Genomic DNA, 142,491 nt, shown 5'->3' with positions numbered 1-142,491 from the left:
AGCTATTAGAAAGAGGGAGAAATGGCTTGATACTTAAAAAAAATTTAATTGTATTGAAGTCTAGGTGACTTCCAACAGTGTGTTAATTTCTGCTGTACAGAAAAGAGATTCACTTATACATGTTCGGACATCCATTCCCATATAGGTTATCACAGAATATTGCGTAGAGTTCTCTGTGCTGTACAGCAGGTCCCTGATGGCCAGTCATTCCATATACAAAAGTATGCACATGCCAATCCCAAAACCCCACTCCATCCCTTTCCCAACCCTTCCCCTTTGGTAACCATAGGTTTGTTTTCTATGTCTGTGAGTCTGTTTCTGTTTTGTAAATAAGCTCATTTGTACCATTTTTTTAGATTCCACATGTAATGATGTTTTTTGATGTCTGTTTTTCTCAAACTTGACTTCGTATAATAATTTCTAGGTCCATTCATGTTGCTACAAATGGCATTGTTTCATTTTTTACGGCTGAGTAGTATTCCATTGTAAATGTCTTCTGTTGGCGGACATTTAGGTTGGTTCCATGCCTTGGCTACTGTATACAGCACTGCAATGAACTTTGGGGCATTGCAAGTGTCTCCTGGTGGTGGATTAAGAACACTCTGGGGAGTTCCCAGTTGTGGCAAGGCAGAAACAAATGTGACCAGTAACCATGAGGCTGCAGGTTTGATCCCTGGCCTGGCTCAGTGGGTTAAGGATCCTGCATTGCCATGAGCTGTGCTGCAGGTCACTGACGCAGCTGGATCCCGCATTGCTGAGGCTGTGGTGTAGCTGTAGCTCCAATTGGACCCCCAGCCTGGGAAGCTCCATATACCGCAGGTGCAGCCCTAAAAAGCAAAAAAAAAAAAAAAAAGCATCCCGTTAGATGAGGACTTTGTTTTGTAACATCAGGGGACGCTGCCCTGCACAGAGTAACTCCTGCAGACAAACTGTCCTGGGGCGTCCCCAGCCACCTCGAACATACTCCTCCAGAGTGAGACACCGAAGGCTCTCGGCTGGAGGACCTGCCCCATGCTGCCTAATGCAGACGCTGCTGGAGGCCCCGGCAGAGCTGAGGGCGAGTCTCGATCACCTGTGTCCCGAGACAGTCCAATCGGGGACCCTGCTGGTGGCCAGAGGCCCCCTTCCAGCCTTCTCCTTGCCATGGTTGGTATCACCTCTGGGCTTGCCCTGCTGCCGTGGGTGGTCTGTGGGCACTAAGCTCGGGATTCCTGAATGGGATGCTCCTCCATTCCGTGTGTCTCCCTCCAGTCCTGTGTTGTTGCCTGGTGACAAAACAAGACACATGTCATTATGACATGAGTTATCTGGTAGAGAGGCCAGTGGTTCCCCCCAGCCCCCTCGTTCTCCCCAGCTTCCAGAAGAAAGGCAGTGGCTCCCAGATCAACACCACACCTCCTGGCTCCCTGACTGGCAGGTGCAGCTGGGTGGTCCCCCTGTAGCCAATGAGATGCGAGTAGAAGTGATGCATATACAGCATCCAGGTCCTATCTTCAAAGTGGGAGGGGGTTAGGCTACTCTTTGATATTAATATGCACATCTATTTTTAATAGAATATGGACTTTAGTATATGTAACATTTAAATAAAGTGTGTAATATGCTTTATTATATATATTTTATATATTATATATTTAATGCATTTTACATATATATAAAATATATGTATTTTTTAACCAATATTTCAAAGAACAAGCAATGTTTAACCTGGGGAAGAGAAGACTAAAGATAGTTTTTTTTAAGCTGTAAAAAATATTTTAGCATTAGTTCTCATTTTTAATCACTGAAATAACTTTTTTTTTGGCCACACCCATGGCCTATGGAAGTTCCTGAACCAGGGACCGAATGCTTGGTACAGCAGTGACAATGCTAGATCCTTAACCGCTAGGCCATCAGGGAGCTCCTGAAATAATTTTTTAACCTCATCGGAGCATCACAGCATCGCAGGAAGAGGCTGTCCTGCTCCAGGTGCCCACAAAACCCCATAGGAGGCCTGTCCCCTCACTGTCCCCAGGAGATATGGCAGACTGGTTCACTTCCCTGGGAGATGGGAGGTGAGAGGCAATGAAACTGCAAAACCACTACACCTGGCCAAATATGGAACCTGGCAGAGATTTCCTATTCTTGGAGGCATTTAAGGAGAGTGGATGTTTACCCACTGGGGTGCTTTTGAAGGGCCTGACACTGTCCCACCTCCACTTGGCTTTCAAGGTTGACACTTCAAGGTCACTTGAAAAGTGACTCTGAGGCACAGGGAACTGGGCTGCCCGGAGGTTATCTTATTGCTATGGAGTCAGAACTGCACCAAATGCATTCATTGTTTAATTTTGAAATGTATGGGCATCTAAACTCTAGGTCATTCCTACTAAAACATACAGAAAAAAAAATTCCAAAGATGGAGTTCCCGTCGTGGAAACGAATCCAACTAGGAACCATGAGGTTGTGGGTTCAATCCCTGGCCTCACTCAGTGGGTTAAGCATCCAGTGTTGCCATGAGCTGTGGTGTAAGTCGCAGACATGGCTTGGGTCTGGCGTTGCTATGGCTGTGGCGTAGGCTGGCGGCTACAGCTCTGATTGGACCCCTAGCCTGGGAACCTCCATATGCCGCGAGTGCAGCTCTAAAAAAAAAAAAAAAAAAAAAAGACAAAAAAAAGAAATTTCAAAGATGAAACAAACAAAACCCTGAAACATCAGCATCTTCACCAACCCTGCTCCATTCCCTCACCAGCATGTTATCTGCAATTGACTCTGAAAAAGCAAATGCATGAAGATCAGGGAGGTCAGTGATCCACAGAGTCCGTGATGTTTCATTTCTGGGTTTTCATGTTTTTGGTATTATTTCTCCTTTTCCAGGGATTAAAAAAAAAAAAAATCATCTTGGAGTTCCCTGGTGGCCTAGTGCTCAAGGATTCAAAATTTTTTTTTTTGTCTTTTTTTTTTTCTTTTGTTTTTTTAGGGCCCCACCTGTGGCTTATGGACGTTCCCAGGCTAGGGGTCCAGTCGGCACTGTCGCTGCCAGCCTACGGCGCAGCCACAGCAACGCAGAATCTAAGCCATGTCTGTGACCTGCATCACAGCTCACGACAATACCAGATCCTCAACCCACTGATCGAGGCCAAGGATTGAACCTGAGTCCTCAAGGATACTAGTCGGATTCATTACCACTGAGCCACGATGGGAACTCCAAGGATTCGTCATTGTCACTGCTGTGGCACGGGTTTGATCCCTGGCCAGGGAACTTGCACGTGCTGTGGGTGAGGCCAAAAAAACCCCATCATCTTCAAGCTTTAGGTGTTGCCCTGAGGCTTGCCCTTGGGGAACAAGCTCATGACCTTGGCTGAGTCTAAGAATCAGTGATGGATGAGGTTTAACGGGCTGACTTTTAAAGGTTGTCAACCCTGCACAAGGTTTAACTAAAAGGTACATCTATTTAATTACAGGATTTACCCCCCCCAAAAAAAAATCAGAGTGTGGGTGGGGTTGGTGATGCTGTTTTTGCCTTTAGTGGAGAGAATCTTCTTGGCAGCTCTTTAATTTTTTTCTTTTTTTTACAACCAGTTTTTTTGAGTCATCAGCCAAATACAGGTCACGTGTTACATTTAGTTTGCATGTCTCCTCCAAACCACGGGTTCCTCCTCTGTTTCTGTCCCTCTCAGAATGATAGTGCATTTCTTCTCCTTGAGATGTATTTGTCATTTTTTTCCTGTAAGTTTTTCCGTCGGCATAAAATTACTAATTGCACGTCTCGGGTGCAGTTGCTTAAAAGATTCTCCGGGCTGTTATACTGTCTGTAAGTTGATACCTCTAGAGGCTCAATCAGATTTAGGTTCAATTTGGGGGTGTGAATACTGTGTAAGGGGTTTGCGTACTTCTGTCAGGGAGCACAGAATATCTGTCTGCCTCTTTCTGTCAGGCTGGGATTGTTCCGTGGGTTCAGGCGCTGCTGCCAGGCTGACTCACACCCTATAAAGTTCTGCCAGGGCTCCATCTAATGCTTTTTGCAGCCATTGGCGATCTTTGCTTACAGCCACTCTTTCACAGGAAGTCACAGCGCTGTGACATCCTGGTTCTATTGTGCCTGCTTCAACTCCTAACTGGAATATCTCTACAAAGGGAAACCAGTTCATACCCTAAAGGTTTATTTACCCTCATGTTCCGTTTGGACAGGAAAGACAATCGTTAGATTCTTTCTTTTTATTTGTAAATCGTTAGGATTACGAGTTGGCTCCTAAAAGAAAAATATGGCTCTTTCAGCACACAACGTCTCAAGCCAGATGAGTGGGATTTTTCTGTCCCATGAAGTAATTCTGACACTAACTACCCAGAGTTAGTGCAAACAGGTTAGGGGCTCAGACCCAAAAAGACTGTCCCTCGTTGTGGTGCCAGATGCAAATCCCAGGTACCTGTACGTCTGCCCAACCTGCTATAAATTGGGGATCCCCGCAAACCTCTCCTTAGCTTGATCCTTTGCTCATCCTTTTTTTTCTTTCTTTCTTTCTTTTTTTTTTTTTTTTTTTTTTTTTTTGGTCTTTTTGCTATTTCTTGGGCCACTCCCGCGGCATATGGAGTTTCCCAGGCTAGGGGTCTAATCGGAGCTGTAGCTGCCAGCCTATGCCAGAGCCACAGCAACTCGGGATCCGAGCCACGTCTGCAACCTACACCACAGCTCACGGCAATGCCGGATCGTTAACCCACTGAGCAAGGGCAGGGATCGAACCCTCAACCTCATGGTTCCTAGTCGGATTCGTTAACCACTTCGCCACGACGGGAACTCCCTTTGCTCATCCTTAATCCTTCAGGAATTATATCAGATTTTGTGGTCTATGTCCCCTCCAATTTTAACGTAGTCATTTTTAATTTCATGATCTATGTTTAAGAGGAAAATGTGATATTATAACCCATCCATAGATTTTTCTCACCATCTAAGTCATGTAGATTTTCGGCTAAGTGGATCTATTTTATACAAGTATGAATTGACAGTTATTTTCCTTAAGTTCTTTTATCATCTGATACTGCAATAAAGAATTAATCTTGGAGTTGCCGTCGTGGCTCAGTAGTTAACGAATCCAACTAGGAACTATGAGGTTGTGGGTTCGATCCCTGGCCTTGCTCAGTGGGTTAAGGATCCAGCGTTGCTGTGAGCTGTAGTGTAGGTTGCAGACAAGGCTCAGATCCTGCGTTGCTGTGGCTATGGCATAGACCAGTGGCTACAGCTCCGATTAGACCCCTAGCCTGGGAACCTCCAATGCCGAGAAATGGCAAAAAGACAAAAAAAAAAAAAAAAAAAAAAAGAATTAATCTTTTTCTTTTAAATGGCTGCATCCAAGGCATATGGACGTTCCTGGGCCAGATATTGAATCCGAGCCACAGCTCCGGCAACACCCGGGCCTGGAACCCACACCGCTACAGCGTCTCGAGGTGCTGCAGGTGGATTCTTAACCCACTGCACTGCAGTGGGAACTCCTAATCATCATATTAATGTGTGCTCTAATAGAAGATCCTCAACTCTTCAAAATACTTTTATATAATCTTTCAGGCTCTAATCTATTCTAACACAATCATTTAAATTCCCGCAGTGTATTATTATGCTGTCAAATTAAAATTTAAGACTTTTTTCTGCACAAGGCTTTCACAGTGGCTTGTATTTATCCCCGTGAAGAGATTATCACCAAATGCTAACCGGTCGTGGGGTAAGGGGAGGATGTGCTAAAGGAGATGAAGGTATTAAACCCAATTTGTGAAACCACACTGAACGTATCACCATCCAAAGTGAGAGTTTGAAGTGTGGAAGCTTCTTGTGATGCAGCAAACAATGAAAAGCCAAAAATGGAAATTCAGCCTGGAATGAATCACCATGCAAAATTGAAAAAGTAGAAACACCCACCAGATTGCATTATTTGATGGAAAAAAAAAAAAAAGAAACTTCCTCTATTTTACAGGAGGGGACAGTAAGATGGGGGACATGGCTTGACAGAATGGCCTTTTCTCCTGAAGACAGTTATTTAAGAATAGTTTGGGTTTTTTGGGGTTTTTTTTTTGTTTTTTTTTGTCTTTTTGCCTTTTCTAGGGCTGCTCCCTTGGCATATGGAAGTTCCCAGGCTAGGGATCTAATCGGAGCTGCAGCTGCCAGCCTACACCACAGCTCACGGCAATGCTGGATCCTTAACCCACTGAGCAAGGCCAGGGATCGAACCTGAAACCTCATGGTTCCTAGTCGGATTTGTTAACCACTGTGCCACGACGGGAACTCCAGAATCGCCTTAAACCCATGAACTTCTGTCCTTAATTCTAAGAAGTTATCTCCCTGAGGCAAACCATTTAGGCAAATAATTTTGTTTCTTTATTCTTACAACTGGGAACAAACACTTTCACTATAGAAGATATAGATGAAAAAAAAGATAGAAATGAGAATAAGCTCACCATCCAGAAACAGCCACTATTACACTTTTAAAAGCTTTATTGAGATTCACATACCATATGATTTACCAATTTTGAGGGTACAATTAAATATTTTAAAATACATTTACTAGTTGTACAATCATCACAATATAATTGTAGAACACTTTATTATCCCAAAAAGAAACCATTAGCACAACCACTAATCTGCTTTTCATCTCTATACATTTGCTTATTCTGGATCTTTCTTCTTTTTTTTTTTTTTTTTGTCTTTTTCTAGGGCCACCCCCTTGGCATATGGAGGTTCCCAGGCTAGGGGTCTAATCGGAGCTGTAGCCACCGGCCTACACCACAGCCACAGCAACGCCAGATCCGAGCCATGTCTGCAACCTACCCCACAGCTCATGACCACGCCGGATGCTTAACCCACTGAGCAAGGCCAGGGATTGAACCTGCAACCTATTGGTTTCTAGTTGGATTCGTTAACCACTGAGCCATGATGGGAACTCCTATTCTGGATCTTTCATGTACGTGGAATCATAATACATGGTTTTTTGTGACTGACCTTTTTTTTTTTTTTTTTTTTGTCTTTTTGCCTTTTGTTGTTGTTGTTGTCGCTATTTCTTGGGCCGCTCCCGCGGCATATGGAGGTTCCCAGGCTAGGGGTCGAATCGGAGCTGTAGCCACCGGCCTACGCCAGAGCCACAGCAACGCGGGATCCGAGCCGCGTCTGCAACCTACACCACAGCTCACGGCAACGCCGGATCGTTAACCCACTGAGCAAGGGCAGGGACCAAACCCGCAACCTCATGGTTCCTAGTCGGATTCGTTAACAACTGCGCCACGACGGGAACTCCATGACTGACCTTTTTTTGCTTAATGTCTTCAAGATTCGTCCAAGTTGTGGTGGGTACCAGTACTTAATTTTTGGTTGCTGAGTAATATTCCAATGTGGTAAACAATAGACCATATTTTGTCTGTCCATTGATAGTGGCCATTGCATTGTTGCTACATCCTATGGTGAACAATGCTGCTACGAACATTCCCGTACAAGTTTTTGTTTGAACACTCATGTTCGAGTCTCATGGAGTCCAGAAGTGGAATTTCTGGGTTACATGGGGACTCTACACTTAACATGTTGAGGAACTGTTGGACTGTTTTCCAGAATGGCTGTGCACCACTTTATATTCCCATCGGCGATGTAGGAAGCCTCCAGTTTCTCCATATAACACTTCCTACTGTCTTTTTAAAAATTAATTAATTAATTAATTAATTTATTTATTTTTATCTTCTTAGGGCCACACCCACGGCATATGGAGGTTCCCAGGCTAGGGGACAAACTGGGCCTACAGCTGCTAACCTACACCACAGCCACAGCAATGCCAGATTGGAGCCACGTCTTCCACCTACACCACAGCTCATGGCAATGCTGGATCCTTAACCCACTGAGTGAGGCCAGGGATCAAACCTGGATCCTCATGGATAATAGTCAGGTTCATTTCTGCTGAGCCACGATGGGAATTCCGAGTCTATCCATTTTGAGTGAATTTTCATGCATGGTGTGAGGCAGGGATCCATGTTCATCCTTTTGCATGTGGATGTCTAGTCCCAATGCTGTTGGGTAAAAAGAGTACTCTTTCCCTTATTGAATTTTCTTGGCACTCTTATGAAGAAAGCAATTGACCATAAATATAAGGGTTTTATTTCTGGACTTTCGATTTTATTCTACCGATCTAAATGTCTGTCCCATGCAACTACTATTCATATTTTCCATGACTTCTTTTCTCATCTATCTTCTGTGTATTTATTAATATTTTTTCAAAATGATTGGAGCATACCAAGTATACTGTGATTGGAGCATACCAAGTATACAGTTTTTAACTTTTTTTTAATTTTTTTTTAAATTTTTATTTTTTTGGTCTTTTTGCCTTTTCTTGGGCCGCTCCCGTGACGTATGGAGGTTCCCAGGCTAGGGGTTGAATCGGAGCTGTAGCCACTGGCCTATACCAGAGCCACAGCAACATGGGATCCGAGCGAGCCACGTCTGCAACCTACGCCACAGCTCACGGCAACACCGGATCCTTTTTTTTTTTTTTTTTTTTAAAGAAATCACTAACATCCTCTCATGTCATTATTCAACATAACTTTTTTTTTAAATCTTTTTGTCTTTTGAGGACCACACCCGTGGCATGTGGGGGTTCCCAGGCTAGGGCGTGAATCAGAGCTACAGCTGCCGGCCTATGCCAGAGCCACGGCAATGCCAGATCTGAGCCACAACTGCGACCTACACCACAGCTCACGGCAACGCCGGATCCTTAACCCACTGAGTGAGGCCAGGGATCAAACCCACAACTTCATGGTTCCTAGTCAGATTTATTTCCACTTTGCCACGACAGGAACTCCCTCAACATAACTTTTAATGACTGCATTTTATTCCATTGTATAGATAGACTATATTAATTTAATTCACTTTTGATGAATATTTAGGCTGTTCCCACATTATTTTCAAATAATGTAATAAAAAACACCCCCAAAACATATCTTTATGTGTATCAGTAATTAGTTTATAAGGAAAATACCTAGAGTGGGAATTGCTAGGTATGAGCAGTTTGAAGAGCTTAAGATTCCCCACACCCTCACTGGGGGTGGGGATTACCACTATGAAATCTTTTTTTTTTTTTTTTTTTGTCTTTTTGCCTTTTCTAGAGCTGCTTCCGAAGCATATGGAGGTTCCCAGGCTAGGGGTCTACTCGGAGCTATTGCCGACTGCCTACACCACCACCACAGCAACGCGGGATCCGAGCCTCGTCTGCAACCCACACCACAGCTCATGGCAACGCTGGATCCTTAACCCACTGAGCAAGGCCAGGGATCGAACCCGCAACCTCATGGTTTCTAGTCGGATTCGTTAACCACTGCGCCACGACGGGAACTCCCTATCGCTGTGAAATCTTGACCAATTTTGAATTCACATTTTATCATGAGCTTATTCAAAGAGGGGCCTCTCAAAACTAATAGTTTTTGATAGATTGACTTAAAGTCAAATAACCAACTTTTTTTTATGTCTTAAAACAACCTCCTCAAAGTTGAAATGTTATTTTCATTTCCTAGGTGAAGTACTGATTTGTTTCATTTCACAAGGTAAACTACCATTGAAAGAGAACATTTGCGGAGTTCCCATCATGGCACAGTGGTTAAAGAATCCGACTAGGAACCATGAGGTTTCGGATTCGATCCCTGAACTTGCTCAGTGGGTTAATGATCTGGCATTGCCGTGAGCTGTGGTGTAGATCACAGACACGGTTCAGATCCCGGGTTGCTGTGGCTCTGGCATAGGCTGGTGGCTACAGCTCCAATTGGACCCCTATCCTGGGAACCTCCATATGCTGCGGGAGCAGCCCAAGAAATGACAAAAAAAAAGAAAGAGAACATTTGGGGAGTTCCCTTGGTGGCCTAGTGGTGGCCTAGCAGTTAAGGATGTATGTTGTCACTGCCGTGGCACATGTTTGATCCCTGGCACAGGAACTTTCACATGTGCTAAGTATGGCAAAAAAAAAAAAAAAAAAAAAAATTCATTTCAAACAAAGTAACCTAACATAGCCACCAACGAGACAGAGACTTATGAGACTGTGACCACACCAGCAGGGCCTCCCTTGATTACTCTACATCACTGTGGTCACCAAGGGTGAGGTGACATTTTTCACATTTTAAACCTCTGAAACTGAGGTGCCTCTTACAATGAATTGATGGCGTGATTTTCTTTCTTAGCGTTACACAGCGCAATAGACTCACCATCAATGGAGGTACAGACTCACTGAAATATGATCATATTGGTAAAAGTTTAATTAAGGGGCCGGAAGGCTATATGTTGCTGTGCGATTTCCAACACCAAAGACCTGGAAAAGACTCAACTATTTAGCAACAGGAGACGTAGCTATAATAGTACAAATGTCCAAGGGCGTGCTGGGGAGGGTTGAAGACTGTTCCTGTGCTTGGTTGTGAAGCCATTGCCAGGACACTTTCCTAAGTGGAGAAATTATATGCATCTCATTCTCTACCAGGCACGTTGATATACTTGTGCACAGCTGTAAAAGGTTTGCTTGTATTTTCAGAAATAAAAGGATAGACCCAACTTTTTAAATCATAAGAGAGATACCCTGTGAGGGCAGGAATAGGACAGATGGACCAGGAAGAAAAGCTGACCCTTTCAGAACATAGAGTTTCTTAGATTTGATTTCAAACTGTGTAAATGCTTTATATAATTATAAAACAATACTATATCACAATGAAAAAGAAAAGCAGGCGTTCCCTTGGTAGCTCAGAAGTTAACGAACCTGACTAGGACACTCGAGGATCCGGGTTCGATCCCTGGTCTCGCTCATTGGGTTAAGGATCCGGCATTGCCGTGAGCTGTGGTGTAGGTTGCAGATGTGGCTTGGATCTGGTGTTGCTGTGGCTGTGGTGTAGGCAGGCGGCTACAGCTCTGATTGGATCCCTGGGCTGGGAACCTCCATGTGCCGTGGGTGCGGCCCCAAAATGGACAAAAAAAAAAAAAAAAAAAAAAAAAGGAAAGGAAGAGAAAGAAGAAGTCAAAGAAGGAGCAGAGAAGGCAAAGAAGAGAAGAAGAATGTCAGCTCTGTCTGCTAAAAAGGCTTGGATGCAATAACCGCTTTAGTAGCAATTAACATCTCAAATGTCCAAAATGTGACCTGTAAATACTCTTTTCATTGAAGGGAACCCCTGGAAACTAGGCTCCTGGTAGGATGACTGATTCCTGGACTGGGGCAAAAATTACATAAGATGAGCCTGGATCAGGCAGAAAGCAAGGGAACTATTAAAGACTACTGGGATTGTGTCTGAAGGACCCAGGAGCCAGCTTGAAGAGGTTCTCATTGTCAAAAATGGGGCACTTCCAGCCTAAGAAAGAGTAACTAGTGAAATGAACTAAAATGAAGGCAGACTCTACATCTTTCTTGTTCTTCATTGTATGCACAGGCTTTGTCACATGGTAGATGCCATTAGTCACTTGACTGAATTAAATAAATCAGTTTTGAGAACTTGAAGGATTTGTTATACCATTTATCAGGAAAAGTCACTGAAGGCAGAAAGTAACTGAGTCCAAGTTGTGATCTGATTTATTGTGATGATACATATGGAAAAAAATGTCCAGAGTTCCCATGGTGGCTCAGCGGTTAATGAACCTGACTAGTATCCATGAGGATGCAGAGTCCGTCCCTGGCCTCGATCAGTGGGTTAAGGATCTGGCGTTGCCGTGAGCTGTGGTGTAGATTGCAGATGCAGCTCAGATCTGGTGTGGCTGTGGCTGTGGTGTAGGCTGGCAGGTACAGCTCTGATTGGATCCCTAGCCTGGGAACCTCCATATGCTGCAAGTGTGGCCCTACAAAGACAGAAGACAAAAAAGGAAAAAAAAGAGTCCATGCCAGCCAAATGCTACCAACCTGTGTGTTCCTGTCCTCACCTGGATGCTCATTTATATGGGTTTTCCAAGCCTCCCCCGTATTAAAAGAGTAAGGAGTGGCTATACAGGAATAGGTGTGAGACTGGAGGTTCCTGGGATGAACAGAATGAGAGGCATTATTATTTCTGGACGTGTCTCAACAGCACATGAGGATAACATACAGATCAGCTCACATTCTTGCAGCACTTCCGGTTCTAAGACACAGCCTCAGGCCAACCCGTACAATGGTTTTGCAGGATTCCACAACTCTTGTCTGAGTGAGTCACCTGGGACATTTTCCTGTCCCTCCCTGCCATAAAGCGTCATGACAATGTATTCCATAATGTCATCTGTGATGCCCACGTGAACTACTGCCCATTGGGCTTTCTGTGGCCCCAGAATTAAAAGACCAGCCTAAAGCCATGTTGGTGAAGACTTTTTGGGAAGAAAGCAGGCATGGCAGCTTGGGTTAATTAGACTGTGCCTTGGTGAGACCTAAAATCTGAATCTGGGCTCATAGTAAAGCGTGGATGGTGGAGTAGAGCCACCTGTGTGACCTGAGTCAATCTGAGGTTGATGTATTAACCTTGAAAGATGAAGAGCTTGATGTTAAGTATTAGGCTTTATACAGCATGCCTAAGTCACAGGCAGAAATGAACTGTAGGAGTTCCCATTGTGGTGCAGCAGAAACGAATCTGACTAGGAACCATGAGGTTGCGGGTTCTATCCCTGGCCTTGCTCAGTGGGTTAAGGATCCCAGCGTTGCTATGAGCTGTGTAGGGAGCAGACGAAGCTCGGATCCTGCATTGCTGTGGCTGTGGTGTAGGTTGGCAGCTGTAGCTCCAATTGGACCCCTAGCCTGGGAACCTCCATATGCCAGGAGTGTGGCCCTAAAAAGCAAAAAAAAAAAAAAAAAGAGAGAGAGAGAGAGAGAGAGAAATAAGTTGTAACTCACTAGGCTGTACATTAAGAGTGAAGTCTCTCCTCAGTAAAGATGGACTAGTTTTCCAAATGTAAGAGTAAGAATAGCACATATGTGGCAAGGGTCCAAAGCCTCTATGAGAAAACTGATGAGAGTTGGGCAGAGTCGAGCAACATGTACTAGCTTGAACTATTTCTGAGGTTTCCAAAGGATTAGGAAGTGCTGGGAACCCTAAATATGGTGGTGAGAACCAGGCCGCTTGATGGAAAGTTAAAAGGATGTGGGTTTGGACCCAATATTAAGAAGAACTTGGGGAGTTCTCGCCATGGCTCAGTGGTTAACAAATCCGACTAGGAACCATGAGGTTGTGGGTTCGATCCCTGGCCTTGCTCAGTGGGTTAAGGATCCAGCATTGCTGTGAGCTGTGGTGTTGGTTGCAGACGCGACTCAGATTCCGCGTTGCTGTGGCTCTGGTGTAGGCTGGCAGCTACAACTCCGATTCGACCCCTAGCCTGGGAACCTCCATATGCCGTAGGAGCGGCCCAAGAAATGGCAGAAAGAAAAAAAAAAGAAGAGCTTGGGTGTGGAGTCAAGTGGGTTGAGAAGACAGATCTGGGCTTCAGTTCCTGCTGCTCCACTACTACCTCTGTGACCTTGGGCAAGTTGCTTAATTACCTGTTTCTTCCTTAGTGCCAATGGGGATAAAATACCCACATCAAGAGACTGTACCAAACATTAAACATGATAATGCGTGTAAAATGCTTTGCATAATGCTAGCTTTAGAGTCTGATTAAATGGTAAAATTATAGTCAAGCCAAGATCTCCAGTGAAGAAGTGGGCTGCCCTGTAAGGTAAGAAGTTCACTGCCTCTAAAAATGCTCGATAAGTCAATTGGCCACGTAGCAGGATGCTGTAGAACCTCCCTCCTGTCTGGGTATGGAGCATGGCCAGGACTGTGCTGGACTCTGCTGAATGTACTAGGTTTAAGGTTCTAAGACATAATGCTGACATTGCTGTGCAGACACTGATTCTAAAATAAAATGGCCCCCAAACACACAAAACTAAAATAGCTGGAACTACAGGGAAAAAATAGACAAATCCACCACATGAGTAGGAGACTGACTGTGGCTCTATTTTGTCTATTAATGGGCGAGGGGCATATGGATGGGCAAATCTGAACATAAGCATCAGTAAAGACTAGAAAATTTGACTACCAAGCCTGACTTATTTGATATCACTGCACCTTTCTACTGGCTGGTGAAATCAACACTCTTCTTTGGCTTAGGATATTTCTAAAAATTGACCATGGACTAGCTCATACAGCAAGTCTCAAGGATCTATGATTCTCTGGCCACAATGTAACATATATGTACAAAATACAAATAAATTTTGAATTAAAAAATTTTTAAATAGCTCATGGTGTCAAGAAGAAATAATGATGGACATTCTAAAATACCAGAACTGAATAAAAAAATACCATGCATCAAAATATGTGGGATGCATAAAAAGTAGTAATTTGAGGAAAATTAGTAGCCTTAGGGGCTTATATTAGAAAAATGAAAATATTAAAAATGAATATGCTAAGCTCATTAATTGAGCAACAGAATAATCTGAAGAGAACATCAGAGAGAAAGAACATAAATCCGTGAATCAGAAAACAAACATGCTGGAGTTCCCGCTGTGGCACAGAGGAAGTGAATCCAACTAGTATCCATGAGGAGACAGGTTCAATCCCTGGTCTTGCTCAGTGAGTTAAGGATCTGCTGTTGCCATGAACTGTGTTGTAAGGTCACAGACACGGCTCAGATCCTGTGATGCTGTGGCTGTGGTGTAGGCCAGCAGCTGTAGCTCTGATTCAACCCCTAGCCTGGGAACGTCATATGCTGTGGGTACAGTCCTAAAAAGCAAAAAAAAAAAAAAAAAAAAAAAAAGGCAATAAAGAGGATCAATAAGGTCGAAAGTTGATTTTTTTTTTTTTTTTTGTCTTTTTGCCATTTCTTGGGCCGCTCCTGCGGCATATGGTGGTTCCCAGGCTAGGGGTCTAATCAGAGCTGTAGCCACCAGCCTACGCCAGAGCCACAGCAATGCGGGATCCGAGCCGCGTCTGCGACCTACACCATAGCTCACGGCAATGCCGGATCGTTAACCCACTGAGCAAGGGCAGGGATCGAACCTGCAACCTCATGGTTCCTGGTTGGATTCGTCAACCACTGGGCCACAACAGGAACTCCAAAAGTTGATTCTTGAAAATCATACGATAAGACAAACTTTCTGGTGAGATTGACTAAGAAAAAAATGAGAGAAAGATCAAGTTATTATTAATGAAAAAGAGGTACAATTACATATAAAACATGTTTTTAAAGATGAAATGAACAACTTTCTGAATGTAAATCTGAAAACAGTCGTAAAAAACATTAAAAATTATCAGTTAGCAACACTGACTCAAGAATTCCTTGAGGGAATTCCTGTTGTGGTTCATTGGGTTAAGGCTGGCATTATCTCTGTGCGGTTGTGGACCTGATCCCAGGCCAAGGATCCAGCATTGGTGAAAGCTGCATAAGTAGCAGATGCAGCTTGGATCCAGTGTTGCTATGGCTGTGGGACAGGCCTACAGCTGTAGCTCTGCTTCCACCCCTGGCCTGGGAACTTCCAAATGTTGCAGTGTGGCTGTAAAGAGAGGGAAAAAAAAAAAAAAAAGAATTCCTTGAGAAAGCCTAACTAGTCCTATGACTATTAAAAACAATAAATCTAAAGATAAAAATCTTTCCACCCACATTAAAAAAACTTCAAACCCAGATAATTTTATAGGGAGTTCTGCCAAATTTTCAGTGGACAGATCATTGCAATTTGCATAAATTATTCCAGAGAATAAAGGGAGGGAAAAGAAAGAAATATTCCCCAACTTATCCTTTGATGCCTGTATAACCATGGATAGTATGCAGAAATTACTGGTTAATCTTACTTATAAACTTAAAAATCCTGAACGAAACGTTAACATAAAATACCAGATATGGAGTTCATGTCGTGGCGCAGTGGTTAACGAATCCAACTAGGAACCATGAGGTCTTGGATTCGATCCCTGGCCTTGCTCAGTGGGTTAAGGATCCGGCGTTGCCGTGAGCTGTGGTGTAGGTCGCAGACGCGGCTCGATCCCACTTTGCTGTGGCTCAGGCGTAGGCTGGTGGCTACAGCTCTGATTAGACCCCTAGCCTTGGAACCTCCATATGCTGTGCGAGCTACCCTAGAAAAGGCAAAAAGACAAATAAAATAAAATAAAATGAAATACCAGATATATAAAACATAAAAATATCATGGCCAAATTAGGTTTATCTCAGAAATGCAAAGGTGTTTAACATTTCAAAGATCTATAAATATAATTTGAAAGACCTATACCTATAAAAGGATTTCCCCCTTTACCTATCAATTATATATAACTATATTAAATATTATATAATAATATAATTACATATAAATAATTATCTATATCAATTATATATAATTGATAGATAAGGGTGGGAATGCTTCTGCTGATCTCAACAGATTAAAAAGAGAGCGGGGGGGGGGGGAAGCATTTGATAAAACTCAATGCATGTCCTTCCCAATGAGGAAACGTGTAAATTAAGGTATTTTAAAACCAGGAAGTAGACAAGAATTCTGCTATCATCCCATGCATTCAGCCCTGTACTGGAGACTGCAGCCAGCGTGATAAGGTAGGAGAAAGAAAAAGAAAGGAGAAAAACAAAACAACTGTCATTACTTAAGATATGACCCTCTGAATACACGACTGAAAATAATCTATATATTATTGGAAATATGAAGAGCATTTAGGAATGTGGCTAAAATATTAATATATGAAAATCAATTTCATTTTTGTAAACCAGCACATCATTTCAAAAATATGTTAAAAAACATTTATGATAATAAACCATAATGACTCTAAAATAAATCTGACCAAAGATGAGCAAGGCTCTCCAGAGAAAACTAGAAATTCTATAGACATCATTAAAGAAAAACTAAATAACTAGAGATATATAGTAAAATATTACTACAGAAATGTCAATTCTCCCACTTCCCCCCAGCTGACCCACAGAATAAATGCATGTCCAGTTGTAATCACATCAGGACATTTTTTTTGGTGGAAATTAACAAGCTGATCCTAAAATGTATATGCAAGGAAAAAGGGCCAAGAATAGCCAAGATGATCCTGATGCAAACTTGCTCAACCAGACAGCAAAATGTATGAATGTCCAGTCGTTAAGACTGAGGGGTGTTGACACAGACTTGGACACCTAGGAAGAGAACAGCGAGTCCAGAGCAGGCTTGTGCATTTTGGAGCCCTGATGTAGGGCCAGATATGGCATTGCAGGTCACCGGAGAGAGGATGCTAGTCAATGAATGGTATTTGGACTACTGGCTAGCTATTTGGAAAACAGTTAAGGAAACGAAATGGATTCCCACTTCATAGCCCAATTCCAGATGGGTTAATGATTTAAATGTGAAAAGCAAACTTTAAAATTTCCCCCTTCCCAGTTCTGAGAAATACCTTTTTGACTTTAGGGTAGGTAAGATTATTTTTTATTTAACAGAGCAGTTAAATAAAATTTTATTTCTAGAGCAGTTTTAGGTTCAGAGCAAAATTGAGCAGAAAGTACAGAGATGCCCCATCTGCCCCATCCCCACATATTCAGCGGCCCCCTCCCCCATTGGTAACACCCCTCTCCCCTAGATGGTATGTTTGCTACAATGAACCTACATCAACATCCCAGCATCCTTCAGGGTCCATAGTTCCCATCAGTTGACTCATGGTGGTGGACATTCTCCAGGCTTGGACAAATGTGTAATGACAGGTATCCACGGTCACAGTATCACAGAGTAGTTTCACTGCCCCAAATACCCTCTGTGCTCTGCCCACTCATCCCTCCCTTCCCCAGCCCCTGGTAAGACAAGGAGTTTTTAAGACATCAAAGTTGTTAACTATGGGGAGCTCCCATCATGGCTCAGTGGAAACGAATCTGACCAGCATCCATGAGGACACAGGTTCGATCCCTGGCCTCGCTCAGATGGGTAAAGGAGCTGGCGTTGCTGTGGCTGTGGTTGTAGGCCGGCAGCTACAGCTCCAATTCAATCCTTAGCCTTGGAACCTCTATGTGCTGTGTGCGCCACCCCCAATTAATTAATTAATTAAAGTTAACTACAAAAGATAAAGACATATTTAACTACCCTAAACTTGAGTATTTATTATCAAAAGTTAGGATAGAAACAGACAGTGAAAATATCTTGGACTGGATCCTGGCCTGGGGGTGAAATAACTGCTCTAAAAAACATTATTGGAACAACTGATGAAATTTTAATGTGGACTGTACTTAAGACATCAGTATTATATCAGCACCAAATTACCTACATTTGAAAATTGTTCTGCAGAAACAGGGATTATCTTTGTTTTCGAAGATGCACCCTGCAACTTACTCTCAAATGGTTCAGCAAAAATAATATATACACATTGGCTCTTACACACAAATACTGCAAATGGTGAATCTGTGTGAAGGGCATACATGAGTTTACTGTATTAGTCCCTACACCTTTCTACATGTTTGAGGAGGCCAATTATTACCACACAGAATCTCTTATTCTTCAGCATGCATTAGAGGTAGCAATAATTGGGGCCCTGAAGCACTTCTGGAAAGTTCTGCAGGGCATCCTGAGATCTCTGCCATGGTTTGTCTTAAGAATATTTGTTGAGGAGCTCCCACTGTAGCTCAACAGGTTAAGGACCTGACTTAGTGTCCATGAGGATGCAGGTTCAAACCCTGACTTCCTTCGTGGGTTAAGGATCCGGCATTGCTGCAAGCTACCACCTAGGTCACACACGTGGCTCTGGTCTGGTGTTGCTGTGGCTGTGGTGTAGGCCGGGCAGCTGCGGCTCCAATTGGACCCCTAGCCTAGGAACTTCCATATGCCTCCAGTGAAGCCCTGAAAAAGAAAAAGAAGAAAAGAATGTGTATGGAAATGCCAAGGCTTCTCTTTCAGGACCATGGAAGAGACCCATGAGAGTGAGGGGTCTGGAAATTCAAATTTCATTAGCTTCATGGTCAGCTTGCCTCTAACAATAAGAAAATACTAGAGACAACACAAACATCCGCAGAAAAAGGGATCAACAACTATACATAAACTACTTCCCAGACACACACTATTACAGCAGTGAAAATAAATGTTCTACTGCTTGCTTACACTTAACAACTTGGATGAATTTAAAAAAAACATGTTCCCACAAGGCTACACATTATTTTTATAAACCTCAAAAAGAGAAAAATGAAACAACGTATCTTTTAGGAATGCCTCCAACTACGACAAAACCACCAAAAATGGCAAGGAGACACCAAGGTTAGGATCCTGGTGGTTGAAGGAGTAGCAAGGGGCAGAATCCCGGGGTGCACGTATATTTGCTCACTATGGATATTATGGAGTCGCAGACTTCCCTCCGTTTTACTAGTATCCTTTAGAAGTTATCTATCTGTTCCACATATGCATAAAATATTAGACTCGAAGGTATTGAGGTCATCACGCTCTGCTTCCCTCCTTCCGGTCCCCCCACTTTCCACCATCACTTCCCCACCAGCTCCAGGGAAGTGCGACCCACGGGGCCCCAGCACGTGACTGTGACTTTCTCCTCCCGTCCGGGTGGGGTGTGGTGGGGATACACAGGGTATCTATCTCACGGGCACATTAAACCCGCTCGGTTCATTCCTCAGTTATTAGCCGTCTAAAAGCGGAACAGGTCTCCGAGCCCAAGGGGCCTCGCCCTCTCCGCCCTCACTCCCACTTAACCGCCCCTCCAACGGTGCCGGCCACCCCACTCCCGCGACTTCCCGGGGCGCCCCGCCTCGGGTCCTCCCGCCCCGCCCCGCCCCGCCCCGCCCCGCCCATCCGATTACGTAAATTCTTCCAAGAGAATCCCCGCTTTTGCCCCTGGGCTTGGAGCCCGTGGGCTCCAGCCAAGCTCTGGCATTTATCGCCCCCAAGCAGGGGGCCAAGAAGGGGGCGTGGCAAACGCTCCCTTCTGCCCGCCCAGCCGAGCCCCGCCTCCCGCAGTGGCCCCGCCTCCTGCGCGCATCGGCACCTCCCAAAACCAGGAGAAGTGGATTCTGCGCTCCGCACTGCTCCCCCGGCCGCAGGGCGGGCGTGCGGCCCAGGATCATCAGCCGGAAGCCCGGTCCAGCGCCTCAAGGGTGGGCCGGCCCCGAGCGGGAGAGGACGTGGCCGCAGTCTGCGTGAGTGAGCATGCCCCCGTCCCGCGGCTCAGGCCTGCCTCGCGTCCTGCTCCTCTCGAGCGGGACCCGGGCGCCTGGCGTTGGCGGCGGGACAGGCCCTGCGCTGTCCCCTCCCCCTTGCCTCCCTCTCCCCTCCGCCGCCTCCCGCCCGGCGCACCCTGCCGGTCTCCAGGCAGCGCCGTGACGTCACGCGCATCTGCGTGCAGTGCCGCGGTGGGGGGGGGCGACGTCGGGGGGAGGGGGGCTGTGTTGGGGGGAGGGGTGGGGGCGACGCCCGTGGGGGAGGGGATAGGACGGGGCGTTGCGGGAACTGGAGCGAGCGGTGGCCGTCTAGCCCGTGCGGGTTCGGTTCGGTTTCACCGTGAAGCCCTGCGTTCCCGGCTCTTCCTGCTCGCGTGCGGCTGCCCCTCCCCCACGCCCTTGACCATTTCTGAGCCTTAAGGTTGTAACTCTCCACTGTCACGTACATTTTTGTTGGAATCTTTCCGGAAAAATGGAATCTGGCAATGTATCCCAAGGAAATATTGGGAGAAAAGTGTTTATTAGCATATTTGGCAGTCCCCAAATTAGCTTCAAAGCCTGTTTCCCAATCGAGGTCATTTTGCAAAAACTTGTTTTTGCTGTAAATGAGAAGAGCCTTGGTTGGGAGCTGGTACCGGTGCCTGGTTCTGCCTCCAAGAGGCTGTGAGCTCCAAGTCACTTAGCTTCTGGGGGCTCAGCCCGTGATGAAACAAGATAAAACATGCGTGTGCGTGTGTGGGGTGACGCTACGCTATGGCACAGGCGCTCAGGGCTGAGCTTGGCACCTCTGTCCACTGTCCAGGTGTTACTTACTGTGGCTGCTGGTAAAGACTCCCCTTGTGCAATAGCCCTCTTTGTGTTTCCATTTTTGACAGTGTAATGGAAGAGTTTACTCCAGAATATCTCTGATGGCTGGTATTTCAGAGCGCAAGTCAGTCAATGAGCAGAGGTCAATGGTGGGAAGCTGTGTGCATGGAGGACGGGACAGGACTGTTTTCACAGGAAATGGGCAGGGGTGGTGGGGAGGGGACTTGGTCTAAGCGCTGCCTTCTCTGTCCCCTGGAGGCAAAGCCCAGGGACAAGGCTGACTCCACAGTAACCTCAGGGTACTTCATACATGTACTTTATATGTGACTTTCTTGACGGTAAAATCAATCTCACTATATAATCTCCTATACAGAATATTGAAGGATGTTTGTTCCAAGATCCCTGAAAATCAAGCGGAACGCTAGTGATGATGGTAGAAGTTGTGTGGCCAAGAAAATCAAGCCAGAAGGTGAAAATCCTGGGCTGGACGCTGGCGGGTTTGGTCCAGCTGTCACCTCAGACCCCAGAGAACCAGCAGCGCATCCGCATCCAGCCGGCCCGGTGGCTGAGGGGGTTCTGGCTGGACCCGAGCAGGAGGCACAGGACAATCTCCCGGAGGAACCCGTGAAGTCCTTTTCCAAAACCCAGCGCTGGGCAGAGCCCGGGGAGCCAGTGTGCGTGGTGTGCGGGCGGTTTGGAGAATACATCTGTGATGAGACGGATGAAGATGTGTGTAGCCTGGAGTGTAAAGCAAAACACCTTCTGCAGGTTAGGGCAGCCGAGGAGCAGAGAGAGCCACCCCAGGAAGGGAGTTCTGAGCCGGGGGCTCCATGCCCTGCTTCCTACGTCTACACCGAGCACGCCTTCATCTCGAACCTCCGGGAGGACCAGATTGAAAACCTTAGAGGGCAGCTGGGAATCGTGGTGGAAGGGCGAGGTGTCCCCAGGCCCATCATTGACTTTGGGCATTGCGGCTTCCCTGAGACCTTAAACTTCAACTTGAAGACCGCAGGCTACGAAGTTCCCACGCCCATCCAGATGCAGATGATCCCCGTGGGGCTTCTGGGCAGGGACCTCCTGGCCAGCGCTGACACCGGCTCAGGAAAGACGGCCGCCTTCCTGCTTCCCGTTATCACGCGAGCTCTGGTTCAGGTACGAGAGAGCTCACCAGTGTTATTCTCAGAAACAAGCGAGGTGTTTACCAAGTGTCCCCCTCGACTGTGTTACAATTGCAAACTGAAGCTAAATACTTAGGCCCGTGATCACTGGTGCTCCTGGTGATTTTGCTTCTAGACAGTAGTTTGTATGAAAAAACACAATTTTAGGGAATTTTTCTTTTGCTACCTTGAACCAACCTCTTCATCGAAGGCCTAAAAGATTCCTTTCTTACAAGGAGTTTTCACTTTAACAAATGTTCTATCCAAGGGCTAGGCTTTTGGCTTTGGGCAGAAATATCCTGCTGACCAGACGAGCTGTCATTTTTTGTGTCAACCTAGCTGCCTTCAGTTTTGTGTTTTGAAAAATCCGACACCAAAGTCAGAACACTATCGTAGAGTTTCAAAACGCATGGGTAATTGGGATCCATCTTAAAATGGTTCTCCCTTGCCTTACTGATTGGTTTACAGTGCATAAGGCAGTCCCACATATAATTAATTTAACAGACATTTTGAGTAATTACTTGCTAAGTACTGGTGAGTTTGTGGGGTATGAAAATGAAGAGAAGGGAAACATGCAAAATACAGGCAAAGGGAGAAGAGAGAAAGGAGGACACTGGGGGAAATGAAAAAGTAGTCAAAGAGGTGAGAAAGGAAGAAAGAAAAGAAAGCACTAGATGTTCAAAATCTCGACGAGGGAGTTAGTTCCTGTCATGGTGCAGCGGAAACAAATCCGACTAGGAACCATGAGGTTGCAGGTTCAATCCCTGGCCTCGCTCAGTGGGTCAAGGATCCGGTGTTGCCGTGAGCTGTGGTGCAGGTCGAAGATGTGGCTCAGATCCCCCATTGCTGTGGCTGTGGTGTAGGCCGGCACCTGCAGCTTTGATTCGACCCCTAGCCTGGGAACCTCCATATGCTGCAGGTGCGGCCCTAAAAAAGACCAAAAAAAAAAAAAAAAAAAAAAAAGAGAGAGAGAGAAAGAGAAAATCTTGATGAAACTCACTGGAAGACCAAAATAGAATATAGGGCAGGAGATGGAATATTTATATAAATAGGCTCTTTGGAGGAAGAAAGAAGTGAATCAATGGAGCACCCAGGGGCAATCGGGGGCAGCCTGCCAGCTTCACCCAGACCTGCAGGGCAGCTGGTGGGTGCCTTCCAGGAGGGCGGCTGGCAATCGCCCAGTCCAGCGATAGGAGCCAAGCTTCAGTTTTGGCCCCTTGGTTAGCACAGACGCTGCTCCCTGGTCCTGACTTTGGTCTTCATTGTATGTCTGTGTTGTACGAGAAATGGATGCCACTCGTGAGGTTTGGGAGGAGAAAGCTGCCGGGAGCTGACGGCCGTGGGCTGATGGGACCACTTGAAAAGGGAACTGCTCCTGGATTCTCTCCGAGGCTTGAGTCCGCAGCAGCAGGAACTGACGGCTGTGTTTCTCGTGTCTTTGCAGAGCAAAGCACCATCTGCGCTCGTCCTCACGCCCACGAGGGAGCTGGCCATCCAGATAGAGCGCCAGGCCAAGGAGCTGATGGGCGGTCTGCCCCGCATGAGGACCGCGCTCCTGGTGGGGGGCCTGCCCGCCCCCCCGCAGCTCCATCGCCTGCGCCAGCGGGTCCAGGTGGGCTCCCCGGCACAGCATGCCTTTGAAGCGGAGCTAAGCCGTGCAGGGCTAAGGTTATGCCCCAAGTGTGGTTTTAGGTGGTGTTTAACTCCTGCCACGTGAGCCATGATTTTTCAAGTGTGTTTTATGTGGGAAAGGACAGGAGCACAGTTCAGGAAGTGCCTTTCATTTGCCAGACACTTTTTGGATGTTGTCACAGCCATCATCACCTTTAATCATCATTGTTTGCTCTTGGAAGTGGGTTGGCGTGCCCCCTCTTTCGTGGTCGAGAAGGTGAATTTCTGTAAGTGGGGCTTTAGCTAAAGATCACAGCTGATAACAGTTTATTTTTTGGCTCGGCCCTGGGCACGTGAAGGTTCCCTGACCAGAGACTGAACCTGTGCCACAGCAGTGCCAGTGCCAGATCCTTAACCCACTGAGCCACCAGGGAACTCCGTGGCTGATACATTTTAGAATGTGGTTCCTGCGAAGAAGGACGTTCTTCCTTTTCACAGTCCAGTGACAGACTCAGGATGCATCAGGCCTCAACCTTGCTGTTGCCTCTGCAGACCCCATGCAGGTTCTGCTCATTTGTCCCATCAGCTTTTTCTCAGGGCACAAGAAGCAGGTTCAGAGTCATCCTCTGCCTTTAGCTGTCATACATCTCATCACCTTCAGTTTGGCACGCATCTCAACCTTCTCGTGTTCTTGGCACTTTTAAGGATTATAAGCCACTTATTTGGAGGAATAGCCTTCCGTCGATTGGATTCAGTGTCATGTCTTTGGCAGGACTGTCACAGAGAAGTTTTGTTCGTTTCATCACATCCTTTCAGGTGGCACACGGTTTTCAGTCTGTCTTTTTGTAGGGGCTTTTGTCTATCGGTTTATCGTAAAGTTTATTTTTACCCTTTGTGTGAATAATTATGGGGGCGCGATTTGCATACTTTCAGGTTGTAAAATTACCGAGCTTCACCAGACTTTCCACTAATTTCTTGTTTTCTATTAGTGAGGACTCATGGGTCCCTGTTTTACCTGCAGCGTTATAATCTCTTTGACCTATGGAAACACCTTCTGGTTGGTCTCTGTGCCCTGTTTTCATATCCCGGTCTTGCTTCGAGTACGTTCTTGCTTTCTTTTTTTAAAAAATTTTTTTTGGTCTTTTTGTCTTTTGAGGGCTGCACCTGTGGCATATGGAAGTTCCCAGGCTAGGTTTCAAATCAGAGCTACAGCTGCCGGCCTACACCACAGCCACAGCGACGCCAAATCTGAGCTGCGTCTTCGACCTACACCACAGCTCACAGCATCACCGGATCCTTGACCCACTGAGCAAGGCCAGGAATTGAACCCGCAACCTCATGGTTCCTGGTTGGATTCATTTCTACTGCGCCCTGACGAGAACTCCCGTTCTTACTTTCTATCTAAAGATGCTCTGTACTTGCCTCGCTCTTGCCCTGTACTCTCTCCGCAGATCCCCGGCTCCTTTTGGTGGCAAGAGGAGTGTTCGGGAACCGAGGCCTGGGCTCTGCTTGGGCTCCTTGCTGTCGAGCAGATACACCGAGGTTGATCTGAGTTTATCCGAGACCGAGTCATGTTGACGCTGTCAGTTCTGTTTCATCACCAGATGCATCTTAGGTTTTCTATGTCCACGTTTGTAACTGACCGTGAGAAACCTGCTGCCCTTACCCTTTGCATAGGTAGTTATTTGTCCAGCCCTCCTGTGTCCCAGGGGTCCTCCCCAGGGCCATGCCTTCCTCCCCCCGCTCCACCTGCACCACCTCCCCTTCCTCCCTCGGCTTCACAGACGCCCACTCTCCTGGAAGAAAAGTAACAGAACCCTCTCTCTGCTCTGCAAGGACCAAACAAAGAGCTACTCAGATCAACAAAACAGAGAGTTGATTACCAGTAGACCATGTAAAGGAACTTTCAGAGTAAGCTGTTCTGCAGATAAAGAAGATTCCAGAGTGGACAGTGGGGGAATGGGGTGGGGGAGGTGGAAGGAAACTGGTGTAAAGACAGCCGTAGGCGTGCGGGCAAGGCTAAACAAACACAGGCTGAGCGAGCTGCGACAAGGAACAAGCCGTGGTCATTTAAAAAACGGCATACATGGAGTTCCCGTCGTGGTTAATGAATCCGACTAGGACCCATGAGGTTGCGGGTTTGATCCCTGGCCTTGCTCAGTGGGTTAAGGATCTGGTGTTGCCATGAGCTGTGGTGTGGGTCACAGACGTGGCTTGGATCCCGCGTTGCTGTGGCTCTGGTGTAGGCTGGCGGCTACAGCTCTGATTTGACCCCTAGCCTGGGAACCTCCATATGCTGTGGGAGCAGCTCAAGAAGAGGCAAAAAGACAAAAATAAAAAATAAAAAACAGTGTACATCTGTCGACAGCGGCGTGTAAGTGCAGGTAAGCTAGGATTGCAAGAACAATCAATTATTCAAGAACAAGCCTCTCTTTAAGTTACGTATTTGTTGAAATTTAAGAAGCATCAAAGAATGAGAAAAATGTGTCTCCCAAACCATCGGAGGGGAAAAACGGAAGAGAAGGCGTGAACACAAGGCATTTGTCCACGAGTTCCCTGGTGGCCTAGTGGTTAAGGACTTGGCATTGTCACTGCTGTGGCACAGGTTCAGTCCCTGCCTGGGGAACGTCTTCACGCTGTGGGTGGAGCCAAAAAAAAGTAATGAAATTCACTTAATGTCAGTGGATTTCTGAGGTACCCCTGCAGAACCCTGCGTGCTGGGGCTATGCACCTTTCGTCATGCCCAGGGCAGCAGTGTTGCATTGTGGGGTGTGCGCTGGAAAAGTGGGCACAGCCGAACATACTGGGTCATTTGTAACGCCCCAGACTTGTCCCCCAGCTGTCTCACCTCATTCTCACTGTAGTTACTGTTTCTGTTTTACCAAGAGAGAGGCATATGGAAGTCCCGGGCTAGGGACCCGTGGCATTGCCGTATCCTTTAACCCTCAGCAGCAAGACCGGGGATTGAACCAGCACCACTGCAGCAACCCTAGCCGCTGCTGTCAGATTCTTAACCCACTGCACCACAGCGGGGACTCTGAGACACACACTGTTTATTAAATGCTGGAGCCATGATGCCTGCTGAAGTTTGACCAAAGAGCTCCCCTTTTAACCCCGACTTCAGCTAATACACAACCATTCAGAGCCTTAAGCTGCCTTAGAATTCCTTGTGCACAGCCTTGTCTGGGAACCTGCACTTGTTCATGGCGCCAAAAAGTCATCAGCATGCTACATGCCTTCCTGGTCTGGCCCGTGCCTGGTTCTCAGCCTCCTGTCTCCCTCGCTCCCACATCCTGTTTTAGCAGGACGGGCGCAACCTGTCCTGATCTCAAGAGCAGGTTCTTGTCTGATCTGTTTCTTCCTTTGTGTCCTGACTTTCCGGAGAGCAGAGCCTAAGTCTGACTTAGTCATCGTTGAATTTAACACAGGGTCTGGCAGGTGTCAGCCATGCATTGAGTGTAGAATGAGTAAATAAATGAATTAACGAATGTTATCTAATTTTCTGACTGGCTTTTTCTCTTTTACTCAGGTAATCATAGCAACTCCTGGGCGACTTCTGGATATAATGAAGCAGAGCTCTGTGGATCTGGGCAATATCAAAATTGTAGTAGTGGATGAAGTAAGTAGTGGTATTTCAGAACATGACTTTATATAATTTATGAAAAGCATTTTGTAGTTATGTAATTGCATTGTGTATTCAGGCATTTTCTCCCCCAAGGAAAGCAATTTGGAGATTTTTTTTTTTTCTTTTTTTTTTTTGATGGCCGCACCCATGGTATTTGGAAGGTCTCGGGCCAAGGATTGAATCCCAGCCACAGCTGCGACCTACACCACAGCAGCAGCAACCCTGGATCCTTTTAACCTGCTGTGCTGGACCAGGGATCAAACCTACATCTTCACAGCAACCCGAGTCACTGAATTTGGAGTCCTAACCTGCTGTGCCACAGTGGGAACTCCTCAAGGATTTTTTTTTTTTTTAATTGGCAGTAAGCTGGTTCTTGTGTTGCTGCATTGCATCTGATCTAAGGGTTTTTTTTTGCTTTTTTTGGTGGGGGGTGGGGCTGCACCTGTGGCATATGAAAGTTCCCAGGGTCAAATTGGATCTGTAGCTGCTGGGCTACACCACAGCCACAGCAACTTGGGATCCGAGCTGAGCCTGCAACCTGCACCACAGCTCATAGCAACACTGGATCCTTAACCCATTGAGCAAGGCCAGGGATCGAACTTGCATCTTCATGGATGCTAGTTGGGTTCGTTACATCTGAGCCATGACGGGAACTCCCTGGACGATCTAAAATTAAACCACAGTTTTCTTTTCCTCATTGGCAGAAAACAGAAGCTGAGCAGGTATGTTGTATTCCCAATGAGAAGTTTTTTAAGCATGTTTGCTGTCATTTGTCTATAAGAAAAAAAGAGGAATCAGTGGCCAGTGACTGTTAGCAGGAATTTTGGCAGTAGCTGGTAATGCTTAGTTGGAATGACCTTTTTTATTCTTTTCTGCATGGATATAGGCACCTATGGTGGTGATTTTTCTGTTACATAGAGCATATAGGCATTTTTATACTCTGGGTCTGTTTAATAAGAGAAAGTAAACGTGTTATTATTTGATGGTGTTCCATCATGTGGACACGCACGAGAACACAAAATCACATGCCAGCCAATCCTGGCCCGGCTGTCCCCCCTGCATGCTTGTCCCGCTGACATTGGTGGGGCAGAGGCTTGCTGTTCCCAGCAGTGATCAGAAACGTGGGGTGCTAGGTGCTGCCCCAGGAAGTCGCACGGGACAGCAGAACATGTGGAGGGAACACAGCCGAGACCCAGGCCGGGGGTGTGAGCCTTTATACCCCTGCCAGGAGGCTTTGAGCAAGTCTTTCCTCCCCCAGAGCTGTGGCGAGGATGCAGTGATGACTCGGACAGAAAAGTCCTGTGTCATGTAAATAACATCATTGGGTCCTTTACTTATTTTTTTTGCCTTTCCTATGGCTGCTCCCGTGGCATATGGAGGTTCCCAGGCTAGGGGTCTAACCGGAGCTGTAGCCACCGGCCTACACCACAGCCACAGCAACACAGGATCCGAGCCGCATCTGCAACCTACACCACAGCTCATGGCAACACCAGATCTTTAACCCACTGAGCAAGGCCAGGGATCGAACCCGCAACCTCATGGTTCCTAGTCGGATTCGTTAACCACTGCGCCATGACGGGAACTCCATCATTTGGTCCTTTAAAAGGTGCTGCTAAGCCAGTGTTTTCCAGCCTGGCCTTGGTGGAACCAACCTGTCGTTTGGCATTATCACCACTGCTGCCACCCTGCAGGTGGATAAGCCCATGTTCTTAACTCCTCCCCATCTTGTGTGTCTGGGGGTGACCCTCTGGAGAACTCACTCTGCCCGCTTCTCGTCCCAGCGTGGCTGTGTCCTTATGTTCACAAGGGTTCCGGGGGCCCTTGGGGCAGCGCTCAGGCTGATGGTACAAAAGAGAGTCGCCCAGCAGATGTGCACCGATGCCCCACTCCTTGGCCTTTGGGGACCTGGCTTCTGTGTGGTCTCGAGGGGCGAGGGGTTGCTGAATGGCACAATCTGTCACTTAGTGAAACCAAAGCCAGTATAGAGGTGCTCTTGGGGGGGGCGGGGGCAGGTAACGAGCCCTGTAAGATGTGGGGGCATCACAAAGAGGCTTTAACGCTGCTCAGGCCTAAGATGCGGAGATCTAGTTGGAGGAAAAAGCACATGAACTTGAAATAAAGGCAAGAATGGCATCATATGTGCTGAAGACAAAGGCACAAGAGCAGCAGGCTCTTTCTGTGAGGGTCCAGCTAGTGAATATTCTTGGCCCCAAGGGTCATCTCTATTCTAGTAAATATTTGGGAGCTGCATGGTCTCTGTTGCAACCACTCAGTTTAGCCATAGATAAGATGTAAAGGACCATAGAGTTCCCGTTGTGGCTCAGTGGTTAACGAATCCGACTAGGAACCATGAGGTTGCGGGTTCGGTCCCTGCCCTTGCTCAGTGGGTTAAGGATCCGGCGTTGCCACAAGCTGTGGCGTAGGTTGCAGACATGGCTCAGATCCTGTGTTGTTGTGGCTGTGGTATAGGCCGGTGGCTACGGCTCTGATTCTCCCCCTAGCCTGGGAACCTCCATATGCCGCAGGAGCGGCCCTAGAAAAGGCAAAAAGGCAAAAAAAAAAAAAAGATGTAAAGGATCAGGCGTGACTGTTTATGACCCTATTTACAGTGTGTTATGATCCTATTTACAAAGATAGGTAAGGTCCAGGGAGTTCTCTGGTGGCCTGGTGATTTAAGCGACCCTGCTGTGGCAAGGATCACTGCTGTGGCACAGGTTTGATCCCTGGCCCAGGAATGTCTGGATGCCATGGGCAAAGCCAAAAAAAAAATACTGGTAAGGTCTTCATTTGCTGTGAGAACCTCTGCCACAAGCTGTTGGTAGAACCGTGCAATGTGCTCAGGAGAAGTGAGAGGATGAGCGGATTGGCTTCTCGGAGTCCCTGAGACCTGCCTGACCTGAGCCTCGCAAGAGGGAGGAGCATTTAGGAAACCAGAGGGTGGATGTAAGGTTGCAGGTGTGGGGACCACAGAGAGCAGACTCGGAAAGTCTAAGCACACATGCAGAGCAGGCAGGAAAGGCCAGCTAGCCTGGAGCTTCCCTCTGCGAAGTTCTGGAAGTGGGGCTGGGCGGTCTGGGTGGGCTTGGCCCAAGGAGTGGAGGAGTTTGGCCCCGAGGTGGGAAGCAGGGAGGGTTTCTGGGTGACCGGGTAGGGTGTGCCATGGGGAAGGTCGTTCTGCTCCACGCAAGAGAAATTCAAGAAGGAAGAGGAAGAGTAGCCTGGACAGAAGGCAGGGGGAGGGTGGGGTCCAGGTGGAGGCAGGTGTTGGGGTTCACCTGAGAGTCAGTAAATCCTGATGAACCCGCTGATGACCGGGTACGAGAGAGGACGAAGGTGGGCGAGGCTGTGCCTTTGACTTTAGCACAGGGCGTATAGGCCTGGGTGGGGGTGTGGTACCAGTCCTGCAGTTGGTTCCAGAAGTGTTGGCTTTCATGCGGATGATGGATGAAGGGGTGTCGCCATGAGGAATGGATCAGAATCTGCGAGACGTGCTGCTTTCTCTCAGGGAGGGAGTTTAGGAGAGAGATGAGCCTTGGGGCTGAGGGTCTGCCTTGTGGAGTTTGAAGATAAGTCAGGAAACAAAGGAGAGGGAACTGGGGAGGAATAATGTCCTTGGGGAGAGAGGCCAGTGTCCTAGGAGGAGCAGGGACACAGGAGTGGTCAGAGAGGAAAATTCCTTTGGAACTAGGAAAGTCTGCTCTGTCCCCCTCTGTGTCTCATGTGTCCTGGGAATTCTCTGCCACCCCATCCACCTGCTCCTCCTTCCCTGTGTCCGTGACTCCGGAACCTGCCCCCTGGACCCAGGTGCAAGGTCATTTCTCCTATTCTGTGTCACCTGCTCCACCCCAGCCACCGAGCGCAGTGCTTTCCTGTTTCCCCAGCGGTCATGATGGAGAACCAGACCGTGCTCCTTCCTGTCCAGGTTCATCGGATCTGAGCCGGTGTCTAGGAATATGGAGAACTTCTTATCTTTAGGGAGGTTTGGGGCACCGACCAGCAAGCTGCCCGACGCACCATTCGTGCTTCTTCCATGCTTGGAGTAGCATGAAGGCTTAGCTTTCTATCAGATACACCTTAGAGCTGTTCTCTTGCTAGACTCTGTTCTGGGTTGGGAGGCTGCTATGGGAAGTGGCACGTACACCAGGTGACAGGACAGAGGCTCCCGGTGGCGTCTCAGCTGGGGGCAGGCCCTCTGAGGTGACCTCTAGACTGAGAGCTGAAGGAGCAGGGGCGGCCATGCAAAAACCCACCTGGAGGAAGGACTTGGCAGAGCACACCTGGAACAGGTGAGGCAGGTGGGGCAGGTCACGGGAGAGGGCGAGGGTGGGAGATGAGGTCGTGGGAGATGACGTGGCAGAGGACATGAGGGTTGGGCTGAGGAACCTTTCATTCTGAGTGTGACGGGAGGTCTGGGTGGGGTCCGAGCAGGGAGGACCAGGAAGGCTCTCCAGGAAGCTGGTGGCAGAGGCGGTGGAAGGAGTCTCACGGATGGGGCTGCGGAGACAGAGCAGGGTCCTCGCACTGTTGACGGGTTAGATGCGGGGTGAGGAGGAGACCAGACCAGCTCTTGAACTGTGTGCCGTGGTAGGACTGGGTCTGGCAGCGAGAGCAACAGCACCTCTTTTGAACACGTTGAACTTGAGCCTTGAGGTCCAAGCGGGGCACTAAGTCAGCAGTGAGGCTCTAGCACTTGAGTTTCAGGGGGGCATTATGACCAGAGATGAGATGTGGGGCATCTATATCCATGGGGTGCAGAGCCCTGCAACCTGGTGAGCTGCTTGGACAGAGGATGCGGGGGTGTGGGGGGCCTGGGACCCAGCCCTCCGAGTCACCCACACACAGAGGTGGTCTGAAAGCGGAGGAGGGAGGGGCACCAGGGAAGGAAGGAAAGTCAGTGTTGGAGGCAGGCGGCGGTGGGAACGGTCGGGATGTCACCTGCTGTTGGTCTAATGTAGCCTGTTTCAAGTATATGAATATTGTAAGTTTTCCTCCGGGACCATAGGTTCTTGAAAGGTCGGGCCCCCTTGCCGTGAGTCCTCAGCTCAGCGCACACCCCTCCCCTTGGTGTTTGTGATGCGGCTTTGCAGCCACGTGGCCCAGCTCCACAGCTTCATGGGGCACCGCGTCTTAGGCCTCTGCTTCTGCATCTGTGACTGGTCCTGTCGGTGCAGCCTTCAAAAGGTGCCTTGGTGTCTGGTAAACGCCCAGCGAGTGGGGACCGTCAGCCGCCGCTGACCACGAGCTAAGGTTTGCTGAGCGAGCCAGTGAAGGTTTAGCCTGGGGACCCTCTGGAGAGCATTCGTGAAACAATACTTATCCTTGTTACATGTGACTTTTCTCTCCTGGTATTTTTTTTTTTTTTTTTTATTCTGTCCCATTTTGTGGCTTTAAAAAAATGCTGTTCATGGCCCTTTCTGCGGTTTGAATGGCAACTATATGCGTAATCCATGTATATTAAAGACAAGTTGGAACTAGGGGAAACATACCCATGTTCCCATCATCTTAAAATAACCATACTTACTGTTTTTCTTTTGTGTTGTATTTTTGTTTTCTCCTCCACCAATTCCTAAGGGGCCTTGAGAAGTCAGACTTTATTCTGCTGATGTTGGGAAACTTTACAGAATTCTCAGTGGGAGTGTCTTATAATCAGACTTATGTTCTCCACGTGGAAAAGAGCCTTTTAGCCAGAAGGCGGGTTCCCTGCAGGAGGGATTGGGTTGTAGGGAGGGGAGGAGGGGGTACAGACAGTTGGGAGATGGGAAGTGAGTGAAGCCGTGGTGACACCTGGGCTGTGGGATGATGGATGAGTTCTCTTGAGGCGCAGCGGGTTAAGGTTCTGGGGGTGTCCCTGCAGCAGCTTGGGTTGTTGCCATGGTGAGGGTTCTTTCCCTGGCCCAAACGTCCACAGGCTGCCGACACGGCCAAAAAAAAAAAAAAAAAAGAGTAAGGTGGAAACTCATACGTGGCTGTTGAATTTGGCACCTGGGGAGTCGTTGAGGTGCGACAGGTGGACCTGGACCTGATTGAGGGGGATGAGGGGGCGGAGGAGGGGACAGCCGGGCTGAGGGAGCTGGGATGAGAGGAGACAAGGCACTTGTTTATAAGGCTCTTGTATTTTCTGAGACGAGTGGGGCTTAGTGGGGTGATCTGAAATGTGGGGGTGCCTGCAGACACAGCATCCTTAACTTAAGCACTGAGACTACCCCCTGATTTATACACTTTAACTCTTTAATCCTCGTGACGGCCTTCAGAGGCAGCTGCTATTACCATTCCCATTTGTGGAGGGAAAAACTAGGCTTAGAGCCATTAAATAACCCGCTTGAGTTTCTCGGTAGAGCCAGGATCAAATGCAGGATCAAATGTCATGGAATTACTAATATTAAAACAAGTGCTCAAGTTCAGCCTGATTGACGGCACATTAGTGGATACTTAAAAAGAAATACAGTGCCTTTGGAGTTCCTGTCATGGCACAGTGGTTAACAAATCCGACTAGGAACCATGAGGTTGCGGGTTCGATCCCTGGTCTCGCTTGGTGGGTTAAGGATCTGGCGTTGCCGTGAGCTGTGGTGTAGGTTGCAGATGTGGCTCGGATCTAGTGTGGCTGTGGCTGTGGTGTAGGCCGGCGGCTACAGCTCCAATTAGACCCCTAGCCTGGGAACCTCCATATGCCGCAGGAACGGCCCTAGAAAACGCAAAAAAAAAAAAAAAAAAAAAAAAAGAAATACAATGCCTTAGTTGAAATAGTTTAAAACAATTAACTTATTTTCCAAAATAGTAGACACCTAGATTATACTTGAAAATCAAGATGGTCTTAATTTTCCATTATTTAAATTTTTTTTTTTTTTTTTTTTGTGGCTGCACCCACAGACTTTGGAAGTTCTGGGGTCAGGGATTGAAGCTGAGCTGCAGCTGTGACCTATGCTACAGCTGCAGCAACACTGGACCCACTGCACTGGGCCAGGGATTGAACCCTCACCTCAGCAGTGAAAGGAGCCACTGCAGTCAGGTTCTTAACATACTGTACTGTGGCAGGAACACCAGTGTTTCATTATTTTAAAACTAAAAACTTAAATTTTTTCCAGGAGTTTCCATCGTGGTTCAGGGGTAACAAACCTGACTAGTATCCTGAGGACAAGGGTTCAATCCCTGGCCTTGCTCAGTGGGTTGTGGATCCGGCATTGCCATGAGCTGTGATGTAGGTCACAGCTATGGCTTGGATCCTGTGTTGCTGTGGCTGCGGCGTAGGCCAGTGGTACAGCTCCAATTTGACCCTTAGCCTGGGAACTTCCTTATGCCATGGGTGCGGCCCTAAGAGCGAAAGCAAAACAAAACAAAAAAAACTTTTTTTTTCTAATTTTTTCAGTAATAGAGTCATTGTTTTTAAAAACCTGCAATTAAACCAAATTAAATTTTTTATGGATTTAAAATATTTTATTGTAAGTATATATTCATGGTTAAAAAAAATGCAGAAAGCTATAAAATGAAGAATTAACTTGTTCCTTCTCAGCTCCCAAGTCTTCTCCTCAGAGTTAGCTGTTAGGATTCCTGACTGTGGACACAGATGGTATCCTTTTATGCACAGTGTTCTGTATTTTGCTTTTTTCTTCCAAGCAGTGATCTGCTCTCATTTAATAGAGAACTTTCTGGTCATTTTTCATGCTAGCATAATATCATATTATATGGCTCTACAATAATTTCATTTCATATCTCCTACCAGTGGAGATTCAGGACAGATGTAGGGTTTTTTGCCACTATTAATAATGCCATAATAAAAATCTGTGTGTATTATTGTAAACATATAGTCACACAATGTATTATCTTTTTTATGGCCACACCTACAGTATATGGAAGTTCCTGGGCCAGTGCTGGAATCCAAGCCACAGCTGAGACCTACACCACAGCTGCAGCAATGCCAGCTCCTTAACCCACTGTGCCACAGCAGGAACACCACACAATATATAATTTCATATAAAGATACGTAAATTCCATTTAGTCCCTTGTCTTTTGACATTATGGGGTTTTTTCTTTTTTTCCATGTAAAGGGTTTTACATTTTTAATGTAATGTTTTTGGTTGCACCTGCAGCATGTGGAAGCTCCCAGGCCAGGAATTGAACCCTGAGCCACTGCAGTGCCAACACCGGATCCTTAACCCGCTGCGTCACCAGGGAACTCCCAGTTCGTAATGGTATCTTTTTTTTTCTAGGGTGTCCCTAGGTTTTCATGTAGGACTAACTTCCAAATGATGTTATTTCAGGCTGACACTATGTTAAAGATGGGCTTTCAGGAGCAAGTGCTTGACGTCTTGGAGAACGTGCCTCAGGATTGCCAGACCATTTTGGTGTCAGCCACGATTCCAACCCGCATAGAACAGTTGGCGAGCCGGCTCCTGCACGACCCCGTGAGGGTCCTTGCCGGGGAGAAGAACCTGCCCTGCCCCAGCGTGCGCCAGATCGTTTTGTGGGTGGAAGAACCAGCCAAAAAGAAAAAGTTATTTGAAATCTTGAATGTGAGTGGTAAAGCCATCAGCCTTGCTTTGCGGACTATGCATTTTTCACAGCTCTTGAGAGAGGGCTTTGTTGATGTACCTTTGGGGGGACCTGCTGTAGGTATTTAATACTGAATTGCTTTACTTCAGAATTCTGTGGGCTTCAAATAAATGATTTGTGAAAATATGCAGTATAGATGCAAGATTGGTTTTCTTTTTCTTATTCTAGAAAGCTATTTAAATATCAAATATTTCAATATACTTAATGTATATTTAAATATCCAAGGTTATTCTTTTTTTTTTTTTTTCTGTCTTTTTAGGGCCGCACCTGCAGCATATGGATATTCCCAGGCTAGGGGTCGAATTGGAGCTGTAGCTTCCTGCCGGCCTACACCACAGCCACAGCCACAGCCATGCGGGATCCAAGCCCTGTCTGTGACCTACACCACAGCTCATGGCAACACTGGATCCTTAACCCACTGAGCGAGGCCAGGGATCGAACCCACCTCCTCATAGATCCTAGTTGGGTTCATTATTGCTGAGCCACAGCAGAAACTCCCTAAGGTTATACTTAAATAATTTCTTTTCTTTCAGAAAATTTTAGGAGGTTTGTGTATAAGGTAAAGACTAGCTCTTCCCTTGGCTGTTCTGTTCTTGAGCCAAATAATTTTTTAACAATATCTGGCTTAAGCAGGAATTTACGTGGGTGGTATACACAGGTCTAGTTACTTCGAAATACAGTGTTAAGTTAGACATGGTTTGTATTGACTTATGAACAGTATTATTCCACTTAAAGTTTTGAGATTATTTTCGCAGTTGTGCATATTTTATTTTATTTATTTATTTATTTATTTATTTTGGTCTTTTTGCTATTTCTTTGGGCCGCTCCCACGGCATATGGAGGTTCCCAGGCTAGGGGTCGAATCGGAGCTGTAGCCCCCGGCCTACGCCAGAGCCACAGCAACGCAGGATCCGAGCTGTGTCTGCAACCTACACCATAGCTCACAGCAACGCCGGATCGTTAACCCACTGAGCAAGGGCAGGGATCGAACCCGCAACCTCATGGTTCCTAGTCGGATTCGCTAACCACTGCACCACGACGGTAACTCCAAGTTGTGCATATTTTAAAGAAAACACTCTTTTTAACAGACTGTGCCGTTTCCCCTTCTTAACAGTGTTTATAAACCTACTGCTAACTAGCTCATGCTCATAGTTTCAGAAGAAAGTCCCCTTGTGAATTGTTATATGAATATTTTTAAATATATGTCTTTAATTTTCAGGATAAGAAGCTCTTTAAGCCTCCAGTGTTAGTATTTGTGGACTGCAAACTAGGAGCAGATCTGTTGAGCGAGGCAGTTGAGAAGATCACGGGTCTAAAAAGCACATCCATGCACTCGGAGAAGTCCCAGATAGAAAGGAAAACCATCCTGGAGGTTTGACAACTCAGCATTCTGTTCTCTTCTTTTCCCTGTAAATGTGTTTTGCCTCCTTTTCAAGAGATACTGTCTCACCAGCGGTTTTTTAAAAGCTGACCTTTTTTTTTTAGTGATGGTGAGAGTGTCAGGCACGCCGTGGCTGTCAAGTTCATTGTTGCCCGTGCTCAGGCGCCTGTGTTTTGGAAGCAATAAGCCTGTTTGTTCCCTGGTGGATCATCTGCTCAGTAGATTTGTAGTAGTCGAGAATTCACCATTTCTGGAATCAGGGCACTCGGACTGGGACAAAGCAGTAGTTCACCTGTAGATAAGCTTTGCCTGAACAAATTCATGGGAAAAAACTCTGGGTGGGGGTCAGAAGGGACTTGGCCACAGACGTTTCTCAGGTATCCTAAGAGCTTTACGTACTGCAAAGATATTACAACAATATTGAAGAAAGTGTTGAGAAAGGAAGGGATGATGTGAATACCGTCAAACCGCACGTTCTGAATAATGAATTTTGTTGCTGTTTTGGAAAGGGGTTACTTGAAGGCGACTATGACGTCGTTGTGAGCACGGGGGTCCTGGGAAGGGGCCTGGACTTGATCAGTGTCAAGCTCGTTGTCAATTTCGACATGCCTTCGAGTATGGATGAGTACGTGCACCAGGTAAGGGGACTTTACACGTCACCACCGTTTTGCTTATGAATTTTCTTACCCAAGGTGTTGTCGATTCAGTGGTAAGTTAAAAAAAAAAAAAAAAAAAAAAAAAAAGTAGGACATACAACTGCATATATATATATATTAATATAAAAATATTACAGTTTATTAAGTTAGCATTTATAACTGCAGCAGATAAAAATGAAAAGTATACCTCCAACAAGGTGAACCAGCAAAATATGATTTTGTGTAAACTGCATATATTTTTCTTTAAAAAAAATATATATATATGAACTAAATTATGTTTTTCAAAACTCTGTGGATGCCTAGCTTGCATTAAAAATTCGTTGGGGAGTTTCTGTCGTGGTGCAGTGGAAACGAATCTGACTAGGAACCATGAGGTTGTGGGTTCGATCCCTGGCCTTGCGCAGTGGATTAAGGATCTGGCATTGCCGTGAGTTGTGGTGTAGGTCGCAGACACAGCTCAGATCTGGCGTTGCTGTGGCAGTGGTGTAGGCTGGCAGCTACAGCTCTGATTAGACTTCAGGCCTGGGAACCTCCATATGCCGAGGGTGCGGCCCTAAAAAAAAAAAAAAAGAAAATTCGTTGGGAATAATAACTTAAAATGTTCATTGAAAAATTTTAAGTGAATTAAAATGTAAGTGGTTTCTTTTTTTTGTTTGTTTCTTTTCTTCAATGAACATATTAAATGGCTTTTATAATCAGAAAAAGAGGGCTTTGTTTTAAAAAGGTTGTTTTAAGTTGATACATCTGGCCAAAATAAAGTTGGTCTGTTAAAGTATTTGTTTTTTTAGGAATCGTGTCTTCATCACCTCTCCATATCCTTATTTGCTCTAGTCTTTCACCTTTTAAAGTTTTGTTCCTCTCATTGGCTGCCAGAGATAACAGCAGCTCTTCTTTCTAGCAGAAATAGAGCTTTCTCTGAGTCCTGTGTTATCTCACGGCTGCTACCTGTCTTCCTTCTCAGGCATCGCTTACAGACTCTTCAAGTAAAGCCTTTCTCTGGTTTTCTTAGAATCACCTCTGAATGTCACATTTACTGGGATCACCCGCTGAAACACCTTTAGTGGCTTTACCAAGTTGATGCCTTATTTTTACTAACCCTCAATAATCCAGCACTCGGTTCTCTCTCCCTCCCTCCCTCCCTCCCTCCCTCTCTCTCTCTCTTTTTTTTTTTTTTTTTTTGGTACCACCGTATTTACCTGTGCACCAGAGATTTGGGTATTTCCACAGGAGCTGATTGTTCAAGTAACAGAAGTTTATTGTTTTCTAAACTTTCAATGGAATAATTTTGCATGGGAATCTTTCTAAACTATTCAAATACTTAAGAAGCTCCTTTGCTTCTTACATAGAGTGTGTGTTTATAACTTCTTACCCATTTCTTGCTCTCCCAAGGTCACCCTGTGGCTGACAGTTTTTCACGATGCACCTGCTGCTATATAGCAGTGGCCTCAGGGATGCTCAAGTGTACAGTGTTTCTTGCCTCTGCTTAGAGTGGCCCCAGATCCTTCTGCTTTTCTTTTTCTTTCTTTTTTTTTTTTTTTTTTTTTTGTCTTTTTGCCATTTCTTGGGCTGCTCTCATGGTGTATGGAGGTTCCCAGGCTAGGGGTTGAATTGGAGCTGTAGCCGCCAGCCTACACCACAGCCACTGCAACGCGGGATCCGAGCCTTTTCTGCAACCTACACCACAGCTCACGGCAATGCCAGATCCTTAACCCACTGAGCAAGGCCAGGGATCGAACCCGCAACCTCATGGTTCCCAGTCAGATTTGTTAACCACTGAACCACGATGATAACTCCCAGATCCTTCTGCTTTTCTAGTTTTGTTTTTGAGTGTTTTTTTGTTTGTTCGCTTCAACAACTGAAGTACACATATACACAGTAACAAATCATGCAAATAAGAGAAGCTATAAAATGAAAAATAAGTCTTTGCAGGGAAGCCTTCCTACCTTTGAGTGGTGACCCCAGTTAATGTGGCAGAAACCCTGAAGGTGTATGTGTGTGTATTCACAGACATAACATACGCACCCTGTCACACTTTCCATGTAAGTGGGACTGTATTATACTCACCGTTCTGGGCCGTCTTTCTTTATTAAATAGATCTTAGATATCTTTCCTTACTAGCACCCATACAAAGTGCCATTTAGTAAGTGTTACTGTGTATTGAGTACTTCGTCTGTGGCCAGGCACAGTTCTAAGTTCCTTAAGTGTGTTTCCTTGTTGAATGTGGCTTGTTCTGTTTTCAGAGCTGCATGGTCGTGCATTGTGTGGATGGCCTATGAGTTGTTTAACAAATCCTTTGCTGCTGGACAATCCCCATGTTTCCAATATTTTGCTATTAAATAATGCTGCAGTGAACACCCCCTTGCATAGATCTGGTACCTCTCATGCAGGGATATTTGTAAGAGAGATTCCTAATGGGAGAACTGCTAGGTCAAATGATACGGGTATTTTAAATGATAAGTTTTCCCATATATCTGCTTTTTAATTGTAGAGGTGGTGATCTTCTGGAGGAATTATTTTTATTTTATTTTTGTCATTTGTCTTTTTAGGGCCACACCCATGGCATATGGAGGTTCCCAGGCTAGGGGTCGAATCGGAGCTACAGCTGCCAGCCTGCACCACAGCCAGAGCAACATGGGATCTAAGCCGCATCTGCGACCTACACCACAGCTCATGGCAACACCAGAACCTTAACCCGCTGAGTAGGGCCAGGGATCACACCTGCATCCCCACGGATACTAGTGGGGTTCATTAACCACTGAGCCACAACGGGAACTGTGTTCTGGGGGACTAATTTTACGTCATTAACATTATGTGTCTTTTAGAATTTGGAGACTATTGCAGTTTTTTTTTTTAACAGCTTTCTATCTCAATAGAAAATATCTACATAAATTATACTCAGAAGGTATAATCCACATGCTATATAATCCACCAATTTAAAGTTTACAGTCATCTCCTGCATGGCTCACCAAAAAACGAAAGAAAGAAAAGAAAAAAAAAAAAAGTGTACAATTCATTGGTTTTTAGTCTCTTCCTAGGGTGGTGCAATCATCCGTCCAGTCAATTTTAGAAAATTTTTGTCACCCCAAAAATAAACCCCATACCCCTCAAGGTCACCCCCGTTCCTCATCACACATGCACCCGTGCTCAACCTCATGTAACCACTACTCTGTCTCTGTCGACTTAGCTCTTTTGGATGTTTCATATAAACAGACTCATATGGGTCTTTTGTGACTTGCTTTTTTTCTTAGTGTGATATTTTCAAGGGTCACCCAAAGTATAGCTTTTTTTTTTTTTTTTTTTTTTTTTTTGTCTTTTTGCCTTTTCTTGGGCCGCTCCCGCGGCATATGGAGGTTCCCAGGCTAGGGGTCAAATCAGAGCTGTAGCCGCCAGCCTACGCCAGAGCCACAGCAACGCGGGATCTGAGCCGAGTCTGCAACCTACACCACAGCTCACAGCAACACCAGATCTTTAGCCCACTGAGCAAGGGCAGGGATCGAACCCGCAACCTCATGTTTCCTAGTCAGATTCGTTAACCACTGCGCCACAACGGGAACTCCGGCCATTTGGTCTCTTTGGAGAAATGTCTGTTTAACTCGTCCACCCATTTTTTAAATGGGGTTGTCCTTTTGACTTGTAGTAGTTCTTTTTATGTTCTAGAAGACCCTTCTCAGATACATGATTTGTAAAATAGTTTCTCCCATTCGGTGAGGTGCAGCTATTTTTTATATTAATTTTTGTATTGGGGGGGACAACTCAATACCGTAAACAAATCAGGTGAAAATAAAAGCGGATACCAAAAAAACAGCCTTCCCCTCCCTAACTTCTCCCCAGGTTCATTTCCTACAGGGCACCCCTTTCAACTGTTTTAGAGGTTTCTTCTTTTACATTAAAAACATTCTGTATATTGGCAGGAGCCATCTATTCATTTAAATAATCTGAATATCGACTTTGAGTTCTACATTTTAATTAAGGAGGAGAAATTGATGGTGATTGTGTATTTCCCCCCCGTCTGAAGAGGTTCTCAGTATATTTGGAGACCTGTAAATTTTGTTCCTTCTCACCGGTCTCCACAAATTTGTGTCCGTGCAATTCTGTCAAATGAGACATAACTTTACGCACAAATAAATTTGCTTCAGTCTCACATTTCAGGGCACTTATGCGCCATAAAGTGGCTAGTACTTTTGTTTTTAATGCAGTAGTTTTCGAAATGTTTTTACCTTAACCCACATCTTTGTAACATTAACCCCCTACACACACACGTGCACAACTGAAACACACGTTTCCCAAACAATACATACTTTTATTATATGTGATCATTTTCTTAGTTTCTATTTTGGGCTGTTTCCTTAAAAATACACTAGTGGCAGCCCACTAAATGATTTCACAAGTAAACGGAGATGAGCAATTCAAAAAATGCTATCTGAACAAATGTTCTCCTCTTTAAACACTAGTCTTCACTTTCTCTGAAGAGACATTAAGATTTTATACTCTTGGGCATATATCCAGACAAAACTTTCCGTGAAAAAGACACATGCCCCCTTATGTTCATTGCAGCACTACTCACAATAGCCAAGACATGGAAACAACCTAAATGTCCATCGACAGATGAATGGATTAAGAAGATGTGGTATATATACATAATGGAATACTACTCAGCCATAAAAAAGAACAAAATAATGCCATGTGCAGCAATATGGATGGAACTAGAGACTCTCATACTAAGTGAAGTCAGAAAGAGGAAGACAAATACCATATGATATCACTTATCTCTGAAAACTAATACATGGCACAGATGAACGTTTCCACAGAAAAGAAAATTGTGGTCTTGGAGAACAGACTTATGGTTGCCAAGGAGGAGGGGCAGGGAATGGGATAGACTGGGAGTTTGGGATTGGTAAATGCAAACTATTGCCTTTGGATGGATAAGCAGTGAGATCCTGCTGTATAGCACTGGGAACTATATATCTAGTCACTTGGGATGGAGCATGATGGAGGGTAAAATGAGAAAAAGAATGTATATGTGTATGTGTGACTGGGTCACTTTGCTGTACAGTAGAAAATTGAAGCAACACTGAAACTAGCTATAATGGAAAAAATAAAAAAATTTTTTAAATGATAATCCAAAAAAAAACTCCTTTGAACATTTAAAAAACATCTTTTGCATTTGCTTGCAGGTTGGAAGAGTGGGCAGATTAGGTCAAAATGGAACAGCAATTACATTCATCAATAACAACTCCAAGAGACTCTTCTGGGATATTGCAAAACGGGTGAAACCCACCGGATCCCTTCTTCCGCCTCAGTTGTTAAATTCCCCCTACCTGCATGAGCAGAAGAGAAAGGAGCAGCAGAAAGATAAACAGATGCAGAATGACCTGGTTACAGGGGCTAATCTTATGGACATTATTAGAAAGCATGATAAAAGTAATTCTCAAAAATGATTTGTGATACCACTTTGCCTAATTTGTACTGTGCACCATCAGTGAAATTTCTGTATATTATTACCATTTGGTTTGAGTTAATGAGACCATGTACAGGAAACAAAAAGTTAACATGATGTAAACAATTTTAATAGACTGTCACGTTTATACAGCAGTCTTGTATTTATTTTCCTTTTTAATTTTTGTAAAGACATCAGAAAATGAAGTACTAAATAAAATAAAAATTCTTTTCTCTGGGAAAAGCCTTTTTTTTCCCCAACTAATATTCCTTGTAGTCACTGTCACTGTCAGAACCAGAAGCCTGCACAGCCAGGAGCCCCACTCAGATAAATACTTTTTTTTTTTTTTTTTTTTTTTTTTGTCTTTTAGGGCCACACTCTCAAGGAGGTGGAGGTTGGGATTAGCAGGAGGTTCTAGGCTAGAGGTTGTTCAGACCCCTGTGGAGGTTTCCAGGCTAGGGGTCGAATCAACTACAGCCACCAGCCTACACCACAGCTCACAGCCACACCGGATCCTTAACCCACTGAGCGAGGCCAGGGATTGAACCTGCGTCCTCATGGATACTAGTCAGATTTGTTTCTGCTGAGCCATGAAGGGAACTCCCTTTTTTTTTTTTTTTTTTTTAAGAAGGTGGAGGTTCTTCTGTTTCATGTCTACTGCTGTGTGCGCATTGGTATTGGTATTATTGTCAAATCCATGACTGTTAGGTAGAAAGTAAATGAGAACATGGTTGGTGGTCTTTCTTTCTTTCTTTTTTTTTTTAACTGTTGTGCTTGGGGCATATGGACCTTCCCAGGCCAGCTCGGGGCTGGAGGGGAGCCTCCAGGGCTCCTGCTCTTCCTCCCTCCTTCCTGGTTCTCGCTGCTTCTCTAAATCTCAGCCTCTCGATCCTGGTAACACCTTCCTTCTCACACCTGCCCTCCAGTGCTGGTCGGTGGTCTCTGCACTGAATGCAATTTACTGACCAGTCATGGAAGCTTGTTTTCACTGGCCCTGGTGTTGCTAATATCTTTTTCCCAATTGAAGGTGTTACCTTTTTAAAGACTATCTATCAGCTCATGAAAGGAAGAACAAAAATAGAGAACAAGAAGGAGGGGCACGCTCTCTCTTTTTTTGCGTTTTAGGGCCACACTTGCAGCATATGGAGGTTCCCAGGCTAGGGGTTGAATCAGAGCTACAGCCCCCAGCCTACACCACAGCCACAGCAACACAGCATCTGTGCCGCATCTGCGACCTACACCATAACTCACAGCAACGCCGGATCCTTAACCCACTGAGCGAGGCCAGGGATCAAACCCACATCCTCATGGTTCCTAGTTGGATATGTTTCCACTGCACCACGACGAGAACTCCTTCAACTGAATTCTTAGCCTACTGCCCACAGCAGGAACTCCTGATTTCACCTTTTAACTGCCTTATTGCCAGATTGAAGCAAGCTTCTTTTCCACGTTGTACCCCTTAATGAACTTGTAAGTGGTTTTATAAGACTGCAATATGCAGTGCTGTCTTTACATTTGTATTCTCTTTTTATTTTTTAGTTTAAGTATGGTTGATTTACAGGGTTGTGTCATTTTCTTTTGCGGGGGCAAAATGACTCAGTTATGCTTATATACACATTCTTATGCAATGCTATTGATAGTCATTAAGATATTTTCAGTGCTATTCTATTTGTATTTCTAATCCCAAGCACATTTTTTAAATCAGAATTTTTGATAAGATACTTTGAATACTATTTGTAATTTTTTTTTTTTTTGGTCTTTTTAGGGCTGCACCTGCGGCATCTGGAAGTTCCCAGGTTAGGAGTCAAATCAGAGCTACAGCTGCCAGCCTACTCCACAGACACAGCCACACCAGATCCGAGCCACATCTGCGACCTACACTACAGCTCACGGCAATGCCGGATCCTTAACCCACTGAGCGAGGCCAGGGATCGAACTCTCAACCTCATGGTTCCCAGTTGGGTTCGTTTCCGTGGCACCACAACAGGAACTCCCTATTTGTATTTCTAATCCCAAGCATATTTTTAAAATCAGATTTCTTTTCAAAAAGACAGTGGGTATATGTATGTGGTTTCATCGCATCTTCATGAAGAACATTCCTACATATTTAACCATAACTCACACCGATTAATTCACTTTAATAAATTTAAGTTGGCTTCATGAACTGTCGTATTTCTATAAAACAATACTATTTGAGGGGGCCGGCTGAGTATTATTCCAGTTGTTTCCTTCTGTGAAATTAATATCAACGAAACCCTTACTTCCTTGTTTTTAATGTATATGCATATATACATATATATATTTGTTTATTTTTTGCTTTTAGGGCTGCACCCGTGGCACATGGAGGTTCCCAGGCTAGGGGTCAAATCAGAGCTACAACTGCCAGCCTACCCCACAGCCACAGCCACACCAGATCCAAGCCACATCTGAGACCTACACCACAGCTCATGGCAACGCCGGGTCCCTAACCCACTGAGTGAGGCCAGGGATTGAACCTGCATCCTCAGAGTCATTTCTGTTGAGCCACGACGTGAATTCCGCTTTGCTATAGTTTCTGCTCCCACATCAACACGAATTTGCTCCATAAACTGGGTAGGCATGGTCAAGAGGTGACGTGTCATTCAAGGTGACTTTCCTGGGAGCCACACGTACGTAAGATGATTCCAGACAGACAGGATTGTTCTGTTGTCTCCCAGGCACACGTAATGTGACCCCAGAGGTTCCAGGGCCACAGCGGGAAAACGACCAACAATCATTAAGGGAACACAGTTCTCTTGTTCTGCTCTGGGTGTGAGCGCCTGTTTTGTAATGGCAAGCATGGTGTTATTTGACAGAATGACAAATGAAGTCCAGATAAAACAAATGTTTGCTTTTTGAGAGTGTGTTTACAGTCATTTGTAAAATGTTTACAGTGATTTTAAAATTTCCATCTTCGCTTTCTGAAAACCTGGCATATCCATTTTCTCACTGCATCTCAGAAAGAGGAAAACTTGGCAAGGCCTTTTGGAAATTTTTTTTAATTAGAGGAAATTAATTACTATCTCTAATCTTTAGCTTTTCTCATCTGTTGGATGAGATGTTTTGCTTTCACCGTCTCTGAGGTTGTCCCAAATCTGAAGCCATTCTGTGCTTCATGCTTTTAAATCTCTCCCTGTCTGGAATGTGCTTCAGAATGGTACAGGGTGAGGGAGTCCAGAGGAAACTAGGCCAGGGGCCGATTATTCTCGAAGTCAAGTCCTGTTGTACATGGAAATTTATTATTATTTGGTCTACATGTGATGTATTTGAAATACTGTGTTCCATAATTATATATACATTATATGTATAAATCTAATCTTGTCACTTGATTTGCTCCCTAGTTACAGATCTTCAATTCTCCACCTAGCCTTTGGCTCAGATTCAACCTTCTAGAGCCAAATGGATCAGCTTCATTACAAAAAGCTGGTTTCCCTCTTCCCAGCTTCTTTGTGGCTGGTGGTGGGGTCGCACACCAGTCCTGCTCAAGATCGGCTGTTGGGGGTCAGGGGATGGGCGGACATCAAAGGCTAGTTTCTTTCTCTCTATTCTCCATATGGCCAAGGTCACCAAGTCCTTCTGTTTTTTTTTTTTTTTTTGGCGGGGGTAGGGGGTGAGTTTGGTTGAGCCCATAGCATGTGGAACTTCCGGGCCAGTGATGGACCCGTGCCACTGCAGTGACAATGCTGGATTCTTAACCCACTGAGCCGTAGAGAACTCCTATTTTTCCATCACAATGCCCTATCCTTATGCTGCCATGGCAACCCAGGACTCCATCGCCTCCGCTCTGATTACAGTAGCCGCTTCTGAATTGGCTGCCCTTATGCTAGGACCCCATCACTCAGGAGCTCTCTGATCGAGAGCAGGGACTATTTATAGGGTATTATTTCCCTCTTTCTTTGATGTTTCCCTGCTCAGAAGCGTCAACAGCTCCTTGTCGACAGCGACCACCATCCAAGTCCTTCTGGCTGGCATCCAAGCTCCTCCTCCCTCTGACTCCCTCCCACCCCCCTCCCTTCCTTCCCACCGCTCTCCTCCCGAGCCCTTGACCCCCGGGGAGACAAAGCACCACTGCAGCGAGATTGGACAGTTCATCGGAATGTCCAGGAACACAGCACAGCGCCGATAAGTACCAGCTGGCCGTCAGAAACTGACCTGTGCCTGGTGTGCCCTTAGCCACTCAGCACAAAGAAAGGAAAGCCAAGGACCTGCCCATGGATAAGCAATTTAATTAGGGAATGTTCTGATTTTTTTTTTCTTTCTGTTTTGCATCCTGGTGATATTTATTTTGGAATTACAGAGATTTTTTTTTTTTTTTTTTGTCTTTTTGCCATTTCTTGAGCCGTTCCTGTGGCATATGAAGGTTCCCAGGCTAGGGGTCTAATCAGAGCCGTAGCGGCCTACACCAGAGCCACAGCAACGCAGGACCGAGCCACGTCTGCAACCTACGCCACAGCTTACAGCAACACCGGATCCTTAACCCACTGAGCAAGGCCAAGGATTGAACCCACAACCTCATGGTTCCTAGTCAGATTCGTTAACCACTGAGCCACGACGGTAACTCCACAGAGAATTTTAAGTGCTTGGAAACAATCAAGAAATAATAGTAAAGAGAATTCTGTAACCAGCAGGTCCTACTGCAGAGCACAGGGAACTAGGTTCAGAATCCTGAGATAAACCATAATAGAAAAGAGCATGGAAAAGAAGATATATATGAGAACAGAGTCACTTTGCTGTACAGCAGAAATTAACACAACGATGTCAATCCGCCGTATGTCAGTAAAATTGCAAAAAGGTGTCAACTGAATTCTGAAACCAGGGCAGAATTTCAGAACTGACAAAGCTGCTATATGAATCGGTCAACTGAGCGCCTGTAATTAGGACATTATTAAGGAGTTTGTGACTTTTATGAATGCAAAAATATAAAAGGGGCAGAAAATTCCTAACTGAAAATATTTTACACGTATGTGTGCGTGTGTGTACACACAGAGTGTCCACACAAGTGGATGCTCCCCACACACACACACAGAAAGTGTGCTGCATGTGAGGACTTGGTCGTTTAGGATTGTACACGTCTATTGCTAAACAGACTCGGCTGTCGTGGTTAAACACAAAACTAATGGGGGAGACCTCGAGGGTTAAAGTTCAGTGCAAGGCACAGAGCAGCTCAGAGCATCAGCCCAGAACCCCAGAGTGCAGGCGGCGCCACCAGGTCAAAATCTGTGCTGATCGGTTATTAAAATGCATTTCCCCCCACTTTGGCTGAACCCATGGCTTTCGGAAGTTCCTGGACCAGGAATCGAACCTGTGCCATAGCAGTGAAACCTAAGCATCCTTAACCCACTGTGCCGCTGAGGAACTCCCTAAAACCCATTGTTTAAGCTGGTGGTGGCAGGCTAGAGGGTGGTAACTGGAGGCAGTGGAGGGCACCCCTTCCATTGCCTGTTTTATTTCTCAAGGAGCATGGCCCTCCTCCTAGAAATAGAAGCAGGAATGAAACTTCAGCCAGAGCTGAGGGTCACAGCAGGGCAAGAAAATTGGCATGGAGAGCAAACTTGTCTATGAAGCTGAAAGCCTATCTCCCCTCCTCCCACCCCCACGGGGCAGGGTAGGGAGGGGGAACACAGCTCAGGGCATCCAGACCAGGCACCCCAACACCTGGGAAGAGCCGTCCTGATGACCCCATGCCAGGTACCTTTATCACAGAGGGAGAATTGAGTTCACGGTGTCCTCAGGGGAGAGGGCAGGTTTACAGCAGAGCCTGTGAGGAGCTGAGCATCAGTTGCTACCATCCAGGAATGGGCCAGGGGACTGGAGACTCAAAAAGTTTAGAGAAATGGGCAGAAACGAGGCTAATGAGATTCAGTCTCACAAAGCTGGGAAGCCAGCTGTTAAAGCAGAATCTAAAGCGGAGCCTAGGGGAGAATGGCTGAAAATAACAAGGAAAGGGCCCTGGGGCAAGGTAATCACAGCTTCCAGGTCCGGATGTCAACGGGACCTCCATCCAGAGCAGAGGAGACCCTGGGTCCTCGCGGTAAAGGAACTTCTCACATTTTGTGGAGGAGCCAGGGTGCGATCTTGGGCTCGCAGCTGCTCAGAAACCGAGCCTTGTGTTACGGGGAGTGGGAGACTTGAGAGGAAAGGGTGGCCTGTGGCTCAGGGAGGTGCTGCTGTATTTTTAATAAGGCATTTTCACCCCCTTCCCCAGCTGGGTGCAAGGAGAGTCCTTACACTTTGTCTCTGACGTCAGGTGTCCCCACCATTCTAACGCGGTCCTTCTCTCTGTTGTGTATTTTTGCAGCAAATCTTTTAAATTCCTTGTAGGAAAGATGCAAGGATTGGCGCTGAGAAAAAGGGAAATGGCCTCATTTTGAAACGGGCATTGATGGAGCAGTTGGGACATAATAGTCTCAAAGCACAGAGCTGCCTGAGCAGGGCCAGCAAGAGCCCAGGCAGCGGAGGAGAGAGGCCGTTTACACTGCAGAATGTCATGGTCCTTTGATTGACTAGATTTTTTTTTTAATTTTTTTTGTCTTTTTGCTTTTTAGGGCCACACCTGCAGCATATGGAGGTTCTCAGGCTAGGGATCCAATCGGAGCTAGAGCTGCCCGTCTACACCACAGCCACAGCCACGCCAGATCCGAGCCGTGTCTGTGATCTACACCACAACTCATGGCAATGCCGGATCTTTAACCCACCGAGAGAGGCCAGGGATCAAACTTGCAACCTCGCGGTTCCTGGTTGGATTCCTTTCTGCTGTGCCATGATGGGAACTCCCTGACCAGATACATTTGAACCCACACCCTAAGATCTTCCTCTCTCATTCCTGTATGCAGTGAGAGAGAGAGAGACAGACAGACTCCTGACACCTGCACTGCTCTTTCGGGTGGCTCCTGAGCACAGAAAATGTGGCTGGTCCTGTAAGTGTGAAAGACACACTTGGGTGTCTGAGAAAAGAACATAAAACTCTCTTGTTAATATTTTTATTTTTTTTCTTTTCAGGACCACACCCGTGGCACAAGGAGGTTCCCATGCTAGGGGTTGAATCACAGGTGCAGCTGCTGGACTACGTTACACAGCAATGCCAGATGCTTAACCCATTGAATGGGGTAGGGATTGAACATGAATCCCCATGAATACTAGTTGGGTTCATTTCCGATGAGCCACAACAGGAACTTGCAATGTTTTAATTAATTTATTTATTCTCTGGCCACACTCGAGGCATTTGAACGTTCCCGGGCCAGGGATTGAACTAGAGCCACAGCAGCAAGCTGGGCCACAGCAATGACAATGCTGTATCCCCCCCCCCTTTTTTTTTTGTCTTTTTCTTTTTAGGGCTGCACCCGTGGCATATGGAAGTTCCCAGGCTAGGGATCCAATCAGAGCTGTAGCTGCCAGCCTATGCCACAACCACAGCAACACCAGATCTGAGCCTTGTCTGTGACCTATGCTGCAGCTTGGGGCAATGGGGGATCCTTAGCCCACTGAGCGAGGACAGGGATTGAGCCCATGTCCTCATGGATACTAGTCAGGTTCATTACCATGGAGCCACAGTGGGAACTCTTGGATCCTTAATCTACTGAGCCACCAGAGAACTCTTCTCAATATTTTCAGGTTGTCCATTAACAGATGACTAGGCAAAGACAATGTGGTACATGTATACAGTAGATTACTACTCAGCCATCAAAAAGAATGAAATTTTTGCCGTTTGCAGAAAGATGGATGGACTTGAAGGGCGTGATGCTAAGTGAAACAGGTCGGACAGAGATAAACAAATATTGAATGATATCAGCTACATGGGGAATCTAAAAAATACAACAAGCTGGTGACTATAACAAAAAAGAAGCAGACCCACGACATAGAGGACAACCTAGTGGTTCCCAGCGGAGAGAGGGAACTGGAGAGAGAACAAGATGGGGTAAGAGACTAAGAGATACAAACTCTATGTAGGCATTCCCATCATGGCTCAGTGGAAACAAATCTGACTAGTATCCATGAGGATGCAGGTTCGATCCCTGGCCTTGCTCAGTGGGTTAAGGATCCGGTGTTGCCGTGAGCTGTGGTGTAGGTTGCAGATGCAGCTCCGGTCCTGTGTTGCTGTGGCTGTGGTGTAGGCCAGTAGCTTTGCTCTGATTCGACCCCTAGCCTAGGAACCTCCATATGCCATGGGTGTGGACCTACACACACACACACACACACACACACACACACACACAACACACTATTTTTAAAATAAATAACCTGCAAGGATTATATGGTTATACAGCACAGAATATAGTCAGTATTTTATAATAACTATAAATGGAGTGTGATCTTTGAATCACTATGTTGTACCTCTGAAATTTATATAATATTGTAAATCAACTACACCTCAATTTTAAAAATGTTATGTTACTATGTATTGAAATGGTATTTCTGAGATGTGTTAGATACAGTACGTTGTTAAATCGAATTGCCCTTTTCCTTTACTTTTTTTCTTTTTTTCCGTCTTTTTAGGGCTGCGCCCACGGCATATGGAGGTTCCCAGGCTAGGGATTGAATCAGAGCTGTAGATGCCGGTCTACACCACAGCCACAGCAATGCAGGATCTGAGCCTCATCTGCGGCCTACACCACAGCTCACGGATCCTTAACCCACTGAGTGAGGCCAGGGATTGAACCCGCAACCTCATGGTTCCTAGTCAGATTCGTTTCTGCTGTGCCACGGTGGGAACTCCTTCTTTCACTTTTCTTAATGTGGTCATTGCAAGATTGAAAATTCACATGGGTGATCGTACCTTGGACAGCCCTGCTTTAGAATTTCAAAGAGTGCAACCGGCATCTAGAGCTGTGGTTTGCATGCCCCTTGTTACATTTAGAAGAATGTAACAACTCAGGGTGCTCACTCATCACCCAGAAGTTGATTTTCCTGTTCTTTCCTTTGAAGATCATCTCTGATTGCTCTGGCGTCATCACTGTCAACTGGAGTGGGTGTTTGGGGCCACTGAGAGGCTATGGTGCAGAAATGTCATGAATAGTATTGAAGACATGCAGCGGGGAGGAATGCAAGACAAAGCAGAGAAGACTAATTCTTTGGGGATTATTTCACATGAATTAAACTAGTCCCGTGAAGTCCATACAAACCCCTGTCACGGTCCTCACAGAACACAGAAAATGCCAGCCTTCTTCATCTCTGTGCTGGGGGCACTGAGGGACACTAACGCGACAAACACTAGACCCTCTGTTGAGCCCCAGACCACTAGATACGGAAAAAAAAAAATGCGGAGCTCTTTCTATGGTGGATTTATTTTATTCCTGAGTGAGTCAGAGAACAGACTGTGGTCTAAACCAAAGGAAAAAAAAAAATGAAGCTTTCTGCAAACGGGTAGAGGCCTGTGGACGGGTGTGGAATTATTCATGGAGCTGCAAGGCTGGCAAGCCTGCCCTTTCTCCCACTAAAAAGGCTGATACGATGGATAATTCTTGCAGGCCAGGTGGCCTCTTCTTTGGCAGCTGCGCTTTTAAAACGACAAATAAGAGAAGCAGTCCCTTGGCACAATGTTGTCTTATGATGTTTTTTAAATGAGAAAACGGATTTATTCAAACACCAACTAAAAAGTGATTATAAAAACAACTGAAGTTGTATCAGTTTAGACAATTCTAGATACTCCTAGTATTACAATTTACGCATAAAAACTATGTGATTATAAACGACTTCGGGGCTAAGATGGACAGCTGAGGGAATTCCCGTCATGACTCAGTGGTAACAAACCCGACTAGTAGCCATGAGGACACGGGTTCGATCCCTGGCCTCGCTCAGTGGGTTAATAATCCGGCATTGCCGTGAGCTGTGGTGTAGGTTGAAGACACAGCTCAAATCCCTCGTTGCTGTGGTGGTGGTGTAGGCTGGCAGCTGTGGCTCTGACTCGACCCCTAGCCTGGGAATCTCCATATGCCACAGGTGCAGCCCTAAAAAAAAAAAAAAAAAAAAAAAAAAAGATGGACAGCTGAATGATTTATACACATTTAATTCTTTAATGAGATCATCTAATACCTCTTTTTACTTTTTTTTTTTTTTTTTTTTTAGCCACCCTGAGGTCCCAGGTCTGATCCTAGCTGCAGTTTTGACCTACGCAGCATCCGAGGCAATGCCACATCCTTAACCCACTGCACCAGGCTGCAGATGGAACCTGCATCCTTTGTGCTATAGAGATGCCTCGGGTCCTGTTGCACCACAGTGGGAACTCCTCATACCCCTTTTTAAACTTGTTGAAAGTGAAGTGACGTGAAACTCTTTCATTCTCCGCTTGAGAAAAGCAGCCTCCATTCCGCCTGGAAGAGACAGCAAACTTTTTAACGGGGTGTCCACATGACCTCGGGCCCTGTTGTCAAATCATGGGGTGGAGGGGAGAAGACACCTGACGGGCAGTCAAACTTAGCCTCTCTTTACAAAAACTGTTCTTCCTGGAGTTCCCATCGAGGCTCAGTGGTTAAGGAATTCCACTAGGAACCATGAGGTTGCAGGTTCAATCCCTGGCCTTGCTTAGTGGGTCAAGGATCTGGCATTGCTGTGAGCTGGCCTGGCTCAGTGGGTTAAGGATTCAGCGTTGCTGTGAGCTGTGGTGTAGGTCGCAGATGCAGCTTGGATCTGGCGTTGCTGTGGCTGTGGTGTATTCCGGCAGCCGTAGCTCCAATTGGACCCCTATCCTGGGAAACTCCATATGCCGAGGGTGTGGCCCTAAAAAATAAAAAAAATTAAAAAAAAATTAAAAAAAAGGATTATGGACTTAATGTAATTGTTTCTTTTAAAATTCCTGGCAGTGTTGCTAAATATATATATATATTTGTCTTTTTGCCTTTTCTGGGGCCACTCCCGCAGCATATGGAGGTTCCCAGGCTAGGGGTCTAATCGGAGCTGTAGCCACCAGCCTACACCACAGCCACAGCAACGTGGGATCTGAGCCACGTCTGCAACCTACACCGCAGCTCACGGCAACACTGGATCCTTTACCCACTGAGCGAGGCCAGGGATCGAACCTGCAACCTCATGGTTCCTTGTTGGATTCGTTAACCACTGAGCCACAATGGGAACTCCCAAAATACGGCAAATTTGAAACCACCTGTATGTTTGTTTGACTCTTATGCTTTTCACAGAGGTATGGAAATGTGGGGACCAGAACTATAAAAACAGTTGTTCAACACAGTGGTACTGACTTCTGATCTGCCTCTGTGACCTAACAGGCCAATAATACCAGGCAGGTTATCCATCTGAAAATTGTTTTCCTCGTCTGCAAAAAACCAGCAGTAATCACCATAGTACCTACCTTATGGGGTTATGGATATCGAATGAGCTAATGTAAGCATCCTGCTTAAGGAAGGGACTCAGGGAGTTCCTGCTGTGGCGAGGTGGGTGAAGAATCCAACTTCATGGAGTTCCCATCATGGCTCAGCGGAGTTGAATCTGACTAGGAACCATGAGGTTGCGGGTTCAATCCCTAGCCTTGCTCAGTGGGTTAAGGATCCAGCATTGCCGAGAGCTGTGGTGTAGGTCAAAGTTGTGGCTCAGGAGTTCCCGTCGTGGCGCAGTGGTTAACGAATCCGACTAGGAACCATGAGGTTGCGGGTTCGGTCCCTGCCCTTGCTCAGTGGGTTAAAGATCCGGTGTTGCCGTGAGCTGTGGTGTAGGTTGCAGACGCGGCTCGGATCCCGCATTGCTGTGGCTCTGGCGTAGGCTGGTGGCTACAGCTCCAATTCGACCCCTAGCCTGGGAACCTCCATATGCCGAGGGTGCGGCCCTAAAAAGCAAAAAAAAAAAAAAAAAAAAAAAAAAAGAATCCAACTTCAGCACCTCCGGTTGCTATGATGACTCTGGTTTGACCTGGGTGCAGTAGTTAAAGGATCTGGCATTGTAGCAGTTGTGGCTTGGGTTTGATCGCTGGCTGGGAACTTCCATATGCCACAGGTGCAGCCATAACAAGTGTGGGGATTGTTGGTTTATTGGATAATTTAATGCAGTAATTAAGTACTGTGCAGGGAACTGCACAGGGAGATCTGCCTATGTCCCCCCCCCCAATTAAACTGTGACCGAGCCCAACTCTTACTTACTTCTCCTCTTTTGCTTGGACTTTAAAATTCATTTTCACAGTCCTGTTGCTCTTTTTCAGTTATGGACCAGCAAATGCAGCCAAGTGCAAACACCTACAAAGCCAGAAAATGCATGCTTATTTAAAAAAATTAAAAATCATGAAATTGTAATATATTTTTATCCTAAAAGACCATTCTTTAGCAAGAGTTGGTTATTTTTCTTGAAATCTTAACATAATTGAAGGTTTCAAATGCGTTTGCTTTGCTTCTGAACATTTTTTACATGTTTTCTTTTGGTTTGTCTCCCTCTGGTGGATTAAAAAAATACTTTGATTTTCAGAATATGGATTATTTGGAATAGGATTGGCTCACATCAAGAGTTTATCTGGGAGCTCCCACTGTGGCTCAGTGGGCTAAGGACCTGACGTAGTCTCCGTGAGGAGGCTGGTTTGATCCCTGGCCTCGATCAGTGGATGAAGCTTGCTGTTGCTGCAAGCTACGGCACAGGTTGCAGATGCAGCTCAGATCCAGTGTTGCCATGGCCATGGCGTAGGCCCCAGCTGCAGCTCTGATTCGACCCCAGAAACTTCCATATGCTTCAGTTGCAGTGGTTAAAAAAACACAGAGTTTATCTGTTGTCAGTCTGGTTCATGTTGTGGAACTTCTAGATGGGAATCTCTGCAGAGGTTCCGAATCAAGGAGGGCAGAAGTAGGATAAGACCCTGCTCCCCGATGCTAAGAAGTTCAGGCCAAGACACAGAGGTTTATTCAGAGAGTGACAAGTGGTTCTGAAACCAACAACACTTATGACTTAAACCTAGCCCGAACCGAGCTTGGGTTCTCTGAGGCCAGAACTAAACAAGGGCTTAAATGAACTTTTTTTCTTTATTTTTTAGGGCCCCACCTGTGGCATACGGAGGTTCCCAGGCTAGGGGTTGAATCACAGTCACAGCCCCTGGCCTACACCACAGCCACAGCAACACCAGATCTGAGCTGCGTCTGCGACCTACACCACGGCTCATGGCAATGCCAGATCCTTAACCCACTGAGCCAGGCCAGAGATCAAACCCACATCCTCATGGATCCTAGTCGGTTTTGTTACGGCCTAGCCACGACGGGAACTCCCTCAAATGAACTTTTAATGCACCCTTGGCATATGTAATTCTCTGGCCAGGGATCAATCTACATGGCGACTGAGCAATGCTGGATCCTTTAGCCCACTGTGCCAGGCTGGGGAGTGAACCCATACCTTGGCAGTGATTTGAGTCACTGCAGTTGGTGGTGTTTTTTTTTTTTTTTCCAGTCTTTTGTCTTTTTAGGGCCACACCCTCAGTATATGCAGGTTCCCATGCCAAGGGTCTAATCAGAGCTGTTGCTGCCGGCCTACGCCACAGCCATAGTCACACCAGATCCAAGCCGCTTCTGTGACCCACACCACAGCTCACGGCAATGCTGGATCTTTAACCCACTGAGCGAGGCCAGGGATTGAACCCGAAACCTCATGGTTCCTAGTTGGATTCATTTCCGATGCACTAAGACAGGAACTCCGCAGTTGGTTTCTCAATCCATTGCACCACAGTGGAAACTCCTTTAATGAAGACTTTAAATGAAAATTTGCCGCAGGTGGCAAATGAGGCCACAAAGAAAAAAATTTTCCAGTAGGGCTACCTTAGATGATGGAGCCACAGGCTACCTTAGATGATGGAGCCACAGGTGGTTCTGATTTAGTTGCCATTTCTGGAGGCCTTATGCTCCATGTAATGTGTGCGCAATTTTCATGTATATTAACTGTTATAATTCTCATGTATATTTGAATTAACTATATACAGTCAAAACATATCAATTTAAGTTTATATATAGTAATGTTTCACATGCCTTATCTAATTTAATTTTTTCTAGCTGTTTTTTTTTTTTAATTAAAAAATTTTTGGGGAGTCCCTGTCGTGGTGCAGTGGTTAACGAATCCGACTAGGAACCATGAGGTTTCGGGTTCGGTCCCTGCCCTTGCTCAGTGGGTTAAGGATCCAGCGTTGCCGTGACCTGTGGTGTAGGTTGCAGACATGGCTCGGATCCTGTGTTGCTGTGGCTGTGGCATAGGCCGGTGGCTATAGCTCTGGTTCGACCCCTAGCCTGGGAACCTCCATATGCTGTGGGAACGGCCCAAGAAACAGCAAAAAGACAAAAAAAAAAAAAAAAAAAATTTTTTTTTTGGCTGCACCCATGATGTGCAGAATTTATGGGCCCAGGGATTGAATACTCACCACTGCCGTAATTTGATTCACAGCAGTGACAAATCCAGAACCTCAACCCATTGAGCCGCCAGGGAACTCCTAGCTATTATTGATGTATCATCTCATTTTACAGGTTAAGAAGCCAAAAGTCAGAGTTCCTACCATGGCGCAGTGGGTTAAGAATGCACCTGCAGTGACTCAGGTCACTGTGGAGGTTTGGGTTTGATTCCTAGCCCGGTGCAGTGGGTTAAATGATCTTACTTTAACCCATGGTGTTGCTGCAGCGGCTTAGATTCAGTCCCTGGCCTGGAAGCTTCTATATTCTGCTAGTGCGGCTAAAAAAAAGGGAAAAAAAAAAAAAAAGAAGTCAAGGGTCAGAGTGATCTCTGAGAGACAGCACTGAGTGATGGCTTGATGTGACATCTTAATTCTCTGCTCAGGAATTGAACCTGGGCAGCCTGCATGAAAACCAGGAATCTTAGCCACTAGAGCAGCTAGAAACTAGAAGCAGAATTACCCTGATTCTTGGCCCCTGTTGAAAGCAAGAGTGTTTTAAGGAGGCAAAGACTGTAAAAACAGGTATAAAGTTTATTGTTAGAATCACACGACAGCATGTGGGAGAGCACACAGAGAGGCAGTTTATCTAAGTCAGAAGCAAAGAAGCAATGCACACCCTAAAGAGGAGTGTGAGTGCAGCCCTGCCCCCGAGAGAGAAGTGCCCCAGAGAGGGGATGTAAATCACAGTTCTTCTGGGTCTTTGTTTTCTTTTGGCCAATTACCTTGTTTTATTTTTATTTTATTTTATTTTTTTGTCTTACCATTTCTTGGGCCGCTCCCGCGGCATATGCAAGTTCCCAGGCCAAGGGTCTAAACGGAGCTGTAGCTGCCAGCCTACACCAGAGCCACAGCAACGCAGGATCCGAGCCATGTCTGCAACCTACACCACAGCTCACGGCAACGTCGGATCGTTAACCCACTGAGCAAGGGCAGGGATCGAACCCGAAACCTCATGGTTCCTAGTCGGATTCGTTAACCACTGCGCCACGACGGGAACTCCCTTGTTTTATTTCTCACACCTGTGTGGGCACAAGCTCCTCCCCAAAATGCGTGCGCACCTTTTGGCGAAGATGGATTCCGGGGCAAAGGATGCCGGGAGGGTGTCAGGACTTATTATGGCCTGGCGCCCCCTCCCTTTTGACGCCCTCGGGGTCTTTCTGCGCATGTGTGATTGGGGAGGCCTCCTTGACCCCAGGAGTGCTTGACCTGGTCATCTTATCTTTCTACTCCAGCAGAGCTCAGCTCCTGCCCTCACCTTTCTCCTCGACATGCCAGAGAGAAGCCAGGCCCAGTATACTTGGCCTAACGAGTGCCAGCTCTTCTCAGCCCAGGGACCCATCGGCCTCCTACCTCAAGAGAAGTAAGGAAATATGAGTGGCAAACAGGTCTTATGACTTTAGAGTCCCAAAGGCAGTATTCTTTTAATGAATCAGATCTGAAAATGGGGCTGAATTATGGGACATTTGAAACAGCTGCTCTATCAGCAGTGTTCCCTCTGTCTGAGCTGGAGAACAGGGCTCTGACACCACCAGTGTTTTGTGGGTGTTGGTGGGGGCATGTGGCTTGTCACAGACTCAAAGCCCCAAGGCTTGGGATGAATGAAATGAGATTCCTTCAGGCCAAGTATACTGGCCTAACTTCACCCTTGAAGTTTGTGTGGTCAAATCTCCATTTCCTAGATGCCTTTTCCTTGTCGTCCATCAAAAATGTAGAAAAGGAGTTCCCTTTGTGGCACAGCAGAAACGAATCCAACTAGGAACCATGAGGTTGCGGGTTCGATCCCTGGTCCCGCTCAGTGGGTTGAGAATCCAGTGTTGCCGTGAACTGTGGTGTAGGTCGCAGATACGGCTCAGATCCCACATGGTTGTGGCTGTGACGTAGGCTGACAGCTGCAGCTCCAATTAGACCCCTTGTCTGGGAACCTCCATATGCCATGGGTAAGGCCCTTAAAAAACCCTAAAAAAAAAAAAAAAAAAAAAGACAAAAGACGAAAAACAAAACAAAAAACTCAAAATGTAGAAGAGCTCAAGTTCTTAAAAAAAAAAAATTAATCGAATTAAAGCAAAATGGAGATTAGTTGTGCTTCCCCTGGAAGACGTTTTTTCTTGCTCCTGCCTGATTTTTAATAGCGTCCAGTGAGTCCAGTACAAAAGGTCTGCCTGTTTTCATCTTGTTATTTCTACGGATTTAATCATAATCCTCAGCTTTTATAAAGTAAGATGTGTCATTATCATAACAGAGAGCCTGCAACATGCCTATCGAGGTTCTTCAGCCCTGGCCATGAACAGGGCTTTGCAGCATTTTGGAGAGTGCTTTTAGGAGCTTACATTTATGGATTGAAATCCTGTGCCTGGCTCTAAGCTAATCACTCTACAAGCACTATCTAAATTAATCCTCATGCAGCTCTTTAGGGCAGGGAGCATCATTTTTATTTTTCTTTCTTTTTTTTTTTTTTTGGCTGCACTGTGGCATGTGGAAATGTCCAGGCCAAGGATTGAACCCCAGCCACAGCAATGATCTAAGCCACAGTAGTCACAACACCGGATCCTTAATCCCTAGGCCACCAGGGAACTGCTGGGGTTGGGTGGTGGTAGCAGCTGCAATCCCCAGATGAGGTCCCCAGATGAGGAGGAGGCTTCCCCTGCTGGTTGACTGTGGGCAGGATTTGAAGAGAGAAGGGCCAGTGTGGTGTGATGAATAGAAAGACCCAAATCCCTCTTGTGTAACCTGGAGGCGGCTTCCCCCTTGCCCTTAATTCTGCAGAGTATTATCCTGGTGCCTGGAATTAAACTGCGAGTTTCTAACAGGGAGAGAAGAGGGAGTGTGGCTAGAGTCTCTGGCCCGAGCACAGGAGAGACAAAGGGACACAGACTCACTCTGCTCCACTTGGGCTCAGAGTCTTGGGGAGGAGGGGTCTGGCCTTTAGACCACACCATGTCTGGTTCTAGATACTTCATATTGTACCGTTAATGGGCAGTTAATTATTGTAATAGAATTTATTATTTTTGCTCTCTTTTTTCCTTTTTTTCTGTCTTTTTAGGGCTGCACCCGAGGCATATGGAGGTTCCCAGGCTAGGAGCTGAACTGGAGCTATAGCTGTGGCCTAGGCCACAGACACTACAACGCAGGATCCGAGGCATATCTGTGACCTACACCACAGCTCACAGCAACCGGGGATACTTAACCCACTGTTCGAGGCCAGGGATCAAACTTGTGTCCTCATGGATGCTAGTCAGATTTGATTCCCCTGAGCCACAATGGGAACTCCATTTTTTTCTCTAATTTTGTACCATTTAAAGCATTCTGTCATGATTGGCCATTGAGAGTTTTTCTACTTTGGGGCCTGCATGGTTTTTTGGTTTCTACTGAAATATTTTTTTTAAGAATAAATGTTTTGGAGTTCCCGCCGTGGCACAGTGGTTAACGAATCCGACGAGGAACCATGAGGTTGCGGTTTTGATCCCTGGCCTCACTCAGTGGGTTAAGGATCTGGTGTTGCATGAGCTGTGGTGTAGGTGGCAGACGTGGCTCGGATCCTGCATTGCTGTGGCTCTGGCGTAGGCCGGTGGCTACATCTTCAATTCAACATCCATATGCCACAGGTGCAGCCCTAAAAACACCAAAAGACAAAAAAAAAAAAAAAAGAATAAATGTTTGTCTTGCAGTTAGTAGGTTAGAGAAGAAAAGCATATTGCTTTCTAGAAGGGTTCGATATTTACTCAACAAATATTTATTAAGCTTCTTTTTGTATTTAAAAAAATTATGAAAGTATAGTTGACTTACAATGTTGTGTTAATTTCTGCTGTACAGCGAGGTGATTCAGTATTCAGTATCTTTTATATATCAGGCCTTGTATGAGGTTGGGGGGGGGCACTGTGAGTGGGTGTGGTGGTCCCTGCCCTCAAAAAGTTACCACCAAGTCCTGTCACTAGAAATGTGTCCTTTTTTTTTTTTTTTTTTTTTTTTTTTTTTTTTGCTTTTTAGGGCTGTACCCACGGCATGTGGAGGTTCCCAGGCTAGGGGTTGAATCAGAGCTGCAAGCTGCAGGCCTACACCACAGCCACAGCAATGCTGGCTCCTTAACCCACTGATGGAGGCCAGGGATTGAATCTGCATCCTCAGTGATCCTGGTTGTGTTCATTAAATGCTGAGCCACAAAGGGAACTCCTAGAAATGTATACTTTGAATTTTGATGCAAAATCACCAGCTCCAAAACTAAAAAACATTTTTTTTACTTGTACCTAATTTTTTTTAACATTTGCATTTAATGGCTGGGTTTTACATTCTCCTTTTATCTATTTTTTTTTTTTTGTCTTTTTTTTTTTGTCTTTTTGTTGTTGTTGTTGTTGCTATTTCTTGGGCCGCTCCCGCGGCATATGGAGGTTCCCAGGCTAGGTGTCGAATCGGAACTGTAGCCACCGGCCTACGCCAGAGCCACAGCAACGCGGGATCCGAGCCACGTCTGCAACCTACACCACAGCTCACGGCAACGCCGGATCGTTAACCCACTGAGCAAGGGCAGGGACCGAACCCGCAACCTCATGGTTCCTAGTCGGATTCGTTAACCACTGCACCACTACGGGAACTCCATCCTTTTATCTATTTTGTGATATGCGAATTCTTTATTGTGAAAAATTCCTTTGCCAATTTTTATATTTTATTTGTTTTCTTATTCTATTTATAAACTTATTTTCCTTGTAACACTGAAAGAGATCTTTGTCTTTTGCTATATTTATTTTTCTAGTTTACTGCATTTTTGTGTTAATTTGAACCATGCAGACATTTAAATTTTTTTCTGTATTTTATTTATTTATTTTCTGCATTTTAATTTGTCGATTTTTTCCTTTGCCATATTTTCATTTGCTTCTAGACATGATCATTTTCCCATAGGTCTGATATTGTAATTGTTTCTCTGATGGTTTCTCTATAACTTAATATTAACACATTTTAGAATTTTTTTTTGAGTGAGTTTTAGCATGAGGACTTTATCATCCATTCAACTTTCTATAAAGTTGGAGTCAACTCTGGTTTCTCTTTTTTCTCCCACTGAATCATTCTCATTATCTGCACTTTTTGCTCCTTAAAAAATATATAGTTGCTTTATAATCTCTGCTTAAGTAGATCTCTCTCACTGATCTGGTAATTTTTCAGCATGTATTTTTGTATTATTTTTTCCTGTTTCAAACTCATTGCAATATTTACAGAAACTGAGTTATATCTCACGACATGGGCTTTGGAATTCTAGTTACATCACTTCTGCCTGTCTGATTTTCCACAAGTTTAACTCTAAACCTCAGTCCCTTATCTGTAAACTGGGGATCATATTAACCTTTACCTCCTAAGATATTCATGATTAAGTGAGGAATTCTATAGAAGACACTTAGGACACTTTCCATCGCCAGGCTTTGCACGGGAGAGCCTAGAAAAGTGTGAATGTGGTTAACTTGGGGGGAAACAGCCATTTCCGCACTAGGAAGTCCTGGCTGTGAGGCGGACAGACTGTGCTCATTTTACACCGAAGCTGGACAGCGTTGTTGTCACTGTCCTCGCTCACACCCACCCAAGCGCCCCGCCCTGGGAAGTGAGTCCTGCTCTGCAGCCGCAGCCCAGGTGGGTGCGGCCGTTGCCTAGGAGACCGAGCGGCGGGTGGGCGGGAGCTCGAATCCGCGCGTCCGGCGAGCGCGTTTCCGGGAGTACGTGCGTGCGCGACGCCCGGCAGCCAATCAGAGGGCGGGGCGCGTATTCAAACCTTGGTCGTGCGGCGGAGGGGGGTGCGGAGTGGAGACTGACAGGTAGGGGCCGCGGGGGGGGGGGGCAGCCCGGAGGAGGGACGGGGGCTGCGAGGAGGGGGCTGCGGCGCTGGGGCCGGCGCGTCGGTGCCGAGAGGGGGCAAGCGGCTCGGGAGTATGGGCTGGGCTGGCCCGCGGCCCCAGTGGGGCCGGTCCCCGGGGAAGGACCGGGGTCCCAGAGTGGGGCGGGGCCGGGCCTGGCCCTCGGCGTCGCTGACCCTTTCCCGCCCGAGGTGACAGCTGAGAACCCCTTCGGTCTCTTGGCCACCCCGGCCCCCGAACAAAGAACCGTCCAGATCCTTTAAGCGGCTGTAAGTGGCAACCGTTTTGTTTGTTTTTGTTTGCTTTTTAGGGCCGCACCTGTGTCATATGGAAGTTCCCAGGCTAGGGGTTGAATCCGAGCTGCAGCTGCCGGCCTACACCACAGCCACAGCAACGCCAGTTCCTTAAATCACTGAGCGAGGCCAGAGATAGACCCCGCGTCGTTGGCTCCCTTACCATTGAGCCACAACAGGAACGCCAGCCTGCCGGTTTTCAGCCCAGTGCAAGGTCTGGAATCTCTTCTTGCCTTTATGTTTGCTTCCGTATTAGGAAGAGTCAAAAGGTTGATGGGAGATGCTTAGAGTCTGGTGAATTTAGAGGTAATGATTGTGCATGATTTTAGAACTCTGTAAGGCTTACTTAAAAATGAGCCTCTATTATTTTATTCCTCCAGAGCCATCATCTCTGGTGTGGACGTTAAAAATACAACAGTCAGCTTCTGTGTTAGCAGGAAGAGTTTATGTGGGACCAGCAGGGAGGGAGCTGCAGTTCAGGAAGACCTTGCTGTGCAGAAAGGACAGACCAGTCCCAGAACAAAGAAGAGGGCTTCCCTGTCTGGGCATCTCCAAGCTGTTGTGGGTTCTGTTGGGACCACCTACAAGTCCCAGGAATGTTTTGTTTCCCAAGGTATATAAAAGTTATGTTTATGTTATACTGTAGCCTATTCAGTGTGCAATAGCATTGTGTCTTAAAAAAAAAAAAACAATGTATATACCTTCATTTAAAATACTTTATTGGTGGGCGTTCCCATCGTGGTGCAGTGGAAAAGAATCCAACTAGGAACCATGAGGTTGCCAGTGCGATCCCTGGCCTTGCTCAGTGGGTTAAGGATCTGGTGTTGCCGTGAGCTGTGGTGTAGGTTGCAGACACGGCTTGGATCCTGCATTGCTGCAACTGTGGCGTAGGCTGGCAGCTGTAGTTCTGATTCAACCCCAGCCTGGGAAACTGGGAACTTCCATATGCCATGGGTGTGGCCCTAAAAAGCAAAAAATAAAATAAAATACTTTATTGGTAAAAATGCTCCCATCATCTGAGCCTTCAGGGAGTGGTCATAGTAACATCAAAGATCTTTGAACAGAGATACCATAACAAGTAGAGTCTAATGAAAAAGTTTGCAATAGTGGGAAGATTACCAAAACCTGACACAGATATGAAGTGGGCAAAGGCTATTGGAAAAATGGCACTGACTTGCTGATGTAGTGTTGCTACAAAGCTTCCATTTTAAAAAACCCAGTATCTGGGAGGGGCAGCAAAGAACCTGAGACAGGTCTGCCTGTGTGGAGGGAACTGAATGACGGTCCTTGGAGGTGAGAAACAGCTGGTGGTGATGGCCTCTTTAGTGGCCAAGCTATGAATTTTCTCATTGGCTGGGCTGTTGCTAGGCAAAGAGGAAATCTTTCTTCCTCTTTGCCCTGGGATATGAAGGAGGTTCTTCCAGCAGAGTCTGTCAAAAAAAAAAAAAAAAAAAAAAAAATGGCAAGGGGTAAAACACAAGAGCTCCTGTTCAGATCCCCCCAACTCTATCTTAAATGAGGTCTCCCTTATTTACTTTCACGATGAAGTAGTTTGATCAGGCGTCATTTTACAAGTTAGGATCGGGCATGGATGTGTACAGGCTTGTTTCCGTCTGTATAACCAGTTAGATGCAGAGTTGACGAGAAGCCAGACCTCTTCGCTGTCGCTGCTCTTCTCTTTTCTCTGAAACATTAATGCTGGGTACATACAGTTGACACGTGTTTCCATAAACACTTGTTTACTTTATGGTCTAACTGCTAGAGGGCAGGCTGTCTGCTTAACTAATCTTGCGTGATTTTTCTTGACACAAGCAATTAATATACAGTTCTTGTCATAGATATTGTCTCTGGTGCTTATTTGGGGATAATCTGGCTGGTGGCACCTTGCAACTTCATCTCCACAAGGCCTTCTTGCATGTAATGTGTGATCAGTGGGTATAAAAATGCATCACTCCCGTCTTTAATTTCAGTGCTAGAGTGTCAGTCCCCCACCCTGCTCCCCAAGCTGGGGGGATGCTTAAAAAAAAAATCTTTGTTGACATGTACTCTTTTCTAACTTTCACCATCTCAACCATTTTTAAGTGAACGCTCTTAAATATGTTCCTTTTGTTGTGTAGTCATCACCACCATGGGTCCCCATAAGTCTTGCCGTCTTGTAAATCTGAAACTCTCCACCCCTTAAACCATAGCCCTCCCTTCCCCCAGCCCCCGGCATCAAACATGAGACTTTCTGTCTTGTTGACTTTAACTACTCTAAGTGCTTGATAGAAGAGAAGTCATGTATTGTTTGTCTTTTTGTGACCAGCTTATTTCCATTTAGCAGAATGTCCTGGAGGTTCATCCATATCGCAGCGTATTGCAGAATTTCTTTCCGTTTTAAGGCTGAATAATATTCCATTGTATGAGTATACGACATTTTGGTCAATGGACGCTTGGGTCGCTTCTCCATTTTAGCTCTTGTGAATAATGTTGCCATGAACCTGGGTATACACTTATTTCTTAGAGACCCTTTTTTTCAATTCTTCGGGGTATATACCCCGAAGTGGAATTGCTAGTTCTTGTGGTGATTTTATTTATAATTTTTGGAGGAACATTGACACTGTTTCCATAACAGCTGTACCATTTTACATTTCCACCAGCAGTAGACAACGGTACGAAATTCTTCACATCCTTGTCAACACTTGTTTTCTGTTTTTTTGGCAGTAGCCATCCTAATGGGCCTGATGTGGGATCTTATAGTTTTGATTTGCTTTTCCCTAATGATTAGTAATGCTGAGCTTTTTTTTTTTTTTTTTTTTTTTTTTTTTTTTTTTTGCTTTTTAGGGTCGCACCTGCAGTATATGGAAGTTCCCTGGCTAGGGGTCGAATCAGAGCTGTAGCTGCTGGTCAACACCACAGCCAAATCTGAGCCACATCTTCGACCTACATCACAGCTCATGGCAATGCCAGATCCTTAATCCACTGAGCGAGGCCAGGGATCAAACCCGCATCCTCATGGATCCTAGCTGGGTTCATTAACCGCTGAGCTATGAAGGGAACTCCCTTGAGCAACTTTTTGTGGGTTTATTGGTCATTCTTATATCTTCCTTGATATCTTATAAGTCACCTGGCACATTTGGCCCCTTTTTCTTTTTTTTGTCTTTTTAGGGCCCCACCCATGGCATATGGAGGTTCCCAGGCTAGGGGTTGAATTGGAGCTGTAGCCACCAGCCTCCACCACAGCCACAGCAACATGGAATCCAAGCTGCATCTATGACCTACAGCACAGCTCACGGCAACGCTGGATCCTTCACCCACTTATCGGGGCTAGGATCGAACCCATGTCCTCATGGTTGCTAGTCGGGTTCATAAACCACTGAGCCACAATGGGAATTCCACATTTGACCTCTTAAAACGGTTATTTGTGCATTCCTTCTCAACTTAGGAAGTGAAAATAGGGGTCTGGTCTTTGAAACCCATAGTATCCATCAGAGGGCCTGGCACCTCATGGGCGCCCAGTACCTATTTGTTGAGTAACAGCTCTAAGCTCTTTGCGGTCAGAGACTTGTCTGAAGCTGCTTGGGAACAATGTCTGAGCCAGAGGTCACCATCTATTCTAATGTATTCCTCTGAGACGTGACCATCACTCATACCTTTAAGGCCTGTAGTCTGTGCAATTTAAATTTATTTTATTTTATTTTAGTGGATACTTTTGGGAGCTGATGCATAAGAAATGGCTGGAGATCAAATGAATGTCCAAAGGAGAGCTTAAGGTTTCTTCAGCCACATTCCTTTTCAAAACAAATTGCTGCCGCAATGTCGGTTTACACGGCACATAATACCCGAAGCGACAGCACTCTCCTCGGTGCTCCTTCCTCCAGGAGTTCGTCCCTGCGCGTCCTCACCGCCGGCAGCAGGCGGAAGCTGCATTCCACATCGGATGTGTCCAACTGTGAAAATGACGATCCGCTGTCGAGGTCTACAAGTAAGATCAGAGACATAAATCGCACTTACGTTATTTCTGCCTGTAAAAAGGCCGAAGATCGGCCCCTCTCCCCTGACCCTGAGGGTAAACTGACGCTTCAGAGGAGAGTCACGAGGTGCAAAGAACCCGCTCCACTTGGCAGTGAGCTGGGGGACACAGCAGAGAAAACGGCCGAAACGAGCCTGGCATTGTTGCAACGCACTCAGACGGACTCTTCGGAAAAGTGGAAAACAGCGCAGAGTGTGGGAGGTGAGACAGAGAAAAACTGTGCTCTGCCAGGAGCCGGTGCAGATGTAAAGACGGTAAATAATGATCAGAGCTTTTTCGCGGTGCCATCTGCACCTTTACCTGTAAACCCGAATGGCATTGACGTGAAGGCTGATGAAAAATACAAAGAAACGCTTTCCACCCGCAGAGGGGCAGGTGGAAACAGAGCCCTGAAGTCCTTGACTGATAGGGGACCCGTTGGCCCTCGGAGTCAGATGGCAGTTGCTGGATCGGGGTGCTTGGCAGCAAAACCTCTTCCCAGCAAGGTGGACGTCAGAGCCTCGGGACCAGGAAACTTACATCCCAGAAGTACTGGCCCAAATTCTGGGAAACTCTCAGATAAGTTGGGAAGTTTGGAAAAAAGAGCACCTTCGAAGTGTAACACAGAGCCCAGGCTGGCGCCAAAGCGTGGCGTCCCTCAGCCTGAGAGCCCAGCCACGTGGGTCCTGAAAAGCAGGGTGCCTAGGCTTCAGGTTCAACACACGCCCCAAAGCCCTCTTCTCGCAAGTAAAAGGGAGAGGTTACAAGAAAAAACGTTCCTTCTTGAAGGAGAAACCACACTTCAGAAAACCTTTGCAGAAACAGACCCCTTAAAAGTGGAGAACTGTCAGGTGACTGTGGCCATCCGCGTCCGGCCTTTCAGCAAGAGGTATGTCACATCTTTTCATCTGGTGGCAGGTGGCAGGTCTAGTTCCCCTTCACCTGGGCGTCTTCAAACGGGCTGGTGATGTGTCTATAGAGAGAGAACGCCTGGGTTTAGTTGGGGTATGTTAATTCTTTTTATTTGATTTTAAAAAATTTTTATTTTGTCTTTTTGCCTTTTCTAGGGCCGCTCCCATGGCATATGGAGGTTCCCAGGCTAGGGCTCTCATCAGAGCTGTAGCCGCCGGCCTACGTCACCGCCACAGCAACGCCAGATCCCAGCCGCATCTGCAACCTACACCACAGCTCACCGCAACACCAGATCCTTAACCCACGGATAGAGGCCAGGGATCGAACTTGCAACCTCATGGTTCCTCGTCATATTCGTTAACCATTGAGTCACAACGGGAACTCCATTTGATTATTTTCGTTTCGTTGTGTTTTTAATTTTTATTTTATATTGCAGTCTAGTTGACTTACAATGTTGTGTTCGTCTCAGGTGTACAGCACAGTGATTCAGTTACGCATATAGCCACTCGTTTTCTGAGTCTTTCCCATACAGTTTATCATGGAATATTGAATAGTGTCCCCCGTGCACTTTAGAGGTCTGTATTTCATATGGTAGGTTGATTATTTTTGACAATTGGCTGTAAAATTAAAACATCGAAATCACCATATTTTGCAAATTTAGATATCTCTAGTTAAACTGCTTTCATTTTTATTTATTTTTTGGTGCCTGTGTGTTTTGTGTCTTTTTAGGGCTGCACCCATGGCATAGGGAAGTTCCCTGGCTAGGGGTTGAATCGAACCCCTACACCAGAGCCACAGCAGCAAGGCCGGATCCGAGCCGCGTCTGCGACCCACACCACAGCTCATGGCAACGCTGGATCCTCAACCCACTACGCGAGGCCAGGGATCAAACTCTCATCCTCAGGGACACCATGTCGGGTTCTTAGCCTCTGAGCCACAGCGGGAACTCCTACACACTCTTTTTACCATATTCTTTCCTGGTTTATCATGGGAGGCTGAGTGCGGTTGTCCGTGCTGTGCAGTAGGCTTTGTCGTCAGCCTCTCTGTGTACAGCAGCTTCTGTCCGCTAACCCCCCTCTGCTCCCCCTTTCTGTGTACCACTCTTTCAAGAGAGAAGAGTGCCGAAGAGCCCCAGGTGGTCTTCACGAACGGGAAGGAAGTAGCTGTGGAGCATCCGGGCAAGAGACAAGTGCACACTTTCACTTACGATCTCTCCTTCTGGTCGGTTGACGAGCGCCACCCCAGCTTCGCCAGCCAGGCAGCCGTGTACCAGGCGCTGGCAGCCCCGCTGCTGGAACAGGCCTTTGGCGGCTTCAACACCTGTCTCTTCGCTTATGGCCAGACTGGCTCTGGCAAGTCGTACACGTACGTTTCATCGTAGATACCGTGGTCCAGAGATGCAGACACTCTCTGGGACAGGCAGCAGCGTTTGAGAGAAAGAGGATAGCTTTGAGCCACTCAGCCCTGGGCTCAAGTCTCATCCGCTTTATATGCTATTTCTGCAGATGTGGCCCAGGTACTTAAAGTCTAAGCTTCCACTTCTGCACGAGACACCATCTACCTTGTAAGGATCCTGGGCCTCGTACTGTAAATTATGTGTCAGCCCAAGCCTGGAGAGTCTTGGCAGTGTTATTGTGAGAATTACAAGTCAGTCATCTCATGGACAGTTAGCTCGCAGTACCTGTCCTGGAAGGAAATAGGCAGATGTTAATAGCGGCTAAGAGTTACTGCGTTCTTACTGTGTTCCAGGCACCGTGCTGACAGCTCTGCCTGTCCCTTTTCACAACCACTCTCAGAAACAGATGGTCCTTATTCACTTGCATTTTATGGAAGAGGAGATTGAGGTTGACTAGGATTAAGTATCTTGTCTGAGGTCACAGAGCTAATACATAGCAAAATCAAGATTTTTCACTCAGGCACCAGAGCCAGATTCTTAGGTACTAAGATGGGGTTTATTTCGCTTGCTCTCCATTCTCTCCCCAACTCACTTCTCCAAAAGGAATTTTTAGAAACCTAATTAATTTCATTTCCCCCCCTTCATATCTCTTTCAGGATGATGGGATTTAATGAAGAGGCAGGAATAATTCCAAGATTTTGTGAAGACCTTTTTGCTCAAGTAGCCAAAAAACAAACCCAAGAGGTATGTTCTCAGAGCATCTGTAGGCCTTCATATTTGACTAGAAAACAGTCAAATTGAGTTATAATCAGTCTCGGGCCTCTAAGAAAGTACTCAGCAGAAGATGTTCTGATTTCTCGTCCCCGTTCCTGCGGACAGTTGTGTGCGGTGTGGGTTCCAGATTCAGAGTTGGTCCCTCCTGGTGGACAGTGATAGAGGGGTGTTCTCTGCCGCCCTCCCCAGCCTCCTCTGGTTTATCACTTCCGAGGACATGCGGGGCTCCCAGTGCCGTGGTTACACCCATCAGGTGCGTCTGTAGCTGGGCAGGTGCACAGACTTCCCCAAAGACAGCAGGTGGCATTGTTAGGACAGCAGGAGCAGACAGGAGTGGCCTGCAGATTCAACCCAGATTTGGCATCCCAGTCACACCTGCCCTGGCTCTCACCACCACACCCCTTCCCCCAAGTTCATCTGCTTGCCTAGAGACCAATTTCCCCCAAATTTGCTTCATCATGAGAGTCCTCATGAGTGTGTCAGGGGGCGGGTGTGTGCACTTGCTTGCTTCTGGAGATTCTGGTTCAGTTGGTTTGGAGGAGAGCCTGGGAATTTATAATTTTCATCCTTTTCCTCTAGTGATTCTTATGATAAAGGAAATTGGGAAAACACATGTGGGAGCATGGAGCTGAAAGACCTGGTGCCTGTAGTTAAGAGGGTGTGATGGAGAAACGGCCCACCAGCCAAGTAGTCAGGGAGATGCTGTATCAAGAAAACCCTTCGAGAGGAGAGAGCAGCCTGGGGACGTGGAAGATGGGAGGGGTCCTGGGAGGAGAGAGGGCTGAGCTGGCTTCTGAAGGAAACAGAACAGTTAGTAGCTTGTTGGAGGGGGCGCAGCACGAGCAGGGACTTCAAGAAAGTAGGATCCTCTGGGAACCTGTGCCCTGGGGAATTGCCAAGCGATAGAACTAAAGCGGAGGGACTTTGGCTCCCGAGCTTGCAGGGATCCAGGAGGCTGGCGGGGATTTTCAGCAGGAAGGAATAGGGTCGTGTTTGCTCTCCCACAAGGGCAAGACCCTTGCCTTCTGTCTGCTTCCATCATCCTTCCGGTGTGGTCCACGCGTACACAGAGCAAGCAGGTGCTTACCCGATTGAATTGAACCTTACCTAGACGGTAATATGAAAGGCAGAGACTTCTGTTGTTGAAATTGAAAAATTTTCTTTTTTGAGATAAAATTCACACAACATCAGCCCTTTTAAAATAGAAAACACAGTGGAGTTCCCATCGTGGCACAGTGGTTAACAAATCTGACTAGGAAGCATGAGGTTGCGGGTTCGATCCTTGGACTTGCTCAGTGGGTTAAGGATCTGGCACTGCCGTGAGCTGTGGTGTAGGTTGCAGACGCGGCTCGGATCCTGCGTTGCTGTGGCTCTGGTGTAGGCCAGTGGCGACAGCTCCGATTCGACCCCTAGCCTGGGAACCTCCGTATGCCGTAGGAGTGGCCCAAGAAATGCTAAAAAGACCAAAAAAAAAAAAAAAAAGAAAAAGAAAGAAAGAAAGAAAACAACACAGTGGCATTTAGCGCATTCATAACGTTGTGCCACTGCTGCCACCTCTGTCTGGGTCCAGAAGATTTTCATCACCCCCAGAGGAGACCCTGCGCCAGCAAGTAGTGGTGACCTGTTCCCCTCCCCTCAACCTCCGCTCCTGTCTCTGTGGCTTTACCTATTTGGGACGTTTCCCGCGAAGGGAGTATCACGCAACAGAAGCTCACCAGCTTTCTGGCACGTGGCTGTCTACACTCCACTCCTTCCTATGGCTAACATTCTGTTGTGTGGCCATAGCAGTTTTGCTCCGGCGTTCATCAGGTGATGGACATGCAGGCTCTTTCCGTGTTTCGGCAATTATAAACAGTGCTACTCTGAACATTGTACCCCCCCCCCTTTTTTTTTTTTTTTTTTTGTCTTTTCTAGGGTCGTACCCATGGCATGTGGAGGTTCCCAGACTAGGGGTCTAATCGGAGCTGTAGTTGCCACCTACACCACAGCCACAGCAACAGCTAGATCCTTAACCCACTGAGTGAGGCCAGGGATCCAACCCGCAACCTCATGGTTCCTAGTCGGATTCATTTCTGCTGCGCCACCACAGGAATTCCGGTACACCTTTTATTTGAGTAATTTTTAAATTTATCTATTTCTTTATTTATTTTGGTTTCTAGGGCCACACCTGCAGCCTATGGAAGTTCCCAGGCTAGGGGCTGAATCAAAGCTGCAGCTGCTGGCCTCCACCACAGCGACAGCAACGCCAGATCCAAGCTGCGTCTGCGACCTACAACCACAGCTCCTGCCAATGTTGGATCCTTAACCTACCAAGAAAGACCACGGATCGAACCTGCATCCTCATGGCTCCTAGTCGGGTTTGTAACCTGCTGAGCCACAACAGGAACTCCCTTCTCTTTGAATTTATTTGTGACTTTCTTTTGGGTAGATGGGAGGAAGGTCACTGGGTTTATATATAGTAACTCTCTGCTCAGCCTTTTGAGAAACCGCCCACTCTTCCACCAGCAGCTGGAGGGCTCGGGTTCCTCCACCTCCCTCATCGGCATTTGTTGTTCTCCATTCCCTGATTGGAGCCAACCTAGGGGATGCAAAGTGGTTTTGAGGAGTTCCCATCGTGGCTCAGCGGTTAGCGAACCCAACTAGCATCCAGGAGGATGCGAGTTCAATCCCTGGCCTCACTCAGTGGGTTAAGGATCCAGTGTTGCTGTGAGTTGTGGTGTAGATCACAGACGCGGCTCAGATCCCACGTCGCTGTGGCTGTGGTGTAGGCTGGCGGCTACAGCTCCAACTGGACCCCTAGCCTGGGAACCTCCATGTGCTGCGGGTGAGGCCTTAAAGAGACAAAAAAAGACAAAAAACAAACAAACAAACAAAAACAAAGTGGTTTGACTTGCACGTCCTTCCTGACTAATGATGCCAGACTCCTTTTCCTACACCTGTGGGCCATTTGTATGTCTTCTTTGGAGGAATATCTGTTCAGGCCTTTGCCCGGTTTTTAATTGATCGCAGTGTTTCTTTTGTTGAGTTATAAGAGTTCTTTATATATTCTGAATACTTGACCCTTATCAGATATGATTTATCAAAAATGTAAGGATGTTTGCAGGAAGTCAGTGCTGTGTTTCTGTTCCCGCTAGGTCAGCTATCACCTTGAAATGAGCTACTTTGAAGTATACAATGAAAAAATTCACGACCTTCTCGTTTGTAAAGGTGAAAATGGGCAGCGAAAGCCAACAGTAAGATTAAAGATTTTATTATTTGTTTGCAATTTCTGTTTTTATCAGTGTATATAATTAGTTCTCAAGATGCTCTATGGGTTACATTTTTACAAAAATGCTCTTATGTGGTAGCACGTGCTTGGGGTCCACAGTCTGATTACATTGCTATTTAGTAAATAAGTTGAACATTATTGTTAGTGGACATTAAAAGTTAACATAGTCCAAGATTTAGTTGGACTTTTATGTCAGATACCAAATTGCTAAAAAGTCTGTAAAGCCAAAAAAGCAGTAAAAGTCCTAAAAACTATGTTGTTATTACTTATTATAGAATATGTAATTTGCTGGATTATTTAGCAAATTGATATCTTATAGCTAATATTTTCTGTGAAATAGAAAGTTTCACAAAGGCATAGACTTTTTTTTTAAAAAGCTGCTATTAGAATTTAAAATTTAATTTTGAGGAGTTCCTGTCGTGGTGCAGCAGAAACGAATCCGACTGGGAACCATGAGGTGGTGGGTTCGATCCCTGGCCTCGCTCAGTGGGTTAAGGATCTGGTGTTGCCCTGAGCTGTGGTGTAGGTCGCAGACGCAGCTCAGATCTGGCGTGGCTGTGGCTGTGGTATAGGCCAGCTGTAGCTCTGATTTGACCCCTAGCCCGGGAACCTCCACATGCCATGTGTGCAGCTCTAAAAAGCAAAAAATAAATAAATAAAATTTAATTTTGAAAAGGACTGTGGCGCTCTAGAAACTAAGGTCTAAAGAGGTCACTTGTCTTGCTCAAGGTCATGCGGTTTGCTTTGGGCAATATTGAGAAATTTAAAACTTGGCATTTCCTGCTATGACTTCTTTGTGTTTTAAAATTTCTACTGACAGAGTTTAAAATGCGTAATGTAAAACTGAAAAATGTTACCTGTCTCAAATTTACTGAACCTATTTCAGAAAGCTAGTTGAAAGCATATCATTGGAGTTCCCGTCGTGGATAACGAATCCGACTGGGAACCATGAGGTTGCAGGTTTGATCCCTGGCCTCGCTCAGTGGGTTAGGGATGTTGCCGTGAGCTATGGTGTAGGTCACAGATGCGGCTCGCATTCCGTGTTGCTGTGGCTCTGGTGTAGGCGAGCAGCAATAGCTCCTATTGGACCCCTAGCCTGGGAACCTCCATATGCCATGGGAGCGGCCCTAGAAAAGGCAAAAAGACAAAAAACAAAAACAAAAACAAAAAAACGAAAAACAAAAAAAGAAAGCATGTCACTAATAGGCTGGGCAAGACTTAGGAATCAAAAAACCAATCAGATATTTGATGCTGTCTCGTGCTGTGGAGTCCTGTGCGAGGGCGAGCACTTTGTGGTCTTGAGGCTGCTTCTTAATGCCTTAGAGATGGGCTTTTTGGTGAGAACTCACTTTTGTATTTATTTCTGGGCAAAGTAGAAATGAATCTCTTTACCTCAGACTCAAAACATAGAAAAGAAGATGACTAGAAATTCTGTTTCCCATGAAACTCCTATCTTGCTCTTATTGCGGCTCTTTGCCCCACAGCTAAGAGTGCGGGAGCACCCGGCCTCTGGGCCCTACGTCGAGGGCCTGTCCACGTGAGTGGGGGCTTGGAGGGGGGGACCTCGGGCTCTCTGGGGGGCCTCTGGGTGACTGGTCTTCCACCCTGGATGTTATCCTCCTCTCTCCAGACAGTGTAAGCTGCTGGTTTGTGTATTTGCCTCTTTTGTCGCACCTGTGATGGGTCTGCGTAGAGGCGTAATTACACTGAATGGGAGATATTTGGCTTTTCTCCCTTTCCCCTGCTTCCCTGTTAAGTCAAGGCTTCGCTCTGGAGCTGCCTTTTTAAAATGTATTAGTCTAAACTGAAGAGGGGAGCCGTGCCGAGTTCAGTGTTTAGAGTTAGCAGTATGCCGAGAGTCATTTGTGTGGCTTTTAACACTCCAGGTGCTTTCTCAAAGGAAAAGGAGACGACCAGGTATGGATTTGGGCCCATTTAGTCACTCTGGGGTTGTGCTGAGACGCATCCATGCCAGCCTAACTACGCCCGTGTACCTCTGCCTGTGCCAACCACACCCCTATATACCTATACCTGATCTTATACCTATATGTGTACCTATAAGTGTGCCTTAGCCTAACATACCCGTCTATATAGGTACATATACCTCTGTATGTACCTGTGTGTGTACCTTGGCCTAACCACACCCATCAATACACATACGTATACCTATGCCTGATCATACCCGCCTATACAGATACCTGTACCTATTCATATACCTGTATATGTACCTGTGTGTGTACCTTGGCCTAACCACACCCATCAATACAGGTACCTACGCCTATGCCTTTGCCTGATTATACCCACCCATACAGGCACCTGCACCTATTCATATACCTGTATATGTACCTATATGTGAGCCTCGGCCTAACCAGCCCTGTCTATACGGGTACGTGTACCTATGCCTTTGTCTAATCATACCCACCTATACAGGTACCCCACCTATTCATATACCTATATATATATACCTGTGTGTGTACCTCGGTCTAACCACACCCATCAATACATGTGTACCTGTACCTATGCCTCCATCTATGCCTATGCCTGATCATACTCACCTGTACGGTAACTGTACCTATTCATGTACCTACATATGTACCTATATGTGAGCCTCGGCCTAACCACACCTGTCTATACAGGTACACATACCTATGCCTCTGCCTATGCACAGGGGTTAACGTTTATCTTTTGGTCTCATGACCTAGACTTGGATATTACAATGTTAAGTTGCTAAGGTGCTTCATTATATTAAGAAAAATCATACTTTAAAAAAATTCGGTAAAGTTAAAACATTTTATTTCCTACCTTTGAACGTGGAGAAAATGAAGGATTCTGTAGGAATCAGTATAATAATACCTATGAATTATTCCACCTGATCCTCAGAGAGTAATTATGTAGTTGAAGGGTGGTTGTTTTATAAGAACAAAAGTGCGATCATTGGTGAAATCAATTTTGTCTTTTTGCTTTTTTGACAGGAATGTTGTCAGTTCTTACTCTGATATCCAGGTAAGGCTGATTGAATTTGTCTTCTTTCCACTTGATAGAAAGATTAGAATCATAAGTATTCATAAGAATATTTCCCGAGGCTTACTATTTGCATAAACGAAAGGCTGATCTTATTAGTTTGTAATGAACAGCTTTTGTTTGTGTAAACAATAATCAAAAGAATCATTCTTTCAAGTTCCCATTGTGACTGGTATCTATGAGAATGCGTGTTTAATCCCTGGCCTTGCTCAGTGGGTAAAGGATCCAATGGTGTCGTGAGCTGTGGGGTAGGTTGCAGATGAGGCTCAGATCTTGAGTTGCTGTGGCTGTGGTGTAGGTTGGTAGCTGCAGCTCCGGTTGGACTCTCAGCCTGGGAACTTCCATATTCTGTGGGTGTGGCCCTTAGAAAAAAAAAAAGAATCTTCTGAACTAAGAATTTCAAATGGTCATCATGCAAGTTTAGAGTCATAGATATAGGCTTTTAAAGGTATCATTTCCTGGGAGTTCCCTTTGTGGCTCAGTGGTTAACTGAGGAACTAGGAACCAGGGGGATGTGGGTTTGATCCCTGGCCTCGCTCAGTGGGTTAAGGATGTGGTGTTGCCCTGAGCTATGGTGGAGATCACAGACGTGGCTCGGATCCCCCATTGCTGTGGCTGTGGCTGTGGCTGTGGTGTAGCCCAGCAGCTGTAGCTCCAATTTGACCCCTAGCCTGGGAACTTCCGCATGATGATGGTGTGGCCCTAAAAAAAAGCAAAAAATAAAAACCAAACATTAAATAAAGGTATCATTTCCTGATTCAAATTTTCGTGACAAAAAAAAAAGTAGACAATGGGAATACACTTTACTAAAGAAACATTTATTAATAATCTTATTGTATAAACTGGTTATGAATGTGCATATATAACCAAATGTGCTCACTTGGCCTTGTGCTTTAATTTGCTCTGGCGGCCGCGATCTGCAGGCCTGAACCCCCCCCCCCCTTCTCCCTAGATTTGGCTGGAGCTGGGAAATAAACAGAAGGCGACTGCGGCCACTGGAATGAATGACAAAAGCTCGCGCTCCCACACGGTTCTCACCCTGATGATGACCCAGACCAAGGTATTGTCTGTTGATTGGTTTTCTAGGTAAGATGGCATATTCACGCTTCATGGTTTCCTTGTTTTCTTCTTTAAATCAAAGGTAAAAGTACGGTCGTATAAATAGACAACATTGTTGGACTCGAGGGCCTCTGCATAAGAACTCTGCATGACTTTTGGCATATATGGCCGTATGTTTTTCTCATGGTTTTAAAGAGCAATAACAGGAGTTCCCAGCGTGGCGCAGCGGTTAAGGATCTGGCGTTGCCGTGAGCTGTGGTGTAGGTTGCAGACAGGGCTCGGGTCCCACGTCGCTATAGCTGTGGTGTAGGCCAGTGGCTACAGCTCTGATTTGACCCCTAGCCTGGAAACCTCCATATGCTGCAGGTACGGCCCTAAGAAACAGAAAGACAAAAAAAAAAAAAGCAATAACATGATTATTAATTTATTATGATATTGGCATTGTCATAGCAATATATGAAAATATATCATCAATAATACGTGATAGTTATATAGTATTTGAAAAAACATATCAGAAGTTAAAAGATTTTATTTAGTTTATTTATTTATTTTTGTCTTTTTGCCATTTCTAGGGCCGCTCCCATTGCATATGGAGGTTCCCAGGCTAAGGGTCTAATCGGAGCTGTAGCTGCCGGCCTACACCACAGCCACAGCAATGCAGGATTCGAGCCCCATCTGCAACCTACACCACAGCTCACGGCAACGCCAGATCCTTAACCAACTGAACAAGGCCAGGGATCGAACCCACAACCTCATGGTTCCTAGTTAGATTAGTTAACCACTGAGCCAGGATGGGAACTCCCAGTGAAAGATTTTAAATAATTCAGCCATAGGTTCTATTACTACAATAAAATCCCTCTAAACACTTTGATATATAATCCTTCAGTTTTTTTATAATCACGTTTAAATTTAGAAAATCTGCTACAGTATTATGCTGTTAAAATTATTTGTGGGTAGTTCCCATTGTGGCACAGCAGAAACAAATCTGACTAGTATCTGTGAGGATGCGGGTTCGATCCTTGGCTTTGCTCAGTGGGTTAAGGATCCGGCGTTGCCGTGAGCTGTGGTGTAGGTTGTAGAAGCGGCTTGGATTCTGTGTTGTGTGGCTGTGGTGTATGTCAGCAGCTGTAGCTCCAATTTGACTCCGAGCCTGGGAACTTCCATATGCTGCAGGTATGGCCCTAAAAAGCAAAAAAAAAAAAAAAAAACCTGAAAAATATTATTTTTCATAGCTATGTAATATTCCTTTGGCTATTAGAATTCCTCAAAATTTTCTTGGCTGTCAGACCTTTATTTTGTTTTTAAATACTTTGCCCCTTTAATGCTGAGATAACACGTTTGTACAGTCAGCCTTTTCCTTTGTAATTGAGTAGTCGTGGGGTTTTAGACCTTCAAAGCCATTTCTTCTATTTGGGCACAGGGCAAGCACTGCTCGGTGTATTGTTATAAATTGTCACAGATTCAAGGAGGGATAGTTTCAGTGGTAAATGAGTGGTCTGTAATCTTGTCTAACATTCTGTCTTACAGACACTGATGGAAAGGCATAGAAGAACTTATGATTTTTTATTTCGGTATTTTGCTCCAGACAGAATTTGTGGAAGGGGAGGAGCTTGACCACAGGATCCGGAGCCGCATAAACCTGGTGGACCTGGCGGGCAGTGAGCGCTGCTGGGCGACTCAGAGCAGCGGGGAGCGGCTGAGGGTAAAGGGTGCCGTTCTCTTGGTGGAGGGGGCGGCGGCGGGGGGAGCCTCGTCCCAGGTGTTGTTTTAAGGAGGTCTCAGGCTGTGCTTATGTAACAGCAAGAACCGCCTTTCCTTGCACGGTAGAGACTGTGCTGCTGAGGCCGAAGGAGGGATCCACAGTTCCTGGTTATGATGCTTTTTGAAGACAATGAGTGAATTTTGAGTCCTGAGAACGTTGGTAGTTTGGGGAAGAAAGGAAGCACCCAGCAATTTTCTGAGGGAAGAAATACACTTTGTGAAATGAAGGGATTGCTGAGCAGTGACTGGAATGTTCCATCTTGTCCCCAGGAGGGCGTGAGCATTAACAAGTCCCTGCTGACCCTGGGCAAGGTGGTCTCCGCGCTGTCCGAGCAGGCCGGCGGGAAGAGGGCCTTCATTCCTTATCGAGAATCCGTCCTTACCTGGCAAGTGGCTTTTGCGCGTAAAGAACTGTGTGAAAACACAGCGACTGCCTCAGGAGGAGGCGTGTAGACGGACTCTGGGTAACCCGGGGACAGTGGTAAGCCGTGGGGGTTTGGGAGCCAGGCTGCCCACCAGCTCTGGGACTTCGTGTAGGTCACTTAACAGCCCTGCAGCCCATTTTCTTCATCTGTAAAATGGGGACGATATCAATGCCTGTCTTTTGGGTTATGGTGAGCGTTAAACAATGCAGGTAAACCTCTTAATGCACAGCGCGTGCCGAGTCGGTGTCAGCAACTCTTATTATGCTTACTGTTACTAGCACCTGCTGCTGGAGCCTAGAGGGTGTCACCTAACGTTTTAGTGTGTATGTGAAGTGGAATCGGGTAGTGTCGCTTGCTGAGCACACACTGGCTCATTCAAAAAGTGTTTTCACTAATGACTGTTTAATTTCCCATATATTACACTCAGATTACACAGTCAAGATTTAATATCCAGGGCTGTTCCCATCATGGCTCAGCAGGAATGAACCCAACTAGTATCCATGAGGTCGTGGGTTCAATCCCTGGCCTCACTTAGTGGATTAAGGATCCAGCATTGCCGTGAACTGCAGAGTAGGCTGAAGACATGGCTCGGATCCTTTGTGGCTGTGGCTCTGGCATAGGCTGGTAGCTGCAGCTCCGATTCGACCCCTAGCCTGGGAACCTCCAAATGTTGCAGCTGCAGCCCTAAAAAGCGAAAAAAAAAAAAAATTGATATCCAATTCTGAGAATCCTGTGTCTCTATTTGATGGCGGTGTATCTTTTTATAATTGACTTACTGTAGTGCACTTGCCACCCCAAAACTTATAAGGCAAATCTATTTTTTTTATGCCTTTTGAAAACTAAGAATAACTTTTGGAAGTTAAGAATAATTCATTCTGCATAAAGAAAAATAGGCTTTTTAGTCTCCTACCATTTTCCCTCTAAAATAAGGCCTTTGCCTCTATGGAAAACAATTTGTGCTTGCATGTTCAGCCATCATTTTCTGCACTTCTTGAGCAGCATCTCTGAAGAGTTGTGGTTACCATGGAAATACAGAAATGTCCTAGAGTCTCTCATGGGCTGGTGTGGCGAGGAGGGTTTTACTAAATATTAGATGTTTCATTTTAAAATCTCCGCACAGACTGTCACTTCGCAAACAATATAAAAAGTGTAAGAGGGGCGTTCCTGTTGTGGTGCAACGGAAAAGAATCCGACTAGGAACCCTGAGGTTGCGGGTTCGATCCCTGGCCTCGTTCAGTCAGTTAAGGATCTGACGTTGCCATGAGCTGACGCAGCTTGGTTCCCGCATAGGCCGGCAGCTGTAGCTCCCATTCGACCCCTAGCCTGGGAACCCCCATATGCTGTAGGTGTGGCCCTAAAAAAAAAAAAAAAAAAAAAAAAAAAAAAGCGTAAGAGGAAATAAAGTGCTCACGAGATCTAAAAACAGCTGCAAATACCAAAGAATTCCAAAACTGTCTTTGGGTACAAAGTGTAACTCTGTACTATCTGTCCCATTGCTCTCCAGGTAATGGTTGTTACTGGGTCATTGGAGGAGCAGAGTCTAATTGAGTCTTTTTTCCTTGAAGGCTGTTAAAGGAGAGTCTGAGTGGAAATTCAAAAACCTCGATGGTTGCCACCATCAGCCCGGCTGCCAGCAGCGTGGAGGAGACGCTGAGCACGCTGAGGTACGCCGCCCAGGCCCGGACCATCGTCAACGTCGCCAAGGTCAACGAGGACATGAGCGCGAAGCTGATTCGAGGTGAAACGCATCCCACAGATTTGAGAGTTGCTCTTCAGGAGTTGAGCCTCCGATGTTCACGTCGGTCGTGAAAGTCCGTGTACAGACCGAGAAAGTTAAAGACGCTGCCCCGGGCCGGAGTAGGAGAGCCCAGGCATTCTGCACAGATGCAGGAGGGAGGGGAAGGAGGGTGGGGACAGGGGTGAGAAAGAGGGGGAAAGCCAGAAAAAGCGTAGGAAACAGAGGGGGTGACGGGGAACAGCAAGTGCACAGGAAGATCACCTTGACCGGGTGGCGTAGGCGTCACGCTGTGACGGTGATGGCCTTTCTTTCCCCTCCCGGGACCGCTCCTCCATCGCTCTCTTTCTCAGCTCTCTCCTGCTTAGTCCACTGGGCCGGGGGCTGCGTGGTCCTGGGTTTCTGGCCCAGGCCTGGCTTCAGCTAAGCTTCCTCCTCCCGCCAGGGGTCTTGGTCTGTGCAGCCTCATCCCTCTCCTCTATACACGGGACCACTGGCATTAAAAATGAGTATGCTGGGGAGTTCCCATAGTGGCTTACTGGGTTAAGAACCCTGCATCTCTATGAGGACGCAGGTTCGATCCCTGGCCTCGCTCAGTGGGTTAAGGACTTGGCGTTGCCATGAGCTGCAGTGTAGGTCGCAGACTTGGCTTGGATCCTGGGTGGCTGTGGCTGTGGCTGTGGTGTAGGCTGGCAGCTGCAGCTCTGATTTGACCCCTAACCTGGGAACTTCCGTATGCTGCAGGTGTGGCCCTGTAAAACAAAAAAAGAACTTAGAAAAATATTCTGGATTCCAGCTTGAGCAATCTTTGCTCGTTCTCCAACAGGCCCTCATGAGTAGGTTGGCCTGGGGTGGTTCTCGTTTACATCTGTCGTCACAGGGTCATTGACAGTGTCCCCCCTCCTTCTCAGCAGCCCCCCCCCCCTTTGGACACTGCGTTATATGGCCATCCTGTTTATGAGGGAGGAAGAGTCACTAATGTGGGAGCAATTTTTCAGGTTAAGGTTAGGTAGAGATTTATGTAATTAAATGAAAATTTCTGCAAGTATGCTGTTTTACTTAGTAGTGCTTAAAACTTCAAATAAAACAGAAGATTGGAGGATGATGTCTAGCTTGGAAACTACTATATGGCAATGTTATTAATCGTGCATCTTTTTACTTTTATTTAGAATTGAAAGCAGAAATTGAAAAGTTAAAAGCTGCTCGAAGAAACAGTCAAAATATTGACCCCGAGCGATATAGGCTCTGTCGGCAAGAAATAACATCCTTAAGGATGAAGCTACACCAACAGGAGAGGGACATGGCAGAAATGCAGAGGTGGGCTCTGGTTGCTACCTTAGATGCTCATCGTGTGGCTGGAAAGATTGGACTGGCCTCGGGGGAGGGGGTGTGGGGGGGGGGTGGGAGGCGTGGGGGAGGGGAGGCTCCTGAGTCGGCCTGTACCCTCCCCCGCCTTGAACAGCTCCTCCCTAGACGGTCACATTTTGAATATTCCGAAGTAGTTTCCTGACCAGCATTGATTGTCTCTTGCTTTTCAATCTTATACACCCGCGTATTTTTCACTCTGTTATTTCGCTTGTCTTTGAAAGAATGTGGAAAGAAAAACTTGAACAAGCTGAACAAAGAAAACTTCAAGTCACAAAGGAGTTACAGGTAATATTTCAACTCTCTCAAAACTGGCTTGAAAATTTGCAAAGGAATACACCGCTAAATATACGGATTGAATTTCTGAACTCCTCGCTGCGCACTGACACTGTGCAAAGAAGCATCACCGTAGAGGGAATTCGTATAAAGAAGTATTAGGACCCAGCGGGCGCTCGTGTGAGGTCATGGGGCAGGGGATGCGGTTGGAAGGACACGTTATGGTTAGTTCCTTAAGGGCTCGATTTCCAGGCCAAGGAATTTGGGGTTTATCCTGTAGGAAGTGGGAAACCGTTGACCAGGGAACTGGCGTTTGAGACGTTTGCGTGTGAATTCAGTAGGATGCACTCGGCAGGGGACGTTAAGAAGGACTGAAAACAGGAGGGCTGTTGACAGGGCGTCAGGAGGCGGAGGTGACGGCTGTGGTGCAGCAGGTGTGGCCTGTGACACTGGACAGGGTCCCGAGTGGGCTCAGGATGGTGACGGGCAGGGCCACCCGGGGCCAGCAGGGCCAGGAGTTTAAGAAGGACGGTGGCCACACTTACAGGGAAGCTCGAGGAGCGGGTTTCTAAGAAACTGAATTTCCTGATTTTACTGTTGAACGGAGACCGTTGCTTTTCGGTGGATTTCACAGTTTCGTGCTTCTGGCTGAGGGTGAGCCTTTCTCTGACTCCTCCTAGAAAGCAGGGATCACGTTGCAAATGGACAACCGCTTGCCGAACCTGGTCAATCTCAGCGAGGACCCACAGCTGTCGGAGATCCTGTTATACGTGATCAAGGAGGGAGCGACCACGGTGGGAAAGGATAAGCCCGACTCGAGGCACGACATTCGCTTGTCGGGGGTGCTGATCGCCGAGCATCACTGGTACGCTGCTCCCCTGGGTCTCCCGCGCCGATACCCCTGCTCCCTGGAAGAAGCCCTCAGGGCTTGGCGGCCGGGAACACAGGCGTGCCCAGGGTTCTGTGACATGGGAACGGTGTCATAGGCTCTGTTTCTATTCTGTGCACTTGGTCTTTTGCCTGAGGGATAATTTCTTTTCTCGGAGGTACGATCGCAGGCACAAAAGGAAACGAGTCTCCTTCATCTGTGGCAGGATTTCTGGTTGGGTTGACAGACTTAAAAATTTTCTTCCGGAGTTCCCGTCGTGGCGCAGTGGTTAACGAATCCGACTAGGGACCATGAACTTGCGGGTTTGGTCCCTGCCGTTGCTCAGTGGGTTAACGATCCGGCGTTGCCGTGAGCTGTGGTGTAGGTTGCAGACGAGGCTCGGATCCCGCGTTGTGGTGGCTCTGGCATAGGCTGGCGGCTACAGCTCCGATTAGACCCCTAGCCTGGGAAACTCCATATGCCGTGGGAGTGGCCCAAGAAATGGCAAAAAGACAAAAAAAAAAAAATTTTCTTCCGAGGAATTGAACGCAACTACATATATTGTTGGGGTGATAGTAATTGCAAACTCTTTTAGCTCCCCAGCGTGTTTTCCAGATCTCCCTGTGTTGATCCTGCAAAGTATCCAACTGTGTGAGGTTACCCTTGGCTTTGCTCATAGGTGTGTCAGTCGTTTCTGGCCTTCGGCTCCCGCAGTCCTGCATCTCCTGGTACCAACAGGAAGGGCTTCTCCAGAGCAGGTTTCCTGGGTGATAAAGGGACAGGGCCCTCAAGGCAGTCCCTCAGAACCAGGTGGCCAGGCCTTTCTTTGTCCCAGTGGGTGGTTTGAGTGTGGTGATTTTCCACGCACCCTGTAACAATAATTCTCAAGTTTGGGAAGCACTCTTTTTTTTTCTTTTTTTCTTTTTAGGGCCACACCCAAGGCATACAGAGGTTCCCAGGCTAGGGACTGAATTGGAGCTGTAGCCACCGGCCTACACCACAGCCACAACAACACAGGTTCCAAGCTGTGTCTGCGACCTACACCACAGCTGACAGCAACACTGGATCCTTAACCCACTGAGTGAGGCCAGGGATCGAACTTGGGTCTTCATGGATGCTAGTCAGATTCGTTTCCCCGAGCCACAGTGGGAATTCCTGGGAAGCCCTCTTAAGTTGTCAGTCTATGAGTAGGCTATAGGATATGGGCTTATCCCCTTCCGAGGTAATTTCAAACCATCTTCCAGGATGATTGTCGTGTCCCTGGCACTGGGGGTGGCTGTTACCCCACCTTCTTGCCAACACTTAGTACTGTCAGGTGGACGTGAGATGGCATCTCGCTGGGGATTCCATTTGCATTTTCCTGACTCATAATCTTCATATATTCATTGGCCACTTTTGTTTGCTTTTCTGTAACTTGCCTGTTCATGTCTTTGTCCATTTTTCAATTGTATTGTTTGTTTTCTTCTCCATAATTTCTTGGAGTTCTTTATATATTCTGGTTGCCAAGCTTTTGTGAGTCTTATGTGTGGTAACTGTTTTCCAGTGCTTGGCTGACCTTTTCACTCTGTTAGGTGCCTTTGGGTGGATCAGAGTTCTTAGTGTTGTATATTCATTTATCTGTGTTTTCCTTTGTGGTTATCGGTTCTTTTGTCTTGTTGAAGAAACTCTTTCTATATGGAGGTCATGGAGATATTCTCCTAAATTATCTTCTAAATATTTTTTTTTCTTTTTTCTTTTTGTCTTTTTGTCTTTTTTTTTTAGGGCCACACTTGTGGCATATGGAGGTTCCCAAGCTAGGGGTCTGGTCGGAGATACAGCTCCTGGCCTACACCACAGCCACTGCCACAAACATGCTGGATCCGAGCCTCATCTGTGACCTACACCACAGCTTATGGCAACATGGGATCCCCAACACACTGAGCGAGGCCAGGGATCAAACCCACGACCTCATGGTTCCTAGTCGCATTTGTTTCTGCCGCGCCTCCATGAGAACTCCCTCTTCTAAATGTTTTGAAATTTTGCTTTCAGATTGAAATTCCCTACGTAGCAGGGATTTTTTTTGTTTGGTGTGAAGTGGGATCTAAATTCATTTATCATCCGTGTGAATAACTAATTCTACCAATACCATGTGTTAAATAACATACGGGTTTTTTTTTGTGTGTGTGTGATCTACAGTGTTCATGCAAAAACTTCCAGAAATACAGTGTGTTTTCTCACTAACATTGCCCAGGCTTAGTTATTTGAGCTCCGCGATGTCTTTGAACCTGGCATGGTGCTGCTCCTATTCCCCTGATCCTCTTACTCGCCTGTTAATTGCTTTCTCTGTCTTAACCCAGTGTTGCAAATAAGTCATGTCTTATTTACCCTGTGCCAAAGATGCAGAACGTGCTCCCCAAAGCACTGAGAGTCAAGTTGGGGACTAGGAAGTCCCCACTTGTGGGCACTTGGGGTTTCCCTTTAGTACAGGCTCAGTGTTTGTCTTACTCCCTGGACCTTGAGCTTCATGTGGGCAGAGCAGATAGAACTAGGAGAGAGAGGAGTTCCCGTCATGGCGCACTGGTTAACGAATCCGACCAGAAACCATGAGGTTGTGGGTTCGATCCCTGCCCTCGCTCAGTGGGTTAAGGATCCGGCGTTGCCGTGAGCTGTGGTGTAGGTTGCAGACGCAGCTCGGATCCTGCATTGCTGTGGCTCTGGCATAGGCTGGCAGCTACAGCTCCGATTCGACCCCTGGCCTGGGAACCTCCATATGCCGCGGGAGCGGCCCAAGAAATGGCAAAAAGACCAAAAAAAAAAAAAAAAAAAAAAAAAGAACTAGGAGAGAGAAGTTGCTGTTTAAACCATTACCTGGTCAGGACAGGAGGCCGAGGGCCAGCTGTCCTTCTCAGGTGCTCGTCCCCAGGCACTCAAACACACTACTGCTCTTTCATTGCAGAGCTTGGCGCCTCCTCTAGAGCTAGAGGTGTTTGTTTAGGGCTCAGTTCGCTGCAGTTTGCTCTTTATTTCTGTCTAATTAATCCAAAGACATTTGGACTTTGGAGTTTCTTTCATGTTTTCTGTCTCCAAAGACTCAAAGGGATGCATAGCATTTACAGCTGATTTTCCGCAGCATCGTCTTATAGTCAGGGCCCAGTTAATCATGACCAAGGAGTATGCTTTAATCTCCATGCTTTTCCTTTTCCGTGCTACCCGCTTTTCGTGAGAGGAAAATGTTCATTCCCTTATTAAAACTCATATGTAAAACTAGACTGTAAGGGAAGTAAAAATAAAAACACTTAAAACTGTTCCATCCATAAGCAAGCCATTGTCAATATTTTAATATATTTTTCTATCATGTTTGTCTATGTGTATTTTTTTTTTTTTAATTTGGGGGGATGTTTAAGTAGTTATAATCAAAGGGCCTATAATGAAAAATTTTCTCACCACTGGTGGATAGAATTTCTAGAGAAGTCAGGCTTTTTCACCAGAACTTCAAATTCGAATTGGGAGGAAAAGAGGAGAATCCTAAGTTGTTGTTGTCACAAACTGATAAGCACCTTCACGCCAACGGAGTAACCTAAGGAGGACTGCCTGTGTTGCCTTTTTCTTGTGTCCCCCTTTGCAGTACCATCAACAATTGTGACGGGACAGTGACTGTCACCCCAGCCGGCGAAGCAAAGACCTACGTAAATGGAAAGCTGATCTCCCAGCCCACGGTACTGCATCATGTAAGTTGGCTGCTGCTGACAGGGCAGAAATTGTTGGACTTGGGGCAACCTTTTTTTTTTTTTTTTTTTTTTTTTGATCTTTTTGCCTTTTCTAGGGCTGCTCCTGCGGCATATGGAGGTGCCCAGGCTAAGGGGTCTCATTGGAGCTGTAGCTGCCGGCCTACACCACAGCCACAGCAACGCCAGATCCGAGCTGCGTCTGTGACCTACACCACAGCTCATGGCAACACCAGATCCTTAACCCACTGAGCCAGGCCAGGGATCGAACCTGCAACCTCATGGTTCCTAGCTGGATTCATTAACCACTGAGCCACGACGGGAACGCCAACTTTTTTTTTTTTTTTTTTTTTTTTTTTTTTGAGGAGGCATTCATTTTTTTTTTTTTTTGAGCTGGGTTCTCTGCTCTGGAGACCAGTGGTGAACTAGATAAAGGACTTCCCGTTTTCAGCCTTCTCTTTCCCGTAACCTCCCTAATTGCCTCCTCTGTGCAAAGACCTGCGCCCGGGAAGCTGCCCGGCAGCATCACCATGTCCCTGAAGAGCTGGGCTGTGGAATCCAGGCTGGTCGGGGTGGAAGCCCCGGCCCTGCCGTGAGCTGCGTAACCTTTAAAGTGTCACCAAGCCAGGGGGACGGTGTGTCAAGAGCATTTGAATAAGTGCGCTGGGAGAACAAGCATGCTTCAGGGTGTCTCTCAGGAAGGGCCCAGGGAGGAGCAGATGGAAGAACCTGAGTCACAAAGAGTGAGCTGCTATTGTTACTGTTCCCCCTGCTCCATCCGCTCTCCTCATCCCTAAAACTGGGATGGAATGCGCATGCTCGTGAGAGGATGTGGCCACCAAGTGTGGACACAGCTCTTGGCACACAGAGGCCTCCAATTAATGTTCGTTGCTGTGATTTTTCTGTTTATCATGCGTGGTACTAGGTTATAGTGAACTGTGGAGCATAAAGAATTGTCCCATGTAATTTGGGGTGCAGACTCACCTCAGGCCATACATTTTTTTGTGTGCTTTAGGGTGACCGGCTGATTCTTGGCGGAGACCATTATTTTAGATTTAACCACCCAGTAGAGGTCCAGAGAGGGGAACGGCCCTCCAGCAGACATGCGCTCATGAGCCAGGGGCCAAGAGACTTCGAATGTGCCAAAAACGACTTGCTCTCGGCCCAGAGATTACAGTAAGTACTGTGGCTGTGAAGTGGTAAGTGCCATGGATGTGGAGCAGAGGCCTGGGGAGAGCCTTCTCATCTCATCTCAGAACTTTCTTGTCTCCCCAGCTGAGCATCTGACCCACTAACCTGTAGCTCCCTGTCTCCTCCCTCCGGGCCCTGGTCACCACCAGCTCTCTTTCTTTTTTGGTAAAATTGGGTGTGGAAATTTCTATATGTACAATTGTTTAAGCATTTTTTTGGTTTGTTTGTTTTTTTAGGGCTGCATGTGCAGCATATGGAAGTTCCCAGGCAAGGGGTCGAATGAGAGCTACAGCTGCCAGCCTGTGCCACAGCCACAGCAATGCAGGGTCCAAGCCGTGTCTTCGACCTACACCACAGCTTGTGGCAATGCCAGATCCTCAGCCCACTGAGTGAAACTAGGGATCGAGCCCGCATCTTCATGGGTCCTAGTTGGGTTCGTTTCTGCTGAGCCACAAAGGGAACTCCCAAGCGTTAACTTTTTTTTGAGAAGAAGCGTTAATTTTTTTTTTCTATAATTATCACTCCTTCCCTCCCCATATTAAAAGGTCACAAAGTTAATTTAATGTTTTGACTTCTCAAAATGTCTAAGTGTTATCCCCAAACTGGCTCTGCCTCTTGGTGGGTGTGGAGCCAAAGGACAACCAAGCCAGGGCTGGGGCCAAGGGAACAGCAGTAAGGAGACCACCGGGCCCTTGCCCAAAGCCCGTCTCCCACAGCCAGACCCGGGAGGCTTTAAGCTGCGGGCTCATGCATATTCATGAGGGGCCTGGAAAGGGACAGAGTCCTCGCTTCAGTGGATTGATGTCACCAGAGTCAGAAAAGGTCACTGACCTCTCTCAGGTCCCAGCTGATCTGGAGGTTGGGGCTTCAGGCTAAGCTGTACTGTGGAATTGAGCCGGAGTCCTTACCTCTGATGGATGGTCTTTGCCGCTGTTACTTCTCGGCCTGATGGCGGGTGTTCTTTTGTTCCTTGAGATCAGTATGACAGAGGCCCATTCAGAATCACCACGGCTTAGGAAAGGGGATTCTGTTATGTCCAGGGAACCACTCTGGTTCTCTGTCTTGGGGACCCTGGCTGCCGCCCCCTCCCCGCCAATCTGCTTACAAAATTAATATAGATGTTTTTTAAAAAAATGGTACAATCTCTGCTTATCATGCTTTTAGTGTCATTTCAATCTATTCCTAATCTGTGACCTAAATATGAATTGAAAGATTTTGATGTATGAAAAAATTTTTGCTCTAACCATTGTTAAACATAAAATGCCTATATCTTGTGTTTACTGTAATGTTAGCTAAAATATTTACTGCAGTGTTCACTATAACATCATTTTTAATTGGCGTGCTGTTGTAGGTTATAAATATATACTTAATATTTTTATATAAATTAAAGCCTTTTCATGGAAATTAGGCATTTGAAAAATATATTTGTGGGAGTTCTCTAATGGCTCAGTGGGTTCAGGGTCCGGCATTGTCATTGCTATGGCTCAGATCACTGCTGTGGCACGGGTTCAGTCCCTGGCCCAAGAACTTCCACATGCTGTGGGCATGGCCAAAAAAAAAAAAAAAATTTGTTCCCATCGTGGCTCAGTGGAAACGAATCCACGAGAGCACAGGTTTGATCCTTTGCTCAGTGGGTTAAGGATCCAGTGTTGCTGTGAGCTGTGGTATAGGTCACAGACGAGGCTTGGATCCTGCATTGTTGTGGCTGTGGTGTGGGCCGGCAGCTGCAGCTCCGATTTGACCCCTAGCCTGGGAACCTCCATATACAGTGGGTGTGGCCCTAAAAAGACAAAAAAAAAAAAAAAATGATTAAATATCAGGCCTCTCCAATTGTTACTAAGTTAGAAACAAGCAGCTTTTTATCCTTTTATATTTTCTTTGTGTAAATAGTTCTAAAGCTAATAAGAATTTAGGAACACCGTTGGCAGAATGTCAGAAATTAAGTTTTGAGATTTGCACTTTTGTTTCCCTGGAAACATCTTACCACAGCTGGGAACTGTTGCAGTGTGTGAAAAGTTCTTGACCCTGAGCCTGTGCCTTCTTGCTGCTTTGTAGCCTTGAGGCCGAGATCAAAGAAGCGCAGCTGAAAGCCAAGGAGGAGATGATGCAAGGGATTCAGATTGTAAGAGAAATGGCTCAGCAAGAGCTCTCCTCTCAGAAAGCTGCGTACGAAAGCAAGATAAAAGTCCTGGAAGCAGAACTGGTAAGAAGCAGAGTTGTTCTCTCTCTCTGCACCCCAGGTGTCGGCTGGAAACCTGTGTCTCTGTGCAGGTGGGGGTGGGGGTGGGGGGTCAGAGAGGAGCAGAGGCTGCAGGTGGGGGTGGGGGGAGCAGGGCGGCCCCGCCCTTGGCCCTGGCTCCTTGCATTTGCTGGCAAAGCTGCCTCCCAGCAGCCTTTTTTTTTGGCCACACCTGCGGCATATTGGAGGTTCCCAGGCTAGGGGTTGAATCAGAGCTTAGCTGACGGCCTACGCCACAGCCACAGCCATGCAGGATCCGAGCCGTGAATGTGACCTACACCACAGCTCATGGCAACAACAGATCCTTAACCCACTGAGCAAGGCCAGGGATCGAACCTGTGTCCTCATGGATGCTAGTCAGATTCCTTTCTGCTGAGCCACGACGGGAACTCCCAGCAGGGAACCTCTGAAAGGTGGGATCGGGGTCCTTTGGTTTAAGTTGGATTCGTCAGCCTGACTGAGGCTGAGAGGCTCCAGGCCCCTGAGTCGTTTTTGAGTCACTTTCTTGGGCACTGATGTTTTTAAAAAGGGACTTTAGTACTTTTCGGGTATCAGTTGGGAAGAACCGCTCTGTGTTTGCTCCCTATTTATTTTGTATTATTGATCTTTACAGAAAGAAGAATCTCAGAGGAAGAAAATGCAGGAAATAAATAACCAAAAGGCTAATCACAAAATTGAGGAGTTAGAAAAGGCAAAGCAGCGTTTCGAGCAGGAAATATACGTGAACAAAAAGCGGCTAGAAATGGAGGCTTTGGCCACAAAACAGGTAATTTCTCTTGACAGCTGGTTTGAGCTGCCTTGAGGAAAAGGGGGTTTTTAAAGAACCAACGGTATATTGATGGGCACCAACCGGCTCCAAGTCGGCCGGCCAGGAGGCTGTTCTTGCCTAGAAGCGTCTGTCCTCAGACCTGCCACCCACAGCATCTTGCAGACAGAGCTGTTAGTTCCAGCAGGTTCTAGCAGGCTCTCTCCCCGCACCCACAGCGATCCTGGGGTCGCTCCCACCAAGCGATGCAAAGGGAGGTGATACCAGGCAGGACACTTGGAGGGAAGGTGGCCTGGCTCTTGTACCCGTTATATCCAGGCTCTGGGGAGGAGCAGCAAGCAGCCACGTGCCCGTCTCAGTCCCCAGGGCCCTATGGCAGGGCCTTGTCGCCTCGGGAGGGAAGGCACTGACCTCTGTTATCTCGCTGAGCACAGAGGCCTCTTTCAAGGGCAGCTCACATTAGCCAAGTTCACATGACCGATGTAGAAAACCCGGATGCGGTTGTGCTAATGCTGTCAGCCCTTGGCCGTTCCCCTTCTGTGTCCGTGGCTCTCCACGTGCTGGGCCCGCAGCAGCAGTAGCTCCTGGTGGCTTGCAGATCTCAGGCCCGTCCAGGACTGTGGGCGAGGACCTCTGAGGCCGCGCCTAGAATCCGTTCTGAGTGGCCTGCAGTGGGTTCTGGTGGATACTGCGTTCATCTTGGCTTTGGTTTCTTGTGTCTTAAGGTTTTACTCTCAAATTGCAGTTTTCTTTCTTTTCCTGAGTTTATAGTCGGGGAGGGATTGGGGGCAGAAGGAAATACTCCCAGTAACCCCAAACTACTGGTACTGTAATCCGGTGATAATACACGAGTTAGCCAACTCTAGAACACAAGGGCTGGTCACAGAAACAGAACTATCCAAATCATGAAAAGTTATTACTAGTGGGTTGTTGTTATATGGCTTTTTTGTGTCAAATGCAGCTTTTTGGTGTCTTAACTTTAACTTTTTAATGTAGTCAACAAATGTGTGGGCTTTTTTGAGTAGTTTTTTCCTTTTTTTTTTTTTTTTTTTTTTTTTTCCGGATGGTTTTTATGCTCCTGTCCATTCATTGGAAGAAAAAGACCAATCTATGCCATCAAACATTCCTATGATTTTGTTGTGGAGGAAAAAAAAGATCATTTTATAACAATGCTTTATAAATCGTTTTCTAAAAGCCTCTTATGCTTCGTAAAACGTGTGCAATGAAAGGAGAGTTATATAGTGTGTTACCATTATCAGTCTGATTTGAGAATTCCTCTCTTTGCATATTCTTGTGTTTGACTCTCTGCGGATGGATATCAATTAGGCGTTGGAAGACCACAGGATCCGCCATGCAAAAATCCTGGAAGCTTTAGAAATTGAGAAACAAAGAATTGCTAAGGAAGTCCAACTTCTACAGCAAAATCAGAGTAACAGGGATAAAACTTTGACAAGTGAGTATATGATGATCTTAGCAGGCACTTTCTACAGTTATGTGTGTTATTTCCTGTAATTACGAAATGTTAGTTATCTTTGTATATTCAAAATGTTTTATTCTAGGAGTTCCCTGGTGGTCAAATGGTTAAGGATCTGGCCCTGTCACTGCCGTGGTGTGGGTTCAGTCCCTGGCCCGGGACTTCTGCATGGGCATGGCCAAAAGCAAAAGTTTTGTTCTAGATGTTGCTGACTTTTCTGGAACTAGATAAATTTGTACAAATGCTTATTTTTAGAAGATTGACTTTTTATTTTTTATTTTATTTATTTATTTATTTATTTATTTATTCCATCTTTTTGCCATTTCTTGGGCCGCTCCCATGGCATATGGGATATTCCCGGGCTAGGGGTCTAATCGGAGCTGTAGCTGCCAGCCTATGCCAGAGCCACGGCAACGTGGGATCCTTAACCCACTGAGCAAGGGCAGGGATCAAACCTGCAACCTCATGGTTCCTAGTCGGATTCATTAACCACTGTGCCACAACGGGAACTCCCAAGATTGACTTTTTAGAATATTTAGTTAGAATATAAGCAAAATGGTAAACAAAATTCCAAGTATTATTTGAATGTGTATTGTTTTTTAAATGTCCTAATCTAATCCTTAGCTCTTATTTTATTAGAATTAGTATCTAAATTGTGCTTAATCTTTGGGTACTTCATTTTCTTTCTCGGAAGTTATTATTTGTGTGTGTGTGTGTGTGTGTGTGTGTGTGTGTGTGTGTGCGTGCATTTCTACATTCCTAGCTAGAACTTAGCATGTGTTTAATGTGAACTTTTTGTTTTTTTGGCCACCCGGCAGCTTATGGGGTTCCCAGGCCAGGGATCAGGCCTGAGCCACAGTTGTGACCTAAGCCGCAGCTGTGGCAACACTAGATCCTTAATCCACTGTGGGCCAGGGATCGAACCTGTGTCCCAGCAGCTCCTAAGATGCTTCTGATCCCATTGTGCCATAGCGGGAATGCCTGTAAACTTTTTTTTTTTTTTTTAAATTATAGAAAATCTCAAACTATGAAGGTAGAGAGATCACTACAATAAACACTTACATGCTTATTATCCAGCTTCACCTGTCACCCCCACAGGTTGAGTTTCGTTCCAGCAGAGCTCAGTGCCCCACCCCCAAGGACTGTTCCAGAGCCAGACTCAGCAGTCCTGTCATTCGATCTGTAAACACTTCACTCTGCAGCCCTAAGTTAGATCAGGACTCTTCTTTCTCTCTTTCTCATCACTCCCTGAAGCACAGCTCTGATATTATTATCATCCCTAAAAATGTTGGTAGTAATTTCTTGCTCTCATCAGCTGTCCTGTCCATATTCAAATGTCCTCGATTATTTCATTTTTACGTATATTGGGTTTGGAATTCCGGAAGTCAGGTTATTGACCTCTAGAATTTCCCAGGATCTGGGTTTTGCTGACTGTTTTCTAGGCTGTTCCTTACCTGGTTCCTCTGCCTCTTCCTGCAGAGTGCCTGCCATCCAAGCCCAGAGTTCTGTAACGTCTGTTTTTAAATTATGTCCAAACTATTAATGTTCTTTCTAGCCATTGCAAGAAATAACTACATTGTAATTTTTTAAAACTTTTTTGGGGTTGGAGCCGCACACACCCATGGCTTGTGGAAGTTCCCAGGCCAGGCATCAACCAGAGCTGCTGTAGTAACAACACTGGCTCCTTACCCCACAGAACCTCAGAGAACTCCATAACTACGTTGTATTAATGCATCTCTTTATTCCTCTTAGGTCCTAAGACAGTGCTTTGCAATGAACACTTGATTTTTTAGGATCCATATGAATAATAAATTTTGTCCTTCCAAAAAAATAAAATGTTTTTAATGGAATACTAGCTACAGGTTTGACTGACCAATTTAGGAAATGTTTATGATAAAGTCTTAAATTAGGAGCATGGGATTGTAGACGGAAATTGTTTTAAATGCCTTGGTATATGTCTATATCTCTGTGTATCTGTTTTTCAAATTTCAGGCAAAATTTAAAAGATTGGGGTTCTATGTACGTTAAGGCATACTTTACCCGATACTTTCAATCAATCAGCATCTCCCATGCCTGCACAGGCAAAGACCACATTTTCTGTGAAGCTTTTTTTATTTCCCCAGTGAGGTTGAAGAGAAGCTGCTGAGCAATCACTCTACCTCCTGGGATGCGTAGTGGAAGCCGTCGGGCTGAAGTCGGTTTTTCCCCAGACTTGTCCTGCCGGGAGGTGTGTGTCATGCTCGGGTCTTTTCTGAACACTCTCTCTGTGCTTCTACTAGTTCAGCCAAACTGGAGCTGCATGAAGCTCTCCCTGATGATTCAGGAAGCCAATGCCATCAGCAACAAGTTAAAAAAGAATTACGTTTTTGGCAGGTGAGTACCTAGCTTATTGCTGAAGTCGTTCTCGTTGCCCTGTGTGTGACTTTCTGTTTTAGCATCTCCACGTGCCTGTCCTGGAACGGGCCAGTGTCAGTCCTCCAGGCACTTCAGGCTCCCCTCTCAGAACTTGCTCTGGATGAAAAAGGCTTTCACAGTCAACATTCTAGAACATTTTATAAACAGAGTAATTTTAGATGCTTTAGGAATTCATTAAAATTTCATTTGAGTTGAAAATGTGTCTGTATTCCACATTTTAAAGGGATATGTGGAGTTCTCATCGTGGCTCAGTGGAAACACATCTAACTAGTATCCATGAGGATACAGCTTGATCTCTGACCTCGCTCAGTGGGTTAAGGATCTGGCATTGCCATGAGCTGTGGTGTAGCTCGCACATGTGGCTCGGATCTGGCGTTGCTGTGACTGTGGTGTAAGCCGCGGCTACAGCTCCGATTCGACCTGTAGCCTGGGAACCTCTGTAATGCCACTGGTGTGGCCCTAAAAAGACCAAAAAATTAAAAAAAAATAATAATAAAAGGGGTATGCAATATTAAAGAAAAAATTTTTGGCCGTCTCTGCAGCATATGGAAGTTCTCACTCCAAGGATGGAACCTGCGCCACTGAGTGACCTGAGCCACTGCAGTGACAACACCAGATCCTTAACCTGCTGTACCACAGGCAGACTCCTAGAGTTTTTAAAATTTAAAACATTTTTATATGAGAAGTTATTTTAACATAATACATAGTAGGCATGATTATAATAACAAAAATACCTAACTATGGAGAGATTTAGTCTGTGGATTGAATTTTTATGGGAGTTATTCTAATTAAGAAAATTCTTCTCAGTTATGTATGTTTTAGGATAAGCATTTTTCCCTTTGGTATTTTTCTTCCAGACATGAAGTAGGAGATAAAGGAAGCAGTTCTGACACTTATATCCAGGTTCGAAACCTGCAACTAGGGATCTCCACTGTCTGGAGTCTGGAAAAGTTTGAATCTAAGCTTGCGGCAATGAAAGAACTTTACGAGGTTTGGGATTTTATTAAAATCTCTATAAACTTTTTGAGGTAAAAAAATTAGGCAATCCACATTACCCAAAGCAAGCAGTATTAACAATTACATGCTTTTACTTTGCTTTTGCCTGTAGAAAGGATTGCATGGGTTTTAATATCATTATAACGGTGTAGAGAAATTTAGTGCTGAAATCTATTCAGCTATAATTGTGTGTTTTTAAAATTTGACATTTAAACTTAAGAAAGATTTGATGGACATAAGCCAGTTTGCATCGGTGCAGTCCTCTTCAGTGCCTGATAATGTGTGTTTTGGTTTTTTGGGGTTTTTTTTGTTTGTTTGTTTGTTTTCCCTTTATTGGCTGCCCTGCAGCAAATAAAGTTCCCCGGCCAGGGATCAGATCTGAGCTTGCAGTGGTGACCTGTGCCCCCGCTGTGGCAATACTGGATCCTTTAACCCAGTGTGTTGGGCCAGGGACCACACCTGCATCCTGGTGCTGCAGAGATGCCGCCGCCGATCCCCTTGCACCCCAGCGGGAACTCCATCCACATTGTGCATTTGTACATAATTGCCTTTACGTTTCCCCATTCCTATGCTTTTGTGTGCTTTCCGTTGTTCGCTGCTTTGAGTCCCAACTCTGCACGTATTAGTTTTTAATGTCTCATGTCTTTGACTTCAGTTTTCTAAAATTATACCAAAAATAAGAAGTTTCTGTTATATTTTGCTCACTGACAGTTTGCTTGCCAGAAATATTGCCATTTACCAATGTCACTGGTTTGTTGTCATTTCCATTTTAATAACTAGTGAATCTTCAGATTTGATTTTTTGTTTCCTTATTAGCAAAGTGTGTGTTCATATTTTTGTCCTTAGAATTTTGTGGCAAGTGAAATGGGGGTGATAGGCTAATATCTGTAAGGGTGGTTAACATACTTTGCTAATAAACCTTTATGTTATACTTATTGTCTACATTCCCCCCCACCCCGCACCTCCTCCCCTGCCCCCCTCCCCCGTTATATTGACTTTTCCTTGGTTTCATTTTGTTATGCGGTCATTTTTAATTTTGCATATTTGAATCTATTAATCCGAAGATCTTCTTACTGAAACAGTGTCCACTTCTCTGCGCTTTCTTGTAATTTTATTTAAAGCATTTATATCTTTGAGTCATAGAACACATGGCAGTGTACTGTGAGGAGTATGAACCTAAAGTTAGTTTCTCTCTGTGTGATTATCTTCTTATCCCTGAAACATTCAGAAACAGTTGCAGCACATATTAAATTGTTGCTACTGTGCGGAGTTCCCTCTGTGGCATAGCGGGTTAAGTACCTGGCATTGCTGCAGCTGTGGGATAGGGTGAAACTGCAGCTCATATTTGATCCCTGGCTCAGGAACCTCCATATACCTTGGGTGTAGCCAAAAAAAAAAAAAAAAAAAAATTAAGATAAATAGGGAGCTCCCTTCGTGGCTTAGCGGTTGACAAACCCGACTGGGATCCATGAGGACGTGGGTTCGATCCCTGGCCTTGCTCAGTGGGTTAAAGATCTGGTGTTGCCTGGGTTAAAGATCTGGTGTTGCCGTGAGCTGTGGTGTAGGTCAAAGACGTGGTTTGGATCCCTCGTTGTCATGGCTGTGGTGTAGGCCAGCAGCTGTAGCTCTAATTCCACCCCTAGCCTGGGAACTTCCATATGCTGCAGGTGCAGCTGTAAAAATAAAAAAAAAATTTTTAATTAAAATACATAAATAAATAGTTGCTACTATTTGTCAATTATCTCACCTCTAAATAATGTAACTTTATATGGAATTATATTCTATACTACTTAGGTAATAACAATAATGAAGGTCTTTTTTGTTTGTTTGTTTGTTTTTGTTTTTTTTATTACTCAATGAATTTATCACATCCGTAGTTGTATAATGATCATCACAATCCAATTTCACAGGATTTCCATCCCACAACCCAAGCACATCCCCCCACCCCCCTGAAGGTCTTACATGTAAAAATGTACAAGATGCTGTCAGATTATAGCCTTAATGCATGAATTATTTAATAGAAAAATGAAAATCAGCCAAATAGTTAATCTAGAAAATTATAAACTAAAACAAAGGCGAGCAATTGAAGGGATCACGAAACAGAAAAGCAATAATTGATAAATCAGCATTAGTAAACTCAGGCTCTGGCTCTTTGAAAAGATGAACATGTGATTTTAGGAATGTGCATGGCATTTAAATAAAGATCACGAAAACATTTTAAAATTATGTTACATTTTTATGTAAAATTTTATGCTAAGTCTAATGATTTTCTAGAAAGAAAAGGTTTTTCTAGAAAAAGATAAATGATGCACGTTGTTTTAATGAATCACCAGGCAATAAATTGAAAAGTTTGTCAATGAACTAGCCTGAAAAAAAAAAAATAAAGAAAAAGAGAGATGCTGATTCCAGTCAATTTCATAAGTAAGCACTTTTGAACCTTCAGAGAGCAGATAAATCCTATTGCATCTAAACTATTCTAGAGCATAGCAAAGAGTAGAGAATGTCAAAATTATGAGGTAGAATAACACACTAAAGTCAAAACAAACAAAAACTGAAAAGATGATTCAGAAGAGAACTACAAACCCATCTTGAAATGAACACAGCTGTAAAAATCCTGAATGAGCCATTAGTAAGTCAAACCCAAAGTTATATTTAAAGAGTCCTTATACCATGGTTAATAGAGTTAATTCCAGGAATGCAATGTATATTCATAATAGAAAAATACAAAGCACTAATAGTGTTTACCTCGAACGGAGGATTTTTTGGAGTGGTTTAAGTTTTTTCTTTGTGTTTATTTATACTAATAATTTCCAAATTTTCAACCATAAATGTGAATTGTTTTCATAATTGGAACAGCCAAAAATTGCACTGATGTCCTTTGATAATTCTTGCCTTGACCTATACATTAAAATCCGGTGGGTAATTACCTTATATCCTATTTTCAACTGTTTGTTGCCATAGTCTTTACCTATTTTTCCATATGATTATACTGTTTCTGGACCAAAGTCTAGTGTTTTGCTAGGACTTTAACTGGCATTGCCTTAGATGTTTCAGTTAAATGTAGGTTATTATCCTGATCAATATATTCAACCAGGAAGTGATTGAATCTTCATGTCAGATTATCCTTTTATTTCTCTCCTGAGGATTCTATCTTTTTTGCTTTTCCTGTGTCTTCTTCATCCCAAGTTTATTATTTTAAGGTGAGCTGATAATGTCTACTGCTTTTATTAGTAGATCTCTTTTACTGTAATTCTTAGTGTCCTGTAATCTTTTAAGTTTTATCCAGAATACAGTTTTTCTTAGCCTTTGATCAAATAACCTGTACTTTGCTAATTTTATAAATGCAACAAAGTTTTAAGCATTTTGTTTTCTTAGTTGCCAGACATTTTTAACCCCTAATTATTAGAAACGTTATGTTTTATTTTTCGTAGAGTCACGGCGATAACAGGAGTGACGACGCCTTTTGCGACCCTGAAGATGAATGGGAACCAGACATCACAAACGTTCCAGCCTCCTCGTTCTCCAGAAGGCGGTGAGGACCTTGCTGTTGCCGGCTTTCTTGTTCTGGGTGCACACAGGTGTCATTTCCTTTTTAGAAGAACTAGCCGTTGGCTTGATGGTGACCTGTGAGCGGCTCCCAGTGTGTTACCGATCAAGTTACACGTAGAGCATTAAATTGCTTAGCACTCAGTTAGAACAGGGAAAAAAGTCCTCAGTGTGTTACCATGTACATTTTAAGAGCAACTTAGAATAGCATAGATCTGATTTCCTACAAAAATGAACAGTGTTTATTACGCTGAATTACCCTTTCTCCAAACCTCGGTGTGTTCTGAGATACTTTATTGTGGGTTATAGAGGCTGAAGCGCAGTCAGGTTCGTCTGAGCACCTCAGAACAGTAAACCTTGTGACAGGGTCTTCCGTACGTGATGGATGTTGCTTATTCACCACCGCATGGAAGACTTGCGCAGTGAATAGATGCTTTTCAAGTAAAAACTGGTTCTGCTTAGACTGCAGATGCTTCGATTATAAAGAGGCACATGGTATAATAGAAAGGCCTTCGTCCTGGAACTAGTTTAGCCCCTTTGTTTGGTTTTTAAACCAGACTCCCGTGTCCTGAGGGTACGAAGAGAAATAAGAATACCCCATGTGTCAGAGGCCAGGCCTGGAGGACTCCAGGGCCAAGAGCCGGTGGTGGAGACCTGAGCTGGGGCGGGCAGGGGACTGGCGAGGAGGGCAGGCTTTGTCCGCATTTGGGAGGCAGAATCCTGGGCCTCAGGGGGTGACGGTGATGCAGTGCTGCAGGGTGGGCCCTGGTCTCAGCATGACCTGGGGGAGAGCACGGTCCCCGAGGTGAGAAGTGGGAGGAGGTTATTGTCGATGTGCTGAGTTTGTTACTCAAAGGTCTAAAGCTTCAAAGAAGGGATTCAGGCGTTTCCAGGATGTAAAGTCTGGCGTTTCACCCACAGAAGCATCATCGTCCTCGAGAGTGTGTGCTGACTGCATGCCAGGCAGGGGGTGGTCCAGCCCTCGCCGCAAAAGTCTGCTGTCCTCACCCCCATTTTACAGATGAGGTGGCTGAGGATTTAAAGAGATTAAGTGACTAGTCCAGGGTCATGCAGCTGTTAGGAGGAGGAGCTAGTTCAGAGATCCTGAGCTTCCTGTCTGCTGTGCTGTGTGGCCTCTGTGTTGCATAGGCAAGAACAGCACCTTTCTGGTTAAGGTTTGTTTTAATTTCATCACCTTCAGCCACAGCTCAGAATCTGTTGGGGTTCTAAACCTTTTTAGGCCTTTCTTGGTTTTGACCATGCTTAGTATTATTATTATTTTTTATTATTTTGGCTGCACCTAGGGCATGTACAAGTTCCACAGGCAAGGATCGAACCTGTGCCACAGTAGTGACAACATCAGATCCTTAATCTGTTGAGCCACAAGGGAACTCCTGACCACGCATATTTTAAACTTTTTTTTTTTTCTCTTTTTAGGGCCACATTTGTGGCATGTGGAGGTTCACAGGCTAGGGGTCGAATCGGAGCTACAGCTGCCAGCCTATACCACAGCCACAGCAGCTCGGGATCTGAGCAGCATCTGTGACCTACACCACGGTTCTCGGCAACGCAGGATCCTTAACCCACTGAGTGAGGCCAGGGATTGTAACTGTGTCCTCATGGATACTAGTCGGGTTTGTTACTGCTGAGGCTCAATGGGAACCCCAAACTCATTGATATTAAATTTAATTAAATTTAAATTTAAATATAATTAATATCCTCTAAGAGGTGGAACTACTTAATCACAACCTTTTCCCTGTGACTTTCCCTTTGTTTACTGCAGTCTAACTGCTCAGCTAGAGTTAAGAAGTAGCCAAGATGTAACAAGCCAGACAGTTAGATGTTCTGTACCGAACAGCCAGGTATTTCAGGCTGAGGGACATACAGAGCAGGTACTCTAGACAGATGCTGAGCTCCCTGTGTCTCCCTTACAGAGCAGTTATTAGGAAAAGTCACAGGTCCCACCTGACCTGGGTCCCTGTTGTGCCCCGAGTAGCAGAGGCCCAGGACGTGAGCCCTCGAGGCTTCCGTGTCCTTGTCTGTAAGGAGGGGCTCTGTCCTGGGACCATGTGGTCTCTGGTATGGACCGATGGAGAAGCAGAGCTGTGAGGGGTGAGGCCAGGGGCCTGCAGCCCAGCTGCCTGGATGGCTGTGCAGTCAGCAGCCGCTCTTCCTGCTGGGCGCTTGGCGAGCAGGGAATGCTGTGAGGTCTTGGCGTGATTGCGATCCAGCACCAACAAGCAGCAACATGGACACCACACAGCTCAGAAGGGACTTGAGCCCACCTCTAACTGAAGTGGCACACCCGGTGTCAGCACTCACTGAAGCTCAGGGTCTCGATGTCTCAGCGCAGAAGGAATTTGGTGGGAGGCAGAGTGTAGTTAACAAGTAGGTTTACTGAGAAAGACTCTCCTTGGGCAGAGTGAGGTCCGTCTCAGGAGGTGAGCGGCCCTGAGGTACTGGGCAGTGAGTTTTTATGAGCTGGGTGATTATGGGAGGATTATTCCAGCTGTTTTGGAGACGGGGTGGGGTTTCCAGGAATTGGGCCTCTGCCCACTTTTTGGCCTTTTCTGGTCCTGTCTGGAACTGTCTGGCACCTGTATGTGATCACAAAGATGCTGATGGGTTCCAGGAAGCGTGATTGAGCTCATGGTCACTGGAAGTCTTCTGCCAGCTTGGACCGTCATGTCCTCTGGGGCTCAATCGTTCTTTAAAGATCATGCCCCACCCCGTGCCCGTTTCAGCATCTTCAAGTGGTTTGTCTCGAGGACTTCACGGTAGAGTTGGCCTCTGGTGCTCAGACGAGCTCACTGGTCCTTAGGGCTTGGGACACCTCCACCAGCCTAGAGGGATAGCCTCCCGAAACGCAAACCAGACCTGCGGAGTCAGGAGCGTGTGATTTACAAACTGCTTTCGATTCGAAAATTACTGGTTTCTTGCTGCTTATTATAAACAGGTACGCACTCTGTGTGCTTAGGATTGTGGATCACATAGGAGCATTAATTATTCACCTTAAAAATTTAGCCTATGGAAAGTCAGCGATCCACATCTTACATCCTGCTGACTTTTAGGTTCATTAGAGAGTCACTAGAAGTTTCCATTGTTACCGAAAAATCAAAACAACATTTTCTAAGATTTTGAAATCAGGCGTTTTCATTTGGCAGAGCTGTTTTTGAGAACTTCTATAATTTAAAGATACCGTTTTTTTTTTTTCAAAACATGACTAGCTCTTGGTCAGAAGCCTTGCGTGTGACGTTTCAGCCTTGTACAAATGTTGATGACAGACAGCATTGCAAACTCTGAGAGCGCCCGCAGGTAGTGGAGACGGACGGATTCTAAATCATGGAGCCGCTTCTGGGCAATGATATGCCACAGTTGCTCTGCAATGAAACAGATGGGTCAGGCTGCCTGTAAATTTTGATGTGTGCTGTCGACAGTTAAAAGGAAAATTTCCCCTGATGTTAAGTAAAAATTCTTTGAAAGGAAGGTGGCAAGCATTTTCTACTTGGAGTTGAAGCATTGTTTAACCGCAACAGTGTGGACAGACTCAGCCCTCCTGGTTCAGACTTAGTGGGACCCCAGCACGTTCCCTTTCACTGAGTAAGAACACTCTAGCCTAGGAGAACTGGTGGTTTCTCTCCCTATTAACCAGGTATCATTCTGTGCTTTCCTGGTAGGAATTCATGGGCGGAGCTTATATTTGAAACATTTAGACGACCACAGATGGAATACTTGTTTCACAATCTTTTCAACAAATAGTGTTTTTCTTGGCATCACCAACGGTAGTAGGGCCTCCTGTGAAGAAAGACTGCCAGGGGCCATAGGACCTGGATCTGGGCAATAGCTCGAGTGTCACCGACTCTCCGGGGCTGGTGTTGGGGTTGAGAGAACTGGCCCCTGAGTGGTGATATGGAAGCATAACAGCTAGACAGCCCGTCCCACTCAAGGGCGTGTGGGGGGGGGAAAGGGGGGGAACAGGTGCTTCCCCTCCAGGCCGGGGGGTGGGGAGGCGGGAGAGGAAGCTTGTGATGCAGAATCTCAGGCACCTCCTCCCTTTTGCTGTCTATACTTCGCAGCGCGTACAAACCTTCACCCTGACCGGCTCCCTGTCTAGAACCTTCCCTGGGATACCGGCTCAGGGTCAAGCCACTTTCCCTTGGTTGGCCCCCGCGGTGGGTCCCAGACAGTGGCCCTGTCCTCAGTTGGTTCCTCCATCACCAGCCTTCCCCGGCCTGGTGCCCCTTTCAGCCGCACAGCCTGCCTTCTGGCAACTCTGGCTCAGCCTGCAGTGTCCGTGCCAGGGGGTGGGGGGAAGGTGGGGTGGGGGTGGGGAGTCCAGGCTCTCAGCCAAGTTCTTCCCCAGAGACCACCCCCCCCACCCGAAGTCCTCTGTGCTCTCAGAAAGGCACCTTAGTGTAATTATTTGCCTTATTTCTCTCTTTCCTGTGGACCTGCAGCTCCATGCACCCAGAAGCTGTGTTGTGTGTTTGACTGCAGTATCCAGAGCCTATAAATCATAGGACAGTTGGCCCTGGAACAGCGTGGGTTTTCAGTAGTAAATGCTCGGTGGGGGTTGGGGGGGCGCTGGTTCAATCTGAGGATCTGGAGGACACTCGTGTGCAGAGGTGACTGTACACGTTACACGCGGACTTCCAACTGTGCGCGGGGTCGGCATTCCAGCCCCTGAATTCGGGGGTCAGCTGTATGCTGTAAATATTTACTCCACTCAGTTAACCATAGGCTTAGAATAATACCTGTAAAGAGTGGAATTCTTGCTGAATGATCCAGATGAATTTAACCCGCGATGAAAGTGTGCCCGTGGAAGACATGCACGTGGATGTCCGTTTCTTCAGAGAATTGAAAAGGCAGTGTCCTCTGCACGATGCCATTCGGCAGAGCTGCTCATCGGTGGTTCCTCCGTTTCCAGGAGCAGGAGTCTGATGAAGAACCGGAGGGTCTCCGGCTGCCTGCAGGGCCTAGAGGCCCGCTCAGCCCAGGATCTGCGCTGTTCCCATCCAGCAGGTACTTGTCCGCAGATTTTGTCGAGTGCTGGGAGGGGCGCCAGTCTCTGCTCTCCCGCTGCCTCGTCTCCTGAAAATAGGAGGGTGGACGAGGGCTGCCCTGCATCTGAACTCTGCTCTCTGATGTCATTCAAAGCCTTTGGTGGAAGGGCTGCCTCAGATGTTGGCGATGTGTGTACATTCACAAGTACGTGAGATTCGTCCTTCAGGATAGAGTGGTGGGTGACGAGGGAGCCCAGGATAGAGTGGTGGGTGACGAGGGAGCCCAGGATAGAGTGATGGGTGACGAGGGAGCCCAGGATAGAGTGGTGGGTGACGAGGGAGCCTGCCGGAAAGGGTGATGGCCGTGCTGCATGCATTGATCCGAGTGGGGTTGCTTGGTGCACACGTTTATACAAGTCCAGCTGTACACTCAAGATATGCACACTCTACGCCTATGTAAACGGAGTATTAAAATCGCCGTGCAGTGTAATACTATTTGATAAAGGTTTCTGTGGAGTGTCCATAAAAAAAGAATATCTCATCTTGACTTTAAAGACACTAAGTTTTTTTCTTTCAGGAAGATAATTATTATCCTACTACTTTTAAAATCGAAGGTAAAACCAAACATGCTGTAGGCTCTTTGTTTACCAGCAGAATAAAAGGTCATATATCTGTGGTAGCAACGTATTTATTCATTATAATTTAAGAGTAAGATGTTTTATAAAGGTATTTTTTCCAGATAACTGAACCTGTCTCTTCAAGGGTCATTTTTTTTTTGAGGGGCCTTTTAAAAAACGAAAATATTAAGAGGAAGTTGGACATACAAGAGGCCTCGTTTGCAGTTTTCAAAGGGGGAGCTGGAAATCCGCATGTGCCCTGGGTGTGAACCCCGCCTGGGTGGCTGTGTGTGTGTGTTTGTGAGTGTGTGGGAGGGTGTGACAGGCGGGGTGGGATGCAGGGGTGGGGGTGGGGACACGGTCCAGCTTTGGAAAGTCAAGCAAGTATCTGAACTTCTTACTTTCACGGGCTGTGTTCTTTTTTTTTTTTTTTTTGTCTTTTCTAGGGCTGCTTCTGCAGCACATGGAGGTATCCAGGCTAGCAGTCCAGTCGGAGCTGTAGCCACCGGCCTACACCAGAACCACAGCAACACAGGATCCAAGCCGGGTCTGCGACCTACACCACAGCTCATGGCAATGCCGGATCCTTAACCCACTGAGCGAGGGCAGGGACCGAACCCGCAACCTCTTGGTTCCTAGTCAGATTCGTTAACCACTGCGCCTCGACGGAAACATCATGAGATGTTCCTTTTAATGTTGCCTGCCCTGTTACTGCCTGCTTTTCCAGCTTATGAATTAATTAACCTATTTTACTTGTATTTATTGTGTTTATATTACTTTATTTTATGTAACTGCCATTGTTTTCACCAACTCAAAGTTCCTTAGATGTTACCAAAAAGTGAAAAGGAGATTAAGGGAGTTCCCGTCGTGGCTCAGCGGGTTAAGAACCCTATTAGTATCCAGGAGGATGCAGGTTCTATCCCTGGGCTCACTCAGTGGGTTAAGGATCCGGCGTTGCTGTGAGCTGTGGTGTAGGTCACAGACGTGGCTATGGCTGGGGTGTTGCTATGGCTGGGGTGTAGGCCAGCAGCTGCAGCTCTGATTCGACCCCTAACCTGGGAACTTCCATGTGCCGCAGGTGTAGTCCTTCAAAAGGAAAAGAGAAAAAAAAAAAGGAGATGAAGACAGTGGTACATGATATTCGCTGTTATCTGTATCCATAGTGACCAGCCTTTGGAGTGATGCTGTTGAGAGGGGGGTAACGACTCCTCTGTGGCACATTCTCACTTTGGCACAGAGAAATGAGGGTGCACAGAAACAGGAGAGGCTCCTCAGGACTCGGGACCCGTGCTCTGTAATTGCTTGCACTGATGCATTTGCTGGGAAGTATTGAGGTGGCTGTTTTCTGTCACCACAGGCGTCTTGGGGAACTCAAGCCACGTTTCCCCAGCGTCAGCAGAATCCTTCCTTCCTGGAGTTTGCAAAGAATTGATCGGTTCATCATTAGAGCTTCTGGGACAGAGTTATGATGAAGAAAACACCATGGCAGACAGCCTGATTCGTAATTTCCTTAAAATCCACGATGGGGTACTTGCCATTTCCAAGGCCCATGGGGAGCAGGACGAAGACGGCCCCTGTAATCGTAAGCAACCGCGGCTTTACCCACTCACGGGAACCGCTGTTTTCTGCGCTGGTTTGAGTGTCTGTCCCCGCAGGCCTGTGCTGAGTCTTCTCAATGTTTTCATGGCGTTCATACGTGAGTTCTTTTATCCGGAGATGATGTCTTCTCATGACGTTTCTTCTTCTTTCTAAGTGTTCTCTGATCGAGCAAACCAGTACCTCGCTGTCCAGGTAGCAAGCGCTTTCGAACAGCTTGCGGTGCTGGTGACACACTGGCTGAGCGGCGTCCTGCCTGGCGCTGGCCCCGAGGGTCTGCCGGACGAGCTGAGACAGGAGGTGCGGAACCTGGGCGCCTGCCTGCAGGTGTTTCTGCAGGTAAAGTGATCGCTGATTGGCGGTAGAGTTCGTTGGCTCCGGAAGTATTTGCTGACTTTCTCCTGTTCTTGTCTTGCCCAAAATTAGACCCATAGGATTTTCAGAGGTGCTTTCTGGGTTGAAATCCTGAAACTCTTGGTGTTTAATAACTGATTGATTGAACTGAGACTTTCCAGGGCTTTCTGTGTGCTGGGCACTAGCAGTTCCCGTGATCTCCACATATTAGCGCCTCTGGTCCTCCTGGCAACTCCAGGACGTGGGCACAGGTGTGGTCACCCTCCTACCAGTGAGGACAGGCTGAATGGGCAGGGTGACCATTAAGTCATGGACTTGACCCCAGGTGCTCCGGGTCACCGTGCCACCCTGCCCCTCCACAGGGGTGCTGGGAAGAGGGCGGAGTCCCGTTCTGGTTGTGGGGGGTTCAGCTGGTGGTGGGTTAGGCACAACCCGCTGGCACAGCGGCGAGGAAGGTAATTTTGTTTCCCGGTACCTGTTTCCTTATGTCAGGTAAAAGGTTTGGCTGTGGGAAGAGGTAGATAAAAGTTGCTTTCTCTCATATCAGATCTGTAGGCGGCCGTGCTGGCTTCCTGGGAACCTCAGTTCCTTCCAGGACGTCCCTCGGCTGTGCCTGGAGCTGGTCCTGGGGGGGTACATTCATGTCCACTGTGGTGGGGCTCCGTGGGAGCTGGGTGCACAGGATGGAAGAAGGAAGAAGAAGGGCAGGGCCATGGGGGGCTTCTTTTAAGGGAAGTTTCTGGAAATTGCCAGGTAACATTTCCGCTTAAGTGTCTTTGGCCAGAACCTTGTCACATGACCACATGGAGCTACAGGTGTCATGGGAAATAAACTTGTACTCTGGAGGCTGTGTGCCAAGTGAGAAGTGGGGGGTTCTGGTTCTGTGGGAGAAGCGGGAGCTGATGCTAGAGACTCCCAGCCATCTGCCAGTCCCCAGATTTCCTCCAAGAGAACTCCCGTGTATATGGGGGAACCCAGGAGGAAGCCCAAAGGGTTGGGCTTCACTTTTAGAAATGAATTATTGGAGGTTTTCTGGTGGCACAGCAGGTTAAGGATTTGAGGTGGTCACTGCTGTGGCTCAAATAAATGCTATGGCATGGGTTTGATCCCTGGCCCAGGAAACTTCTGCCTGCCTTAGGCGTGGCCACACACACACACACAAAAAAACCTCAAAAAAACAAACAACCCCCGACCCCCACAAAAACCCAAGAAGGAAAAATTAGGCTTTGTAGCAAAATGCTGTATTCAACCAGGGGACTCCCAGCTCTGCACTGTACCGGGCGCTTGGCCCGATCAGCATCCTGAGAGGGGTCTTTACTGCATTGACTGGTCTGTCTAGTTGTGTTGAAATCAGGTGTGTGGCTTTCATTGTCCACTGCTCTCCCCTAGGAGGTCTTCTCCCAAGACCCCGCCACCCAGTTCTCCCGTTTGCCTCTGGCGGTGACCCTGTGCTTCACTGCTGGTGCCTGTAGCGCCTGTGTTCCCAGCATCACAGCCGCAATCGCTGCAGGTGGAGGGAGGGCCGTCTTCTCCCCCAGGCCTGCCTGGTGCTCGGTCTGGCACCTGCTATTGAATTAATTATGGACTCACAGGGATGAAGGGTCCCTTTGGAGATAGGTCACAAGGAAAGAGAGTGACAATTATCAGGAGGAGTGGGCTGCAGGCAGGGGTGGTCCAGGGGGCAGAGCCAAGGCTCTTGGACATCACGGAGCCCCGAGGGGGGAGGGCAGGTGGAGCGGGCCGGGGGGCCACCTCGGCTCCGGCCCACGTGGGAGCAGGACGGCTGGGTCCCTCAGGCCACCGACTGACTCTGGAGGTGCTACAGGACAGTAAAAACCAAGCCAAAGCCACCGTCCGCATTTGGGAACCCCGTGTCTGTGTACAGACCGCAAGACTCTGTGAGTCCCCCGTGCCCGTCTGGAAGAGAAGGCAGCAGTTCCCACCTGGTGAGGCTGGTGTGAAAGGGAGGCCTCAGGACTGGGCTGGAGCTTCCTGCTCCAGGAGGAGCACTCTGACGCAACTCAGGGCTGCGGCCTGCTGCCCCGTGAGGACTCGGGGACAGAGGGACGAGGTGACCTGGAAGGAGAAGCTTACTGGATTTAGGAACCAGACTTTGAGCATCCTCACCTGGCAGTGATGCAATTAGTGGGCAGGGAGCAACACCCAGTGTCAGGGCAGCAGGCCGGAGTGGGAGGTGGGGGGTGGCCGGGAGAGGAACTGGATCCACCCGCCCCCTTCCCCCCCTCTTCCCTTCCCGGCCCTGATAGAGGACGGCATCTCTGGTAGCATCTGGCAGCCTTGCAGCACAGGCAGAGTCCCGCCCCTTTGGGGCGTCAGCCGTCTGTGCACGCCTCTTAGCTGCCAGCTCGCCCTCCGCCTCCTATTAGCGCAGCGGCTCCTTGAGGGAAGGCTGTAGCTCAGTGGCTTCATCCCTGTTACTGTCACCATCATCTGGTTCTGGCCAGATCTGCGGTGCTCGTCACTCCGTCAGTGAACAAGCGCAGACCCCTGCCCTCGGGCTGGTCCTCTCGCCTTTACCCCGCTGCGGTCCCACGTGTCTGACCCTGGGCCCATCTCTCTCTCACAGGGATGCTCTTCGGATATTTCGTCCATGGTGACAGAGGCTCAAGTGCAAGTGACACGGATGGTCCGGCGAGCTGTGGGGCACGTGGGGCAGTTGGCAGCCCTGGCCGGGGCAGAGCTGCGCCTCCTGGGGAGCAGCACCGGCGGGGTGGCCGGGCTCCAGGTACCGGGGAGAGACTCCTCTTGGGGGACGGCTGAGGCGCCTGGCCGTGTCACGAGGCAGGATAAGTCTTGTTTATCAGAGTGTCACCACTCGTACTAGTTTAGCAGGTTGAGAACTGCTAGAGCTGAACTCACCTGGAGGTTGGCATCCTCAGCGTACCTTCTGGTCTTTGATGGTTTCATCTGCCGTGGAGCTTTGCTCAGGCAGTCGTCAGTAAAGAATGCGCTTACATTTTCACGTAATTCTAGATGATGTGTGCTGGCTTGCCTTAATTATTCATGCCACTGAAAACGGTGTTATATTAAACTGTTCCAGCCACCGTGTCCTGCCTGAGACGATGAACGTCCTTTACCACGTGGAATACAAAAATTACCGACGTGCTAGTCTTAATTCTGGTTCTTATTCTACACCTGCTGGTTCTTACTCTAGCTTTAGTTGAAGGCATAAACTTGGAATGTATTACAGTCCTACAATAAGCAGAAAATAAACCTTCATTGTTGGATAATTTTTAAAAAGTACAGAACTTGAATTTGCCCGTGAACGCTTCTTCTAGGATGACTTTGCGGCTGCTCTGTGCGATGGTGTGGGCTTAGGAATAACGAGTCTGCTAGATGCTGGACTTGAAAAAGCGAAAGAACTTCAAGATGAACTCCTAGGACAGAGTCCCCAGAATGAGGTAAGGAGAACAAAGGGATAGATACCCTTTAGGACCAGATAGCACAGAAAGTTGCTTTTTAAAGACACTCTAACCTGGTGAACGAGGCTTTTATAAAGTTGTGTGGTTTGTGTTGCGTTATTTGTACTGACAAGGCAGGTGATATCATTTCAGGGTGATGTGTCCCGAGTCACCCTGAGGCACCGCAGCCCCTCGGGTGATATTTTGAGGGGTGCAGCCCAGCGTTCACTGAGAGGACGGAGCGTGTCGGTGCCACCTAGTGTCCACTCTCTGCTTCTGTTTTTCCTGCTTGTCTTTAGGGCTCGCTTTTCCCCTTAAGGATGGAAACTACCATTTATGGGTCCAATATCTTGAACAAGGGGCGTTCACATCAGTTGTTTCATGTCAAGATATGGGACCGAGGGCGATGTCAGTGGCTTCCTAGGACAGGCCCTTCCTCCCTCTCCCTGCCTCCCACCCGAGTTAATTCACACTGAAGCGTCAAAGCCGTGCTGTCCTGGAGGTCCGCCGTTGGTCATTGGAGGACCTGTGTGTGTGTGACTCGTCTGGCGACTATCCTCTAAGTCACTCAGTACTCTGACCCTGTGTCTCCACCTGTCACGTGACAACACCTGTGTCACCGGTTGTGAGCCGCTTATTCTTCATGTCACTGGCGGAACAGTCCCTGAACAAGGCACTTTAGTTGGGGTGACCCCCACTCACCGCCTGTGGTGGAGCTATTGCCAACCCCGAGCTTCCACTGAGCTGGGGCCCCGGCCAGGGTCCTACATGCTGCCTGCCTGGCCCCCAAACAGGCTGCTGCTGTAAGTTGTTTTCTCTATTGAGAGCTGACAGTAGTCAGGTGGGCACTCTGGAGTAAAAGGTCAGATCTCCCGACAGTGGACTTCAGACTTGTCTTGTTGAACAGCTTGTTGATACCCCCCTGTGTCTGAGTCAGAGCCAAGGGGGCTCCTGGGACCACGGATGCTCCCGTCACCCCCCGCACGGATGGAGACTCACCTGCTTCGTGATGGATCCGGGAAGGGCAGTCGAGGGGGGACCGTCAGCACCCTCCTACCCAGGGCACTTTTTCCAGGAGGGCGTGGGAAGTGAGATTTCACCTTTGCTTTTAGCAAACCCTTTGCATGAAGGTGTTCCTAGCTCCCTGAGCCGAGGGTGAGCTTTTCACGGGAGCTGGAGAGGGTCCTCTCCCTGCCTTCAGAGTGGCGGCACCTCAGCCTATCTCTGTGCAGCCTGTCTAAGAGCAGGGAGACCTGAGCCTGGCATTGCTCTCCCGTGTCCCACGTGCCTGAGCCTCAGTTGCTCGGGGGTGACCCCGCTGACTGCAGCGCACAGGCAATCCTAACCCTAGTCACTCGGCGGGCACCTTCCTCTCTCACTCTGTGGTTTGTTTTGTCCTGTTTTTAAGATAAACACATTCCGAAGGAACTCACATTATCACCAAGTCGAGATCTGTGGGGCTGATTGTGACCAGCAGACACGAGCTGGTTTCAGTTCCGAGGTGCAGCTCCAGGGTGTCCCTGACCCAGGCCTGCTGACACCTGCAGCCCAGCCTTGCCTGGCGCCGGCGGCCGTGTCCACACCTAGATGCTTTATGTATTGCTCTTTGCAAAGTAGAAGTTCTGCTGCCAGCAGCACAGAGGGTACAGAGGAAGTTCTTGGAAAGTGGAGCTGTAGTGTGTGTTGCGGGTTCGCTCAGCGAGTGGTGAAGCTGGTGCAGAGCCAGCGTGGGTGCTACTTTGCGGAAATAAACAGCGAAAGGGTCAGGCCCATCTCGCATGAAATCGATGTGATCTGCTGTCCATGCAGACCTACACCCCACATTTTCTTTCTGCAGAGCCTCAGCCGTGTGAGTTTTAGCTTATCCTACCTGTTCTTAGAAGTAGGTTAAAGAAAAACAACATATCTGAAGAAGTATAAAGTAGGCTCACACACGAGGCACTGGAGCTATAATTTAAAGCCAGAGTTAGGGGGACAGAGGAACAGAATTTGATGTCCTTTTTTTGCCATGAGGAGGAAATGGTGAGTTTGACCCCGGTTAAAGGCGTCTGCAGGACGGCCTCCAGGGGGCAGCACTGAGCAGCACAGGCAGCGGGCTTAGCTGGGTTCCGCCCTGGGTCCCATACAGCAGAGTGAGGCCACTGCTTACACAGGGCGGGGACGACTGAGAATCAGATAACAAAGCCACTGAAGCTGAAATGACTGACACACAGAGCCGCGCGCTGTCTGATCCCTCTTGTACTTAGAATCTAAAAACCTGTGCGCTCCCCGATGCGGGGCTGGGGGGGTGGAGGTGGGCGGGAATGGGGGGGCAGAGGCTATAAGGCATACAAAGCACACCTTCCAGCTGTAAGGTAAATAGGTCTTGGGGATGCTGCCTCCGGTGTGATGACCGTAGGTAACAATACCGTGTTGTATGTTTGAAAGTTGTGAAGATGGTAGATCCTAAAAGTTCTCATCTCAGGAAAAACATCGGATGTTCCCCAGACCCTTGGTGGTCATTTGAAAGTGTTGCCACCTGAAGCCAGCGCAGGGGCACAGGTCCTTTCTCTCCGTCAGCCTGGTGTGGTGCATAGATAAAGACCCGAGCGTGTGCTTCTTGCTTCATGTATTAGTTACCAAGGGAAGGTTTGGAAATTTCACTCCTATAAATATTAATAGACCAAAGCTATTCCTATAGCCAGCATCAGAGGGTATCCATATTTAATGTAGAAGCAATGTGTGATTTATTTCGAAAGAAATTCCACATGTATGATTACTCTAGCCGCTTCATTATAGGGTCGGTAGTAGAACTCCAGGCTCCTGACGGCTGGGTCAGAGCCCTCCTCCCGGCAGATCCCACAGCCTTCCAGGACTTTTCTACGTCCAAACAATTATTTGTATTTTAAAGCACTTTCACATTCTCCGTAGGTTGCCAGGCAGATGGAAACTAACGCCTTGGGATTGATTGGCTCCTTTGAAAACCTCTGTGCCGAGTGGAAAACAGTAAGAGGAGCTTGACGCTGTTTTTATGTTCAATTTCATTTAGTGTGTTTTATCACTGCACTTGGGTCCGGTGTGGGTTTATTTAGTTCATTTTCTATTTTCAGCCAGTTGACTCCCCTAAGCTTGTTCAGTTGAAGCAAGTCCAGGAGCTTTCTGCCTCTTGGATGTTATAACTTACTAGTTTGGGGATAGATAAATATTGTCTAGAAATTGATTAGTGTGAATATATTTTATCTGTTTCTTATTGCTATTGGCTTAGTAACTGTCTGCTTCTGCTTGAATAGTCAGCACAGGCTAAAAAAATGTGTTTAATCGTCAGTAGGCCCAAACTACGGGCAAGTTAGACAGCTTATGTTATTTTCCTGTCATAGCAAAATAGAAAAATATAAACTATAGAATCAGCGTGTTGAGAAGGAGAGAAATTTCTGTGGCTCGAAAATGCTTGTTTAAATGAAATAAGTGGGAGATATAGAGTTGAACTCTTGAAAGTTAAATAGATTTATGTCTTACTCCAACTTTGGATAATACATGGTACTGTTGTTTCATTTCATTCTCATGTAAGAGGATGATTAGACTTGGATTTAAAGTTAATTAAAGGGAGTTCCCCTCATGGCTTGGCAGAAGCGATCCGACTAGGATCCATGAGGATGCGGGATTAATCCCTGGCCTCGCTCAGTGGGTTAAGGATCCGGCGTTGCCGTGGTGTAGGTCGCTGATGCGGCTCAAATCTGGCATTGCTGTGGCTGTGCTGTAGGCCGGCAGCTGTAGCTCCGATTCAACCCCTAGCCTGGGAACTTCCATATGCCGTGGGTGCTGTCCTAAAAAAAGCAAATAAATAAATAAAATTAATTGAATATTTTTATTTCTTCTGAAAACAGTAACTGTTAATACCGAACTTCGGTCTTGCTTGTGGACGTAAAGCCCTGGCGAGGAAATTAAACTCAATCTGTTTTTTGAAGATAAGATGCTGGCACTTAGAATCATTTTGACCAAGCCTTTCCACCAGGTAGCCTATTATGTATTTTTAAAACTATGAACTTTATTTACACAGAAAAGTTGCCAAACTCAAGTACAGGAAGACGATTCTGGATGCCGAGACTTGAAGAAGATGGTTAATCTTGCCCCGGAATTCTTGAAGTTAAAACGTTGCTTAGAGCAAACTATTCAAATCGTTATTTCTACGCTGAAAGGTATACACTCCACATGGGATTTGTGGTTAATCCGAGTTTGGTAGTTTTTGTCCGTCTTTTCATTGCTAGTCTGATTCACTAACTAAAGTCTAATTAACACTCACTCCTTCACGGACGTCAACCACCCGGAGGAACTGGTGTGACTGAATTTCCACTTAATAAATATGAGTTCCTCCGCCTGAATCATTAGCTCCTCAAAGACAAGTTGCTTATTTAGCAGATGGAGTGAATAATCTTAGGTAGTTTGAAATTGTCTTGAACAGGGTCCCTTTAAAGCTGTCTCCAGTCACACAACGTTAGTAAATTCCTGATGGAAAATGACGCGGGTAACTAGCTGTCCCTTCTCGCACAGGGCGCCCGGCCGACGTCCCCCTCCTCAAGGACTGTGTTGAGAGTCTGCGCAGCTCGGCCCGGGGGCTGCGCGGTGACCAGAGCACCGGCTCTGAGGGCCACGGGGAGCTGGAGTCTCTGGAGTCTCGGGCGGCCTCGCTCCTCCTGGGGTTCGAACTGGTGGAAAGACCTGGTGTGTTGGAGCCCCGGGCAGCGTGTGGTCAAGACCCCAGAGCAGAAGGCCACGAGCAGCAGGGGAGCCGGCCTGGCCCCCGGAGGGACCGGGGTGTCCCGAAGCGAGTGTACGAGCTCCAGGGCCCAGTCCCGGGGGGCTCAGGGCAGGGAAGGCCCGGGGAGGATGTGCCAGCTGGTCCAGGAGGGCAGTGGGGAGCAGTGTGAGCACTGCCGGGCCGTCCAGTCTGCGGGCGCCTCCCGGGGATGGGCTTGCTGGCTTCGCGGAGCCCTCATTCCAGCGCTCAGTTAGAACCGTGTTTACTATGTTGGATCTTTGCAGCAACAGAGTGAGAGTAACTCAAAGCCAAGTGAGTGGTCCTTTCTCGCAGCGCATTGCGTTTTCAAGATGTATCTTTCACATCGACGTGCAGGCTCTGGTTGGTTCACAGCCTGTGTGTCAATGGTTTTAATGGTTACTGTGGTGATGGTAAGTTATTTTCCCGTGAGTGGAAACCTTTGCGCCTGTATATTCTCTCCTCTGCCGATGGCTACGATGAGGTTTATGGTCAAATTGCCAAAACACGTTGAACTAGGGCAGCTCAGCTTGCCTTGTTGAATTGAAAGCTCTTTCCTTGAAGGATTAACTGGTTGCCAACCTGAGGAGTGTGTTCATGGCACAGTTTCCTGTTTCTTTCCAAATTATAAGTAGCTTCCTAAGTAGAGTAGGATTCATATTAATGACAGGGTTTGCTGGCATAATAGTTGACTTCCTTATCCATGGGGGTGGGGGGTTCCCTGTAGGGGCTGTGTGACTCTAATTTAAAACCAATTAAACATCGCCAGAATCACACTCAACTCTTGGACGGGGTTGGGAGCTCAGAGGCCGTACCTTTTCCTGCTGATCTTGTTTTGATGAAGGAGTAATGAGAGAGTTTGCTCACAATTATCGATCCTTATTACATCTCACAGCTCTAAAAACCTTCCTCTGCCATCAGGTAATGAAGACGATACCCTATTTGGGGATCTTCCATTAAGGAAATAGTTCGACATTTTTGACTGTAGGAATGTGTGTAAGTTGGAGAGAGACATGGTGGTTCGGCTTGGGTGATAAGAGCAGTTCCTGGAGAATGGTTTTTTTATTTTATATTTTATTTTATTTTTTTGTCTTTTTAGTGGCATATGGAGGTTCCCAGGCTAGGGGTGGAATCAGGAGCTGTAGCCACCGGCCTACACCACAGCCACAGCAACGCAGGATCCTTAACCCACTGATCGAGGCCAGGGATGGAACCTGCGTCCTCATGGATCCTAGTCAGGTTCGTCACTGCTGCGCCCTGATGGGAACTCCCTGGAGAATGATTTTTAAGTCACCTGGTCGTTCTTTTTGCCCTTTTCACTGTCAGATACACGGCACCCTTGGTGTGGCTGGTGGGCGTCGGCTGTTGGTGCCACAAATGAATTTGATGGTTTTCTTGTTAGGCAGAGCTTGTTCTGACTAAAGGACCAATATTTATTCACAACATTAATGAACTGTGCTGTGTTTTCAGGTGCTTTGAGATGGTGCAGTATAACTAATTAGCTTTCCTTTTCTTTCTTTCGGTTTCTGACTTTTGAGCTTGGGTTCCTTCTGAGGTGCTATGTGTATCTGTTCACTGACGCTCTTTCAAGTGGCATTTTCATTATCAAGTTTTACAGAGGGGACTTTTCCTGAAGACTGTACCTCTCTGAAGAACTCCCTAAAGTATTAGTATCACAGTTTTTATCTTCACGTTCAGTATTTAATCTTGACCTTCCGTTTTCCAAACTTATGCCTTCATTGGTCAGAAACCTTTTAGTGTCTTTGTAAATGTATTTATCTATATATTTATACTCTGGATTGTTACACAATTTTTGAATGGATGGTGAAACAGTATATTTGCTTTTGAAATCACGTGCACTAATAAGAAATGTATAATAAAGAGAATGCCTTTAATAAGTCCTGCCTCGTGCTCTAAGGTCCAGCTCAGGTTGCTGGTAAAGCTAGTGCCCACCCTCCTTTCCTTCACCAGTGACGAGACCCTCGTCACTGTGCCCCCAGGGCCACCCTTGGGGGAGCGTCCGCCCTGGGCCAGCGGCCCTGTCTCAGGCTCAGAACCCGTGAACTCGCTCCATCGCCCGCCTCGCTCATGCCCCAGACCCGCTGACCTTCCTCCATGGGGCCCGGCAGCCTGTCTTCTCCATTCCCACTGGCCAAGCTCTGTCCAGGCTCGGTTCCTGCCGAGAGGCCGCTGGCGCCCCATCTCACTCCCAGGGCCCCGTTCCCTCTGCCCGCCGCTGCCAGTCTCCAGGAAGCTCTTCTTAATCTGAGTCCATCTCCTTGAATCCTCCTCAAGAACTCCTGGGCTTTGCTTCCACCCACAGAGTGATGGGCAGATACAGAGCTCTGCGTTCTCCTCCTCCAGGCAGCCCTCCAGGGGTATCTGTGCCTTCCGGCCTGCGGGTCTGGGCAGAAGTATCCCTCCTCCTGTCTGCCTCCTCAGGCCCTGCCACCTTTATGAGAATCTCTGGGTCACATTCACTGCACCCCCAGGCTGAGGTGGGCAGGGCCTGAGAGGCTGAGGATGCAGTGACGGAGGAGACAGCTCGGACCTCAGGAGGACGACCGGACGGTGGCTCAGCGACGGCTGTGTGGCCAGTGGCCTGACGGGACAAGTAGGTGGCACCCAGCCCGCACGCTGAGACCTGATGTGTAGGGTCGGGCCCGGTGGGGAGGGGTGGGGGTTGCTGAGCATCGCAGCAGAGAGACCCCCATATGCAAACCTGCAGCTGGCAGGGCCGGGGGCATGGCCGGCAGGCTGGGTGGGGCCCAAGGCAGGGGCGTCCTTGGAAAGACATCAGGTGGGCCTTGGACCCACAGTGGGGCCCTTGAAGGGTTCTGAGCCAGGAAGTGAGTTTGAATTTGGACGCTAAGAGGCGTGTCTCTGTAGGATAGAGCCAGCGTTGGAGGGGGCGGCTGGAATGGCTGGGGGGTGGTCTCCAGGACACCCGGACCGGGGTCGTGGGTGTGGCTGGAGACAAGGTGCCGGGTCCCAGCAACATTCAGGAGGGAACCTGGACCAGACTCGGTGGTGCCGTGGTGAAGGGAGGGCGGAGGAAAAGGAAGGAAAGGACTGACACCCAGACCTGGGCAACCAGGCGGGGCTGGGACCCTTTACCAGGAGAGGGGCTTGGGGAGGCGGGTCTGGGCACCACACACGGGGTGCCTGGAACCACAGGAACTTGGTGTCTCACAATCCGGAGGCCTGAGGTCCAGGTAGGGTGTCAGTGGGGCCGGACCTTCTGAGGCCGGGAGGGAGCATCCGGCCCGGCCTCTCTGCTCGGCTTGTGCGTGTCTCTCTCCAGATTTCTCCCTTTTATCAGGACACTGTTCATATGCGGTGGGAACCCCTTCATCGTCTTCTTTCCACTTGATTATCTCTGCAAAGACCCTCTCTCCAAATCGGGCCACAGGCTCAGTGCTGGAGGTTATAGAGTTTCAGCACATGGGGTGATGGGGAAACAGCTCAACCCGGAGAAGGAGCTGGAAGGCATTTAGTCTCAGGTCTGCTGATCTGGGTGATCTGGACACATCCAAGGGCTGCCAGGGGGCAAGTTGAAAGTACAGGTCTGAAGTGTGAGAGGGTTTATTGGTCCCTTACATTTCCATACTGTGGTGTGTCTTTCCCCTTTTCCTATAAACCTTGTCCCTCCAATACACAGATAGGTTGCCTGGGGGCAGCTGAGTGCGTCATTTAATTCTCCCAGTGCCTTTAACGCATAGGCACAGGCAACCGCCCCCCTTTTACAGAGGGATGAACAAAAACTTAGACAATTGGAACTGTTTGTCCAAAATCACACAGGAAGAGTTAGACCTCAGATAGAGGCTTATCAGCTCCCAATATCACACTTCTTAATAAATCTTGGCAGATGGAGGGGTAGAGGGAGGAAGAAAGAGGCCATTAGATGATGGACGGATGGACAGACGGAAGGGTGGGTAGACAGATAGGTGGATGGATGGATGGATAATGACCTGTGCCACAGCTTGTAGCAATGCTGTTATCTTTTTTTTTGGTCTTTTTAGGGCCGCACCTGAGGCATACGGAGGTTCCCAGGCTAGGGGTCCAATTGGAGTTGTAGCCGACGGCCTACACCAGAGCCACAGCAATAAGGGAATCCGAGCCACGTCTGCGACCTACACCACCGCTCACGGCAACGCCAGATCTTAACCCACTGAGCGAGGCCAGGGATCGAACCTGCGTCCTCATGAATCCTAGTCGGATTCGTTTCCGATGGACGAGCTATGACAGGAAGTCCCCTGCAACACTGTATCCCTAACCCACTGAGCCATGAGGGGAACTCCCAGTATTTTAAAATTTAATAGAAGGAAGATCCTCGTGCAATTTCCTGTAACAATTTTTTTCATTTTAAAAAATTTTATTGACGTATAGTTGATTGACATGGTTGTGATTGTTTCTGCTGTACAGCAAAGTGATTTGGTTACACATGTACACACATCCATCCTGGTTCAGATTTTTTTCCCATATAGGTTATCACAGGATGTTGTGCTAGGCAGCAGGTCCCTATTGACAACGACAGAATTCCACATCAATAGGGGGCATACGCCAGTCCCAAGCCCCCAGGCCATCCCTCCCCTCTGCCTTTCCCCTTTGGGAACAATTTTAACATGAAATTTCGCCCTATTCTGCAAAGTATAGGTCACATCTGTGTGTCTTTGGTTTCATCTAAGACTCTAGAAAGATGCTTTTTTTGTTTTGTTTGTCTTCTTAGGGCTGCGCCCGAGGCATATGGAGGTTCCCAGGCTGGGGGTCTAATCAGAGCTGTAGCTGCCAGCCTGCACCACAGCCACAGCATCTGAGCTGCATCTGCGACCTACACCACAGCTCATGGCAACGCCGGATCCTTAACCCACCAAGGGAGGCCAGGGATCGAACCCGCAACCTCTGGTTACTAGTTGGATTGTTTCTGCTGCACCACGAGGGGAACTCCAAGATGCATGTTAATTGCAGACAAACAATCTTAAGCCCCAGTTTTCTGCCCCTGTGTGCATCTGCCCACCACCCCCAACACGAGCCCTTTGAGACTGGTGGGAAGGGAGGGAGCCCCCCGAGGAGAAGAGGCTGTGCCCACTCGGACCCGTGCTCCCTGGTGGGCGCCTTGGCTGGGGCTGAACTTCACAGCCTGCTCCCCCACCACCCTTCACCCCTCCATCACCCAGGGGGCCGGGCCTTCCTGAAAAGCATTGCTCTCATATTTCAGCCACGTGGGCCTCGGCCCCATAATCCATTAGCATGACACGCCACCGGGTTGGGGCCTGCGGGCCAGGCCGTCCACCCTGAGCTGGGAGAACCAGGAGTTCAGGTCAGGACAACAACACAGTTTTCTGGTGGGATGGATGCGGCCGTGAACGGTACTTTATGATCGAGCGTTTACCTCTGATTTAGAAAGTAATTTAACGTGGGTGACAGCCCAGGTGCGGGCTAAGAGAGGTCGTCGCGGTGTATGTCTGCAGCCCTCGGAAGATGTATTTCAGGAATAAATGACTGTTCTTGATGCGTGCACTTCATTTTGCAATATGTCACGGGGGCACCAGGGAACTGGCCTGCGAGGAAAGTTTTGCACATAAAGCAAAACGGGCTGATTCTGCCGCCTGCCAGGTAAATAAATGTGAGGTGAGCGTGGCCCCTGGGAGGCTCCGGCGGTCACCTTGCACCTCGACTGCTGGAGCCGCGTCCCTGGGCCCTGCCCTTGACCTGCCCTTTAGATAACAAAGCAGCGGTTGCAGCGCATAGATTGTTAGCAATTTCTGCAAGACTGGCCTTGAGGGGAACAGGAGGAACAGGGAGCAGAGTCCAGCGACCAGGGGCCAAGAGGTAGCTCAGGAAACTGAGGACCCAGATCAGGGGACAGGTAGCCACTTCGTTGCTCAGGAGAGAAGAGGCTGTGTTTCATCCCCCTGAACAGCTTCTGACTGAACATGGGAAGACTTTTCTGAGAACTATATTCAGTATCCTGTGAGAAACCACAACAGAAAAGAATATATATATATATATATATAAAAAGTATGGGAGTTCCCGTCGTGGCTCAGCGGGTTAAGAACCCGACTAGTATCCATGAGGATGTGGGTTCGATCCCTGGCCTCACTCAGCGGGTTAAGGATCCAGCGTTGCTGTGAGCTGTGATGTAGGTAACAGATGTGGCTTGGATCCCTCTTGGCTGTGGCTGTGGCACAGGCTGGCAGCTGCAGCTCCAATTCCACCCCAAGTTCCAAGTCTGGGAACTTCCATATGCCATGGGTGAGGCCTTAAAAAAAAAAAATGTATAACTGAACCACTTCGTCATATAGCAGAAAGTAACACAACATTGTAAGTCAACTCTACAGCAATAAAATTTTAAACTAAAAAAACAAAACAAAACAAAAAAACCCCAACAATTTTCTGGTGACTCTAGTTGTCCACAACGTCATTAAACATAAAAGCAGTGATCGGTACTTATGAAATATTCATCCACTATGTCGCGTAATCCTTATAACAGGTAATATTATTATATCTGAAAGTTGGGAAAGTAAAGCACAGAAAGGTTGAGTGACTTTCCCAAGATCACACAGCTGTACCTGCTGACCACAGCTATGTGGATCCAGACAGTCTCTGATCCCTGAGAGAGGCTGAAAGGTGGCTGAACATCAGCATCACCTGGGGAGACTTTAAAACGATTAACCCCAGAGACTCAAGTCCCAGAGATTTTTAATTACTTTTTTCCTTTTTTTGGGGGGGTCACACCTGCAGCATATGGAATTTCCTGGGCCAGGGATTGAATCCAAGTCACAGCTCTGACCTATGCCACAGCTGTGGCAATGCCAGATCCATTAACCCACTGCACCATAATGGGAACTCCAAAAAAAATTTATTTTTTTGTCTTTTTAGGGCTGCACCTGCAGCATATGGAGGTTCCCAGGTTAAAGGTCTAATTGGAGCTGTAGCTGCTGGCCTACACCCCAGCCACAGAACGCCAGATCGGAGCTGAGTCTGCGACCTACACCACAACTCATGGCAATGCCAGATCCTTGACCACTGAGCGAGGCCAGAGATTGAACCCACAACCTCATGGTTCCTAGTCAGATTCATTTTTGCTGTGCCACAATGGGAACTTCCTTTTCTTAATTTTTTTTTTTTTTTTACTTTTTAGGGCTGCACCTGTGGCATATGGAAGTTCCCAAGCTGGGGCTTGAATCAGAGCTGTTGCTGTGAGCTGTGGTGTAGGTCACAGACAGGGCTCAAATCTGGCACGGCTGTGGCCGTGGTATAGGCTGGCAGCTGTAGCTCTGGCTTGACCCCTAGCCTGGGAACCTCCCTGTGCTGTAGGTGCGGCCCTGAAAAGCAAAAAAAGCAAAAAAAAAAAAAAAAAAAAAAAGTCAGACTATGTCCATGCGTCCTCACCAGAGTCAGTTAATCTCACCACCTGCTATATGAGGAGAGTCAGGTGCACGGCTCCCACCCCAAGGGGCTGTGGTTTGGACTGTGCACCCTGGCAGGGGCCTCCCTGGGGAGCTGGAGAGGCCACATTGTAAGATTTGGAGGAAATGCTGCATCTAAGTTTGACTCAGGGACCTTCCAGTGACCTGCGCCCCTCCTGAGTCATGGCTCGGTTTCTGCCTGCTTCCATCGCGGTTGAAACAGTAACTGCTTTCGACGCACAGTGGGTCCCAGCCCCCAGGCCGGAGCCTTGGGCACTTCTGATGTGAACCAAAGCAGGCAAAATTCAAAAGAACAATTGTCACCTTTTGGATTTAAAAAATCTAAAACCAGACGGGCCGCTTTGAACAAGTTTCATAACCTCCAGGCTCCCGCCTGCTGCATAATGACTCGAGAAGTCAGCACCTTTCTGATCTTGCAGAGCAAACGAAAGCGCCCACACATTTGACTTGCTTTAGCCTCCTTGCTCCACGAGCAAGTGGTCCCCCTCCCACCTGCTGCTGCAGATGAGCACCTGACCGATGGGGACAAGAGTGGTCAAACTCCTGGGCTCGGGGCAGACGGCAGAGTGTTCCCACTGCCCTTTTGGTTGCAAGATACACCTTCAACTCCTACCCCTTGACGTCTGCTGAGCTGCAGACCTGCTCCCTGGCCTTGGTCTTTGTCCTGCCATGAGCTGGGCTCCTACAGCCCCTCCTTAAGAGGAATGCTTTTCCACTCATTTGCTGTATTTATTTATTTTGTATTTTGTCTTTTTAGGGCTGCACCTGTGGCATATGGAGGTTCCCAGGCTAGGGGTCCAATCGGAGCTGCAGCTGCCGGCCTCCACCACAGCCACAGCAACGCAGGATCCTTAACCCACCGAACGAGGCCAGGGATCGAACCTGCGTCCTCATGGATGCTAGTCAGATTTGTTTCCGCTGAGCCACGGCAGGAACTCCAAGACTTTGTCACATTTCATCTGTCTTATGGCCCAATGCTCAATAAATACTGCTGGGAAATCCATACACAGTGTCACATCTAATTAAAGTTCACGGGCTCTTTCCAAGAAACACCAGCAGTGTGCGAAGCTACCATGTTGCTGGTGACACCTGGATACATTTGGACCTTGCCGGTCATGTGATCAGTCGCCTGGGACAGCCATGAGGCAGAGCCCTTCCCAAAGTTCATGCCCTCCTTGTCATGTGCTTGGAAGTTTCTAGTTTAGCCTCTTTGCCTCCAAAGTCCAGTGCAATTATCAGAAAGTTCACTGGATTCCATAACAGGAACAGTTCATGCTTCTTGTTTGGTTGTGTTTGCTTTGCCTTTCGTGACAGAAGGATGGAGACGAAGCCCGATAACATTAGGGCGGTTGACTCAGCAGACAGGAGGCTGGCGTCCCCATGAATGCTTTCCTCGCCTCACCCTCCAGGAGAAGTTGAAGGATTGAGGCTGACACTTTTTAATCTCCCAGCCCCCAAACGTAATCCTGGTAATAACTGTTGGAAAATGCACACACTCTGACGTAACAGGTTTTTTTTACTCATTGGGTCTTTTCTAAATCCTCGCAGCAGGAATGGTCTCCTTTAAAGTTCCCGGTGATTTATGCAAAGAGACTTGGCTCCTGGCTGTCCCTCGAGCCATAAGCACATGGCTTTATAAGAGCATCTGGGGAAGAGATCTTTCTGGGGGTTTTTGGCAGGAGAGAAGCCCTTTCCATGAAAGCACACACACCATGGGAACTGGAGAACTGCAGAGGTTTGCCTTTGCTTTTTTGTCTCTAAAGCTGACTTCAGAACAGATTTGCGCAGAGAAAAGGCAGGGCCTGGCTAAGGGGGCAGCTCTGGGGGTGTCCCCAGCGCTGTTCCTGGTGTGGCCGCCAGTTTCCTCCCTGAGATGTCCTGCTCCTGCAGTGGCACCTTGAGAAATGGCCCCTCCGCTTCCCAAGTTAAAAAATGACGGCCCCTCGTTTGGTGATGGCTTCTGAAGAGAGGCCGTGTCCTCGTGCAGGGTGACCACGAGGTGGGGGACGGCTCCCCAAATATCTACGTGGCCTCCCCGGGTGCTGGCCTTTCCACTATCGGTCAGGCCTTTGGGTCTGGATTCAGGCCAAGCACTCAAGCGAAGAGACCCAGGCATCCAGAACAGGGTTTTATTTTATTTTGTCTTATTTGATAGACTCCAACAATTTGTAAGTTGCCAAGTTTTGCGCAGAATCCAAAGGTCAACAATTAGATGCCCAGGTCCAGGGCAAAGTCCAAGCTTTGTTCCATTTGGTCGTGTTCCATCGTTATCCTCCTTAGCGGGGACCCCTTCCTGCCCCCAGCGCCTGGGATAGGGTCTCCCCCAACCCCCAGCCACTAGCTTTCAAATTTCTGCTTTCAAGTGCTGGTGTGTGCTGTGCGGTCTCACCAGCATCCAGAAGCAGTGGACGTGGGAGGCAGACCTGGGAGGCTCAGCGGAGGCTCAGCAGAGGCTCCCGAGGCCACGCCCATGGACCTGGAGAGGCGGGGCCAGGGGGCAAAAGGAAAAGTAGGTTGGGAAGACAGTCATCAAAAACCGCTGAGTGGAGTTCCCGTCGTGGCGCAGTGGTTAATGAATCCGACTAGGAACCATGAGGTTGCAGGTTCGATCCCTGGCCTCACTCAGCGGGTTAAGGACCCAGTGTTGCTGTGAGTTGTGGTGTAGGCTGCAGACGCAGCTCGGATCCCGCGTTGCTGTGGCTGTGGTGTAGGCTGGAGACTACATCTGTGATTCGACCCCTAGCCTGGGAACCTCCATATGCTGCAGGAAGCAGCTCTAGAAAAGTCAAAAAGACAAAAACAAAACAAAAAAACCGCTGAGCCCGTACACGTGGAATCGTAACAACGAACTTCTTTGCAGAACAGATACTGTCTCACAGACTTTGAAAAACTTATGGTTTCCAGGAGTTCCTGTCTTGGCTCAGGGGAAACAAATCTGAGTAGCATCCATGAGGACACAGGTTCCATCCGTGGCCTTGCTCAGTGGGTTAAGGATCCAGCATTGCCATGAGCTGTGGTGTAGGCCGAAGACACGGCTGGGATCCTGCGGTGCTATGGCTGGGGTGTAGGCCAGCAGCTACAGCTCCGATTAGACCCCTAGCCTGGGAACCTCCATATGCCACCAGTGCGGCCCTAAAAAAAGGCAAAAAAGACCAAAAAAAAAAAAAAATATATATATATATATATATAGAGAGAGAGAGAGAGAGAGAGAGTGTAATACAAAATAAAAAATGTAAAAATGTAAAAAAAAAAAATGCAGAGAACTCCCCAATAGGTTTTAATAGCATGTTATTAGGTTACTGGGTTAATAGGATGTTATTTGGTGCCTTTTGGACTTGGAACTGGGTGAAACGTTACCTCTTCCAGAAACAGATTAGTTGAAAAGCATCATTAGTGACATTGTGAGTGGTTTTGTCCCGGAGCCAAACGCAGTGATCACACAGGAGGGGCCGCAGGGCAGGGCAGGGTGGCGCTGAGAAAGCTCAACTCCGCCTGCCTTCTTGTCCCTCTGGACTCGGGTTCTGGTGTCACCAATCATTTGATCTTCTTCCATCACAACCTGCCCTGTTCCCACCCGCGTTTCTAAGAGGGATGTGGTGCGAGGGTTTGTAAGAGGGAGCCAGATTCTTTTTGGGGGGGGGGACCAAAGTCGTGAGGGACACCCCCTCGGAGCCCCATATCTGTTATCACCGGAACGTGAGGTCCGAAGCTGAGAGACCCTGTGGCCCTTGGAGGGCGGCTCAGAGTCTCAGTTAAACCCCAGCTTGCTTCCTGCCCAGGCCAGGCTCAAACAACCCTGGCATCCTCAAACCTCAGGAAAAATTGCAATTACTAGGATTTTTATTCTACTCAAGCACTGGGGGAAAGAAGCTTGTCAGCGTGTGAAATAGTTTACAAAACGGTATATTAAATACACTCAGCTTTGGAATTCCCGCTGTGGCACAGGGGTTAAGAACCTGAATGCAGCGGCTCAGGTCACTGCAGGGGTGCAGGTTCCATCTCACGTACATTCCTCATCCAGCACAAGGAGGCCTCTGAAAGTCACTGGGCGATGACAAGGAGGAAAGCTGGAGGCGGTAACAGCTCTCTTGGTGACTTGCACTGAGCAGTATGTATTTCCTGGTTGGAACAGGTAGAAAGGCAAAAAATATCAGTAGATGCTTTAAACGCCACCAGGGGGTTAGATGGACAAATGCAGAAGCAGCAGCTACAGGCACATGTGAGTCGAAGAGTAACCTGGGGGCTCCACGCTTGGGTGTGGGGACCCCACCCTCGTGCTTCGTCTCCACCGCCACCCCCATTCTGTGGTTGGAATGTCATCACCCAAGTCAAGCCTGGTTCACTCAGCTGAGTCAAGGTCAGAGCCAGGATCTTGGAAGTAGGCATGTAGGATGGTGGACATCGTTGGGGTTCATGAAACACACCCCCTGCCCGGGACGCAGACCTGACCTGCTGCATTTTAAGGCCCTTGGAGAAAAGCCTTTCTCCTTGGGACTCAGCTTTAGGGGAAACCTCAGAAGAAGAAAGAGAAAATCAACTCCCTTTAGGTTTCTCTGGTTTTATAAACACTCTCCCGGAGGGTGTGAATTAATTATAAGGCTGGTGGGCTTTATTCAGCTGTGAGAGCTGTGAGTTAAAGTGACAGCAACGTGGGACGTCTTTCTTGTTCAGAAAAAGCCATGTTTATGGCTTCAAAAGGATGGCCGTGGAGCCCTACTGGTCCAATTGGACCCACTGCACAACCAAAAACCCTCAGATTACATGGCTTACACAGCAGCCTAGTCTTCTCCCGGGGTCAGTGTCCGGTGTGGGGGGAGGGGCTCTGCTCCACTCAGTCAGTCAGGGATCCAAGCTCCCCACTTATGGGTGCCTCACCCTCCTTTAAGTGCTTGGAGCCCCTTCCTTTCAGCAGGTGGAGGGGACCAGGTAAGGAGGGTCCGTCTGGGAGATTTTGTTTATCTATGGATTTATGCATTTATGTATTTATTTGTATTTTATGGCTGCACCTGCGGCATAGGGGTCCAATTGGACCTACAGCTGCTGGCCTACACCACGGCCACAGCAATGCCAGATCTGAGCGACATCTATAACCTACACCACAGCTCACAGCAACACTGGATCCTTAACCCACTGAGCGAGGCCAGGGATCGAACCCACAACCTCTTGGTTCCTAATCAGATTTGTTTCTGCTGCGCCACAATGGAAAACTCCTCTTTCTTTTAATTTTAATATTTATTTTTAATATATTCATCTATCTCTTAATTTTTGTTTCTTTTTTATTATTATTATGGTTGATTTACAATGTTCTGTGGATTTTCTTTTTACCCAAACACATACCCAAACAAACGAATAAAAAAACCATTTCGTCTTTCAACCTAGTTTATTATTTTGTATGATTCAACCTAAATAGTCTATTATTTTGTATGATTCCTACTGAGGAAAGAAAAGATCCATTTGAGGGCCAAGAAGTCAGTATAATTAGCGGGCGTGCTGGTGAAAGGCGGGTCATGGATTTGCCAAATTAACATCTGGACTAAGGAACAAAGGGAAGTCAGCCCCCGGCTGCAGTGCCCACATTGGCCACTGGATGGCAGCATCTCACAGGGCTCTGCCCACCCGGACTTGGGGCTCCCTGATCTGGGACTTGAAGCCTGAACTTCAAAATAACTAAAGTTGAAAGGAGCAGTAAAAAAATGTCAACAGCTTTTTGTTCTTAACATAGTGAAAAGAAATATCTCTCAACTCTCTCAAAAAGTTCTCCTGTGACATTTTATGTCTATTCTGTGTACCTCGAGGCCAGCGGGAACCAGGCAGCTGCTATATTTTAGGATTGCTGTGTGTGCCCCACGCACCTTGGGGGTTTCCTGAGCTCTGGACGTAAATGCCCTTTGCCCTTTGACCTCACTTCTGCCCTCTGGGTCCTGGACCCACCGGGGAGCTGGTCTCCATCAGGGCTGCTGATAGGAATCCTCATTTTTTCCCTAGTGAAATAAAACTGAAATAAAATTAAAAATAAAATAAAAGGCTGGGACAGTCACACGGAGATACCCAGAGATGCTGAAAGTCAGTGGGGACGTCCTGGCAGTTTCTGTCCTTGAGGTGAGGGTAAAGCTGCTCAGCCTGGAATGCAAGCCAGGGAAGGGCTTGAGGCTGTTTGGTATCTGTACGGATTTTCCAGGGACCTGAGTATTGCGTGGGGATCCAGGAGACACAGCTGGGGATGGCACCTGAGAAGAAAACCTCCCTGCGGAGGGTAAATCTCAGAAGCTGCCATGTATTAAGATGTTTCAGTGAGATCATCAGGTCCTAAGGGCTCCCTGAGTGTGATCTCATTTATTCCCCACACGAGCTGCACGTGGAAGATGCTATTATTGCTGTTGTTGTTGATCTCCAGGCAGCGAAGGGCTGGGAGCTTGCTTGTCGTGGCCCCGCGACTGGTAAGGGGTAGGCACAGGACTGAGCGTGGCTTCATCTGACTCCAAAGCCATTTAAAAACCGTCAAAAGCCCTTGCTTTTCTTTCTTTCTTTTTTTCTTTTTTGTCTTTTTAGGGCCGCACCTGTGGCATATGTAGGTTCCCAGGCTAGAGGTCGAATCAGAGCTACAGCTGCCAGCCTACACCACAGCCACAGCAACACAGGACCCAAGCCACGTCTGCAACCTACACCACAGCTCATGGCAACACCGGATCCTTAACCTGCTGAGCGAGGCCAGGGATCGAACCCAAAACCTCATGGTTCCTAGTCAGATTCATTTCCGCTGAACCAGGACAGGAACTCCAGCCCTTGCTCTTCTACATGTCACATCCGATTCCCCCGTTAAACTCTAGGCTCTGTGTTTGCCGCCGGCCTCTCGGTTCTGCCCTCCTCCCCCAGTAAAGCGGGACTTCTGTGCTCACCCCAGAATCTAGCTCATGTTCAAGAAATCTTGATCCACAGTCTGAAGATGAAAAGCAATGGAAAAAAAAAAAAAAAAAAGAAAAGCAAAGCAATGGAATTGGGGATGTCTCCCCACCCCAGGGAGTGGTGGGGACCCTGGCCTGGGATTAAGACTCCCCATCACGGTCACGGGCACGACTGCTTAAGCCTTCCAGGGCCTCCTGGTCCTCTGATGCCCAAGACCCGCAAGGCAGTGAACAAGTTCTGGGGTGATGCCCCCCACTCCTCCGGCCCTGCCAGCCACGTTCCTGACACGTCCCTGCTTCAGCGACACCAGGTCACCGTTTCCCCTGGGATCTTCTCATGTCACATGTGTGTTGTCGATGGAGCATTTCCCTGACGAGACGGCAGGCCCTTCAGGGTGGCCCTGATGGCATCTGTGTCACCCGTCCCACAAACCCAGAGGGGGCCTGGCCCACAGCAGGTGCTCCAGGGAGGTTGGGTAAACTGGGAGCTGACAGTGATCCTGGTTCCCAAAAGCCTAGTGATCTAGAAAGTTTTCTCCCCTTATTTGTTCATTGCTCTTTCTTTCTTTCTTTTTTCTTTTTTCTTTTTTTTTTTTGGCTGCCCCGAGGCATATGGAGTTTCTGGGCCAGAGGTCAGATCCAAACTGCAGTTGCAGCCTATGCTACAGCTGTGGCAACAGCTGATCCTTAACCCACTGTACCCGGCCAGGAATCGAACCTGAGTCCCAGCACTCCCATTGCACCGCAGTGGGAACTACTTTTCTTTTTTCTTTTCTTTTCCTTTCCTTTTCATCCCTTCTCTCTTTTTGGCTGTGCCCATAGCATGTGGAAGTTCCTGGGTCAGGGATCGAACCCACACCATGGCGATGACCCACTGAGCCACCAGGGAACTCCTTGTTCATTTCTTCATATGCGTCGTGTAATGCTGAAAATACTGCATCACATTTTTATTACTCTTAAGAAATCAACACAACCAAGGACACTGAAAACACTGAAATTAGGACCGTGGGGAGACAGGGGCACTGTCCGCAGCGGGGGGGCCACATCCAGTGGGAAGTCAGATCTTTGACCAGGTCAGCCAGGAGGGGTTTGGCCAACAGCTCTGCTTTTTCTCAGGTAGAATTATTTCCACAGAGCTTTCAACATCTGCCCTTTCCCCTAAGTTCTGTTTAAACTTTCCCTCTAAGTCTCAGCTCTAACGAGAAGCAGCTTTTGGTGTTTCAGCACTAGTCTTGGGGCCTCTCTTCACTGCTGGCAGGTTTTATGTGTGCCTGTGTGATGGGAAAAAGCCCCCCGAGAGCCTGGGAACAGCATCAATGTTGCTACGATATGGGCTCTGGGTCCCACCTCAGGACGGGTGAGCGCTTGAGTGGGAAGCCCATCAGAGAGGTGAGGGTCAGGCTGGCAATTTCGCTGGTGCTCTGGTTGGACATTGGTCTTTGTTCTGTCCTATTAGGCGATGGTGTCGCCTGGGGGAGATGAGGTTGCAGCGAACAACACGGCCCATAAAATACATTTACGACGCCCGCAGTGGCAGGGCCTGTCGGCTGCTGTGATTTCGGGGAGCAGGAGCAGCTCTGCGCCCAGCCCCGGGGGGCCACCTCTGCATATCCCCACAGGGACGGTGTGGCCAGTGGAATCTCCTTCGGGGAGAACGCCACCTCCTGCGTTTTGTCTGTCGGCATCCGCATCTCCCACCCCCCATCTCCTTTGCTTTCAAAGACAGGAAGAAACCAACTCCAGGTGGATGCTCTGCCTTTCTGTCCACCGTAAACCCATCCCTCTTTTCCGTGATCTTCAATATTTGGGGGCTAATTCTCCCAAGGAAATTCACACTGCCTTTTAAGGTTGCTGTTACAGAGCGCTGCGTGCAGAAACCCGGTCCCCTGCGTTGCTAAGTTTAGGCAACCTCGAGAGATTTGCTCATGAAACAAGGGGCAGCTTTTCAGTTTCTGCCAGCAGCTTCCCATCTTCCAACGTCCCGCTTCTTGGTGAAATGTCCCTGTCGCCAGAGCCCCGTCCAGCATCACCAGGGGACAACGGCTCTCCTGCCGAGGGCATGGGACCCGCTTTATCTCCAGCCTCCACGCATCATGTCTCTGAATTCCCAAAGCTTTCAGACTCACATTTGATACGCCTGTGTTTGTATAAATCAACGCCTATAAACCATTCACTTGAGGACCTAGAGTGGGTATTTTTTTTATGACCTAAAGGACAGTAAAAGCCGCCTCCATGCAGGGCAGCCCCAGGCTCTGTGATTGAGCTATTAAGCTCTTGTTGGATCCATCCCTGTCTTGGGGTCAGCACCTCGGGACTGTGCAGCCTTTAATTGCTCTAGTAGGAATGGGGCACAACGTTCCCACTAGGATGCAATGCGGTCAGTGGTGTCTCTGCAATAGCAGGACACAGGTTCGATCCCCGGCCTGGTACAGTGGGTTAAGGATCGGCATTGCCATGAGCTGTGGTGTAGGTTGCAGATGCGGCTCCAGTCTGGTGTGGCTGTGGCTGTGGTGTAGGCCGTCGGCTGTAGCTCCGATTCCACGCCTAGCCTGGCAACTTCCATATGCTGCAGGTGCAGTCATAAAAAAGCAATAAATAAATAAATTTCTGGGAACTGGTTAAACATGCAGAATTATGTAGCTATATGGAAACCAAAAATTACTAACAAATAAAGTACTAGCTTATAGCCATCTCATGGTCATTTTGGAAATGGGTCCATTTCTTTTTTTTTTTTTTGGCTGCGCCCAAGGCATAAGGAATTTCCCAGGCTGGGGATCAAACCCACGCCTCAGCAGTGACCCAGGCCACCGCAGCGACAACACTGAGTCCTTAACCCCTTAATTCCATTTTTAAGAATCTGTTATCTAGAAATCATAGTACTCCGTAGTAATAATACTTCAACAGCAATAGCAATAATAACCTAGTCGAGATCCTTCTTGTACTTTCTCACACTACCATTCCATGATTTTATTATATGCTATCTTTTTGTTTTTATGGCCACACCTGCAGCATGTGGAGGTTCCCAGGCTAGAACTGGAGCTGCACCTGCCGGCCTCCACCACAGCCTCAGCAACTTGGGATTTGAGCCTCATCTGTGATCTGCACCACAGCTCACGGCAATGCAGGATCCTTAACCCACTGAGCAAAGTCAGGGATCAAACCTGGGTCCTCATGGATACTAGACAGGTTCTTAAACCCAATGAGCCACAATGGGAATTCCTGTGATAAATACACACGTCTATACCTGTATTCTTGTATACTTGTGCGTGATTACTTCTGCAGGGCCGGCAGAGACATAGTCATAATAATAATAGCAACAATAATACTCCATAGCAATAGTCATAATAATAATACTGCACGGTAATAGTAATAATAATAATACTTCAGAGCAATAGTCGTCATAATAATACTTCATGCTTCATAATGTTAACAATGATAATACTTCTTAGGGTGATCGTTTGGATCCAAAGAGCTGATTTTGTTGGGTGTCTGGCACCCAGCACACGCTCATGGAACAGTGACAGTTGGTGACCACAGCTGCTGGTGGGTGCCCCGTGTGAGCTGTGACAAGCTGTTCTCGGCAGGGCCAGTAGAGACAGGGGATGAAGCTCCTCCTCCCAGTTGGGAGCGTCCAGAGCTGCAGCTGCCATGATGTATTCCTGGTGAGTGCAACCCGAGCTGCCACAGTTGGTTCTTAATCCTCTGTGCCACAGCGGGAACTCCTCCGTGAGTAACTTTTTTTTTTGTCTTTTGATTTTTTAGGGCTGCACCCACAGCATATGGAGGTTTGCAGGCTAGGGGTCTAATCAGAGCTATAGCTGCCAGCCTATGCCAGAGCCACAGCAAAGCGGAATCTGAGCCGCGTCTGCGACCTGCACCACAGCTCAAGGCAACGCCAGATCCTTAACCCACTGAGCAAAGCCATGAATCGAACCTGCATCCTCATGGTTGCTAGTCAGATTCATTTCTGCTGAGCCACGACGGGAACGCCTGTGAGTAACTTTTTAACCTGGAAACGTATGTATTTCCCCTGGTGGTTCAGTTCAACTTATCAAAAGTAAGTAACCTCAGGAGGCTCCAGTGACCACAGTGACTTTCAAGGCAAAGACCTAATTCAAACGCCTTGGAAAACAGCAGCAGACCCCTGAGTGATGGGGTTTAGAGACAGTCCTTGCCATCACAGTCTGCTTTCCTTAAGTTTCAATATTCATAATAAAGCTGATTCTGTAATGCCCCTGAGGGGCCCTTCCTGGACTCAGCGTCAAGGATATTCCAGGCTGAGGGCGAGGCTCAGAGAGGGACCTGGGGCTAGAGGCTGGTTGGGGGCGGGGCCTGGGGCTGGAGGCTGGTGGGGGGCGGGGCCTGGGGCTGGAGGCTGGTGGGGGCGGGGCCTGGGGCTGGAGGATGGGCGGGGCTTGGGGCTGACTCCGGGAGGTCCCCTCCCTCCCCCGCTCAATGGCAGCCGGGCTCCGGAGGGTCATAGCCGTGCCCTCTCCCTCTCCCAGTGCCCTGGGCTCCCAGGCAGCCTTTCAAGCACCTCTTTTCCACGGAATTTCTGTAAATCATTTGCTCAGAGGCCAAGATGCCGTGGAAGAGGCTGGCTCCTGTTGTGCTTGCTGTGGCTCTGAATGCCATCTTAGCGGTGGCTGGTCCCTGCGCCCCAGGGACAGGGGTGCATGGTAACAGGGCCTCTGAGTTTGGGGAGAGGCCGAAGGCTTGTCAGCAGGGGTGGAGGGGGATGCAGAGCGCCTCTTCTTTTTCTCAGCGTTTTTTTTTTTTTTTTTTTTTTTCCCCACCCCCTTTTTGGCTGCCCCGCAGCATATGGAGTTCCTGGGCCAGGGATCAGATCTGAGCCACGGTTGCCACCCATCCCAAAGCAGCGGCAGTGCTGGATCCTTTAACTCACTGTGCTGGGCCACGGATAGAACCCTAGTCTTGGCTCTGCTGACACAGCCGATCCACTGCACCACATTGGGAACTCCTGAACCATTTTGTAAAGGTGACTGACAGGTGAGCTGTGCCTACTTTTGGAGGACACCCCCCCCCCCGGAAAGTGGAGGGAGTTGCCAGGTGTCACTTGACATCTGAGTGAATTGTACCTGGAGCATCATTTACACGGGGCCCCTGGTGGCCTATCACCCAGCAGCAGCGAGTACATGAGCAGGTCAGGGACACAGGGACTCAGAGGCTGCCCTCTCTCAGGTCCCCACAGGCTCACTCCTGGCCTTCTGATTGATTTAAGCTGAAGGAGAAGCTTGGAGCAAGAGCCTGAACAGAGCTCCACTTTTGCCCGGGGGGGTGCAGGTGGCTAGGCACCCGGGAGACTGAGGACAGCAGCACTTCTGGCCCAACAGCAGTTGCTACACCCATTTCCCAGATGAGGAAAACAGAGGCTCATGGGGGCTGAGAATGGAGGAGCTAAAATAAGACCTGGACCTCCCTTTGCGTCCTTGGGCTCTTTCCTTTTTATTCCATCACATCAATACCTTTTTCTTTTCAAAACTGAGGGGATGACACTTGACAACCTACAAGGCCTCTTTGGGGTCTTGTATCCTGTAAGCTTAGGATTCCGAACGATGAAACCTGGCTTTTCCCACCCAGGCGACTGACCAGGTCAGCGTGGTCTCAGGGCTGTGGCCGGCCAGGTGGACGTGTTCACGCTGAGAAAGTGAGGACACCTTGACGTCAGAAACAGGAAGAAAAGATTTCATGTTGTTTTTTATGATGGCAAGTAAATGATGGGGACGATCCACGGAGTTTTAAAGACACTTAGAGGAGTTCCTGACGTGGCTCAGAGGTAATGAACCCGACTAGGATCCATGAGGACGCAGGTTGGATCCCTGGCCTCGCTCAGCGGGTTAAGGATCCGGCGTTGCCATGAGCTGTGGTGTAGGTCGCAGATGAGGCTCGGATCCCATGTTGCTGTGGCTGTGGTGTAGGCTTGCAGCTATAGCTCTGATTCGACCCCTAACCTGGGAACCTCCATATGCTGCAGGTGCGGCCCTAAAAAAAAGACACACACACACACACACACACAAAGACACTCGAGCTCTCAATCCTTTTTCGAGCAGCTTCAGGATAGGAACGAAACTAAGAAATCTAGACAGGTTGGAAGAAATCCATGCAGATTTTCCTGCTGCTGACACAGGACATTCCTGAAGGCACCTCCAACCTCCCACAGTCCTGAGGCTCCTCTACATGGAACTGGGGGGTGTTTTTTCTGAGAGATTGTTGAGAAACCCATAAACCCACCTGCATATTAAAACAGGATCAGGAGGCGTTCCTGTTGTGGCTCAGTGGAAATGAATCTGACTAGTAACCATGCGGTTGCAGGTTCCATCCCTGGCCTTGCTCAGTGGGCTAAGGGGCCGGCATTGCCATGAGCTGTGGTGTAGGTTGCAGACACGGCTCAGATCCCACATTGCTATGGCTGTGGTGTAGGCGGGCAGCTGCAGCTCTGATTCAACCCTCTAGCCTGGGAACCTCCATACGCTGTAGGTGCGGCCCTAAAAATAAAAATAAAAATAAAATAAAATAAAATAAATGGATCACAGCAACTATTTTCCATGGGACAAAGCTCAGTTTTAAATAGACATTTTTCGACTTCAAAACCCAGCCCAAGAAGCTTCCCGTTTGTTTGAAATGCCAAGTGCGGATTCCTGAAGTCAACACGATGGAGGCGTGCTGTCTTAAACGTGTGCTGTTTATTTTTTCTCCATCATCGGGTCCGTCCGAGGGGCCCTGCCATGCCCCATGTCACACAAAAGCAAACACAGTCACGATGCCCTCATGACCAGGCTGAGATCAGACAACTGACTGGCTACGCTTCTGCGCCCCCTTTGCTATAAAAAACGTGGCCCTAAATCTTAACCAGCTTTGGCATGAAAGGCCTCGCAATCATGACACAGCAACACAGGACGTGTTCTATACAATCCGATTGTTTCAATACCCTCTACCATCCATTCTCGTTTGAGCTGCTCTGTCTGCGAGGCGGTTAAGAAGTCAAATGGAAAAATCCACTCTTTGGTGTTTTAGGCCCAATATTCATTTACTCAGCCTGCATGGCAGGATACAACCAAATGCAGCGGAGCCCTCTTTTAGAATCCTGGTGTTTGATGTTAGAACAATCCCCGCCTGGCGGTGTAATTGCAATCACAGACCTTTTCCATATGTATTACTCTTACCCAAATGAGGCCTGAAAAGATCTACATCTAAATATCTGATCAATCATCCCGATGCCCCCCTGACTTGGAACTAGACTGCTCTATACCAAGTAGTAAACACTCAACTAATACTAACCAGAGTTTCTGCCTGCTGTGGCGCACCGGGATTGATGGCGCCTTGGGAGCAATGGGATGCAGCAGGTTCGATCCCGGCCCAGCACAGTGGGTTAGGGGGCCCAGCGTGGCTGCAGGGGCGGCTTAGGTTGAAATGGCAGCTCAGATCTAACTCCATACGCCCTGGGGAGGCCCCGAAAGAACAAAAAACAAGTATTGGCAATCCTATTGTGGCTCAGCGGTAGTGAACCCGACTAGTATCCATGAGGTTGCGGGTTCAATCCCTGGCCTTGCTCAGTGGGTTAAGGATCGAGCATTGCTGTGAGCCATATGGTAGGTTGCAGACGCAGCTCGGATCCTGCATTGCCGTGGCTGTGGCAATGTACACCTGTGATTGGACCCCTAGCCTGGGAACTTCCATCTGCCATGGGCGCAGCCCTAAAAAAACCCCAAACAAACATGTACTAACCTGGAACAGAAAGAAAGCTTCTATTTGGGCTCTTGATTATCCAAAGAATGCACTAAAGATTTTTGGTAAGAGCAGTGAAACATGTCCAGTATATTAGACAAAGCAGCGCTGGTACCATGGGGTCTGTGAGGCTTGACTCCCCCGCAGAGAGCACCCATCCGGAGAGGCTCCCATGCCCTTTTGTCCTTCCTGAGAACCCCTCGGGGTTATTTTTTTTGGAGGCTGCATCGACAAAACGTCTACCCATGTATCCTTTCCTTTGGAGACAGCGGCGTTTATTCTTTTCAGCAAGTGTTTAGAGGAAAGTGTGGATGCTTATTAATCTGTTTCTTGTCTTACGAACGTGCGTTCGCGTGATTGGGGGCAAAACCGCGTATCTGACAGGTCTCAATGTCATCAACGTGGCAGGAGAGATTGTTACACTGAACAGATCTGTTTGGCGCTGTTATTCTTGGTAATTACCTTCATTAAGCGAAAGCATGTGTCAATCAACTTTGAACTTTAAACACACCAGTAATTTGCAGGAAAAAGGCATTTCTATTTCCTACAGGCACATGTGTGCTTGAAGATGAGTATGCAAGGAGTAAGTATATAAGATGCTGTATTAGAAAAATATTTCTATAGCTTTCTAAATATATCATTTCACCCTGGTTTGCATTTGATAACTTTAAATATAAAGTGCATGACCATGCCAAAGAATTATGTCATCAGAATAGGTTTAATAAATAGCTAACTCCTGCACTAGTGAGAACAGATTGTTTTTATTTTATTTTATTTTATTTTATTTTTAGGGCCGCACCCTCCACATGTAGAAGTTCCTGGGCTAGGGTTCCAATTGGTGCTGCATCTGCCAGCCTATTCCACAGCCACAGCAACGCAGGATTTGAGCCTCATCTGTGACCTACACCACAGCTCAGGACAACACTGGATCTTTAACCCACTGAATGAAGCCAGGGATTGAACTCTCCTCCTCATGGATACTAGCTGTTGGTTACCGCTAAGTCACAACGGGAACTCCAACAGATCGCTTTTAAATGAAGAAAGCACCTCCCTGAATTTCTGCAATTAAAGAATACATTTACATTAATTTTAACAACCACTGGTCCCTCGGGACGGCAATTTGAACACACGTTCACTCCGCTGCTCCATCCAGTTGGGAAGCCACAGACGGTGAGTTAAGACATTCTGGATTTGATGAGACCTCCCCTGGGTCAGGCTCTGTGGCCAAAGCAGAGAACATGCGGAGAAAGGACCCTCAACTTTAACAGTCTGGGCACCGACAGTTGTCACTGATGCCCTCTCCCCCGTGTGACATCCGCCCCTGCCCATTTAGTCATCCGCCTCCCTGCCACGTGCCCAGAGTCTCAGGCTAATGGGATGGTTAAGGGGCCAGAGGAGGGTCTGGGAAGGAAAGATGAAAAAAGCGCCCCAGATCCCTTTCCTGCTTCTGGATCGGCCGGTTACGGCCACCAGGGGGCGATCAGGGACAGAGAGAGGATGAGGCAGGGCGGGAGCGGGAGCTCGAGTTCGCGTCAGCAACCTTGCCTTCCCCTCCAGGGGCTGGGAGCCCTGACCCAGGCCCAAAGAGGATGCCTGGGCTGCGGGGACCCTCCCTACCAGGGTCGGGGTCGGAGGGACCAGACGGCTCTCAGCCCATCCTCACCCAGCCCCTCCCGCTCCCCTCCCCAGGCCAGAGCTACCTGGTTCCTCATCCCCTCCCCTCCTGCTCCTCTGCCACCTCTGGCCAGGCCCTTGCCCTGCTGTCCCCTCTCCGTCTTTTGTCAAAGTCACCCCCACAGACCCACTCTGCACCTTCAGAAACCGAAGCCCCTGCCTGTGCCCGGGCAGGACCCCGCCGTTCACCACAGCATCACTCAAGCCTGGGGCTGCGGGTGGCTCACTCCAGCAGGTGGGCTGTTTGTGCAGCTGTGTGCGTGTGCATCCCAAGTGCCCCAGTTCCTTGAGCAACTCGGGGAACAGTGTCCAGTAAATCCTGTTTGTATTTATTGATTTACTTCCTTGCTTTTAGGGCCTCACGGGCAGCGTATGGCAGTTCCCAGGCTAGGGGTCGAATCTGATCTACATCTTCCAGCCTACACCACAGCAACACGGGATCCCAGCTGCATCTGTGATCTATACCACAGCTTACTGTGATGCCGGATCCTTAACCCACTGAACAAGACCAGGGATTGAACCCGCTGGATACTATGGATACGAGTCAGGTTTGTTTCCGTTGAGCCATGACAGGCACTCCAGTAAATCTCTTGAATAAATGAGCATTTCCACATTCCCAGGATCCAGCAGGACGGGGTGGGCTTCACCAGAGGGCCTCTCCTGAGGCTTTGCCATTTCTGATGGGGTCAGAGATGGGGGCCATGAATGCATGTGGGCATGACCTGCCACCTGGCACAGGGGTCTGATGGGCCCCCAGGAGGAAGGCTTCGCCCACCATCCCTAGATGCAAACCCTTCGATGAGTTCCCGGCGGGCACCCTGGAGGTGGTGACCCTCTGAGCTTCATCCTCTTCCTGGCTTCGACCTCATGAGGTACTCCGAGGAGGCGCTGCTCCCTCAGACCTCTCAGAGGGCCTCTGGGAGGGGGCCTTGCCAGAAAAGAATTGATGAAGGCACCCCCTGCTCGTGGAAAACCCCTCCAAGTCCTCCTGGACGTGAGTAGCTGAGGTAGATCAGGAGGCTTCTGGAGTGATGCGAGAAAACTTGACTCTGGGGAGCAGACCTGGAGAGGGGAGGTTGCACACGGGGACATTTGGGGGAGAAGGTCCTCCTGGCCCTTGTGTGGGACTGCATGTAGGGGGCTGGGTGGCTGGGGGTGGGGTGTCACTTGGGACTGGAGTTAACCCTGGACTTCAGAGGAGGGTCTTTAACACCAAAGCCCCCAGGAGTTCCCTGGTGGCCTAGTGGTTAAGGAGCTGGTGTTGTCACTGCTGTGGCTCAGGTTCGATCCCTGGCCCAGGAACCTCTTCGTGACACAGGCATGGCCACCCCCCCAAACCCCCACACCCCTTACCTTCTCCATAAAGACAGAAACTCCACAAGTTGCTGGAATTCACAGATTTAACGTGGGCAAGTCAGTGGTTTCAGGTGTGTTTGCAGAGTTTTGCAACCATCACTATGGTCTAGTTGATTTTATTCTTATTTAAAACAATATTTTTATGGCCACACCTGCAGCATATTGAAGTTCCCAGGCCAGGGATCCATTGTGAGCCATAGCTGCCATCTATGCTGTAGCTGCAGCAATGCTGGATCCTTTTAACCCACTGCACTGGGTGGGGGATCCAAGTGGCGCCTCTAAAGTGACCTGAGCCACTGCTGTCGATTCCTAACCCTCTGCACACAAAGGGAACTCCAACTAAGGTCCATTTTAGAACATATATATGTGTATGTTTATTTATTTATTTGTTTATTTATTTATTTTTACCCCAGAAGAATTGTAGGCATCAGGGGTCACTCTCCATTCTTTCTTGCCCCCAGCTCCTAGCAAGCTCTCATCTCCTTACTGTGTCTCTAGATTTTCCTCCTCTGGGCGCTTCATGTAAATGAGATCTTATAACTCGTGGGCTTTTTTGTAACTGACTTCTCTGACTTTTCAGAGGTCTGCAAGGCCCCAAATTGTAGCCTGTATCAGTACTTCGCTTTTTTTTTTTTTTTTTTTTTTTGTCTTTTTAGGGTGACACCCGCGGCATATGGAAGT

At 47.3% G+C, this 142,491-nt stretch overlaps 2 protein-coding genes across 13 annotated transcripts; both read left to right on the top strand.

Moving 5' to 3' along the window:
• The first annotated feature begins 19,895 nt into the window (after positions 1-19,895).
• Positions 19,896-43,526, top strand: DDX59 (DEAD-box helicase 59). 8 transcript variants are annotated; one of them, XM_084980717.1, is made up of 9 exons: positions 19,996-20,254; positions 20,938-21,011; positions 21,243-22,021; positions 23,471-23,638; positions 27,167-27,256; positions 35,518-35,769; positions 37,029-37,181; positions 37,700-37,828; positions 43,021-43,526. In XM_084980717.1, exons 3-9 carry the CDS (start codon positions 21,254-21,256, stop codon positions 43,282-43,284), a joined length of 1,824 nt encoding a protein of 607 aa, XP_084836843.1. In that variant the 5' UTR covers positions 19,996-20,254; positions 20,938-21,011; positions 21,243-21,253; the 3' UTR covers positions 43,285-43,526. The 8 variants fall into 8 exon arrangements, 5 of the variants coding, with proteins under 5 accessions (XP_005653853.1, XP_005653856.1, XP_084836843.1 ...); XM_013978422.3 differs by having other exon boundaries at positions 19,996-20,483; XR_014818270.1 differs by lacking the exon at positions 20,938-21,011 and having other exon boundaries at positions 19,896-20,041; positions 27,167-27,742; positions 33,859-35,769.
• A 19,847-nt stretch (positions 43,527-63,373) lies between these two features.
• Positions 63,374-118,597, top strand: KIF14 (kinesin family member 14). Of its 5 annotated transcripts, XM_021064497.2 has the most exons (31): positions 63,374-63,440; positions 64,153-64,385; positions 67,455-68,652; positions 69,786-70,040; positions 70,728-70,815; positions 73,980-74,078; positions 75,598-75,650; positions 77,086-77,116; positions 78,087-78,194; positions 79,779-79,895; positions 80,225-80,340; positions 81,945-82,117; positions 83,284-83,431; positions 83,704-83,767; positions 84,436-84,620; positions 88,228-88,330; positions 89,343-89,503; positions 91,574-91,721; positions 92,371-92,523; positions 93,850-93,976; positions 96,277-96,370; positions 97,270-97,402; positions 100,840-100,940; positions 105,882-105,976; positions 107,932-108,156; positions 108,328-108,509; positions 111,112-111,270; positions 111,824-111,946; positions 114,857-114,931; positions 115,983-116,121; positions 116,474-118,597. In XM_021064497.2, exons 3-31 carry the CDS (start codon positions 67,568-67,570, stop codon positions 116,848-116,850), a joined length of 4,917 nt encoding a protein of 1,638 aa, XP_020920156.2. In that variant the 5' UTR covers positions 63,374-63,440; positions 64,153-64,385; positions 67,455-67,567; the 3' UTR covers positions 116,851-118,597. The 5 variants fall into 5 exon arrangements, 3 of the variants coding, with proteins under 3 accessions (XP_020920156.2, XP_084836840.1, XP_084836841.1); XM_084980714.1 differs by lacking the exon at positions 64,153-64,385; XM_084980715.1 differs by lacking the exon at positions 64,153-64,385 and having other exon boundaries at positions 63,374-63,748.
• Positions 118,598-142,491: the final 23,894 nt, after the last annotated feature.

This window comes from Sus scrofa, chromosome 10 (assembly GCF_054392235.1).
Source record: "Sus scrofa isolate SSC_HxYL_T2T_F1_AM1 chromosome 10, Sscrofa_HxYL_maternal_Yorkshire_Landrace_v2.0, whole genome shotgun sequence".
In the NCBI taxonomy this organism is placed as follows: domain Eukaryota; kingdom Metazoa; phylum Chordata; class Mammalia; order Artiodactyla; family Suidae; genus Sus; species Sus scrofa.
The sequence above is the reverse complement of the archived record's forward strand: the minus strand, read 5'-3'. Positions and strand labels throughout refer to the sequence as shown.

Excerpts from the sequence above, each read along its gene's own strand:
- DDX59 (XM_005653796.4), top strand. The coding sequence starts at position 21,254 with ATGTTTGTTCCAAGATCCCTGAAAATCAAGCGGAACGCTAGTGATGAT. Across the intron at positions 22,022-23,470 it reads TCACGCGAGCTCTGGTTCAG|AGCAAAGCACCATCTGCGCT; the intron begins GTACGAGAGAGC and ends GTGTCTTTGCAG. Across the intron at positions 37,182-37,699 it reads AAAGGAAAACCATCCTGGAG|GGGTTACTTGAAGGCGACTA; the intron begins GTTTGACAACTC and ends TGTTTTGGAAAG.
- KIF14 (XM_084980714.1), top strand. The coding sequence starts at position 67,568 with ATGTCGGTTTACACGGCACATAATACCCGAAGCGACAGCACTCTCCTC. Across the intron at positions 97,403-100,839 it reads CAATGAAAGAACTTTACGAG|AGTCACGGCGATAACAGGAG; the intron begins GTTTGGGATTTT and ends TATTTTTCGTAG. Across the intron at positions 111,271-111,823 it reads GCGGGGTGGCCGGGCTCCAG|GATGACTTTGCGGCTGCTCT; the intron begins GTACCGGGGAGA and ends CGCTTCTTCTAG.